The sequence below is a fragment of the Oryx dammah genome, unplaced genomic scaffold (assembly GCF_014754425.2).
Source record: "Oryx dammah isolate SB20612 unplaced genomic scaffold, SCBI_Odam_1.1 HiC_scaffold_5, whole genome shotgun sequence".
Lineage (NCBI taxonomy): Eukaryota > Metazoa > Chordata > Mammalia > Artiodactyla > Bovidae > Oryx > Oryx dammah.
The window spans coordinates 32,441,812-32,585,990 of record NW_024070189.1 but is presented as its reverse complement, the minus strand read 5'-3'; positions in this window follow the sequence as shown (position 1 = coordinate 32,585,990).

Here is a 144,179-nt window from a genome sequence, read left to right as displayed (position 1 = left end):
TCAAGAAGAGAGAAATAGTTGGGTCAGAGAAAATAAGCCATGTAAAAGCATTTTAGTCTCACACATTCTTCTTGTATGTGCTTCAATAATCTATATTAAAAGATTTAGTCTGGGACTGAATATATTCTAGGATTAAGAGTATTTGTTCCTGTTTTTTTTTTTTTCTTTTTTCTATCCTATTCTAGACAGTTCATGCATTTATCCACCTATACTTAATGCTAAAAGGATTATAGATGAATATAAGGATGAATCTAGACCTAATGGTTAAAACCCACCCATAGCCTCCAGACCTGGAATCTGATATTAGGAGATATTCTAAGTAGCTTCCATCTAATACATTTATCAGTCAGTACTAGGAAAACTTCAAACACCCTGATCTTGCAGTGATTGCTGTTAGCATACTTCATTTATCCATCCATTCTTTTCAGCAAGCTTTGATTACTATGTGCCTGGCACTCTGATAAGTGAAAAGTATATCATCATAATTTTCTTTTTTTAGATACTCCTTATCTCTGTGGATTTGATAATCTAGAGCAGTGGTTGGCAAACTATATAGCCCACAGGCCAAAGCTGTCTAACTCATTACTTATTTTTATAAATAAAGTTGTTTGGACACAGACACACTAATTCATTTACATATTGTGACAGCTTTCACACTGAAATGAAAGTTCAATAGTTAACACAGAGACCTTAGGCCCACAAAACCTAAAATATTTATTATCTGTCATTTTGCCAAAAATATTTGCTAACCTCTGGTCTAGAGGAAAAAGCAGACTTTTAATAAGAAATGCATACATATTTAATTTTTAACAAAATTGTTGACAGGTGTTGTAAGAGAAAATAATATGGCTGATCTAATTGGGATTCTCTGCTCAGGCCAGAGTTATAACAACATAGCTAATAACCCCAAATCTGAGTGGCCTAACATAACAGAGTTTATTTTTTTGTCCACAAAACCTAGGTATGGTCCAGCCAGCCCCCTAAGACATCTCTTCTTCTGGTGTCTCAGTGATCTGCCTAGGGCTCCATCTCAACCAGTTCACTGTTGAAAGGAAGAGAATCTGGAGAATCATGACAAAGGTTTTCACTGCCCCAGCCTGAAAGTGACATTTGCCATTTCTGTTCAGCATCATTGCCAAAACTATTCACATGACCCTACCTTACTGCACAAAGGCTGGGGAGGATCTCCATAGGCCTAGGAATGTACTAAAGTCCAGGCATTGCTGAGCACTAACAGAAAATTCCTCTGAGAAAGTTACATTTATTCTGTAACCCAAATATAGAGAATGAATCAGAGAGGTAAAGAGTGGGCCACACTACAATTGGACAGAGGAAACAGAATTTGAGGAGGTGAAAAAACAAAAATGATGTGTTGGTGTATTCTAAGAAATGAAGAGATCAATGAGATGTAGGGTAAATGAACTAAGATGCTATTGGGGGAAAATTCAGAATAAAAAGATCAAATGAAATCTTGAAGTCTTTGTAAATTTGAATATTATTTTCTCAGTGGACTTCCCTTGTGGCTCAGTTGGTAAAAAATCTGTCTGCAATGCAGGAGACTTGGGTTCGATCCTTGGGTTGGGAAGATCCCCTGGAGAAAGGAAAGGCTACCCACTTCAGTATTGTGGCCTGGAGAATTCCATGGACTGTATGGTCCATGGAGGTGCAAGGAGTCAGACACAGCTGAGCAACTTTCACTTTTCTGGGTAGTCAGTGAAAGGTCTTAAACATAAGTCAGACATCATCTCATTTATGTTGTAAAAGAACCACATTCCCCTTTGAGCAGAAAATGGATTGGAGAACTTGTCTGTGTCATGCAAATTCAGATGATCTTTTATTTCTTTTTTTGTGAATTCCTTTTGCTGAGTATCTCAGTTTATTAAAGAAATTAGATTAGTTATTTTGCCACTAAAGCTCAGAAAACAATTATAAGAATTAACTTAGAAATATTCTATTACAGAGATTAAGACATATATATATATACCAAAAATTTATTTCCTTGAGAAATTCAACCTTATACATGCCATAAAGCCTGCAAACTCACCCCTGTATGTATGGATCATGTGCCAGTAAGGAGACGGAGATTAATGATGAAGAACCTTATCTGGAGCCTCTTGTTTTCATTGCTATAAAATGTAGCTTGTGGAACTACTCCATCCTGAAAGAAAACCTGTGTTTATCCTCTCATTTCATTCCCTTTCTCTCTCCAGGTGCCAAATAGTTTTTATATGTTAAAGAGATGGATTTTTATGCAACAGAAAAATATCATTTGTTGGTTGACTCTTAGTTATAAATTTTATAAATACTAGGTAATAAATTATGGAGTACCAAATAATATATGTGCTGTTATAAATTTAATTTTGATGTTTTCACGACAAGCTAAACAACATAACTCATCCACAGCATAATCACACCTTTTATAACAATTCTTCTGTACATATATCAGGTTAATTGCAGTCTACATATCTGACAAGAGTTTTATGACAGTTGAAAACAGTTTTCATTTCTCTTTTAAAGTAGGTGATATCTTTTCTTCGTTGGGGCTCATTTCATCAGTTGTATTCAACATGAACTGTTAAGAAAGAATGCTCTATAATCTACAGTTCAAATTTTTGGAGATTGCTAAGATTCCAAATGTAGTTCTCTAGGTTCTTTTCCCATTATAAGTTAACCCTAAATGGCAACCTACTCCAGTGTTCTTGCCTGGAGAATCCCATGGAGGGAGGAACCTGGTAGGCTCCACGGGGTCACAAAGAGTCGGACACAACTGAGCTACTTCACTTTCACTTTCAAGTTTTATACCACATTGTATCTTCTTCCAAATACTTTCTAAAAGGAGCCAAGTAAGAACCAGCTTCTTTTTATGACTATTGACTCAGACACTCTGCCAGGAATGAGAAACAGTTTACATCTTCTCTCTTCAAGACAGATTCTTCTAAACAGTCATGACTCTGACACTCACTAAAATTGAAGGTGTAAACCTCCTTTGAAGAAATGGTGATTTTCAAAAAAATAAATTGCCCTGAATTTAGAAATGTCTTTACGTATGGACCGAGGAGCCTGGTAGGCTACAGTCCATGGGGTTGTGAAGAGTCAGACACGACTGAGCGACTAACACTTAACACTTTACGTATCAGAGAAGGACTGTTGACTGTTGACAAATTTGCAAGAAAAGACACTTCCTCTCTAAATATTATTTGAGATAAACAAAATGAACACAAATCCATACTTAAAAATATAAGCTGTGGTTCTACTTGATCTGTGACAGCATGAAAGTGAAAGTTGCTCAGTAGTGTCTGATTCTTTGGGACCCCATAGCCTATACAGCCCATGGAATTCTCTAGGCCAAAATACTGGAGTGGGTAGCCTTTCCCTTCCCCAGGGGATCTTCCTAACCCAGGGATTAAACCCAGGTCTCCTGCATTGCAGGTGGACTCTTTGCCACCTGAGCCATGAGGGAAGCCCAAGAATACTGGAGTGGGCAGCCTATCCCTTTGCCAGCAGATCTTCCTGACCCAGGAATTGAATCAGGGTCTCCTTCATTGCAGGAGGATTCTTTACCAACTGAGCTATCAGGGACAGCATGAAAATCGCATATGTAATCAAGAAAGGAAATAAATAATACAAACTATATCTTTTCATGTAGAATATTCTCATATCAAAATTATTTGTTTTCCAATTGCCTCCAATTATTGTTTTTCTTATTCTATTTATGAATAAGAATAAGAATAAAAAATAGTTTTATTTTGATAACATCAAAAAATTATTTGGTGAATTAAGGTAAATGATACTAAAGAAGTCGATGAAGCTAAAAAAAGAAAATGTACAGAATTATAGCAGTTACTTATAGATGCTTACTATATGTAAAACACTGTGCTAGGCACATTTCAAGTATACTCTCTTTTAATCCTTTTAAAAACTGTGGGGTAGAGATAATATTGTTCCCACTTTATAGAATAAGAAATTAAAGCTTAAGCATTTGCTTGATGTTATAAGGGGGAAAAGCATAGCAGATCAGAAATATAAAGCTAATTATTTTCTAGAACCCAATTTTAAATCTTAGTTTCACCTAATTTGCACTCTTTTCATGAACAGAGAAATTAAGGACATGTTTCCATATTTCAAAAAGGTACCAGTTTCAGAAAGCAGTTTGTCACAGGGATTAGTAGATAAATAACAGTTCAATCATCATAAACATAGTTCAGTTCTTTATGGTATACTGAAAATCTCTGAGTCACTGGACAATTTTTGCTTTTGCTTTTTTTTAATGATGTAGTTAAGTGTATACCTGGCTACTTACAAAAAAGAAAAAAAGTCTTTCTGTGTACAGATAATTATGAGGAGATAAGAAAACACCAAGGATGACCTATGACACAGTATAAAACTGTAATCACTCTCTAGCTGATTATATTTTATTGAAAAGAAGTTTTTAATTTGGGTCAAGAAAGAGTTATAAATAGTTGTTCAAAATAAAGCAAGAAATGTTTTCTTTGAGTGTGATGGCATTGCGGTAGGTACTTTGCCAAAATCAAGTAACTTGAGCTTTGTAACCAATCATTACACACTTTTCTTACATGGTTGAGGCTTTAAAAAGCTAAATAACTCAACAGGGTCATAGAACTAGTAAACAGAGAAAGGATTCAAACATAGATCTTTCTGTCAGTGTTTAATATGTGTGTGTGCTTACCTTTGAAACATTGCTTTCAATCAGATACATTGTAAATGATAAGTGTAAAAATAGTTTTTCATTTAAAAACTCAATTAACAAAAGAGTTAATAAATTGACATAGCTAAAAATAAACAAATGCAGTTTTTCCTTGTATTCTTTAAAATATGGTTTCCAGAGTAGGGAAGGGGCTAGTCTGGCTGTCCTTTACTCTGAGGGGTTCCTACCACACCTGGAAAACTGGCTTCTAGCTGGGACCACAGACTTGAACAACATTGACAAATGGCAGAACACAATAGACAGACACAGAGTTGCTCACTCAGAGATGATCACTCAGGAGGACGGGTGCAAAGAAAAAAACATGTGTAAGTTGCAGAATTTCTTGAAAAGTATGGTGATTGGGTTGATCAATTGTTTTAATGCTTTCTGAGGATATGTTTGTGTGGAAAAAGTTAAATATTTTATTTTATTTTTTTTTAAAGTTAAATATTTTAATGTGACTATAAAAGACAGAAAGATGAATGACAGGTTCTAGTATGAAGCAGTTCTAAGCTCAGTATAAGATAATATGTATCCCTAAAATCTAATATGAGTAATTTCAGGACAATTTTGTTTGGGACTAGAGCTTTACAGCTTAAATATTTTGTTGTTGTTTATTCCTAATTCGTGTGTGACTGTGAGCCCATGGACTGAAGCATACCAGGCCTCCCTGTCCTTCACATTCTCTGAGTTTGAACAGATTCATGCCCACTGAGTCAATGATGCTATTTAACTATATCATTCTCTGCCACTCATTTCTCCTCCTGCCCTCAATTTTTCTCATCATCGGGGTCTCTTCCAGTGAATCAGCTCTTTGCATCAGGCGGCCAAAATATTAGAACTTCAGCTTCAGCATCAGTCCTTCCAGTGAATCTTCAGGGTTGATTTCCTTTAGGATTGACTGATTTTATTTCTTTTGCAGTCCACTACTTATGCCTGTTCTATCTGTGACTTTCCAGTTTGCACTTAGATTTTGTATAATTCTAATGACTACTTTCAGGCTTGACAATATATTTTATTAAAAAGATTATCTAATATTTGTATGCATTTGGAGATGATAGAGTTGGAAATGATTTTACCTTGGACAACCACCCCAAATGAAAGTTCCAAAGCTTCTTCCTTGTCATTGTTATTCAATGACTTTGGAAATGTTAAGGGTTCCCTGATAGCTCAGTTGGTAAAGAATCCGGCCTATAATGCAGGAGACCCCAGTTTGATTCCTGGGTTGGGAAGATCCATTGGAAAAAGGATAGGCTACCCACTCCAGTATTCTTGGGCTTCCCTTGTGGCTCAGCTGGTAAAGAAGCCGACTGCAATGTGGGGGACCTGGGTTGGGAAGATCCCCTGGAGAAGGGAAAGGCTACCCACTCTAGTATTCTGGCCTGGAGAATTTCATGGACTGTATAGTCCATAGGGTCACAAAGAGGTGGACATAACTGAGCATCCTTCACTTTTCTTGGAAATGTTGGGAAGCAACTTTACTTCTGTCCTAAGAAATCTGGTCTTATGGTGATTTCACTATTTTTAAACATTAAACCACATTGTTCCTATTTTATAAATGGTTTCATCTTTTTCACCATTTGGGCTATTCTTAAATGCCCACAAAGATACCCAAGGTGAAAATATAAAGCTTGAAAGTTGTACTGTTTCACTGTACTCTTCAAAAGAAAAGCTTCCATAATCTCTCAGTACTCGCTTTCATGAACCCAGTCCCTTATTCAGCAAGTTGTTTGGGATCCAACCTAAATCCCTTCTCACTGTGGTCTCACCTTATTGCCTCTGCCCTTTTTCACTGTTTAAGACAGAATTCTTTCCTATAGTTCAGGTCTTGTGTTTATCCATACAATTGGGTCCATGTTTTAATGGACACTGCAATTAAGACTGTTTACAGGTGGCTTATTTGTGTTAAGGTTTTTTAGTTAAAAGTTCAGTTCAGTTCAGTCACTCAGTTGTGTCCGACTCTTTGCTACCCCATGAATTGCAGCATGCCAGGCCTCCCTGTCCATCATCAACTCACATCCATTGAGTCAGTGATGCCATCCAGCCATCTCATCCTCTGTTGTCCTCTTCTCCTTCTGCCCCCAATCCCTTCCAGCATCAGTTTTTTCCAATGAGTCAACTCTTCGCATAAGGTGGCCAAAGTACTGGAGTTTCAGCTTTATCATCATTTCTTCCAAAGAAATCCCAGGGCTGATCTTCAGAATGGACTGGTTGGATCTCCTCGCAGTCCAAGGGACTCTCAAGAGTCTTCTCCAACACCACTGTTCAGAAGCATCAATTCTTCGGCGTTCAGCCTTCTTCACAGTCTAACTCTCACATCCATACATGACCACTGGGAAAGCCATAGCTTTGACTAGACAGACCTTTGTTGGCAAAGTAATGTCTCTGCTTTTGAATATGCTGTCTAGGTTATTCATAACTTTCCTTCCGAGGAGTAAGCGTCTTTTAATTTCATGGCTGCAGTCACCATCTGCCAAGTGAAATTCTAACAAATCATTTTGGTGGTTCAATGGTAAAAAAAATCCACCTGCCAATGCCAGAGATGCAGATTCAATCCCTGGGTTAGGAAGATCCCCTGGATAAGAAAATGGCAACCCACTCCAGTATTCTTTCTGGGAAATCCCATGAAGAGAGGAGCCTGGTGGGGTACAGTTCCTGGGGTCACCAAGGAGGCCGACATGACTCAGCAACTAAACAACAACAATAACAATATTACACATATATTTAATGTGTTTATGTGGGTATGTATAAACATATATATGTGTATAATATATATAGCAAGGCAATGGGCATATATATACCATTTAAACCTATGACCAGGCACATGGGGGGACCAAGTTGTATCCTTACGTGTGACAAGTTTTTTTGTGTGCATTTTGTCTTTTACAAATTGATTTCTGTAGTGCCGACTGAAGCCCTGTTCTTTCTCTCTGTTCTAAAAGAAACTTAAACATTTTCTAGTTCAAAGTCCTGTCACCCTGTGTACTCTGTTGCTTGCAAACTTTGGCAGTTATTCCTAGTAATGTATTGTTTTAAATTAAAACTATTAAATTAATGCCATACAGTTCAACTTGGTGAGGTTTATTAAGATTTTCTTCCCTTCAGTTCTCTGGCAGATGAGGGCATAGACTAGGAGTCATGGGGTTTTTAAGTTGCCATATGATTTACAGTGTGGCATCTGGAATTTGACACCTGGCAAGTATATGATAATCCCCTACCTATAAAAGATAAATGAATCACTCCTAAGGCTATGTATTTTATTAATTTTTTAAAATAAAAATAAAAATTAGGCTCTGGATGAATTCTGATCCAAGAAAGTATAGCAACTTCTATTCTGTTTGAATCAGTTGGTTTATCCATCTTTATTAAAGTAAATATTTATCAAGAGACTTTATTATGAATTATGCCCTCTTCTAAGTGATGTGTATGTGGATACTGCAGTGACCAAAAGAAAAAAAAATATTTCTGCTTTCATAACATTTACCTTCTGAAGGGAAAGGGATAAAAAGTAAAGAAAATAAATAGGCAAATTGTAGAGTGCTAGATGGCAATACATGCCATGGAGTGAAGGAGGGAGTGTGGCAATTGCCTGGCAGGATGAAGGGAGGGTATAATTTTTAAAAATGGTAGCTAAGGAGGCCACACAGAGAAAGAGTACGTTTGAGTATACACCTGCGTAGGTGAGGGAACCAGCCCTTCCCTTATGTAGAGAAGGAGTGTTCCAAGAGAAGGGGGTATATGACATAGCCATAAAGTGGGAGATTACCTGAGATGCTCTGAGCACAGAAAAGAGCCTGTGTAATGGCCTATCTCTCCTCAAAACCAGCCAAGGGCATCCTATCTCATACAAGTTAAAAACTAAAATGTTTGCAATGACATATGAGGAAGGCCCTACAAGAGTTGAGTTAGACTGAGAATAGAATCAAGCAGAAACAGGGTAAACCAAAGGGTAAGCATTTAGAGGGCTATTGTAACTACCAGAGGACCAATGATGGCTGTTGGACCTGAATGAAAGCAGCAGAAGTTGCCACATTTTCAAACTGTGTATGTGTTCTGAAGGTAGTGGCAACAGAATTTGTTAATGAATCTCATAGGAAGTCTCCCATGACTAGAGTTTTTGACTTGAGTAAGTTAAAAAATAAACTTGGCATCTTCACTTACTCCAAACAAAGAAAACATGATAAGGAAAAGAAAAAAGGAACCATTTTTGCTTTTCAAATGCTGGATGCTGACCTTGAGCCATGATGAATTATATTAGGTAAGGAGATGACAGAAGGAGCCTGTGAAACCTATCCTATGGCTTTCTTCTTAAAAACACCCTACCTGCCAAACACATGTCATTTGTTTTTGCAACAACCTACTTATAAAATTCCCATTTCACCAGCAATCAATGTAGATTTTGGAGTCAGAAAAATCTGCATGTATATAAAATCTGCACCACTCATTGGTCAGTGGTGACCAATTTTCTGATCTCCACTAAGTATTATTTGCATTAAATGAAGTAGTTAATAACATACACAAATAAATTGGTTCTTAGCACATAATAGTTGCTAGTAAGTGGAAGCTACTCTCATTATTCCTATTACAACTATTATTAACCTCATGTGGGAAAAGAAAGCCCCTGGCCCAAACCCAAAGAATGAACTTGTAGACATCAAGTGCAGTGAGAAGCGAGGCTTTAAGGATGCTCTTGCAAGAACAGGTGTTTGGTAGACAGGCATACCCAGGACAGCTACAGCAAGCACTTTTATCCCCTGGCATGCAGATCTCTCCCAGTTCCTCAGTGGCTGGGTGCTGTGTGGTTACAGTCTTCCCAGACGTTACCTAAGGCTCATACAATATTCTTTCTTTTCCCATTCCATCCTAAGTCCACATTTCTCAAGAAGATTTAGTTCATCTGTTCCCAAACATCCTGTTAGCTTAGGATCTCTCTGGTATAAGCTATTAGGCAAGACTAGCTTGCCAGTAATTTTCCAAGACAAAAGTAGCTAGCTCTCAGTGGAAAACCATTGTTAATAGTTTTATACCCAAGACCAGCTACTTTGCCCTGAAAATGGACTACTTCAAGTTCCATTTCTTACATTTGTCATATGACTAAGATGAAAGACTTTACCTATTACTTATCTGTAAAGTCCTTTTAAAGAATATTAGACTAGCACAGTCTGCTGAGTTTATATCATTACTATGTGGCTTATGATGAATTCATCCTTACTTGTTTTTTAAATGAGGAGAAAACTAGAAAACATAAGTAGTCACAGTGTAGTTTTTCTGGTTTTATTGGCGAAATCTAACCCAATTGGAGACAATCTTATTTAACATGAAGGCCTGGATATTATACAAATCATAAACACTGCATCCCTCTTTCAGTACTAAACTTTATATATCAGTAGATGCTTTAGAGCATACATCTTATCAATCAAATCCAGGCAAACTATGCTAACCTTAAATAATTTTATGAAAAGTGACTGCTGTATTAAAAAATCTATCTTTTGTTTTTTTTTCTTCAATTGAAGACTTAGTCTTTTACTAGGGATGGGAGTGTTTTCCTTTCATCTTGGGAAGGCTAACCCCAAGGCTTGGAAAAATGACCTGTCATGGTCTCCTGATGCAAGTCAGTAGATATGCAATATTCATCATAAAATATGTGAAATTTAATGTTATTAATATTATTATTAATATCCATATATCAACTTTTCATAGCCCCCAAACTGTTTTTTTTTATATTTGTCTTTGACTCTAGGAAAAGAAAATATAATCTATTAACTCTTTCAACATTTACCCATTCAACCTTTTTATATTCATTCCCTATACTGGGCTGGGTGTGAATTATAAGGCAATTAATAAAAAAAATAGTCCCCTGCCTTCAAGAAGAATGCTCTCGAGAGTCGTGCTTTCTAAACTGAAGTCAGAAGATATTGTTTTAGAAGATGAAAATTAGTGTGCTGAGGAAATAAAGTGGATTGTTTAAGCATTAACAATACTTTCTTGCTGGAAGAATTTTCAGAAGCTTTATAAGCTACAGGATATTTTGACTTTCCAAAGGCTTGCTTAGCATAAAGCATTTTAAGCTTATTTAATCAAGAAACATTCTTCAATTAAGAGCTTTAGGATATTATTTGTCACTAAGAAATGCTAGTCTGATGTTTTTCAAGCATATACCCAGTAATTTACAAATTCAGTATCATGCTGACAATCATTTAGCCAATGAACAAGTTAATTTAATGAAATTTTTAGAATTACACAGTTGGTACTTGAAGGTCACTTGAAGATCATTTAATCATTATGCCCCTTTCCCAACATTTGCCTCTACTTGCTACACACAACTTATGAACCAGTTATAAAAGCTAAGTCTTCATAGTTAACTCCAATCAGAGTTGGTCTACTGATCTTACACATGGTCATTGGATCTGAAACTATCCTATAGAGGGCATTATTCCATCCATCAGAATCCCCTACTGCAACTACTTGTACTATGAAGACAAAAGCTATGCTTCTGCTTTCTTTGTATGCAGTGCTGAATTAAGGAATTTATATTATAGTGGGCACATCAGACAATAACAATTAAATAACTAAACATACAGTATAATGGCAGAGAATGATAACTCTATAAAGAAAAGTAAAGCAGAATAAAAAGATTAAAACTGATAAGAGTGGTTTAAGAGGGCCTCTCTAGGAGTAAGAATATTCCATTGAAGAAACAGTGAGTATAGAGGCTCTGAGATGAGAGAATGCATATTGACCTCAAAGAGCAACAAAGAATTAAGTTAAAAAAAGGGATTAGGGAGAAAAGTGCCATAAAACAATCAGAAAAAAAGTTGATAGGGATAATTTGTTTAGTAAGATTTGAAAACAAAGGACTGCACATAATTTAGATGCATGATAAATTTAAAACAATATCTTGAGTGTTGTTTTCTTTTTTTTTTTAATTTTTAATGTTCTTGTCATCCAAAAGAAGTTGACTGGAAGTATTTTTCTCTAACTCAGTGTCAATTGTGGAGCTGAACAATCAAGGGAAATGGAAGCAGTTATTTTTCCCCTTTCTTTTTCAAGTGTTTCTTGAGGTAAAACTCATTAATGACATAAATTTAACCATTACAAATGAACAGTTCATTGACATTTCAAACATTAACAATGTTGTCCAACTGCCACCTCTATCTTTTTCTAACAGAGAATATCCAATATTAGATAGATATGAGATATCTAATATTAGATACTAATCTATCTAATATTAGATAGATATGAGATATCTAATATTAGATAGATATGAGATATCTATCTAATATCAAATTCTCTTGCACAAAAGGAAACCCCATATCCATTAAGAAATTGCTGTCCCCCACCCCTCAACCCCTGGAAGCCACCCATCTGCTTTTTATGTCAGCCAAGTTTTTTAAAGCTTCGATGGCAGATAATTTACTAATGATATTGTAAGGTATTCAAAGTATACAACTTGATGACTTAATTTATAAGCGTACCTCAGAGATTCTGCAAATTAAAATCCAGATCTCTGCAATAAAGCAAATAAGGCAATAAAGTGAATCACACAGTTTTATTTTGGTTTCCTTGTGCATATAAAAGTTATGTTCACACTGCACTATAGTCCACTGAATGTGTATAGCATTATATCTAAAAAAAATGAGCAATTAAAAAATACCTTATTGCTCAAAAGTGCTAACCATCATTTGAGGCTTTAGTGAGTCATGGTATTTTTTTCTGGTGGAAGGTTTTGCCTCCATGTTGAAGGCTTCTAGCTGATCAGGGTGGTGGTTGCTGATGCTTGGGCTGACTGTGGAAATGTTTTAGACATAAGACAGCAATGAAATTTGCTACTTGGATTGACTCTTCGTTTCACAGACAATTTGCCGGTAGTGTACAATGCTGTCTGATAGCACTTCACCCCCTGAACTTCTTTCACAAGAGGAGTCAGTCTTCTCAAACCCAGCCAGGGCTTTATTAACTAAGTTGATATTTCATTCTAAACCTTTTGCTGTCATGTCAACCATCTTCAGAGCCTTTTCACTAGAGTAGTTTTGGTCTGAAGAAATTAGTTTATTTCCTTATCCCTAAGAAGCCACTTCTTACCTGTTAAAGTTTTATCATGAGATTGCAGTAGTTCAGTCACAACTCAGGCTGTCCTTCTGATTCTAGTTCTTTTGCTGTTTCCACCACATCTACAGTTATTTCTTCCACTGAAGACTTGAATCCCTAAAAGATTTCCATGAGAGTTGGTGTATAATGTTTCCAAACGACTCTAACATTGAGATTTTGACTCTTCTCGTGAATCCAACATATGGGATCTAGAATGGTGAATTTTTTCCTGAAGATTTTGAATTAGTTTCTCCAGATCCATCAGAGGAATCACTCTCCATGGCAACTGTAACCTTACAAAATGTATTTTTAAAAGAATGACTTGAAAGTCAAAGTTATACCTTGGTTCACGGGCTGCAAAGGGGATGCTGTGTTACCAGGTATGAAAACAATATTAATCTTGTTGTGCATCTCCATCAGAGTTCTTAGGCAACCAGGTGCATTGTCAATGAGCAATGATATATATACATATATATATATATATATATTTTAAACTGGTCCCATTATTCAAGTTTCCATAATCATACCACAAATGTTCTATGGAGTCCATTTTGGGATACTGTAGTAAGACAAGCCTCCTGCTTTTCTGTTTTACCACTTCTAGGTACCATAACCCCAATCAGTATCAATCAATGAGATTCTCTCCAGGGCCACTATGCAATTTGAACTCTAAACAATCTCCAACCCCCTAGAAACACACTGCAAACCCTAATGCAGCAAGCACACCAGTCAGAATGGCTGCGATCCAAAAGTCTGCAAGCAATAAATGCTGGAGAGGGTGTGGAGAAAAGGGAACCCTCTTACACTGTTGGTGGGAATGCAAACTAGTACAGCCACTATGGAGAACAGTGTGGAGATTCCTTAAAAAATTGCAAATAGAACTGCCTTATGACCCAGCAATCCTACTACTGGGCATACACACCGAGGAAACCAGAATTGAAACAGACACGTGTACCCCAATGTTCATCGCAGCACTGTTTATAATAGCCAGGACATGGAAACAACCTAGATGTCCATCAGCAGATGAATGGATAAGAAAGCTGTGGTACATATACACAATGGAGTATTAGCCATTAAAAAGAATACATTTGAATCAGTTCTAATGAGATGGATGAAACTGGAGCCGATTATACAGAGTGAAGTAAGCCAGAAAGAAAAACACCAATACAGTATACTAACACATATATATGGAATTTAGAAAGATGGTAATGATGACCCTGTATGAGAGACAGCAAAAGAGACACAGATGTGTAGAGCGGACTTTTGGACTCAGAGGGAGAGGGAGAGGGTGGGATGATTTAGGAGAATGGCATTGAAACATGTATACTATCATGTAAGAAACGAATCACCAGTCTATGTTCGATGCAGGATACAGGATGCTTGGGGCTGGTGCTCGGGGATGATCCAGAGAGATGATATGGGGTGGGAGGTGGGAGGGGAGTTCATGTTTGGGAACTCATGTACACCCGTGGTGGATTCATGTCAATGTATGGCAAAACCAATACAGTATTGTAAAGTAAAATAAAGTAAAAATAAAAATTTAAATAAAAAAATAAAATAATAAAAAAAGCAAGTTTAGACCCAAAGATATGCTAGACCTTTGTTTTAAGAAGGAATTAAAAGTCTGAGTCATCATGTAAATGTTGTGTGTGTTTGTGGGGGATAGGAGGATGTCTTTTTAAAATTTTATTTATTTATATATTTTGCTTATTTATTTTTGACTGTCTTGGGCCTTCACTGCTGCATGGACTTTTTACTACTTGTGGTGAGCAAGGGCTACTCTTTATTGTAGTAAATGGACTCCTTATTTCAGTGGCTTTTCTTGTTGCAGTGGTTTTTCTTGTGCAGACTTCAGTAGTTGCCACACAGGGACTCAGCAGTTGTGGGCTCTAGAGCACAGACAATGAGCAGTAAAGTATTTTTTTTTTTTTTTCCTAAGCAGTAGGTCTCAGCAGTGGGCTTAAAATACTCGGTAAGCCATATTGTAAACAGAGGTGCTGTCATTCAGACTTTGTTATTCTATTTATAGAGCACAAGCAGAGTACATTTAGCACAATGCCTAAGGGCCCTAGGACTCTTGGATGGTCAATGAGCATTGGCTTCAACATACAATCAGCAGCTATGTTAGCCCCTAACAAGAGAATGAGCCTGTCCTTTGAAGCCAGGCATTGACTTCTCTTCTCTAGAGATGAAAGTCCTACATGACATCTTTTTCCAATAGAAAGCTATTTTATCTACATTAAAAATCTGTGTTTCGTTATACCTATCTTCATGAATTATTTTAACTAGATATTTTGGACAACTTACTACAGCTTTTGTATCAGTATTGGATGCTTCACCTTCATTTTATTTATTTATGTTTTTAATTGAGGTATAGTTGATTGACAATATTATAAGTTTCAAGTATTTAACCTTTCACTTTTATGTCATGAAGATAGCTTCTTTTCTTAAACCTTATGAAACAACCTCTGCTAGCTTCAGACTTTTGTCCTACAGATTCCTCAACTCTAGAGTTAGGGCCTTGCTCTGAATTAGGTAAGCTGCAGCTTAAAGAAATGTTGTGGCTGCTTTGATCTTCTACCCAGACCACTAATCTTCCTATCTATCAGCAACAAGATGTTTCACTTATCTTTCATGTGTTTACTGGAGTAATACTTTTAATTTCTTTCAATAACTTTTTCTTCACATTCACAACTTGACTAACTGGTACAAGAGGTCTAGCTTTTGGCCTCTCTTAGCTTTCAACATGCTACTTTACTAAGGTTACTCATTGGTAGCTTTTGATTTAAGGTTAGATATGTGAAACACTTTCTTTCATCTGAACACTTAGAGGCCAGTGTAGGTCTAGCAGTTAGCCTAATTTCAACATTGTTCTATATCAGGGAGTAGGGAGACCTAAGGAGAGCGAGGTGAAGGAATGGCTAGTCAATGGAGCGTCAGAACATGCCTGCTATTTGCTGTTTGTTGTATTATGTGGTGGAGAAAGAAACGGCAGCCCACTCCGTTATTCTTGCCTGGAGAATCCTGTGGATGGAAGAGCCTGGTGGGCTGCTGTCCATAGGGTTGCACAGTGTTGGACTCAACTGAGGCGACTTAGCATGCATGCATGCATTGGAGAAGGAAATGGCAACCCACTCCAGTGTTCTTGCCTGGAGAATCCCAGGGACGGGGGAGCCTGCTGGGCTGCCATCTGTGGGGTCGCGTGAGGTTGGACACAACTGAAGCGACTTAGCAGCAACAGTATTATACGGGGGTGGTTCATGTAGCTCCAAAATAATTATAATAGTAGCATCAAAGATCACTGATCAGAGATCATTATAACAAATATAATAATAATGAAAAAGTTTGAATTGTGAGAATGACCAGAACGTGACACAGAAATGAACTGGGCGTCTGCTGTTGGCAAAATGGCACCAGTAGACTTGCTTGAGGTGGAGTTGCCACAACCTTCTATTTGTAAAACTCACAGTCTTTGTGAAGCACACACAAAAAAATGAGGTAGGACTGTATGTATACATTGTGAACAGTTCTTAGTTATTTTTAATTATAAAATTCTAGACAGATTCATTGAATTCCATCCCATTCCATTTCATCCCATCCTATTCTATTCATCTATATTGTGGCCCTACTTTGTCAGAACTCTGTATAACCTGTCTCTCCTCCAAAAACATGACCAACTTAACTGCTCAATATAGTTTGCTTAAATTGTGTCAAATTTACACCCCTCCCCCCACCACACACACACCCACCTTAATCTGTACCCTGGTGGCTCAGCTGGTAAGGAATCTGCCTGCAATGTGGGAGACCTGGGTTTGACCCCTAGTTGGGAAGATCCCCTGGAGAAGGGAACGGCTACCCACTCCAGTATTCTGGCCTGGAGAATTCCACGGACTGTATAGTCTGTGGGGTCGTAAAGAGTTGGAATCGACTGAGCAACTTTCACTAGATCACTAGATCACACACACCTTAATTTTATGGAGAAGGACTTTGGGAAATTAATGGTTAAATAATTTATTAAAGATTACATAGCCCGCTATCATAAATCTAGGACCAAGTATTAGAGTACATCTCAGTTTTATAGTTTATAGAGGACTGGGCAGTGGATTTGGAAAAAGTTTGTGCTTTCTTTATGTCACTTTATATCACCTAGTATAGCACCTTTCCTTGCATCCTGGAAGTTTTTGATGAATATCTTGAAAGACTATTAATCTTCACTAGAATGTCAGCCTACATATACGGAACTATTCTAGAGATCTGTACTAACACTGATCTTACTAAAAATTAAGGGTCAAAGACGACATTGAGAAATATTAAGAGAAAATTAAAAAAACTGGAGATGAATGCAAATGCATGTGTTGCTTTCCTCCAGGGATCTAAATCAAATCCTCATTGTATAATTTGATTTGGTTACTCATTGTTTCTAATTAGAAATAATCACATTTACATGATTTCTCCCTCCTTTTTAGTTTCTCACCAAAATTGCTTTGCTCAATTATGCCACTTTATGGTTCCATGTAATTTGTATCTCTTGACTCAACAGTTTCCCACATCATTTGGAATGTGTTTATTTTTTTAAGAAGTGAAAGTTTGAGAGCTATTCTCAAACTTAGCATGAGACTTAAGTAGCCCAGTAAGTACAGAAGCATGCTAAGAGCAAACTGAGGAATACTTGAAAGTTCAAAACTAGGATGATGCTTATTACTAACTATATGTGAAATTAATTAAAGATTTAATTATTTGAGAAAAAATAAATTGGCAGTTTCTACTTTTTGAGTCATTAAAAACATGTCTATTGCTCTAGGGGTTTTGAGTGTATGTGTAAAAAATAGACTATATGAGCTTTGATGTTGCAAGATTTTTTTTTTACAGAATTTCAACTTGAATATATGCTACAGTTTTAGCTTTTTATCCCAAATATGCCAACCTATTTTCTCTTATATATATATATATATATATATATATATATATATCTCCACCAAGATGTTTAAAAACTATGAGATGATTTTCCCTTAAAAAAAAAAACACCACTTTTATAAAGCGGGACACAGAGTTATAGAGGACTTTCAGGCTCATTTATAAATTAAGAAACTGGCTAGTGAGTGTATTATGGCCCAAGGTTATATAGCTAGCTAAACATAAAACTAATAAGTATATGACAGTTCCATAGAACAGTGTTCCTTCCGCTTGCTGCCTACTACGTGATTCAGTAGGTAGCAATAATGAGGTACATGTGGGAAGTGATACAAATTGATGTATTAACATTTTCTTTTTCTTTAATTCTATATATTTGTGTGTAATTATAACTTAAATGTGATAATATCAGAATACTTGTTTCCTTCTGTGCCAATTTTCTTTTCAGTAGTCCATGCGTTAGTCAGAAAAACCTTAAAAATAAATTGAACCAGCAAAAACCTACTATACATCTATTTTTACATCTATTTTTACATCTATTCCAAGACCTAGGGCTACAGTGAAGTACAAGATAAAGCATTTACATCTTTCAGGCAATTTACTATTTACATTTGCTATTTCTCAGTAAAATAAAAGTATTAAGCAAGTAAATATTTGAAGAACATAATTTGATGGATGAGTAATGAAGACACTAGATCAATGAGTAGGATCCTTTGATAATTTTTATGTTGACTGGATGTTCAGAGTGGTATCTTAGGAGATAACCTTTTTTTGTGGAGATCTGCTTGAAGAGATCAGGAATCAACCTTCGGAAGACTTTGGAGACCAATGTTCCAAGAAGGTACTGTAGCAAATATTTGCTAAGGCTCTGAGATGAGAATCAACTTGCCATCCTGTGGTCCCTATAGTTCCATATGGTTCAGTACAGCTAGAGTGAAGATGGGGAAAGGGTTCCAAGGTGCATAGCAGCAGGAATAGAGATAATGTGGGGCCCAGAAGGCCATGAAAATGCATCTGGATATTGCACATAATTTTAAAAGCCATCAGCCTTAATTTTATTGGTTTCTATAGGCCATAGAATTCAGAGTTAATTGTCTGCAATTCAGGGTCATGTCATCCACAACCTAGAGATAATTTTTTGGGAGGGAGGCAGTGGGGAGTGTAAAGGCACTCTTCCCCATAAAAATCCACTGAAAGGATTCTTACTTAGTAGATATCCATGTCTACAATCCAGTTAACTACATTTGTTTCAAATTTTAAATTAAATAATGTTAAAAGTAAGGTACAGTAAAATATCCTAATGCATTTTAACAAAGTGAAGACAGAGTATTCTGCTTGTTTTTTTTTTTGGAGGGGCAATAATTTTATTTTCAAAATATATTTATTATTTTATATAAAGAATGAGCATCCATCCATGGGCAATACAAACTTTTAAAAACAGAGATAATTAGGATAAACAGTTTTGCAAAATAATAATCTGCATTGTATTGGCACCAATAATGGAATTTTCCATGAAACAGTCTGGGTTATTTCTTACCTATACTTTTAAAAATAATTGTGTTTCTCCTGAACCATGGGTAAAATATGATCTGAGGGTGAAAAGAAAAGATTAGTAACAGTAACATAGTGTTATCTTACTGTTAGTATTCCCAAATTTTAAATTAATTCAGATACTATAAGTATAAAATATGACAGTTAACTGATTTTAATTGAAATTTTATATCCACATGTATAAAGCATTGCTATTTCTCTTGAACCTCTTCCAATTCATGAATCTGCTCAGCTGCCTTGTGAGTTAAAGGATAAGTACAAATGTTTATATGAAGCCGTGCATAGGGGAGCAAAGTAATTAGGTGTACTTTTAGTACTTTGAATGAAAGTAAAACAATAATAAACCTACAACGAAATAGTAATTTAAATAATTCCCAGCCAAATTAGATCTGGGTATTCCAGTTCTGAAATCAAACAACTTTGATCTGAATCTCAGCTCCAGTTGCATTGACCTTGGATAAGTTACTATCATCTTGAGCCCATGTTTACTCAGTTGCCAAATAGAGCTAATAATACACACCTTCTATAGTTACTGTCAAGTGTAAATGATATAGAGAACTTAGTAGAGTATCTGGGATATACTATTTGTATTATACATTACTGTGTAAGGTCAAAATATCACAGTATCATTCATTTCCACATTTGGAATGGCAAAGTGTATCAGAAAACATGTACCTGGTTTTACTTGGAGTACTTTTTTGGTTGTTGCTTTCCAGTGATTTTCTTTACCTGCTGCATACAAACTCCCAGGTATCTGTCGCTTGACAGCTGAGATGTTTAGAGGATTAGTGCATTGAATGGCAGGTTGACTTACATTACAGTTCTGCCCCTGTGTAACTTGCCTTCACGTTCTTAAAATACAATGTATCAAAAACAAGATTGATGATGACAAAGAGGAAGAAAACAGTTCTCTTACTGTCAAGCTGAACAAACCAGCATAACTTCAAAATAAAATTTAGACTGGGATCTCAATTCCTTTGTCTTTTCAAAGAGAGAGATGCTTTCTTTCTGGATTCAAAAATAAAAACACATTTATCTCCCAAAAGAGGGGGAAAAAATATGAAGCACTTTTAATATTGCTATGTTCTCTAAATTGCCAGTTTATATTTATCTACACCTGGAATAGCCAGGGAGAAGGCAATGGCACCCCACTCCAGTACTCTTGCCTGGAAAATCCCCTGGACGGAGGAGCCTGCTAGGCTGTAGCCCAGGCGGTCACTGAGGGTCGGACACGACTGAGTGACTTCACTTTCACTTTTCACTTTCATGCATTGGAGAAGGAAATGGCAACCCACTCCAGTGTTCTTGCCTGGAGAATCCCAGGGACAGGGGAGCCTGGTGGGCTGCTGTCTGTGGGGTCACACAGAGTCGGACACGACTGAAGTGACTTAGCAGCAGCAGCAGCAGCAGCAGGAATAGCCAGATCTCAATCTGTTGGTAACTCTTCAAATTAGCCCTTGGTTCTAGACTTAGTATTGTTTTCCCTACATTTAAAGTGTCAAAAGCATCATCTAATTTTTTGATTAGAGAAAGTGAGTTCTGTAGCAAAACTGAATACTAGAAAAGAGGTGGGGACAAATAGCATTTGAGGTTTTCCTTTGTTTTTATTCAGGGCTTGGATAAAATTGTATTACTCAAAAAATGAAATAATTATAAAATGATATATAATGAGAAAAGTAAAATGCTTTCTTTCCATTCATGTCTCTCCTCTGTCCATTTTTCTTAGTCTACTCTGAGCCACTATTTTTTATTTATTTTATATCCTTCCTGAGCAACCTCATGCCACCCAAGGAAATATGAATGTAGAGTCTTCATTTAGCCCTCTTTTCTATTCCAAAGATATGAGATCATATGTAGTTTTATCTTGTCTTCTTTACGCATATATACAGGTATATTACTATAGTCTTCCATTGATGGGCTTTGTTTCTAATCTCTTGCTATTAAAACCATTACTACAATGAATAGCCATTACACAGACCATTTGACACACATGCAAGTTTACCTGCAGGATACATTCACAATAGTGGAACTGCTAGGTCAAAAGTTACATATGTTCATAATATTGATAACTGCTGTGCAATTGCCTTGTATAGATATTGAACTGACATTCTACTTTTCTACTAACTATATATAAAAATCCCTGTTTCTCTTAACAGCTTTTCCAACAGAATATTTTTACTGAGCTTATACTTTTCACTAATAGGTAAAAAATAATCATTCAGTATAGTGGTAATTTTTGTTTTATTAGTATTACTAAGATTGAGTATCTTTGCTTATTTTTCAAACGGTTTTTACATTCTTTCTGTGAATTGAGTGTTCATATTCATCACTCAGTTTTTGGTTTGGTTATTGATGTTTAGTTTTTCAATTTTCTAGTTATATATTGTGCACCTTGGAGGTATTATTCCTTTTATTATGCCAACACCATTAATTGATAATCTATTTTTTCCTCACTGATTAAGTTACTCCTTTATCCTGCACTAATTTCTTGATTTTTTAATTTTTGGATCTCATAATTAATTTATTAATGATCTAGTAATACAGTAATTTAATTATTAATTCTTTAAAATTTAGTGTCTATTTCCTCTCACTGAAATTTTTTTTTAGTCTTTAGAATTTAAAGTTTTTTTGCTATAGTTATTAATTAATTTTGTCATACATATCTAAGATCATCTTATTTAGCTTTATGAAATATTTTGATCAGTGTCTCTTTTTATTTATTCAAGTTTTACCTGTAACTTTTAGTTGTTGTTTAGTCACTCAGTCTCACCCAAATTTTTGCGACCCCATGAATTGCAGTATGCCAGGCTTCCCTGTCCTTCAGTATCTCCCAGAGTTTGCTCAAACTCATGTCCATTTAGTCAGTCACATCATCCAACCGTCTCATCCTCTCCTCCTCCGGCCTTCAATCTTTCCCAGCTTCAGCATCTTTTCCAAAGAGTCGGCTGTTTGCATCAGGTGGCCAAGTATTGGAGCTTCAACATCAGTCCTTCCAATAAATATTCAGGGTTGATTTCCTTTTGGATTGACTGGTTCGATCTCTTTGCAGTCCAAGGAACTCTCAAGAGTCTCCTCCACCACCACCGTTCAAAAGCATCAATTCTTCGGCATTCAGCCTTCTTTATTGTCCAGCTCTCACATCCGTGCATGACTACTAAAAAAACCATACTTTGAATATAATGGTTTATAATATATTTCAAATAAGCCTTGCATATTTGTTTCCATTTGTTCTTTTGCACTTCTCTTTGAATATTATTATAAACTATTTGCTTCCACACTTCTACATGCTATGTTATGGGCTGTATTTATTATTTTATATCTTCTGTCTTGTTTACTTCATTTTTGCATATTAAATGGATGTGCTTTTTCCTTGTTTATAGCGGTTTTCAGTTGCTTTGAGAGTTTTTATGGATATGCAATTACATTGTCTATAAGTACTGAGCATTTTACCTCCTCCTTTCTCTTTCTGTGCTTCTATTTTTTAATGTTGTATAATCATCTAACATCTTTAGAACAGTGTTATGTTTCAGAGTCTTGTCTTAATTGCTTTGAATTCCTCTAAACACAACTATGGCTTTGGTTTGAATTAGATGATTTTTTCATAATGTGGAAGTACAGATAAATCTTAGTGTATTAAACATTTTTTAAAATGTTTGGACATTTTCAGTATGTATAGTGAAAGTGAAGTCACTCAGTCATGTCTGACTCTTTGCAACCCAATAGACTGTAGCCTACCAGGCTCCTCTGTCCATGGGATTTTCCAGGCAATAGTACTGGAGTGGATTGCCGTTTCCTTCTCCAGGGGATCTTCCCAACCCAGGACTTGAACCCAGTTCTCCCACATTGTAGACAGACGCTTTACCATCTGAGCCACCAGGGAAGTTATCAAATGCTTTCCCCTCCTAAGACATATTAATATGAAGGCTTATATTAATATATTTAATCCCTTGGAACATTATATGCAATAGAAAGAGTTTGAACATTGCCAATTTCTTTTTTCTCTAATAATGTTATAATTTTTGTAATTACTTGTTGTTTAATCATTGGGTAGGATTGTCTCAGAAAGCTACTGAGACTGATGCTTTCCTGCATGTGACCCCATAGATGGCAGCTCACCAAGCTCCCATCCCTGGGATTCTCCGGGCAAGAATACTGGAGTGGGTTCCCATTTCCTTTTCCAATGCATGAAAGTGAAAAGTGAAAGTGAAGTCGCTCAGTCGTGTCCGACTCTTTGCAACCCCTAGGGAGGCATATTCATCTGTCTATTGAATTCTTCAGGCAAGACTACTGGAGTGGTTAGTCATTCCCTTCTCCAAAGGATCTTCCAACACAGGGATCGAACCCAAGTCTCTTGCACTGCAGGCAGATTCTTTACTGTCTCAGCCACAAGGGAAGTCCCAAAGATCTCTTCATTACTAGAAATTGTTCTGTTTACAATCTTTTTTTCGTTTACAAGGAGAGTGATCTTTCATTTTTGTTTTGGTCTTTAAAATACCAGTTTATTACATTGAGATCAGGCCACAGTTTCTGCACTTTTTCTGTGTTTCAGAAGTAATTTAAAACTTCTTTTATAATATGCATTCACCTGCAGAAATTCATTAATGGGTTTGTATTACCATTGTTTTTTCCCATTACTAGTATTTCTCCTTATACTGTCTATATTTATGATTCATAAATGTTAAGCTGGTAGAAAGCATAAACTTTAGTATTACGAAGGATCCTTATTTGTTTTACATAATATTCCTTTTGTTTTCATTGTTCTCATATTACAACTGTGTTCATATTTTCTAATTTTATTTCCTTGATATAATTTTACCTATTTATTTATTTTCAAATCCCCTGAAGACTTTTGTTCAGCTTTGTCCATTGTACACTGTATAAAGTTAGATTTTACTTAGTGATTAAATATGAAAATGTTGCTTTTCCTTACAATTGACAATTTACATTAAGGTTTTTTTTACATCTATATTTATCCATAATCTCTTGAAATTAAGCACAATATTTCTGAAACAGAAATGTACTGTTATCACTTATAACAATAAATACACATTGCTACCATCCTTCTCCTTTTAAAAATTTTTATTTTCTTTCCCTGGTTTACTGTCATTTTTTTGTTAGACATATAGTTTCTTCCTTGTCAGGGTATATCACTTAAATTATGTTCTATCACATCAATTCATACATCTATTTTATTTTTAATTCTATGCTTAGAGAATTCAGTTGTTTTGTTGCTAAGTCATACCTGACTCTTTTGCAACCCCATGGACTGTAGCCCCCAGGCTCCTATGTCCATGGGATTTACCAGACAAGAATACTGGAGTGGGATGCCATTTCCTTTTCCAGGGGAAATATTCAGTACTTACCACTAATCCCCTTTGCTCTGATTTCCCCCCAACCCAATATCTTTTCAGTTCAGTTCAGTTCAGTCGCTCAGTCGTGACTCTTCATGACCCCATGGACCACAGCATGCCAGGCCTCCCTGTCCATCACCAACACCCAGAGTCTACTCAAATTCATCTCTATTGAGTCAGTGATACCATCCAACCATCTCATCCTCTGTCGTCCCCTTCTCCTCCTGCCTTCAATCTTGCCCAGCATCAGGGTCTTTTCAAATGAGTCAGCTCTTCACATCAGATAGCCAAAATATTGGAGTTTCAGCTTCAACATCAGTCCTTCCAATGAATATTCAGGACTGATCTCCTTTAGGATGGACTGGTTGGGTCTCCTTGCAGTCCAAGGGACTCTCAAGAGTCTTCTCCAACACCACAGTTCAAAAGCACCAATTCTTTGGCACTCAGCTTTCTTTATAGTCCACCTCTCACATCTATACATGACTACTGGAAAAGCCATAACCTTGATGAGACAGACCTTTGTTGGTAAAGTAATGTCTCTGCTTTTTAATATGCTGTCTAGGTTGGTCATAACTTACCTTCCAAGGAGTAAGCGCCTTTCAATTTCATGGCTGCAGTCACCGTCTGCAGTGATTTTGGAGCCAAAAATAAATAAGTAAATAACTATTTCCACTGTTTCCCCATCTATTTGCCACGAAGTGATGGGACCAGATGCCATGATCTTAGTTTTCTGAATGTTGAGCTTTAAGCCAATTTTTTCACTCTCCTCTTTCGCTTTCAACAAGACGCTCTTTAGTTCTCCTTCAATTTCTGCCATAAGGGTGGTGTTATTTGCGTATTTGAGGTTATTGATATTTCTCCCAGCAATCTTGATTCCAGCGTGTGCTTCATCCAGCCCAGCATTTACCATGATGTACTCCGCATATAAGTTAAATAAGCAGGGTGACAATATACAGCTTTGACGTACTCCTTTCCCTATCTGGAACTAGTCTGTTGTTCCATGTCCAGTTCTCACTGTTGCTTCCTGACCTGCATGCCAGTTTCTCAAGAGACAGGTCAGGTGGTCTGGTATTCCCATCTCTTTCAGAATTTTCCACAGTTTATTGTGATCCACACAGTCAAAGGCTTTGGCATAGTCAATAAAGCAGAAATAGATGTTTTTCTGGCACTCTCTTGCTTTTTCAATGATTCAGCGGGTGTTGGCAATTTGATCTCTGATTCCTCTGCCTTTTCTAAAACCAGCTTGAACATCTGGAAGTTCACAGTTCACATATTGCTGTGACCCTATGAACTGCAGCACTCCAGGTTTCCCTGTCCTTCATCATCTCCCAGAGTTTGCTCAGACACATGTTATTGAGTCAGTGATGCAACCATTCGTTCTCTGTCACTCCCTTCTCCCCCTGCCTTCAGTCTTTTCCAGCACAGGGTCTTTTCCAATGAGTCTGTTTTTCGCATCAGGTAGCCAAAGTATTGGAGCTTCATCATCAGTCCTTTCAACAAATATTCAGGGGTGATTTTCTTTAGGATTGACTGGCTTGATTTCCTTGCGATCCAAGGAATTCTCAAGAGTCTTCTCTAGCACCGCAGTTCAAAAGCATCACTTCTTCAGTGCTCAGCCCTCTTTATGTCAACTCTCACATCTGCACATGAATAATGGGAAAAATCATAGCTTTAACTATATGGACCTTTGTCGGCAAAGTGATATCTCTGCTTTTCAATACACTGTCTAGATTCGTCATAGCTTTTCTTCCAAGGAGTAAGTGTCTTTTAATTTCATGGCTATAGTCACAATCCACAGTGATTTTGGAGCCCAAGAAAATAAAAGTCTATCACTATTTCCATTTTTTCCCCATCTATTTGCCATGAAGTGATGGGACCAGATGCCATGATCTTAGTTTTTTGAATGTTGAGGTTTAAACCGGCTTTTTCAGTCCCCTTCCCATGTTCATCAATAGGCTCTTCAGTTCCTCTTTACTTCCTGCCATTAAGGTGATATCATCTGCATGTGAGGTTGTTGATATTTCTCCCAGCAATCTTAATTCCAGTTTATGCTTCATCCAGCCCAGCCTTTTGCATGATGTACTCTCCATGTAAGTTAAATAAACAGGATGACAATGTACAACTTTATCATATTTCCAATTTTCAAGCAGAAATAGATGGTATATTAAAATACAATATATTGAGAGATATATATGTATTTCTTTGTTGACTGATTACATAGGGAACATCATGGTTAATTTAAAAAAATTCTTTAGATCACATTTCTTTCTCTTTAAGTTCTAAGAGGCATTACTCAGCCTTTGGTTTTGTTTCATCTTTTCTGTGATTCTCTGTTTTTGAATTTTACTATATATAATTTAATGTCAATCTGAGTAGTTAGTGAAATGTTTGTTCTTTTTATGGCTCTGTTCGAAGGATTTGCTCTTTATCATTAAAATCTACTACTTCAGTAGAATGGCCCCATGTTCACTTCTGGGTCAACTTTTTCTGTCATATGGTATGTCTTTTAACTATGTGAATTCATATGTTAATTTATTCAGAAATATGTCATTGAATTGTACCTTCATTTTCTTTTTCTATTCAAGTATTGGGTTTATTTCTCTGCCAGAATCAATTAAGAATACTGTGTTTCTCTTTTGCCTTATATGTGGAACTGTATATTTTTTGTCTCTGAAATGTTTTTAACTCTTTCTTGTTATTCATTCAGCTTGGTGGTTCTTGTAATTTTCATCTGCTATATCCCTTATCCACAGTGTATGCTCTTTGATTTGTTTCTTCCTTTTTTTTTTTTTTTTTTTTGGTAAAGGTTGTGCTTTTCTTTTCTCCTCCACCCCCATTTATTCTTTAGTTTCTGCCAGTTTAGTTTTATCTTCTTCCTTTTTTTCGCTTGTATATCTGTTATGTGGTTTTCACTGATGGAGGTAATTGCCTCATAAATATTTTTCCAATTTTAAGAGAAATGCTTGGTCAGAATTCTCATCTGTTATGTGGGAGTATGTTTCATGCTAAAACCTGAGCAAGTTTTCATGATTGTTGCACCTTTTCATGTAATGTTTTTTGTGATTATGCTGTGATGGCTTCCTTTTTACTGTTTCATGGAATTAGCGGAATTTTCTCAGCCCATCTTCTTACAGAATCTTCCACCCCTCAAGTTTTTTTTTTTTTTTCAGATTTTTTTTTCCTAAGCATCTTTTTTTGGTGTTGTCCATATGAATTCTGTTCCATGGATTACATAACCAGTCACTCCAAATCTCACAGCTTCTGTTTCATGCAATAGATATCGACTATATCATTTCAGGACGTGCCCATTATAATTAGAAAGTGCTCTTTGGCTTGCATTTTTGGAACTCCCTGACACTGAGCTGCCTCATTTTCACTTTCATCTCTATAGTTGCTGAAAAAAAGAACTACAAAATCAGTTAAAATCTGCATACCCATTATATTTCATTGTACATCATAGCTATGAAGATATTAACAGCTTTTGTAGTTCTTTTTTTAAAATTCACATTTTTGGTTTTGGATCTGTTCAAAATTATAATACCAAAATATCGGTGACATCAGATCATTTCAGTTCAGTCTCTTAGTCGTGTCTGACTCTTTGAAACCCTATGGACTGCTGCTAAGTCGCTTCAGTCGTGTCCGACTCTGTGCGACCCCATAGACAGCAGCCCACCAGGCTCCCCTGTCCCTGGGATTCTCCAGGCAAGAACACTGGAATGGGTTGTCATTTGCTTCTCCAATGCATGCAAGTGAAAAGTGAAAGTAAAGTCATTCAGTCATGTCCAACTCTTAGTGACCCCGTGGACTGCAGCCTACCAGGCTCCTCCGTCCATGGGATTTTCCAGGCAAGAGTACTGGAGTGGGGTGCCATTGCAGCACACCAACTTCTGGTGATGGACAGGGAACTTCACCAACTACGTACGCAACCTCATGTTCATTGAGTCAGTGATGCCATGCAACCATCCCATCCTCTGTCATCCACTTCTCCTCCTGCCTTCAATTTTTCCCAGAATCAGAGTCTTTTCCAATGAGTCTGGTCATTGTATCAAGTGGCCAAAGTATTGGAGCCTCAGCTTCAGCATCATTCCTTCCAATGAATATTCAGGACTGATTTCCTTTAGGATGGACTGGTTGTATCTTCTTGCAGTCCAAGGGAATCTCAAGAGTCTTCTCCAACACCATAGTTCAAAAGCATCAGTTTTTTTGTGCTCAGCTTTCTTTATGGTGCAACTCTCACATCCATACATGACTACTGTAAAAAAACATAGCTTTGACTAGATGGACCTTTGTCATCCAAGTGATGTCTCTGCTTTTTAATATATTGTCTATGTTTTTCTTCCAAGGAGCAAATGTCTTTTAATTTCATGGCTACAGCCACCATCTGCAGTGAATTTGGGTCCCAAGAAAATAAAGTCCATCACTGTCTCCATTTTTCCCCCATATATCTGCCATGAAGTGATGGGACCAGATGCCATGATCTTAGTTTTTTGAATGTTATGATTTAAGTCAGTTTTTTTCACTCTCTCTTTCACTTTCATCAAGAGAATCTTTAGTTCCTGTGAGCATTCTGCCATGAGGGTGGTGTCATCTGCATCTTTGAGGTTACTGACGTTTCTCCCGGCAGTCTTAATTCCAGTTTATGCTTCATCCAGCCTGGCATTTTGCATGATGTACTCTGAACATAAGTTAAATAAGCAGGATGACAATATAAGCCTCGATGTACTCCTTTCCCAATTTGGGTCCAGTCTGTTGTTCTATGTCCAGTTCTAACTGTTGCTTCTTGACCTACATACAGATTTCTCAGGAGGCAGCTAATGTGGTCTAGTATTCCCATCTCTTTAAAATTTTTCCAGTTTGTTGTGATCCACACAGTCAAAGGCTTTAATGTAGTCAATGAAGCAGAAGTAAATGTTTTTTCTGGAACTTTCTTGCTTTCTCTATGATCCAACAGATGTTGGCAATATGATTTCTGGTTCCTCTGCCTTTTATAAATCCAGCTTGAACATCTGGAAGTTCTCAGTTCACTTATTGTTGAAGCCTAACTTGAAGAATTTTGAGCATTATTTTGCTAGCATGTGAGATAGTGCAACTGTGTTGTAGTTTGAACATATTTTGGCATTGCCTTTCTTAAGAACTGGAATGAAAACTGAACTTTTCCAGCCCTGTGGCCACTGCTGAGTTCTCCAATTTTGCTTGTATTTGGACTTTAACAGCATCATCTTTTAGGATTTGAAGTAGCTCAGCTGGAATCCTATCACCTTCACTAGCTTTGTTTGTACTGATGCTTCCTAAGGCCCACTTGACTTAGCACTCCAGGATGTCTGGCCCTAGATAAGTGATCTCACCATTGTGGTTATCTGGGTCATTAAGACCTTTTTTGTATAGTTCTACACCCTACTTATTTAACTTATATGCAGAGTACATCATGAGAAACGCTGGACTGGAAGAAACACAAGCTGGAATCAAGATTGCCGGGAGAAATATCACTAACCTCAGATATGCAGATGACACCACCCTTATAGCAGAAAGTGAAGAGGAACTAAAAAGCCTCTTGATGAAAGTGAAAGAGGAGAGTGAAAAAGTTGGCTTAAAGCTCAACATTCAGAAAACAAAGATCATGGCATCCGGTCCCATCACTTCATGGGAAATAGACAGGGAAACAGTGGAAACAGTGTCAGACTTTATTTTTTGGGGCTCCAAAATCACTGCAGATGGTGACTGCAGCCATGAAATTAAAAGACGCTTACTCCTTGGAAGAAAAGTGATGACCAACCTAGACAGCATATTCAAAAGCAGAGACGTTACTTTGCCGACTAAGGTCCGTCTAGTCAAGGCTATGGTTTTTCCAGTGGTCATGTATGGATGTGAGAGTTGGACTGTGAAGAAGGCTGAGCGCTGAAGAATTGATGCTTTTGAACTGTGGTGTTGGAGAAGACTCTTGAGAGTCCCTTGGACTGCAAGGAGATCCAACCAGTCCATTCTGAAGGACATCAGTCCTGGGATTTCTTTGGAAGGAATGATGATAAAACTGAAATTCCAGTACTTTGGCCACCTCATGCGAAGAGTTGACTCATTGGAAAAGACTCTGATGCTGGGAGGGATTGGGGGCAGGAGGAGAAGGGGATGACAGAGGATGAGACAGCTGGATGGAATCACTGACTTGATGGACGTGAGTCTGAGGGAACTCCGGGAGTTGGTGATGGACAGGGAGGCCTGGTGTGCTGTGATTCATGGGGTCACAAAGAGTCGGACAGGACTGAGCGACTGGACTGAACTGAACTGTATATTCTTGCCATCTCTTCTTAAGATCTTCTACTTCTCTTAGGTCCGTGATGCTTCTGTCCTTTATATCAATGGTTTAAATCAGTGAGTCTTTATGTTTTCCTCAAATAGTCCAATGCTGACATTTCTATTTTGGAAGCCCTTCTGGGCCACTTTGCTACAATCAATTATTTGGGAACATAGACTTTTCCATATTAGACTCCAGTGTCTTAAATATGACTTCCAGTGCCTCTTTAAGTCCCCATTCCAGCCAGCTGGAAAGTAAGCAGATGGAAAAATCTTAAAGGATAAGACATAGGAACAGTGTATACAAGTCTTATATTTCATTGACAAGATTAGAGTCATGCAGTCTTAATTTCATGCAAATTAGACTGGCATATAGTCTGTCCAAATGCCCTGTAGGATAAGAACATGAGTTTGGTGATCAAATAACTCCCTCTGCCACAGTAGATTACTGAGACCAAAGTCCTTGGATGTTTCATGCTACTGTATACATATTAAAAATTGTTTCCTATGCTTTTTCTTACTTTGACTTTCCAATACTAAGCCTAAGATGTGATAGCTGTTTAGTATATATTTGATGAATGAATGCATTGTTGAGAGTGACTAGCTGAAAGAGCTGAATAGACAGATGGATGATTGTTTCCTCTTTTTGAAGGATTAACAATGAAAAGATAAGTGAATTTATCAGAAAAGACCGGTAGTGAATGTAGGTAAGTTGTCAAAACTATCCTTTTATGCCATAGCGTATTCTTTTCTCAGTTCTTTTTTTTTTTTCTTTCTATCTTTCTTGTCTAGTTCTAGAGGATGAACGTGAGACTTCAGGTATAGAGAAATACAAAAAATAAAAGTTAAACTCCATGGATTATATCCCAACTTTAGGTTCACAATTGCTCTTATATATTTTTTCTCTTTTTTCTATTATATTTATGTTTGTTTCTTATTCTGATTGAGACAGATTTCCACATGTGATATGATAAAGTTAATAGAAAACAGCTTCTAAATGCGATATTTGGTTGGATTTAGGCATGGAATTTTTCAAAGTATCAACATGAAATTGTCCATAAAATTGGTATTGAAATTGTAAAAGTTTATAAAAAAGTTCAAAGTGTTTATTTTGCTTTTATCTGGCTTGCAATGAGAAAATAAATAGGAATGTGGACCAGAAGCAACTTGAGAAAGGTCTCTAAAATCTTCCAAAGTTAAACATCCATCGTAGACCTTTAATAGTAATGCTTCAAAGTTTATGCAGCTTGTACTAAGGTTTTTGAGTATTCCTCAGTGTAGCAGGCAGAATAATGGCCTTTCAAAGACATTCATGTCCTCATCGCCAAAATCTGTGAATATGTTACCTGACGTGACAAAGTAAAATTAAAGTAGCAGATGATATTAAGATTTTTAATCAGTTCACTATAATTTAAAATGGAGATTTTATCCTAGCTCATCCAAATAGGCCCGACATAATCAAAAGAGTCTGTAAGTGTGAAGGGGGAGGCAGGAATGTCAATGTCAGGGGTATGATGAGAGAAAGACTCAATTGGTCATTGTTGGCTTTGAAGATGGAGAAGAGAAGTTATGCAACAAGGGAAGTGCATAATATCTAGAAGCTGGAAAAGTCAAAAAAATAGATTGGATTCCCTTAAGGCCTCAGGAAGGAATGCAACCATGCAGAACTTTGACTTTAGCCCAGAGTACCCATTTTGAACTTTTAACCTCCATGACCATAGTATAATACTTATGTGTTCCTTTCAAACTATTAAGCTTTCAAAAATTTGTTGCAACAGCAATAGGGAACTATGACACTAAGTAAACCAAAATTCTTCTAGGCTATGAACTCTACATTTTTGCCAACTCATACAGAACTGTTTAGTTGATCAACATGAGGCCAATAGTGTGAAAGTCTAAAACCATATAGTTGAATTATCTGATCATATTTGCTGTTTTATTTGACTTGTTGACCCCTACCAACTAACGTTACACTTCTGCATAGCTAGCAGCATGTATTTTATGGAACCCTCTGACAAAAATCTGATCATATGAGATGTCAAGATAAATTTTGGCAAATAAAAAACCTGAGTGGTCACATTAATAACATACAAGAAAAATTATGTTTTGAGAATGATTTTAACTCCCACCTCTTAAAAATAATTTAGTATTTGTGTGAAATTCAAATTCACATGTATTAGTTGGTTTTCCTCTCAATTTTTAAAAAATTCACTCTTTTCCCAAAAACATATCTTAAATTTTTTAATAGGATAGGAAAGGCAAATAAACTTGACTAGGAGAAAATTAAAAAAATAAAAAGTAGATAGGGAAAATTTATTTGTGACTATTTTCAATAAAAGTATACAAAGAAAATGCTCAGAATAAAATTTTATTCTGCACCAGGTATATATAAATATGACTGTTACTTTTAAGTATTTCTTTAATGAAGTGAACTGTTTTGCTTAGTGATGTATTGATGATCTTGATTTTCATATTTGAACAGTCAACTAGGGGGGCTGTTGGTTGGAAATGTAAAATGAGCAGAAAATATCACAATGGTATGAATTATCTTTTTGATAACTTTATTAATTAAATTGTTACAGGAAAATAGCAATGCTGTGTATGCCCTATGGAAAGGTTTACTGCTTTTCTGAAGTATTCCAAAACAGAAACCAAACTATGAGCACTTAGGAAACACCATAATGTGTAAGGCCGAGTTAGATTAGCCGAATTGTTTTGAAGGGGCATCAGATAATTGATCAGAAAATAAAACTGTGATTATAGAATAAAATCACAGTTGAATTGAAGCAAATAATTGCAAAAATAATTAAAGTCACAAATCTTCCCAGTAACAATGTGAAACAATTCTCTTTAGTGCCCCACGGGGATGGAACTTGCTAGCTTTGATTGGGATTAAACCTGGAGGTGAAAGAAAAGGAAAAGTGTGATCTGGAAGAAGTCATATTGAGAACATATCATCCATATTAAAAAAAAAAGTTCCTGAAAAGTGAATTTGGAAGTTATGTGATTTCCATTTCAAAGGATGCAATTTATTATGGTTCCTTTAATGATTTTTAAAGAAGTCAGCATAAGCTTGAGCTTTCATATAGAGATAGATTTTCAGTTCTCAGTTTCTTTCTTTTTCTGCTTTGGTAAAATAGAACCAACTTATTTCACATCTCTTGCTGAAAGAAGAGAAACTTAATTAAGGGGCAGATTTTTCATCCAGAAGAATTATAGATATAATCCTTGTAAGTAGTGTTGACTCTGGAGGAGTAAAATAACTGTTCTTTTGCTTTTAGTGCTTATATAGCTCACATATAATGCATTATAATATTCACCATTGAATGAAACATTAGCAATAGAATAAATGATTTCTGAAAATATATATTCTATCCTTTAAAAAAATCTTTTAATAAAAAATGCAACCTGAAACACACCAACACATTGCTTATATTCTAGTTGGCCTTCATGGCAGCTACTCAGCCTTTCTTTTGATGTATATGTTATGATCCAAGTGTAAATATCTACCCAGTCTGTGATCTTTCAGTTTTCTTTGAGATTTACTAAATAGGATTGCCCAAGCAAAAGATACACCATAAAGAAAGCCTTCAAAGAAAAGATAATGTTATAAACCCCACTCTTGAATTTAAAGCACCTAGTTTTAAGCAAGAAATTCAACTTCAATTTTTAAAAGCTCCAATGTTTTAAATCATATTATTTTATTAATTCTGAATTATTTACTGAGCCCTGACTATATCTTTTGCACTGTGGGGAATATTGAACATTAAAGGGATTTGTAATTATATAGTAAGAACAAAGACTCCACATGATAACACACTGGAATAATGAGACGAGTTGGTATATAGTTACAGAAATGAATGCAGCAGATAAATTACTGGATTTAGTGGGTTTTTAAGCTTCAAATTAATATTACCTTTTCAAATGAGTACACTGTTCTGATAAATCTCATAGTTACTTCATGTTGTGTCTAGACAATCGTGATCTCTCTTATTTAATAAATATCAATTCAGCATACACTTTGTTTAGACACTGTGTCATGAGATCAGACTAACATGATGAACAAGTGAGAAAAACAGACATAATTTTAGGTCTTTCAGAGCTTATTCAGTAGTGGTAGGTACACAGAAGAAAATAGGTAATTACAATACAGTATGATAACTAATGTGAAGGAGTAAATCAGTGGCCACAAAATGCTGAGAGGGAAGCCAGTAACTCCATCTCGGAGGGTCAGGACTGAAAGATGAATAAGAATTCACCAAGTGGCAAGCATTGGCTTAGAATGTTCTGATAGAGAACATAGCATACAACACATGTCTAAAGGTGGAGAAATAGAGAGGAAGGGAAGGAGAAGAGAAAGAGAGGGAAAATATCAATGGTCTGTTAAATAAGCAAAGAAATCAGTTTGGTTTTGATGGAGTCGGAGCAGAAGTGTAAAAAGAAATGAGGGTGATAGGAAAGGCAAGAATTATAAACAACATACGTACACATACTCATAACTTTATATAATCAGGACAAAAACATTTCCAAGTGGCTGACAACCTATCTGAAAGTTTGTCCCCACCAAAACTAACAGATCGCCTTATGCTTTATTTCTTTTTTTTAAGACAGTTACTGAATCTTTGGGCTTCCCTCATAGCTCAGTTGGTAAAGAATCCGACTGCAATGCAGGAGACCTCGGTTTGATTCCTGGATCAGGAAGATCCGCTGGAGAAGGGATAGGTTACCCACTCCAGTATTCTTGGGCTTTCCTTGTGGCTCAGCTGGTAAGGAACCTGCCTGCAATGTGGGAGACCTGGGTTCGATCACTGGGTTATGAAGATCCCCTGGAAACGGGAAAGGCTCCCCACTCCAGTGTTCTGGCCTGGCTAATTCCATGGACCGTCTAGTCCATAGGGTAACAGAGTCAGACATAGCTGAGTGAATTTCATTTACTCTATCTTTAGAATAATACTGTAAGGACAATGAAGGGGCATAAAGGCAGTGGGAATCCCTCTGGTCACATCTACTCAAAGTCTTTGTGGAATAGTCCAGAGTAGGGATCCAGTCTTCAGAGTGACTATATCATACATTCCCCACACCTTACTTTAGTTTCTACAGCATGAGTTACACACCTGCACTATGAAGAACTCACAGTCTATGTTCTGCTAATAGATGTGTTTTGTTTTATCCACACAGTGATTTCTATTTTTCTTTTCTAGTGAGCATTTATAAGTTTTCAAGTTGTCATGAAAAAAAAATTCATATTCCCAGGGTCTTTTAAGAAACCTGAAGCTCTGGCAACACTGGACCTTCATTTCTTCACGGCAGACAGAGCAGAATAAAGCCATCCCCTGTAGGTAGGACAGGCAAACATTAATTTGCTGCAGTCCTAAACACTCTTGCATTTGCCCAGCCTTTACAGATCTTTGAAATGTTGACCTAGAGTGTAACATTCATGGCTATTATCCTTCCCACTGGCTTACTTTAGGTCTTACCTTGTCTCCTGAGATGCTGGCTTAGTATCTTTTTTTCGCTCTGCCTGGAATCACATTTTACTTTTTGACCACGCGTCTATCAGTCTTTTTGGATTTGAATACATAGACTTTCTTTTCCCATATACTGCCCCAGTTGACAGGTCCTCACATAGTCTATTACCATTTGAAGAATGTCAAATATCACTCTTGAGCTCCAAAATCTCCAAGAGCTGGCCATTTCCCTTAGAATGAAAGTCAAATCCCTGCCATTGTCCCATGAAGATCAATGATAACATTTCTGAAGAAATCACCAAAATGTGGCCCCTCACCAACTCTTCCCCAGGCCACTGAGTGGTTTAACAAATGTCAGAATTACAGTGTCTAGACTGTAACAAAGGGGGCAAAGCAACACATAAGAAAAAGGAAAAGGTTGTTTTTGGAAATTGAATGTCTATCACTTCATCTAGAGCACCTCTTCCAAGCTGACTCCATGAAATGCTCATACACTTTACATTAAACATTCTCAGTCTGTACTTAACATATCTTAATGGATAAAAAGCAAAGGAGAGACTGTCACCAGCCCAAGATTCTTGGTGGTAGCCTGATTGCCTGTAAGTAGCAATAAGCTAGAATTGCTATTCCCTCCAGTCCGTTCCATAGTTAATGTGCTAAAACAAAAAGAAGAAAGCAAAAAATGCAACTTGGGCAGTTGCAGTCTGTGAAACCTAACATTTTTAAGCTATATTTCCCAAATGATATTCAAACAATCATAGTAATTTGGCATGTTATATTCTTGATTCTGGTGGGCAGAGAGTGATTATGTGAGAAAATAAGGTATATTGTGCTGTTTGATATTGCATTTCAGCAAAGAAGCACCACCAGCTGACAGTAATCAGGCAGGGGAGAGCAATTAGGCAGAAATTGCCCAGAATGGGCCTGAGCTTAATGAAGGTAGAAAGGTGGTGATCACTTGTGGTTTGGTCAGCACAATGGAAGTTCCGAGTACAAAATGTTCAACTTAGAAAGCAGAAAGTGTGAGTGAACTCCACATATTCAATGATCACTTTTAAATCTAAAGAGAGCCTGCCTGTGACCTGGGAGAGTGGGAGACTAGTTCAAATACTGGGGACTCTGTATGTGTGGTTTCCCACAGAAGAGTAGGTTGAGAGCACAACAATGAAGAAATAGGCTATGATCTGTGAGATGATGGCTTCCTTCTAGGAAAACATAGACCAGGTTTAGAAGAATATGATTACTCTATATGAAGTGAAATAACTCAAGAAGCAAGTCCAGGGAATGGAGACATGGCTTGAGTGAGAAAGGGACTCTGTGAGATGAAAGATTTTTATAAAAGATTAAAGCTATTTGAGAAAATAAGGGTTAGAAAAATAGGTCACAACCACAGTGCCTCACTTTGTATAGCACTTTGCTGCTTGAATATAACTTATGGATAATGGATAAACCATCTTAGTTGCCTAATGAGGTGACAGGGTGGATTGGAAGGAGAATTTGAAATCGTAGGCATAGATTTATTAGATTAGACACTTACAAATTTTGACACCTCAGTTCTATTATCTAAAATCACTGACTCTTGTTTTTTGTTTTTTTTTTTTAATCTTTACAATGGGGATAATACACCAAATGTATGGTTCACTGAAGTGAGAAATAAATGAGATTATATTTGAACCACATAAACCACCAAAGCTTCCCTAGTGGCTCAGAGGGTAGAGAGTCCTCCTGTAATACTGGAGACCTGGGTTCAATACCTGAGTTGGGAAGATCCCCTGGAGAAGGAAATTGCAAATCACTCGTGTTCTTGCCTGGAGAATCCCATGGACAGAAGACTGTGGTGGGCAACAGTCCATAGAATCACAAAAGAGTCAGACCTGAATTAGTGACTAAATAACAACACTGTACAACCTAAGGCTGTGCCTAGTATATACATAGTGAACCATCATTAAATACTGGCTTTCTTCTTTGCTCTCTTGACTCATAAAATGATAAATGGTCTGCTGCTAACAGATTCATTCTTTTCAAGTCAAAATAACAAAGATCGGGCTAGAAGAAATAGGGACATGCTGTAAAGACATAAAGCAAAACGTTTATAACATTTTGCATGTTTATTGTACAGCATTTAATTTTTTAACATCTTCAAATAACTTCCATTTGATTTTCACAGTTTTTTAAGTATAAAAAGTATTTTTATAGTTACATATTTTATACATTACACATTTTAAAACCTGTCGAGTGATAAAAATAAAATCACATTGCTTCAATTAGCATTTAAATTAATTTATTATAAACCTATTGTATTCAAATAATTTTCCTTACCTCTTTTTTAATCTACTTCATTTTCTTCTTCTCTACATATTTAATAATTCTGTGATATCAAGATTTTATAATAAGAAATGTATATTTGGTCTTTCTCATCATTTATTGCACAGAGCTCCTAAAACCATTGCAATTTCTGAAATGACAAAAGTATCTTTGTATTCATAACAAACCCCTTTTAACCACACCTGTGTTTATGTTAATTAGATCACTTCGGGAAACCCCTAAGGATATGTGCACCCATGTATGGCAAGTCGCTTCTGTCGTGTCCAACTGTTTGCAGAGCCCCACAGACTGTAACTCGCCAGGCTCCCCTGTCCATGAGATTCTCCAGGCAAGAACACTGGAGTGGGTTGCCATGCCCTCCTCCAGGGATCTTCCTGACCCAGGGATCAAACCCAGGTTTCCTGCAGCTCCTGCGCTGCAGGCCAGATTCTTTACTGCTGAGCTACCAGGGAAGCCCCTCCCTCCCTACCCCAAGGATGAGGGCCGGTTATCATGGAAACAAACATATGATGGAAGGCTAGAACTTTCAACTCAACCTCCATGACCTCTGGGGAGGGGAGAGGGGCTACAAGTTGAGTCAACGCCAGTGGTCATTTTTTTTTTTTAAGCAATCACGCCTATTGTAATGACGCCTCCATAAAAACCCCAAAGGACAGGGTTTGGAAGCCTTTAGGGTGGGTGGAGACTCAGGATGAGAGGCAAGTGGAGAGCATGGGACTCCTTCCCCATGCCTTGTGCTATCCATTTCTTCCATCTGACTTTTTCTGAGTTATATCCCTCTATAAAAATCAGTATATAGTAAGTACAGTGTTTCTCTGAGTTCTGTGGATAGATCTAGTGAATTAATTGAACCTAAGGAAGGGGTCATTGGAGCCTCACCTCTGTAACTAGTGGGTCAGGAGCATAGGTGACCACTAGGACTTGTGATTGATGTCTGAAGTGGGGAAGGGAGGGGTCTTATGGAACTGAGCCCTTAACTGGTGTGACACGAGGATATCTCCAGTTAGACAATGTAGAACTGAATCAATTGTAGGGTGCTTGACTAGAGAAAAACAAAACAACACGTATAGGAATTGATGTCAGAATCAGACTTTCTCATCTTTTCCTTTCACTCATATCATTAGTTTTTCTAAACTACTGATGGCACTTTTATTCTCATAATATAATTTTAATCTATTGTTTTTATTTTTCTCAGTTTGGTAAATGTACCAATAGAAATTAAGAAATTTTAGCTCCTGTAATTGTTATTATCATCTGGTTTTTATGTTTAAATACCTCCCTGTGATTGTTATCTAATATTGTGCAACTAATTACTCCTAAACTTACTGGCTTAAAACAATGAGCATGTATTCAGTTCAGTTCAGTTCAGAGGCTCAGTTATGTCTGACTCTCTGTGACCCCATGAACTGCAGCACACCAGGCTTCCCTGTCCATCACCAACTCCCAGAGCTTGCTCAAATTCATGTTCATTGAGTCAGTGAGGCCATCCAGCCATTTCATCCTCTGTTGCCCCCTTCTCTTCATGCCTTTAATCTTTCCCAGCATCAGGGTCTTTTCCAATGAGTCAGTTCTTCGCATCAGATGGTCAAAATATTGGAGCATCAGCTTCAACATCCGTCCTTCCAATGAATATTCAGGATTGATTCCCTTTAGGATTGACTGGTTTGATCTCCTTGCAGTAAAGGGACTCTCAAGAGTCTTCTCCAACACCATATTTCAAAAGCATCTCTTAATTTCATGGCTACAGTTACCATCCGCAATGATTTTGGAGACCAAGAACATAAAGGTTGCCACTGTTTCCATTGTTTCCCCATCTATTTGCCATGAAGTGATGGGACTGAATGCCATGATCTTAGTTTTTTGAATATTGAGTTTTAAGCCAGCTTTTTCAATCTCCTCTTTCACCTTCATCAAGAAGCTCTTTAGTTCTTCTTTGCTTTTTGCCATAAGGGTGGTGTCATCTGCATATCTGAGGTTATTGATATTTCTCCCAGCAATCTTGATTCCAACTTGTGCTCCATCCAGCTCAGCATTTCTCATCATGTACTCTGCATATAAGTTAAATAAGCAGGGTGACAATATACAGCCTTGACATACTCTTTTCCTATTTGGAACCAGTCCATTTTTCTATGTCCAGTTCTAACTATTGCTTCTTGACCTGCATACAGATTTCTCAGGAGACAGGTAAGGTGGTCTGCTATTTCCATCTCTTTAAGAATTTTCCAGTTTATTTTGGTTTACATAGTCAAAGGCTTTGGCATAGTCAATAAAGCAGAGGTAGATGTTTTTCTGGAACCCTCTTGCTTTTTCCATGATCCAGCGGATATTGGCAATTTGATCTCTGATTCCTCTGCCTTTTCTAAATCCGACTTGAACATCTGGAAGTTCTTCGTTCATGTACTGTTGAAGCATAGTTTGGAGAATTTGGGGGCATATATTAGATCATTGTTTCTGTAGATACAGAATTCTGTCAGGTTAGTGCTTGATGCCTCCGACTCGAAGTTTCTCATCAGGTTGCAATTGATTCGCCATGTCAACTGGGACTTTGGTCTCATCCAAAGGTTCAGCTGGGAGTAGGAGAATCTGTATCTGAGTTCTTGCTGGTGACTGTCAGCAGATCCCGTACTTTTCTCAAATGGGCCTCTCCCCAGCACTGCTTCACAGCATGGAAATTTCCTTCTCTCAGGCAATAGTCCAAAAGAGATCACAAGACAGAATTTCTTTCTTTCATAATCTAATACTGGAAGTGTCATCCAGTCAAATCTGCCATATTTTAGTCATAGAAGGAAGTGAAAAAATTCAGCCTCCACTTAAAGGGACAGGATAACACAAGGGCATGCCTATCAGAAAGCAGTGATAATTGGGAGTCATCTTAGAGATTGTCTCTTATCTAAAATTTCCTTTTGATATTGGCAGACCACCTTAATTCAGGTCCTCAGTGTCATTGTAAACTCACTACTCATTAAGATTGCACTCTGAAGTTTTTTTGAGCCACCTTCTTCACTGACAAAATATTTATATATTAAAAGTTAGGTCTGTTTGAGTATTTCTCAATTAGGGAAGGAGGAGTTTCTTTTATCTTTAGAATTAAACAATTGTAAAGCTTTAGGGCAGAATACAAGGTCTTTGAAAATCTATCTCCTGTCTTCCTTACCAGCTTCACATCACTATCAGTGTCTCTACTCACTGCCTCTGAAATGATCCTGAGGAGCAAGATGAGCTCAGGAAGTGATGCTGGCTCATAAAAATGCTTTATATATTCCTGTGCTAAAACCATTCGGACCATTGGAAATGTATAATATAAAAATCCTGACATTCTTTAGATGATATTTTCCTAGATGAATCCTCAATCTTATCAAGTGAGTCTACTTCAAACATGTAGTGAAGTCAGTTCCCTAGGCATAACTGTTATTTTACATACCAACTCATCAAATCTTCAAAACAATGCATGATGCTTTCAGATGTCCTCAATATATTTCCCAAATTTCCTCCATATCTTTTTTATACAAAATATTCTCTCTTTAATGTAACACTTGCACATTAATCATACAATATTTCCTAGCATCACTGCTTTGGACTAATTATAAAATGAAGCATTGAAAGTCTGGCCCTACATCACACAATCAGTGAGCAAAAGATCTAAAACCCCAAAGCAAATGTCTCAAATCCTCTCCTCCACAGAGCACTCTCTGATGTTGCTACAAGCTGCATCTTATAAAAAACATGCTAGGATAGATGTTTCATTTTTCCTCTAACAGTCTTTTTTTTTTTTCAGAAATCAGAATGTAAGCACCCCAAATCTTAAGTATTCCATTTGTTTCTATAAAGATAATAAGATGTGCCAGTTGTGAAATAAGGCTAAAGTAAAAAGGGAGGTTTGAATTATAAAGGCTGAAATTAACTATCAGTTTAACACAGAGCATACTAAATTTAACCATTAATTTAGCATATAATACATTTTTAATAAGAACAAAAAAATTTAAGAGGCAAAATCCTGCTTATGTGAATACATGGGAAAAGGCAGCTCAGATAATGAATATATTTATACTGCATATTTTTGTATAATTCTATTAGAAATGCTATTTGCTTAGGCCAACTTACAGCTACCTTTCCATATAGCACTAGAGAATTTTTTTTTAATGATCTGTACTGGTCCTTCCTGTGGCCAATATTGTCCCTTTGGCAGTCTTTAGTAATGTGTAAATGTGATTGTGACCTGAATCTGGATGAATAGAAGTAAAGCTATAGGTGAATCAGCATGTGAAAATGCTGTCTTAATAAAAGGACACATTTTTTTTTTTTCCTATTGGATAGGCCAGAGAAGAACTGCTATCAACATGAAGATGGTAAAAATGTAATGGTGTGCAGAGTTATCTCAGAGGGAGTGCATACAATTTTATCTCTCTGTCTCCAGGGGAGTATATGTAAACTGAGCATAAATATTTTTATGTGTGGCAGATTTTTAAAACTAATTGTTAGTAAACCATGGCCTCACAGAAAACCTCTAAGGGGCAATAAACTGCTCCAGTATTAAGAGCATTGTAAAATAAAATTTAGCTAGTGTATGTAATGTATTCAAAGGGAGTTGATGGAGAATGAAGCAACAATAGCATGTAATATTTGGTTGGCATGAAAACATTTTAAATATGCATTAGAGGACCAAAAATTTGGAACAAAAGGTGTTCAATTAAAAATAAAAGTTGTGTGGCGGTCATGTTTATTAGAGGGAAAAATTAAACTTTCCTTCATTTTGTCAGTTGATAAAATATGAATATATGCACCTGCTTTTAGGGACAATGAGGACAAGATCTCAATTAGCTGAACTAGATTGAGATTAATTTTAAATGTATTAGGGAAAGAGTTTTAAAATACTCAGATAACATAGTATCCCACCTCATAAATCACCAGGAAGAGTAAACCTACATTTTTTGAACCCTGAGTCATTTGGCTGGCAAACAGATACTCTGAAGGGAGAAAATATAAGCCACATTTCAATTATTTTTTATTAAAAATTTTGACAATTAGGCATTGTTAAACATCACATAAAGAAAAATGTATTTTAACCCAGCACTTAATGGATAATATATAGTGGCCTCAATGATGTATTTTCAAATTTATTGGACAGTGTAGTTTATTACATAGAGTTCATCATAGATTCATGGAAAATAAATCACGTTAGTCATTAGTATTAAATTAGCAAAATTTAGATAGCAAAGGCATTCCCATTTTTTGACTGTTTTATAAATTTGAATTGCATGTACTATTCTAAACTTCTAAAATATGGACAGTTCATTGTCATTTTAAGACTCTAATTGAATTTTTCTCTGGGTGTAAAGCAATAAAGCAATCCTCCCTTTCCCCAACCCCTGCAGTTGAGGACTGAAATTCAGGTGACTAGTGTTTGTTACTAGCTACTATTAATATTTTATTCAAATAGATGTTTTCAGTTAGAAATAAAGTAAATGGAGTGACTACAGCAACAAAAAAATCTAGTTGTTTTGTGGAAAGTTCTTTGCTAAAGGGTTCAGGGGTGGAATATGAAATTTAATGAGTGTAAATGTCAAGTCATACATGTGCAGGAAAAGAAGAGCTAAGTTCAATTTAAATGGCAGTGAATTAGTTAACAGGGGTGAAGAGATAAGGATAAATAACTAGATCCGACGTTTGAATTCTCAGTGCATTATACAGGAACCAAGAAAGCTAATAAGAGGCTGACTTTTACCAAGACCAATATATTATCCCAAGGATATTGTACTCTCTTGTTTCATGGGAATTAGACCAAATCTGGAATGTACAGTGAAGCTTTACTGCTTCTTTTGTTTTTTTAAGAAATGTATAGTGAAGTTAAGAAGTTTTATGTAGACACAATTAACTGAGGCTTGCATATAACAAAGTCATTATTTCTCAAAAACATGCAAATAATTAATTTGATGAAGATTTAAGTAGTCTTTAAAACTGAGCTGGGATAAAAAATATAATGTAAATAACTATCTAAAAGATTTTTTAAACTGTGAAGCTAAAAAAAATATAAGTGAAATTATATATCCTGGCGATAATAGTTGAGTTGTGTTTAATTTCGGTTTTATATAAGCTGTTTTAGAATGTTGCATGCATAACTTTTGGCCAAATAAAATCAAAAGTTGGCCTCTTAGACTGTGCCTATAATACTGATAATTCATTTGAAATGTATCACCCTTCATATGTATTGTATTAGTCAACATACACCACTATTTGAATATTTGTCTTGGGTGATACTCTTCCTTATATTATGTCTTCTCTAATATGATGTAAGCTACAAAATGTCAAAAAAAATGTTTCTTTATCTTCTTCACAGCTCTTTCTCAGACTTCTAGAGCAGTACATGGCACAGAGCAGCTGCACAGTAACTATTTGTTGAACGAATGATTGAATAAATGAATGAGATCCTGCTTCCCTATCACCCATGTGTTCATCAATGGTCTAGATTTTCTTGTTTTCTTTCTTTTTAAAAATTTGAACAGAACAGCATTAATATTAAAAAAAAAGATTTATAGGAAATTAGCAAAGACGGAGTAAAAGATAACACTGAAGGAAATGCTAGGGCGGAGGGAGAGGAGCCAAGGAAAGAACAACTTTTGGGAGAGTGAATCCCAGAAGTTTAGGATTCAGCTCATTGGCAAGAATGTGGCTGTGGCCCATTTGGGGGTAGAGAATTTGACTGAGTTGTCGCACATCAGAGCAGGTTCCCAGTCCTTGGGCAGAGGCTGGCTGGGGTGCTGCTGGGGGGAGCTGCTGAGCTAGCAGGAAGCAGTAACCCACAGACTACCAGGAAGCAAGCTGAGGGGCCGCAGGATCTAGGTTTCCTTTGTGATGAGTTTCCATCAGTAGCACCATGAGAAATTATACAAAGTAGACAAGGGAGGTATGCTGTGTCACTGTGTCCATCGAAGAATTAGAAATTAGATTCGGGTTGAAATTTAGGTACCCAGCACTAAAATTCCTTTTGCCTGTGTTCCAAAGAACCTTTATCTAACCTCAGTTTTCTTGTCTGTACACAGAACCCTTTTGAGGATTAAATGAAATAACGTACGCAAGTGCCTAATATCATATGTGATCATAGTAGGCCCTCAATTTGATTATTTCTCCCTAGTCCCCTTTTTGTTGTTGTTTACTCACTCACTTGTGTCTGACTGTTTGTGAGCCCATGGACTGTAGCCCGCCAGGATCCTCTGTCCATCCCAGGCAAGAATACTGGAGTGGGTTGCCATCTCCTTCTCCAGGGGATTTTTCCTCACTCAAAGATTGAACTGACATCTCCTGCATTGGCAGACTGATTCTTTACCCGTAAGCCACCAGGGAATCCCTAGACCCCTTATATGGCCTATTCACAGTTTCAACCAGTAGGGAGGAAATTAATTCATGCCCCTATACCTTGCTATACCTAATAACAAATAAATAAATAAAAGCAACCATTCTAATTCTGAAATAATCCCAATTCCTTCTCTATCATTTGTGGGGAAATGCTCTTTGGCTAAGCATACAGCAAGATGTTGCCTGGAATTTCTATTACAAAGCACTTATTGTTGTTTGTCGCATCTAATTTTCCAAAACTATTACCTATAGCTATAATCTAATTTGATCTGCACATCCATCCTTACAGGAATCAAAGAAGAGGCTGTGTTTCTTATCCTCATTTAAAACGTGAAGAAACTGACCCCCAGAATAGTGAATGATGGGCTCAAAGACAGTCGCGATGGAGAAAAAGTCAGTGTCATCTGAGGGCTGGCTCCATCACTTTGCATGTAAAATCACCATGTAGTAGGGTGACTTTTCAACTAGATATTTTTCTATTTTTCCAGATATCTGCTTATTTGTTTTATTTTGGCACTAAGACTTTTTTTGAATGAAATATTACAAAGACATCTGACCTTTGAAAGAATCAAACTGAGCTGTTGTGGTCAAGGTAGAAATGTGAAAAGAGAGTCCAACCCTTGGACTTGCCCTTCTCAACTTCTACAATTGGCCCACTAGGTAGGAGGAACCAGCCTATACCTTTAAATAATCAAATTTCTTATTTAAATAATAAAGCTCACTAAATGCTATAAAACAAATAGGAAAAAAACCACCTGGTTCAACTTCTAAGGTCCCTTACCTTATCAAGATTTCCTTCTTTGAAATCTGCCTCTGCCACAAATCATACTATCCATTTACTTCAGTCTATTGTGAAAGATTGCTTTTTTTTTTTTTTTTTTAATATATTACTTGGGTAGGCTAGCGTGAGATCTACTCTCTTGTTACAGAAGATGCTGAATGCACACTCTGAGTGCAGTCAGGTCTCAGACACAATATAGAGTGGACACATAATTTAAACCTCTTTTAAGATCAGAATAGCCATATAACTGCTTTTGGCCTAAGATGATATTAATTTTAAATTATTATTTTTTAACTTCTCTGGCTATCCCTCTTCCTCACTGTGTCTGCCATCTAACTTCCCAAATCAAAACTTAATCCTCTGAATGGAATGAATTTCTTAAAATGAGTCTTAGCTCTTAAGTGGTTAAGTTGTACCTTTGGGATCTCACAGAACAGTATCAGTCATCTTATGTCAAGCAAAAAATAATGTCTAATCTTTGACAGAAATGAATTACTTCATATAGGACGGCTACATTCGGTCTGATACTTGTTGTCAGGTTTCACTGGGAAACGAGGAACTAAGAAATAGATTTCATCAAATTCTGAGATGGGAGGAAATGAAATCTTAGCAAAGAAAACAAGTTATGCCTCTGAAATGAATTGTACAAGCAGGAAGATATATCAGGTGAAAAGTGAATGTTAAAATCATTTGCCAACAGATGACATAAAGCATTTTGGACAGATATTTAAGGGCAGAAAGCCTTGATATTACAAGTTCATAAAATATTCATGTATTCAAGAAAACTAAATGATCTCTAGATTTGGGGATTGCTTGTAAATATTCTCTAGTTTTAGCAATATTTTTTTTTCATGATACTCCTATTTCTTTCCATGAGCTGCCTGCCTATTTGGTACGAGATGAGAAAAGGGGGAAAAAAAAAAAAAAACAAGGTTGTTGTGGAAAGTTAATTCTTGAATGTATCTAAAGAAACTTCTCACACTTCTTTACCTAGATTACTGCAGATTTAAATACAAGAACCACATGGACTGTCTTGCATCAGCAAAGAACGAAAGATCACATTTGTCAAAAAAAAAAAAAAAAAGGCAAGAGGGCCAGAGAACTTAGGGATTAAGGGTAGGCAATGGAATCTTTCAACTCAAAGTCACTTCTTACCATCTGTTTGTGATAGGTTGACTGTGACAGAAATCATTACTATCTAGAGGCTGTTCAGTTGTCTCCTAGTTATCAAAGACATGGCAGTCCTCTTCTAGCTCTTATTAGACAGATGTCCATATCACACAAAACCTGTCCTGATTAGCAGCCTGTGAATTTATCCCCTTAGGGCAACGTGAGACGTTTCCATCTCTGCCAACATGGGAGAGAAAAATGCTTCAGGTGCCGTCTAGAGGCAAAATGTTTCTAATGCTTCATCTTTGTCTTCTCCAGGAAGATGATTTGGAAATGGATACTCTGCTCTTTTAGCCTTTCAAAAATAGTTAACTCCCCAAAGTAAAAGACCTTAAAAATGCAGTTTGCAAAATTTAAATACATAAACTTCTAGTATTCCTTACACAATAGAACATGCTAGTTTTGGAGAAAAATGTATTTCTTGATCTTTCTCATCTCAAACCTTAAATTTAAGGAGGCAGTAGCAAATACATTGTTAATCTTTATTTATATGTAACATATAGGGATTTTCACAGAGTTAATACAAATATGAAAATATGCCATGATCAACATCCCCAGAAAGCTCTTCTTGTTTCCTTCTCCTCTTAATTCCTAACTTTCCCCAGAAATATCCTATAACTGTGTTCCATTACTGTTGGTTTTGGGGGTGATTCACTAATATAACTTTCCTCTTGATGAATTATTCTATTATAACTAGCAAAATGAAAGTGATAGGAACATTTGAAGATGAGATTTACAACCTTTGAGGTTTGGGTGACCTCTGGCCAAAGTTTGTTATGGTTTGTACACTTCTTTTTAATGGTTTCATCTCATATTTGTCTGTAGATGAAGGTACCAAAATGAGGGAAAGGATTAAATGCAAGGCCTTAGGCCATAAGGAATAAGTTACCCAGAAACCTGCTAAAAGAAAGGTGAAGTATAATTAGCTCTGCATCAAAGGTAGTGTTTTATTTCTACCATTTAATCACTTTATAATTTTAGGTGGAATATTTAGCTCTTTTGAATTTCAATTGCTTCAGTTGTAAATGGGAATACTAGTAACAACTTTAGAAAGTCATTTTCATGGGGGCTTCCAGGTGACTCAGTGGTTAAGACTCTGCTGCCAACGCAGGAGACACAGGCTCCATATCTCAATCAGAAAGATCCCCAAGAGAAGGAAATGACAGCCCACTGTAGTATCTTTGCCTAGGAAATTCCCATGGACAGAGGTTGCAGAGTCAGACACAACTTAGTGACTAAACAACAATAAAATCACTTCATACTACCACCTGTGGTTCTAGGAAGAGAGTCCAAAAAAGCATTTTTTCCCACTTTATACTCTCTTATCACTAGCTATGCTACAAAGTTGGAGGATTGGCTCTTTATGTGGTTGCATAAGTACCAGTGGTAGCTGGAAACTTCTCATGATTCCTGTTTTGAGCTGGGGGATACAAGATATAGGAATGAATCTCTCTTTATGCCAAGGTCACAGCCAAAATGTCTATTTTAGACTATCTGAAGTCATGAGGCTACACTAACTTTGTTCATTCTTAGCAAATATCTTTGAGAGGTAGGATACAAACTTAATCTTTCACATTATACAGATAAGAAGTGAAATCACCGAGAATTCAAATGATTTATGAAGTGGCAGGTAAAAGTTAGAAGAGGAAAAAAAGAAATCTGGCCTCCTGTCTCCTATTTTCAGCATTCTTTTCAAGGACTTTCTGTTGCTCCTGGACTCCATATGCACTTTTGATAGTCACTAGTATGAATATTGGAGAGACTGTATTCTGCTGAAGATAGAATGTGAAAAGACAAAAGGGTCCTTTCTTATTACAGCCTTGACCTCTGGTGTTCAGTTTTCCCAATACTAAGTGCATGGGCAAACTGCTTAATGGCAGAAATGTCACTGCCAGAACTTAAAAGAGGTTAATCAATACTAAGCCTCAACCAAAATTTTACCATGATGTTTCCAAACACTGGAGTTCTCATGGAGACTTTTACATATTCACGGAAATTCTTCTAGAGCATAGAGGTCGGGCTCTTTAAATTGTTTAAGGGTTGTCAGCCATCAGCAGGTCCCTGTAGATTATAAACAAGGAACAGAGCCACTGTCCTCCTGTTTGATACTTGTTTTCCCCAAAGAGGCCTGGAGCTGCTGGCTGAAATGTCAGAATAAAACAAGACTTGCCTATTTTTAGATTCAGCTCATACTGTTTCCCTCCTTTTTAATCATATATCAAGATCTTAAACCCGCCACCTTTTGAAAAGTCCCAAGTTATGGAGAGCTGTGGTCAATAAATATGGAATACACTTAATATATTATAACATAATGTGTTGTTTGATTTGCTTATTATAGAAACATACAATTTTGTTGTTGTGCTTTTGGGTTTTGCTTTTGCCTGTCCTAACCAGTACATGTGATTCGATCCTTGGCCATAAAAGTGAGCATAATACCAAGCGTTGTAGAAGGAATTAAAATAAATAAAAACATAATAGAAATAAAAATGTGAGATGTCAGTGTCCTAACCAGACATTTCATCTCATATAATATCCATGCCTCTTCCATTCTATCACATGACCAAAAAAAAAAAAAATGTAAGAAAAGGAAGTACTGCCAATTTCTAGCTCCAAAGATGAATATGTTGAATAGTAGAGAATAAGAATTGGAATAGTTTCAACTGCATCAAGGAAATAATTAAATCAGTAAGAGCTCTTATGCTGGGTAGATGATGGTTTGGTGAAAATGTAAGTAAAGGTGAGAGTTTGAGCTGGAGGCATAGATAACGTAGGTACTCCATTCACTCACGCAACAAACATTTATTGACGCCTCTTATGAGCTAAGATCTGCTCTAGACCCTGGGGATGAAGTAGTGAGCAAATGTTTGTGGAAACTGCATTCCAATGGGAAAAAAATAGATAATAACAAAAAAAATGTATATGTCAGTGTTAAGTTGTATGAGAGTTGAGGGCTGGCAGTAGAAGTAGTTGTAGCTCATAAAGCGTAATTGTACACATCCTGTCTCGTGTTCAGTATCTAGCAGTTAAAGTGTTAGTCACTCAGTTGTGCCCAGCTCTTTGGGATCATATGGACTGTAGTCCACCAGGCTCCTCTGCCCATAGACTTCTCCAGGCAAGAATACTAGAGTGGGTAGCCATTCCCAAGATAGAAAACAGGTAGACCAGTATGGAAATACACTAATTTTGGTGATAGATATAGGTGGTTTCAACTAGGTGGTAGCAGTGAGAGTGGATAGATGAAGCCTGGGCCTGAGTGTATTTAAAAGGAAACCTGGATGACTTGGTGACAGATTGAAAGTGAGATGTGAGAAGGAAGAATCAAGGATGGTACCAAGGTTTGTGGCACAAGGCAGCAGTAACATGGGCTTGTCGTTTACCAAGTTAGAGAAGATTACAAAATAAATTGGTTTGGAGAACATGAGGGAGACAGGTGTAAGTGAACCATGATTTCAAGTTCAGACAACCTAAATCTGAGATCCTATTAGACATCTCAGTAGAGATATCAAATCAGTAGCCAGAAATATGAGTTGAGTTCAAGGGTCAAGTCCAGACTAGTTTATCAACTTATAGATGAATTAAAGCTGTAGATCTGAGTGAGTTCACCTAAAGCAATAAGCAAGATGGTAGACTAAACAAAGTTATTTAGTAAAAAAGGTATAAATCACAGGTTATCTCTAAGGTCCTTTTAAGCCCTTTTATTCTTTTAAATCTAATACAAATTAGTCTTTAACATAAATTTGAAATCTATTTATAATATATTCTAAGTGTAAGTTCTTGAGAATCATCTCTGTTGTTGATCACACTTCAGACAGTGAGTTATAGTGCCATTATCTGGACTTCACAGAAGACCTGGTTAGAACATTTTTCACTTAGTCTTGTGTACACAAATAGAACATTGTCTTCTGTCTATTGTTCTTAACCCCCCTTCAATTGTGTGACACTCTTTCATCCATTCTCATAAGGTTGCTTATCAGATAGTACACTGCCCTTACAGTGAAATACTGATTAGTTTGTAGGAGTATTTTCTAAAGTTGATAAATCAATGTACAAAAAATACAGCACCTCATTTCAAAAGAAAGTTAGCTAAGCCAGTATTTTTCAAAGCACATTCCAAATAATACTCATTCTCAAGGATTTAATTCTGGGAAATATTTTGCTAAACAGGTTTCTATACTGCAGGATTTCTCAGAGCCTTTAATAAACTAATCTAATGAGCATTGTGACCACAGAATATAAGAGAAACTATATGTATTTTTGTTGTCTTGGATTTGTATTTGAATTTTTTTTTGAAGCACTTGTCATAGGTCCAGTGTCATGAAGAGTAGACTTGCTTATTCAGTGGTTAAAATGCATAATGTTAACTATTCAGTCTACTTTGATTTGGGGTAATAAAGGTGACAAGCATCTCTACAAGCAGTGGTAAAGAATGGACATTATGCTTTGTATGGATTATTACATTTATACATATAAGGTGTATACTGAAATTCTCCCCATGTTGCAAATGCAGCAACAGGAATATAGGAACAAGAAGTAACAGCTTGTTCAAGCCACAGCACTAATTGATATTAATTGCTGCAGTTTCAACCCAGAGCCTTTCATTTCATAGCCAGCTCACCAAATCAGTGGTTCTCAAAGTATGGCTCCTGGACCACACGCATTAGTATCATAAGTGAACTTATTAGAAATGCAAATTAAGTTCCATGAATCAGCAATTCTGGAGGTGGAGTTCCATACTCTGTACTTTAGCAAACCTTCTGGGCAATGCTAATACACACAGCTTATGAGAATCACTGGCTTAAAGCAGTACAGTAAACTGAAATATTAGGTTGGTACAAAAGTAATTGCAGTTTCAGACCATGAATTTTAAATCATTATAACCAGACTCAAATATATCTTTATTAATCAAAATAGGAACCATTAGGATCAACACATTTTTGCCAATGAGAAATAAGTTGGTTTATTCCTGTAGCATAAAAATCCATGCTTCAGGATTTGATGAACTCTTGGAAAGCCTTTTCTGCCTCCTGTTGGTTGTAGAGGCATTTTCCCTTCAAGAAGTTGTCGAGATGTTTGAATAAGTGGTAATAGGTTGATGATAGATCAAGTGAATATGGTGGATGAGGCAAAACTTGGCAGCCTAATTCATTCAACTTTTGAAGCATTGATTGCACGATACATGGTCAGCCATTGTCATGAAGAATTGGGCCCTTTCTGTTAACTGATACCGGCTGTAGGCATTGCAGTTTTTGGTGCATCTCATTAATTTGCTGAGCATACTTCTCAGATGTGATGGTTTCGCCAGGGTTCAGAGCTATAGTGAATCAGATAGGCAGCAGACCACCAAACAGTGACCATGAACTTTTTTTGGTACAAGTTTAGCTTTGGGAAGTGCTTTGGAGCCTCCTCTCCATCCAGCCACTGAGTTGGTCATTGCTGATTGTCATATAAAATCCACTTTTCATCTCACGTCACCATCCAATCCAGAAATGGTTTGGTATTGTTGCATCAGTTCAGTTCATTTGCTCAGTCGTGTCCGACTCTTTGTGACCCCATGAATTGCAGCACGCCAAGCCTCCTTGTCCATCACCAACTCCCAGAGTTCACCCAAACTCACGTCCATCGAGTCAGTGATGCCATCCAGCCATCTCATCCTCTGACGTCCCCTTCTCCTCCTGCCCCCAGTCCCTCCCAGCATCAGAGTCTTTTCCAATGAGTTCTGCATAGAATAAGACAGATTGACACTTCAAATCGATGATTGTTTTTGATTTGCAGTCAGCTCATGAGCTCACCTTTCCAATTTGCTACAAATGTCAAACAGCCATAGAATAGTCAATGTTGAATTCTTCAGCAACTTCTCCTGTGGTTGTAAAAGGGTCAGCTTCAATGATTGCTTTCAATTAGACGTTGTCAACCTCCAATGAAAAGCCACTATACTCCCCATCTTCAAGGTTCTCGTCTCCTTTGCAAACCTTCTTGAAACCCCACTGCGTTGTATACTCATTCATTAGCAGTTCCAAATGTGTTACTGATATTGTGAATTGTCTCTGCTGCTTTACTATCCATTTTGAATTTAAGTATCACTCAGATTTTATTTTTGTCTAATATAATTTCTATAGTCTAAAATACATATGAAATGGTGACTCAGATGGTAAAAAATCTGTATGCAGTGTGGATGACCTCTGTTGAGTCCCTGGGTTAGGAAGATCCCCTGGAGAAGGGAATGGCTACCAACTCCAGTATTCTTTTCTAGAGAGTTCCATGGAGAGAAGAGCCTGGCAGGCTATAGTACATGGAGTGGCAGAGTCAGTCATGACTGAGCAACTAACACACTTTCAGTGTTATTAACAAATAAAAAACATAAAGCAAGAAATGAGAATTAAAATGATGTGTAACATAACCACATTTATTTAAGAACATATTCCAGTATCAAACAACCAAGCCAACAAATGCAAAACCACAATTACTTTTGCCCCAATCTAATAATACCTGTGTATGATAATTAAGTCTAAGAAGGTGACTAGGTTAAAAGGAAATAATCACTTATCTGTTCTAAATTAGAGATTTCATCTTTTATTAATATTATAAATCAGAAATACCCATGGTACTCCTAAACCACCAAGATGACCTTGAATGTCCTTAGGTGAGAATAGACATAAAAGCTAATAAAAGCACCACAGGGGATTTTATGCATTTCCAGAATTGGAATATGTAGAAATCAATCAGGGAAGGGGCACAATTATTGGCTATTCCATATCAATGCTTTCCAAATTGATGTGCTTAAAAATACCCAGGGCATATTGTAAATATTTAGATCCTGGTCCAGTTTTCAGTGTGTCCTGAGATGCTGCATTTCTATTAAGCTCCCAATTGACGGTGATACTGTTGATCCGAAGAAACACAGGTTAAATATCAAAGGCCTAATTCATTCTTTGAATTTCTCATTTTCTCAAGCACTATATTTAATAACTATAAAATTAAAAACAGATTTATTTAGAAAACCTCTCTAGAGAATTCTAAGTACTCTGAGTGCAACACATTAGTATGTTATGCTTTATCTTTTGCTGTTACATGATTATTGATCAGCCATCTTGGTCTTCTAGGAAGAGATTTAGAAAGTAGAAAGGTTCAGTGCTAAACTGAGTAAATCCCAAATACTGGATGTCATCATAGAAGGGTATGTACTTCTACCTGTTATAGAGGGACCTTATCCTAATCTAAGAATACATTCCAGTCAAGTGACTGCTTCTAGTGTTACCCTTGTATGTAGGAAGACAAGGGAATGGATTGGGTTTGCAAACGTTTGTTGCCCAGTGATTTTTGATGACCTAACATGAATCTAACTTTCACAGACTGACAGGTGGAGCCACAATCTGAACTCAAGCAGTCTGTCTCTTGCACCTTCAATCCTAACCACTATGGTAGGCCAATTACTCCTCTAATGCACTAAAGTATAATAAGTTTCCCCTGTGGCTCAGGTGTATTAATAATTTAAATTCTATTTATATTAACTTTTCATCTTATTTTTTACAAATTATATTTTGGATGATTCTATGTGTCTTTTTTAAGTAAATAGAAAAAATATTTGTTATATGTGTACATGTAAAAATACTATTGGGATATATGCTTCAAAAGAATATACTGACCTTCACCTATGAAATATATATTATATATTTATAATGTATAATAAATTTTATATAATATATATATATTTGCTAGTAAAATAAAAGTGTAAGAACTCCTACTTTCCCATACAGCCACAATGTCCTATTAAATTTTTTTAAGAGCCAAGTTCCTACTCATATATCTTTGAGTTCTTTTAAGATCAAATAGCTTAATACTGAAAGACTATGCCTGATCACAATCCACCCTATTCCTTTTAAAACTCTCCTTTGAAAATCCTTTCATTTGTTGTTTTTCAGCTGCTCAGTCATGTTCGACTCTTGTGATGCCATGAAATGCTGCACGCCAAGCTTCTGTGTCCTTCACCACCTCCCAAAGCTCACTCAAACTCAAGTCTCTTGAGTCAGTAATACATCCAACCATCTTGTCCTCTGTCGTCCTTTTCTCCTGTTTTCAATCCTTCCCAGCATCAGGGTCTTTTCTAATGAGTTGGATTGGCTTTGCCTAAATTCTACAGGTCTTTTGAATGGCAAGCTGATAAACGAGTGCATCTTAACATCAAACTTAACGTATTGGAAACAGAATTAGTTCAAGGGAGTTCTAGGCTATTTTATTTTTAAATATTTAGTTTAAAATTATTTTATATTCTGATATCACACCTTCATGAGCTCTTAAGACATTGTTAAGAATTTCACCAACACAGAGTGAGTTTCAAGTCCTATTCACAGAACCTAGATTTGAAATGACTCCAATAGGAGGTAAAACTCTTAAAACAGATATATTTTAATATGCATTTTAATATATATTGATATCTCTATATATGCATGTATGTATATCAGTGTATATAAGATATACTAGAAATATTTTAGAAAAAACAATATAAGTCACTATTCCTTAAATTATTCTTCATAATCCAGTTTGTATTTATCACTCCAGGCATTTTCTATTAATACATCAAAACCTTAGTTTATCCATTTGAAAACACATATAGTAAATTTAAGCAAGCTAAATATTAATAGAGAGTATCCTAAAATGGACTTTCAATTAAGTTCTCTATTTTTTCCATGCAGATGATAAAAATTACATTATTCAGTACGGCCATTTTTTAAAGTTCCTTTAAACATTTATCACTTAACCAAATAGCCAGAGAGTTCCACTAGAATACTTTTCAATGCTGGTTAAAGTGCTTTTCTAGAAAATTATGGCCTCTCTATTCAATAACAGGAAAAAAAAAAACAACAATAGTAGTTAAGTACTTAAAAGGCGATATGCTGTGTGTTTTGCATGGATTTTCTTAATTACTATTCATAGTAAAGCAATAGTCCTCTCAGTCCAACCACATTCTTCTTGCCATGCTTGCTGGCTTAGCCACTGTGATACCCCCATTCTCTGAAAGTAGCATCTTAATCTCCTTTTCAGGCTTCTTCCTTCTCCTACACTCAAACTTATAATTCTAACCCATGTTATAGACTGAATAGTACCCCCAAAGTGATAGATCCAAATCCTAATCTGTGAAAGTGAATTTATTTGAAAATAGGCTTTTTGGAGATTATAATTAAGAACTTGAGATTGAAATCAAGCTGGATATAGAATGGGGGTGAAATTCAATGACTGTCGTCCTTGTAAGAGAAAGGAGAGAGAGATTTAAGACCCAGAAAGCTAAAGATCATGTGAAGACAGAGGCAAAGATTGAAGCTATGTTGCCACAAGGCAATCAATACCAGGAACCAGAAATTGGGAGAGGCAAGGAATGATTCTCCTTGGGAGCCTTCAGAGCAAGGACAACCATGCCAGTATCTCACCTTTTGACTTCCGGCCTCCAGAGGAGAGAGAATTCTGTGAGAGAACATTTCTCATAACCAATTACTACAAACCAGGTAGCCTAAAAAACAGATAGTTGTACTCTCACAGAATTCTCTTCTGATATACCCATGCCTCATTTTTTTTCTTTTTTTTTTCTCACTTTTCCTTTTTTCCCTATCTCCTCAGACCATATGTGGCAAATATATGCTGAGGAATCAAAAGTTCTGTTTAGAGTATAAACCTCTTGTATGTGCCCACGATGTCTGTCTGCTTTGTGTTTCTACTTGGCTAACATCTTAGCACTCCACAGTGACATGTCCCCCCAAAGCACTTGATTATTAGCTCCCCCAAAAGAAAAGTCAGGTTTATTTCTCAGTCTTCTTTATGTCAATTTGTGTCAATAATATCTCCCCCAAGCTTCTAGGGAAATCTAGAATCAGTATTTTCTTCTGTTCAAACTCCCCTCACCACTGTATCAAGACTCCTGTGCATTATACATATTTCTCAAATCAATCCATCTCTCCTAATCTCCATTATCCTATACATGTGTTCACTTTTTACTGCAACTTCCTTCCCTTTTTGGTTTCTCTGTTTTCTTGTCTCCCTTAGTAGCTCTTTTTCACACAGGAACCAAAGAAACTATTCAAAACATATAAATCAGATTACATCATCTCCCTGCTTAAAATTATGAAATGGCTTTCTTTTGCACTTATTAGAAAGTAAATAATCCTTACCATGGTCTTTGAGGGCCTAGATAGCAAGGAACTTGCTTGTTTTTGTGCCCTCATCTGTACCTCCCTATCCAGGTAGGATTCTTGCTCTGACCTGCTGGGTTCCTTAAAGCATTTACCACAGTATGGGTTCACATGGTTCAATTTATTTATGATCATTTTCTACTCACTATGCTGTAATGAAGTTTACCATTGAGTCTTCATTTCTTCACCAGTAAATTCCAATATAGAAAACAGTGCTTATTACTTTATAATCTTGAATGGGTAAAAGAATGAAAAAGACATGTATATTTTTGATATATCTATTTGTCATGTTCCCAGAAAGACTATCCAGTCCTAGAACTTTAAAAAATGGCATGGTGTTCTTGGAAGCTATCTACATACAATCATTAGTCTTCATTTTTTATTAGCATTTGATACTTATTGAATACTTCCTTTGTTCCAAGTACTATGCCTAACATACACATCCTGTGCCTAGCTCTTGTCTATATAATGCTATTTAATCCTTCAACCATTCGGTGAAGTTAGTACTCAAATTACATCTCTCTAAAAATGTTATGCTCAAAATTCTCCAAGCCAGGCTTCAGCAATATGTGAACCATGAACTTCCAGATGTTCAAGCTGGTTTTAGAAAAGGCAGAGGAACCAGAGATCAAATTGCCAACATCTGCTGGATCATCGAAGAAGCAAGAGAGTTCCTGAAAAACATCTATTTCTGCTTTATTGACTATGCCAAAGCCTTTGACGCTGTGGATCACAATCAACTGTGGAAAATTCTGAAAGAGATGGGAATACCAGACCACCTGACCTGCCTCTTGAGAAATCTGTATGCAGGTCAGGAAGCAACAGTTAGAACTGGACACGGAACAACAGACTGGTTCCAAATAGGAAAAGGAGTACGTCAAAGCTGTATATTGTCACCTTGCTTATTTAACATATATACAGAGTACATCATGAGAAACGCTGGGGTGAATGAAGCACAAGCTGGAATCAAGATTGCTGGGAGAAATATCAATAACCTCAGATATGCAGATGACACCACCCTTATGGCAGAAAGTAAAGAAGATCTAAAGAGCCTCTTGATGAAAGTGAAAGAGGAGAGTGAAAAAGTTGGCAAAGCTCAACATTCAGAAAATGAAGATCATGGCATCCGGTCCCATCACTTCATGGCAAACAGATGGGGAAACAGTGGAAACAGTGGCTGACTTTATTTCTCTGGGCTCCAAAATCACTGCAGATGGTGACTGTAGCCATGAAATTAAAAGACACTTACTTCTTGGAAGGAAATAATGTTATGACCAACCTAGACAGCATATTAAAAAGCAGACACATTACTTTGTAACAGAGGTCCGTCTAGTCAAGGCTAGGATTTTTCCAGGCTATGGTCATGTATGGATGTGAAAGTTGGACTATAAAGAAAGCTGAGCACCAAAGAATTGATGCTTTTGAACTGTGGTTTTGGAGAAGACCCTTGAGAGTCCCTTGGACTGCAAGGAGATCCAACCAGTCCATCCTAAAGGAGATCAGTCCTGGGTGTTCATTGGAAGGACTGATGTTGAAGCTGAAACTCCAATACTTTCCAACCTGATGCAAAGGACTGACTCATTGGAAAAGACCCTGATGCTGGGAAAGATTGAAGGCAGGAGGAGAAGTGGATGACAGGATGAGATGGTTGGATGGCATCACTGACTCAATGAAGATGAGTTTGAGTAGACTCTAGCAGTTGGTGTTGGACAGGGAGGCCTGGCATTCCCTGGTCCACAGTGTCGTGAAGAGTTGGAAACGACTGAGCAACTGAACAGCAAGTGAAAACTGTTATTCTTAGACTGGTTAAGAGACTTGCCTGAGATCACACAGCTAGTACAGGACAAAATCAGATCTATGGCCCCAAAGTCTACACTCATCACAGTTGTGTCATAGAAACTGCCTCAGAGTTTCAGCAGTCATTCCAAAGCTCTCTTGTTAATGACTAATTTTCCTAACAGCCAAGGACAAACCATATTTAAACTTAGACAAGAACACAAAATCCTAATATTATTAGTAGACTTCCCTGGGAGTCTTAGGATAGGAACTGATGACAGTACTTTCTTGGGAATATTTTGTTAAATCAAATTATCCTTTATAAGATATATTGTCTTGATTATCATTTAAATACTGACATTGTCAGGTTTATGAGGCAAACATATATATGTACACTTTTGAAAATTGATACAAGTGAAATACCTGAAGTCCTAATAACCAAAGCAAATGTAGAAAAGTTTGGATTCAGCCAAATTCTTTCATTGCTATGTCTTGAATTGATTTTTGTTATAACTGTGTTGATGTGATATTTACTCAGCTCATGTGTTTTGCTTAATTTTTTGTCAACTAGTCTGTGGTACTCAATTGTTTGGTTAAGCAGTGGTCTAGATGTTGGTAGATTTTAGGTGTGACTTACTCTTAAATCAATAGTACAGTAAAGCAGCTGACTCTCCCTAACATGGGTGGGCCTCGTTCAATCAGTGAAATACCTTAAGAGTGAAAAATGAAATACCACAAGAAGGAAAGAATTCTGCCTGGAAACTGTCTTTGGTCTCAAAACTGCAATTTTCACTTTGTCCTGGGTTTCTAACCTGTTTGCCGACCTGCAGATCTCAGACTTGTCAACCCCCACAGTCATATAATCCAGGTCCTTAAAATAAATCTTTCTTTCTATATATCCATATGTCTTATTGGTTCTGCTTCTCTGCAGAACTCTAGCATGCCACGTTACACTTATATGAAGGAACAGCTTCTAACAGTTTCACTTCTCTTTTTATTTTATTTGTTAAAGTAGTTGCGAAAATGTAGTGAGTTTCAAGAAAAGGAGAAATATAATTCACCTCTTGATAGGGAGTGTCAAGGTTCTAGAAGAGCGTGGGAACTCCTAAACAGGCGATATTGCCAAGGTCATTTTTGTAAAATACAACCTGACACATACCAGGTGTTCTGCTTTGTGATTCCTTTTACTCTTATTGAACCAAATTCTTCTGTCTTTTTCTCCTTTCCGCAAAAATTTCCACCTGTGAAGATTTCATTGATCAATACTTCCCCTTATTTGATGTCATTTATTGCTTATCATAAGTCATTTGGCATTTAAATAGCATCTAATATATTATGCTCTGTAGCCAAAGGTCATAGTAGTAAAAAAAAAAAAATTGAATCTGGAATTAAGAATTTGGTTGAAACCCACTTCTGCTATATCTTAGTGGAACAATTGGCAAATGAATTAGTCTGAGCTTTAGTTTTCTTGTCTGTAAAATGGGTAAATAATAGCATCTTCCTCATGCTTTAAAAAATAAATGAGAGAACATTCATAAAGAGTATTTCATGATTTTACCTAATATTTCTCCAGCACTTTCTATACATGAGATTTGCTGCTCTATTCAGCATATGAGTCAAGCCACATGGCATTATATAACCATTTGAAATCTGTTTCATTAATGTGGCATGGTCAAGATACATAATCTTTGAACAATTTAAAAGCTGAACTTTGAGTTCCTAATTATGGTTTATTATTTTTCACCAGATTATGATGTCTCCCTTTTTTTATGCCTGCTATTATGTCTACCCATTGAGGCTGACTGACTGGTTAAATTAATGAATATTCATGTTTTTCAGCTCTACTGAGTATTATTGGCAACTGAATTATAAGATATTTAAATTATGTATCATAGTGATTTTATATACATATAAATTGTGAAAGGATTCCCATCATTAGTTCATTAACATATTTATCACAGTGTGTATATTTTGGTGAGAACATTTAAGTTCTTCTCTTAGCAAATTTCAGTTACATAATACAGTATTATAAACTGTAGTCACTATGTTTTGCATTAGATACTCAGACCTTATTCATCTTACAGCTAAGTTTGCATCCTTATATCAACTTCTTCCTAGTTCCCCCATCCTTCAGACCCTGGCATCTATTTCTGTCTCTGTGTGTGTGTGTTTGTGTGTGTGTGTATGTCAGTCACTCAGTCATGTCCAACTCTTTGCAACCCAAAGGACTTCAGCTCACCAGGCTCCTCGATCCATGGAATTCTTCAGGCAAGAATACTGGAGTGGGTCAGTTCAGTTCAGTTCAGTCGCTCAGTCGTGTCCAACTCTTTGTGACCCCGTGGAAACAGTGTCAGACTGGAGTGGGTAGCCATTCCCTTTTCCTTTTGATCTTCCTGACCCAGGGATGGAACCCTGGTCTTCTGCATTACAGAAGTGACAGTTTCCAAAAATAAGTGATACCATGTACCATCCATCTTTGGCTTATTTTGCTTAGCATAATGGCCTGAAATTTGATACATATTATCACAATCCCATTTTTAATTGGATTTGAGGGTGTTATTTGGTTATTGAGTTGTATGAATTCTTTCAAGTCCTATTTATAACAAATTGCAATGAATATTAATCATATAGTCACACAAAAAATATGACTATGTATATATTTCAAATCCCAATAAATAATTTAAAGGAATCTTAGAAATCTTGCTGATCTTAAGACTTGATAGAGTTTATGAAATGAAATCAACTGTGTTTTATAGATATGTCTGGTGTTCCCAAGGATCTTTAGTAATGAAAGCCATTCACTCAAGATTTGTCAGTTATTAATACATGATACCCTAGGATTATATTAAATTTATAGACTTCTGTACTAAAATTTCTGTGTTTCTTATTAAATAATACCTTTGCATCAGACATATGTATACACACCTTGGTTGTTGTGCTCCATTTAAATCAAATAGAAAATTATGTGGTACAAGCAGAAATGTTTAGGAACATTGTAGTGATAGAGATCTTTATGCAGTTATCATTATTTTCACTTGTTCTGATGAGCTGGATCCTAGAACTTTGAAAGAGGACTGAATTAGTATTTCAAAATACTCAAAAGAATTTTGGCATTTGACTTAATGGTGGTATGATTTGCCACCACCAGCTAATGTTTCAACATGGCTGAATTTTAAGCGTGTCATATGTGAAACGTATATATTGCACAGATGACTTCTAAGGATCCTCAAAGTTGTAAAATTTAAAATCATAGACTATAGTCTAAGTAAAATTAGTTTTCTTTGCTCAACATGATATTTAAAAAAAGAAATGAGCTGTTAGTGCACACAAACAGTAGGACTTATTAAAATAATATTAGAAATAAAGTTTATCTTAAAAAATAATCAGAAAACTGTCCAAACTGGAACCACATTCACATATTACCAAATAACTGGAATGGAGTACTGTTTTCCCTGCTATAGAAAGGGTGTATCCAGGTCAGGTTAGCGTTAGACCAGTTGTACTCATTAGCTACTTTGTCCCTGTATTAATATGAGTTTGAGTCTCCAATTCTGAGAAAATGATCATCTTTCCTTTCTAATATCACTTAAAAAAATAGATCTATCATAACATAATGTATAATGTCATAATATCTAACTTCAAAAATATAGACTTTTCTAAAAACATATCCAAATGTAGGTGTAGGAAATGCACTAATAGAATTACAATGCTAGTTTAGAGCTGTAGACTATCAAATAAAATTATTTCCCTAAGTCACTTAAGTGAAATACTAGTAGAGAAGTTATGGATGTCTTCTAATAAGATGGCAGATCAGATAATCAGATAAGTCCTTTTATAATAAAATGTCTAGATCGTCCCTGGGAATGGAAGTGAAAACATATATTATTACTATATTGCCAGGCTGACACAAAATAATGGAAAACTTTTTGGCCCTGTCCACCACGCATCTACAAAAAAAAAAATCATAAATCTTAAAGCAGATTCATGAAGATAGGATAGGTTTAATCTGAGGAGAAGAATGCCTAAAGCAGTACAGAGTTCAAAAAACTAGCTCTTTGGCTTTAAACAAGGTGAAACAGTTGAAGCAGAGATCATTTCTTTATATAAGTATCCCCAATATATACTCAAGGAGTACCAAGAAAATAGCATTCATTGATTTCTGGCAGAAGAAAACACAAAGCACATCTAGAAGAAAGCATTCCTTTACAGATAGTTATCATTCACTGAAATAAGTTCAAACAAATATCAGATTACCACTTAAGACCATAAAATACACAAAGGAGCAATGCCCATGAATGGAAGTGAACAGGCATAATTAAACCACAAATTTGTATATCCAATTAATCATAATATTGAATTTATAAGGCACAAAACCCTCAAATACTATGTAAAATGCTTTGATAGAATCCAAAATGAGAAAACAGTAAAGGTTTTCAGAAAGAGATTCTACTGAAAATGGAAGATATAAATAAAATGCAACTCAAGAATGAAAAAGAAAGTATTTTAAAATAGGAAGTATATAGAATAAATAGATTAGACATAGGTGAGCTGGAATTTTATATAACTGGAAGACAGACCTAGAGGAATTTCCTAAAATCTCGCCACAGAGAAAAGGAGAGCAAAAATTTAAAGAGGCAAAAAAAAAAAAAAAAAAAATCTGGAAGAAAAAATGAAAGGGCTCAAAGATATCCAACTAGAATCCAATAAATAGAAGAAAAAAATTATATTCATAGAAAATGTCTGAGAATTTTCAAGATCTGGTGAGAAAATTAAGACTATTAACAAGAAATCTAGAAAACATCAAAACTTTTATAATTTTTTTAAATGTCTAGGACTTACTTGCTGCTAAGTCACTTCAGTCGTGTCCAACTCTGTGCGACCCCCATAGACGGCAGCCCACCAGGCTCCCCCATTCCTGGGATTCTCCAGGCAAGAACACTGGAGTGGGTTGCCATTTCCTTCTCCAATGCATGAAAGTGAAAATGAAGTCGCTCAGTTGTGTTCGACTCTTAGCAACCCCATGGACTGCAGCCTACCAGGCTCCTCGCCCACAGGATTTTCCAGGCAAGAGTACTGGAGTGGGGTGCCATTGCCTTCTCCAAGGACTTACTTAAATAAAAACAATTATTATTATACATACCACAGATCTTAAATTTAACAATAACTATAGAAGCTAGAGATAGCAAATATATATATTTATTTAGAGTGCTGAGAAAAAAATGACTGCCAATATACACAGGTTTAAAAAAAATTATGTTTCAAGAAGAAAAATAAAGACATTTAAGATTAACTGAGAAAATTTAACACCATAAGAAAAATAAGTAATTCCTAAAATTTGAACTTCAGAAAGATGATCTTAGAGAAAAGGCTGAAATATAAGAAGTGCTGATCCAGGGAAATGGATATTTATAAGCAAATGTAAAAGAAAACATTATTTTATCAAATGATATGCAATTTAGCTAATCTCTAACATTAAAATTTTGAAAAATGTGTAAATCAGAAAGTGTTAATGTGGGATAATATATTGTCATGTCATTTTATTTTTAATAGTTAAGAGTTAAGATGTTAATTTATTTTTCTTTTTACATTATGGTATTTCAGGAACTTATTTAAATCATAGAACTAGAATAGAAAAATTATAATAATAATAGGAATAGAATAATAGAACTTGAATAGCAAATAAGAGATTAAATAGCATATTTAGCAAAATAAATTGAATAGGAAACAAACAAGTAATTAATCCTCAAAAGCAGGAAGTGGGGGAGGAAGAGTGCTGGAAAAAATATTAAACAAAAAATGAGAAACTACAAAGATGGTAGAAATAAGCCAGAATAGATCAATATTCAAATCAATGTGATGGGTTAAATATATTAGCTGGAAAATTGATTGACAGTGAATAGCAAAACAAAAATCAGCTATGTACTACATATAAAACACATACTGAAAGGTTAAAGTGATATTTTTCATCATAAGTCATGTCAATCGTTATTATTATCATCATAATGGTAAATGTTTGTGTAATGTTTACTTTGTCTCAGGCTTAATCTTGGCACTTTACATGTCCATTCCTATTTCCTATTCTTATTTTTTTAACCAGTTGTTATTAACAAAATGTTTAACTAGGCTTACCAAAGTTTTACAGATATTAAATGGTACAACTAGAATATAAAACTAGGAAATATTCCCAGAACTTGAGAAGAGTTCACTATGTATATAATAAGGACTCATATAATAGAAGTTTGATTCCCAATGAAGATATAGTGATTGTAAATGTATATGATTCTATAGAACAGTCTCAAATATAATAAGCAAATAATGACATAATTTGAGGGCAAAACTGACAAGTCTCACAGCCTACTTGTGTATTTTGACATATTTATTACAGACAAAAACAAAAATCTTCCAATAAATGAATTAATAGATCAGATAAGAAATCACAGTGTAATGTTACAATCTAATAGAACTTAATGATAATAAAAATAATGCAAACCAAAATATCATTACAGAGCATGCAGTAATTTGAAGGATGTTTATAGAATCTAAGATATAAAATTAAAGAATAAAGGATAAAAGTTAATCAGCAAAATAAAAAGTTATTAAAAGAACAACATATACATCCAAATAAAGTGGTTGGCAATAAAGAATAAGAATAAAACAATTGAAAGAAAAATAAAAATACAGTACATAGGATCAAGAAGCCTAATGTTATTTTTTCAAAAGGCTAATAACCTCAGATATGCAGATGATACCACCCTTATGGCAGAAAGTGAAGAACTAAAGTGCCTCTTGATGAAAGTGAAAGAAGAGAGTAAAAAGGTTGGCTTAAAGCTCAACATTCAGAAAACTAAGATCATGGCATCTGGTCCCATCATTTCATGGCAGATAAATGGGGAAACAGTGGAAACATGGCTGACTTTATTTTGGGGGGTCCAAAATCACTGCAGATGGTGACTGCAGCCATGAAATTAAAAGATGCTTACTCTTTGGAAGGAAAGTTATGACCAACCTAGACAGCATACTAAAAAGCAGAGACATTACTTTGCCAACAAAGGTCCATCTAGTCAAGGCTATGGTTTTTCCAGTGGTCATGTATGGATGTGAGAGTTGGATTATAAAGAAAGCTGAGTGCTGAAGAGTTGATGCTTTTGAACTGTGGTGTTGGAGAAGACTCTTGAGAGTCCCTTGGACTGCAAGGAGATCCAGCCAGCCCATTCTAAAGGCGATCAGTCCTGGGTGTTCATTGGAAGGATTGATGTTGAAGCTGAAACTCCAATACTTTGGCCACGTGATGTGAGGAGCTGACTCATTGGAAAAGACCCTCCTGCTGGGAAAGATTGAAGGCAGGAGGAGAAGGGGATGACAGAGGATGAGATGGTTGGATGGTATCAATGACTCAATGGACATGAGTTTGAGTAGACTCCAGGAGTTGGTGATGGACAGTGGGGCCTGGTGTGCTGCGGTTCATGTTGTTGCAAGGAGTCGGACAAGACTGAACAACTGAACTGAATTGAATAAAAGTTATGCAAACCTCTGCTAAGATCAATTTTTTTAAAAAGCTATCTACTTGTAAGACATACAAACACATGAAAAGATGCTCAGCATCTCTTATTATTAGAGAGATGCAAATCACACTGGTCAGAATGGGCCATCATCAAAAGTCAACAGATGATAAATGCTGGAGAAGTTGTGGAGAAAAGGTAACCCTCCTGCACTGTTGGTAGAAATGTAAATTGATACAGCCACTGTGAAAGACAGAATGGAGATTCCTTACAGAACAAGGAATAAAACCACCATATGACCCAACATTCCCATTACTAGACTTATATTCTGAGGAAACCAAAATTTAAAAAGATACATGTTCCTCAGTGTTCATTGCAGCACTATTTACAATAGCTAGAACATGGAAGCAATCTAGATGTCCATCAACAAATGAATGGATAAAGAAGCTGTGATACATATATACAATGAAATATTACTCAGCCATAAGGAGGAATGCATTTGAGTCAGTTCCAATGAGATGAATTAACCTAGAGCCTATTATACAGAGTGAAGTAAGTTAGAGAAAAAAATTATCATATACTAAAACATATATATGTAATCTAGGCAGATGGTACTGATGAAATTTTTTGCAGGGCAGCAATGAATACACAGACATAGTGAACGGTGAACAGAGTGAACATTATGGACAATGGATGGGGTTGGGGGGGGGAAGAGAGGGTGTTATGTATGGAGAGAGTAACATGGAAACTTACAATACCATATGTAAAATAGATAGCCAATGGGAATTTGCCGTGCAACTCTGGGAACTCAAACCGGAACTCTGAAACAATCTAGAGGGGTCAGATATGGAGGGAAGTGGAAGGGAGATTCAACAGGGAGGGAACATAGGTATACCTATGGCTGATTCATGTTGATGTTAGGCAGAAACCAACACAATTCTGTAAAACAAATATCCTTCACTTAAAAAAAAACAAACAAACAAAACATAGCTGTATACTTTTGTACATAAGGAGACATAATTACGGATACAACAAAGATTTAAGAAATAAAAAAAGGGAAAAGACTTACAGTAACAAATCTGAACACTTAAGTAAATTCTTAGATTACATACCTTCATATGTAAGGTATTCATATTACATATATCAAAACTAAAAAAAAAATACTAAAGACTGTAACAAGTAAAAGACAGCAAAATTAACCCATATATAAATTCATTGGGGCTTCCTTGATCGCTCAGTTGGTAAAGAATCTGCTTGTAATGCAGGAGACCCCAGTTCGATTCCTGGATTGGTAAGATCCCCTGGAGAAGAGAAAGGCTACCCACTCCAGTATTCTGGCATGGAGAATTCCATGGACTGTATAGTCCATGGGGACCACATATTTGCTGACAGTTCTTCCAGACTTAAATATTATAGATTGTTTAATACAGACTCAAGTACCAGTGCAAAAAAAGAAAGAAATAGGAGAGAAGAGAGAGGGAGAACAGGAGAGAGAGAGAGAGAGAGAAAGAGAGAGAGGAAGGGAGGGAGAAGCAATGTGGAAAGGAAGGAGGAGAGGACTGGCTGAAAACAACAGAAATTTATTCTCTCACAGTTATGGAGTCCCGAAGTCTGAAACAAAAGTATCAGCAGGACTGTGCTTTGAAGGCTCTAAGGAAGATTACTTTCCTTGACTTTTCCAGCTTCTGGTGTCTCCAAATGCTTCTTGACTTGTGACTGTATCACTCTAATCTCTGCCTCTGGGTCATATTGCCTCCCCCCCTTCTGTCCCATCTCCTCTTTGTCTCTTTCATAGAATAAGTGTTCTTAGCTTTTAGGGCTCACCTAGATAATCTAAGATGATCTTGTTTCAAAATGTTTACATCTTCAAAGATTCTTTTTTTCTCAAACAAAAGCAAACTCACAGTTTCTGGATATTAGAATGTGGGCATATTATTTTGGAAATCACCATTCAACCCACTGTTTTATCATATATGCAAATTTATCAGGGAAAAAAATGTGATGTGAGTCAGTTAAGAAAAAGAGATGATGCCCACATTCTTATTCTCATCTTTTTCAAATGTCCAAAGTTGAGAGTTTATACCAATCCCATGAATTGAAATGTCAGAAAGTAGTAGTTTAGTAGCTCCTTGGTAGCTGTCACAGACTGTGATTGCCTCTCCAATTGCCATTTCCCCTCCATTTTTGCTCACAGATCCCTACTCTTTTTTAGTGCAGAAATACGTCCAGCAGAATGGACTGAATGATACTGAGGCAAGTCAAGTGTGACCATCCTTTGGTTGATAGTCACTTTCCAGCCTCTTACCTGATTCAAGTTGCCCAGTGACACAGTTATGACCAATAGAATGTGAATGGCAATCTTTTGGGATTTCATTAAAAGGTTTTCCTTTGATGAAAGTAAATTCCTGTTCCTGCCTCTGCGTTGAGATGACTGGTGTGATGATATGATTCCGGAGTGGTGGTCTCTCTAATGTGACTCTAACACAAGCCCATGATAAAAATTCAGTGAGAACAAAACAGGGTATTGCTGGACCAGTCCCACAACTGACTTTTTCATATTTCTTCAAAGTGAAATAATTAATGTCTCTGTTACTAGAGCAAAAATTGCTTAGGTATCCTATTGCTGTTCAGTCACTAAGTCATGCCCTATTCTTTGGGACCCCATGAACGGCAGCACGCCAGGCTTCCTAATCACCTGAAGCCTCTGCAGCTCTACCTAAAATTGTAGGTGATAACATTTCAGATACTCTTCATTTCTCCATATTTTTTGTCTCGGTATCCACAGCAAGTAGCATCCTGGTCTTCTGTTGTACAAACTCATTTTTACAAGGTCAGAGACTAGAGGAAACATCTGTTACTCTCTTACTATTTTCAGTAACAACCAGTGTTTACCCACTAGCATAAAGGTAGTGCTATTTTAGAGCTTTTCTTGTACTTCTCACGCTCCTTTGAACAATTGAATAATATTGAATGTGTTTTATTGTGCAAAGAAAATTAATCCTACAGGCATTAAATTTTTCTCCTCTGTTTTTCTCCTTTTTTTTTTTTCTATTTTCTGAGTATACAATACTGCTATTCGGCCCATACCTTTTTATTTTTATTTTTTTGACACATAAGATAATGCTTAGAGCTGTCACATTACCATATCTACCTGACAGATTTTCCTGGCAAATACAATGTTGACAGAAACAATTGACACCCAACATCTAAAATAAAAACATCTCTTCAAATTATTGACTTATGATCCTGAGAAGAACAACCTTCAATAGCTCTGACAATCACAGCCTTGCTCTTTAAAAAGCACTCTTTTAAATGCCACAGCTTGCTCCTATCGAGATTTGGAGAGTGTTACCTGATATGGAAGTGTAGTCTGGACACAGAAGGTTGTGTATCTCATGGTCCACAAAGGACCTTCCCTGTATGATACCTGTACATTCAGATAAGTCAAAAACATCTGGTGATTTCATTGTTGTGCTGCTTTTTATTACCTCACAGTATCATTGTGTCATTCTGAAAGTTATGGTAAGTGAGACTGTATTGTTGTTAATTCCCAAGCAATTATGTCTCACCTGGAGACAGTGAACAGATTCAGAGAAAGGTCTTGCATTAGTAATCTGTAAATCACAATCAATACAGGTGCTGATGGACTCAAGACTTGCCACTTTTTACTGAAATACAGTTAAATTGCACTCAACATTTTAGAGAATTTAAATGTGCAACATTGGTCAGATCTGGTCTCAAGCATTTAGAAAGAAAGAACTTTCTAGAACTCTCAAAAAAAGAAGCTCATAATATTTAACAAGTAACAGATTTCTTATATCTTAAATTTAACTATGATCCAGTTCAGTATATATTCTTAGTGTGCCATAAATGACTATTTGAAGGTATGTATATATTTACATATAAATATGAAACTGCAGATGTATTTTTAGCACATAGCATTATATCTCAGAACTCACGTCCTTTAAAAGTCTTGTATTAAGTTTCTGGTAAATATCATGTAAATAAACAGCATACGTGCTTAAAGAAATTTGACTTATTAAAAAGAGAAAAAAATTCTATTTATTTCTAGCATTCTTCTCCTTGGAGAACATTCCCAAAGAGATAAAGAGTATTTAAATTCTGTCATCACAGCAAAACTGATTTTCAGTATTGAATGCACAATTAACCCCCACACATACTCACACAGAGATATTTGTGGACCGACACATGGGGTTGCAAAGAATCAGACATGTTGTTTAGCAACTAAACAACAACAAGGTTAACAATTTGTAGGTAGAGAGCTCAAAATAGGCTCTGGAATTCAAATTCAAGCTCTGTTTCAGTAAGCAGATCTTCACACACTTACATATATGTATATGTGTATGTATGTATATGCATATATATTACACATACACAGATGGCATTCAGAAACATTATTTGACATTGCTGAGCTACAAGTTCCTCCTGTTGGAACAGGATATTGATATAACCTCTATCCATCTCTAACCATTAGGAATCCTTCTGATACAAGTGGCAGATTCAGGAGCAACTCGATTCAGAATTCATGCTATATCCCAGAATCCATCCATCATTGCTACTGCTTCTGGGTAAGTTCCGTTTTCCTGTCTGACTTTGAGTGAGTTCCCAATTGTTTCTATGATAAGTCTTTCAAGTTCTCATGTGGTGGGAAAAGAGGAAGGTCTCAGGTTGGTTTTCTATTCAAAATTATATCCCTCTGGCGGTGATGTAGTCACAAGTTCATTCTGGAGACATTCTATACAGCCAAGTGACTAAGCTTATGTAAAGTCAAATTCAGGAGGAGAACTTGGGGAAAGAGGATAGTCCTCTGGAGGAATACTGAAGTATTATTAGAAGGAAAGGTGTTAAAAGATGTGGGGGAGAAAAAAAAAGATAGATATTCTCTATAATTATTTAGACTTGTCTTGGGAGGCTTAGATATATTACTTATTTAAGATGATGCCTACATGTTGTCCAGAAATGGTAAGTATAATCAAGTTAATCACAATTAACAATATTTTAACACTAGTTAGGGCTTCTGAAATCATTTTTATATTTCATGATATCCAGTACTCACAACTACCAAACTCTTTTGAAGTTATCTTTAGAGTTGCTTCTTTGTTTGTGATTCAGGGAAGCTGTCCTGCCAGCCTAAGGTCATGGAGCTAATTGATAGGAAGACCTAGAGTTACATCAGGTCTTGCATCTCCATCAGATCACAAGGGCCTAGTCATGTATCCTATTGGCATGATCAACTTTCCTTTGTCTCAATGATTAGTAAAGCATTTTCTATCTGTTGTACATTTGCAAGATCAAAAATAGATGAAAGGGACAATGTATATCTTTCATAAGAGGCAGTACTGTTCATCTTCTCAATTTGGTAGTTGTTCCTCCTTATTTAATCTATAAATTACATTTATCTTGTGCTTACCACCCCCACCCCTTTCTGAGTGAGTAATCAGATGTGGTGCAAACAAAAGGCCTCTGTTTGCTAAGCCCTACTTGACAGCACTTGCTAGAAATAAAGTCCAGGACAATTTGAAAAAATTGAAAAAATATGAAACAGAATTTCAGAAGCAGTCAATCAGCATGGGCAAGAATAAGGATAAAGATCAAAGTCTTAAGTATTTATAAAATCTTTTTAATCAGTAATCCAGTAGGAATCACATTAAAAATAATGTCAAGGAATCTGGCAAACGAAGTATCTACCTAGACTTTCCCTCAGAAGATCAAAGATGACTAGAAACAGATAAGAAGTCATTTCACACCTTTGCCTTCTGACTCAAGGACTTAACATAAGCTCACTCAGAATATAGACACCTAGGAGCTATCTTGTTATATGTGACATAGATGAGGTTTGGGAGTGCTGGTATTCATCCCAACTTGGTATTTATGCATGGCTTTGAAACATGATACATAGGACAAACATCCTTTCTAAGGCACGTGGGAAAACGGGTAGGTGCTGAGTGTGGATATGGTTTCTGAGGAACTTGAAGTCCAGTAATGACTGCATTTGGGTAGAGAAAGAACAGAGATTCTGAGAACAGTGTAAGTTCCTGGCATTCAGCTGACTGTAGGACCAGGGAGGAATGAGAGGAAAAATCCCAACCTCCCCATGGTATAGGCACTGGAACCTAGAATGTTAAATTGCCCTCCAAATGCAAGTCTGAAGAGTGTATTAAAAATTGGCTAAGTGGAAAATGTTAATAACACTTGGGATAAATTCAACTGTAAGTGTTAATTAACATGAAATTTGGATAATTTTACCTCATTTGTTTCATCTTTCTGTAACAACCAATACTCCACAACTCTGTCATTGGACTTCTTTTGTACTGATAATGTCTCCACCTGGCTGACCTCATCTGGTCCCATGGCTGTGAATACTTTCTACATGCTGATATAGAAGCTCAAGTCAGAATCTAGTTTCTGTACTAGTTTCTGCCATAAATTTTGCACTCTTGTATTTGGCTGGCTCCTCAACATTTCTATTTGAAGGTATAATAAATATTTTAAATGTAACATATACAAAGACAAGTGTCTCCTCCTTCTCTCTAGTTATTCCATTCGCCTCAAAATATATTTTGTCTGATGTTAAGAAAATCATACTGGTTTTCTTTCTTTGCATTTACCTTACATATTTTTCAGTCTTCTATATTTGTATTTAATTATAATGCACATGTAGAAAAATGCCAATAAACATATAGCTCCATGAATTACTACACACTGAATACCATGTATCCACCATGTTGGTCAAAAGGTAGGACGCTGACAGAGGTCTAGAAGCTCTTTATACTTGGACCTCTTCTGCTTCTCTAAAGGTAGATACTTTGTCATGACTTCTAACACTCTATAGCTGTACATGCTTTTTAACTTAATATAGCTAGAATCATGCATGGTGTTGCTTTTTTGTATCTGATGTTTTTGCTTAGTATTATTTTTAAGTGTTTCATCCATGTTATTGCATGTAGCTATATTTCAGTATTTTCCTTGAAGTATACATTGAAATACAGAGGAATATTGTATGAACATACTATTTAGAACATTTAGTGCAGATGGAAATTTGAGTTTTCTCCAACTTTTGTTTGTTGCAAATAAAACTGAACATTCTTGTACACTTCTCTTGCAAATATTCTTGTATGTGACTTCGGGGCATATGGGAGTATTTCAGATAGTCCTAAATGGGGTTTTGAGGATGTATTTTGTTAACTTTAGAAGATAATGCCTGACAGTTTTCGAAAGAGACTCTATCAATGTACAATACCAAGAACAGTATATGAGTTTCAGGTTGACCGTATCCTCTCCAACTCTAGGCCTTGTGAGTCTTACAGCAGTCATTCTGATGGGTGTAGGGTGACATCTTATTATAATTTTCCATTGTAGTTTTTGATTCCTATTGAGGTTAAAGCCCATTTGTATATGTTTATTATTTCTGTGTGTGAAGTATCATTCAAGTCACTCAGATTGTGTCATTTTTGTACTTACATATTTTGAATTTTGTTGTGGATATATTCTTCCATTTTCTAGATTGTCTTTTATTCTTTTGATGCTATCTTCTGATTAAGTTTTTCATTTAATGTAGCTTATCAATCTTTCACTTACCATTTAATAATTATTTCCCTACTCTTCAAGACCATAAGCATAGTCTCCTAGTACAGTGTTTTGGGCTTCCCTGATTGCTCAGAAGGTAAAGAATCTGCTTGCAGTGCAAGAGATGGGTTTGATCCCTGCGTTGGGAAAATTCCCTGGGGAAAGGAATGACTACACACTCCAGTATTCTTGCCTGGAGAATGACAAGGACAGAGGAGCCTGGCACACTACAGTCCACGGAGTTGCAAAGAGTCAGACAAAACTGAGTAACTTTCACTGTCTTCTGGAAGTATAATGTTGCACCTTTCAAATTTAGGTCTACAATCCTCTACTAACTTTGTGCATAGAGTTAAATGAAAGTAAATTTTATTTTTTATTCCCACATGGAAAAGTAATTGAGCCGATACCACTTATTACAATAACTGTCTTTTCTTTGCTATTCTATATCACCAGTACCATCTTTATCATAAAGTGTCTTTAAAGATACAAGTTTGTTGAGAATTTTCTAATAATATTAAATTGGTCCATATAAAAATTAAACAAATACTAAACTTTCTTAGCTATAGTAATTTTACAATAAGTCTTAACATCTGGTAGAACAAAATTTCCTTCTTTTTTTGTCCCAGAAGACTGTCTTGGCTATTATTAGCGTTTTGTATTTCCATATAAATGTTAAAATTACTTGAAATCTCTCTCTCTATCTGTGTTCCACACACACACATACACACACAGAAGACTGTTGGAATTTTGATTGGGATTACATTGAACCTACAAATTGAACTGATATAATTGACATCTTTTCAATATTGAATCTCTTTATGGTCCATGAACATAACATTTTTCTCCATTTATGTTATTTTGGTTTAATCTAACTAAAAATATTGTGGGGCCTTCTTTCTGTTCTTCAAATATTATTTGTTATAAATTTTATGTAATTGACATATTTTATAAAGCCTAATTTTTAGAATTTTATATTCTACTTCGTACTTCTGATAAGAGAAACATAATCAGTTTGTGTGTATATATATATATTCACTAAGTAATAAAAAGTCTTAAAGACTCACCTTAATCCTAATAACATTTTTTTTTTTTTACTTTGCCCTTAGGCAAATGCTGTAAGATACTTAAGCTAGTAGTTCATATTAAGGTGCTTGGTAAGATATATTTATATGTATGTGTGTATGTCATTAGTGGGGAGGGAAACTCATTTCATGGAAACATGTACTGGGACTTTTACAATTTTCAGTTCAGTTCAGTTCAGTCGCTCAGTCATATCCAACTCTTTGCAACCCCATGAATCGCAGCACGCCAGGCCTCCCTGTTCATCACCATCTCCCGGAGTTTACTCAGACTCACGTCCATCGAGTCCGTGATGCCATCCAGCCATCTCATCCTCTGTCGTCCCTTTTCCTCCTGCCCCCAATCCCTCCCAGCATCAGAGTCTTTTCCAATGAGTGAACTCTTCTCCTGAGGTGGCCAAAGTACTGGAGTTTCAGCTTTAGCATCATTCCTTCCAAAGAAATCCCAGGGCTGATCTCCTTCAGAATGGACTGGTTGGATCTCCTTGCAGTCCAAGGGACTCTCAAGAGTCTTCTCCAACACCACAGTTCAAAAGCATCAATTCTTCACCACTCAGCTTTCTTCACAGTCCAACTCTCACATCCATTCATGACCACTGGAAAAACCATAGCCTTGACTAAACAGACCTTAGTCGGCAAAGTAATGTCTCTGCTTTTGAATATGTTATCTAGGTTGGTCATAACTTTTCTTCCAAGGAGTAACCGTCTTTTAATTTCATGGCTGCAGTCACCATCTGCAATGATTCTGGAGCCCAAAAAAATAAAGTCTGACACTGTTTCCACTGTTTCCCCATGTATTTCCCATGAAGTGATGGACCGGATGCCATGATCTTCGTTTTCTGAATGTTGAGCTTTAGGCCAACTTTTTCGCTCTCCTCTTTCACTTTCATCAAGAGGCTTTTTAGCTCCTCTTCACTTTATGCCATAATGGTGGTGTCATCTGCATATCTGAGGTTATTGATATTTCTCCCGGCAATCTTGATTCCAGCTTGTGTTTCTTCCAGTCCAGCGTTTCTCATGTTGTACTCTGCATATAAGTTAAATAAGCAGGGTGACAATATACAGCCTTGACATACTCCTTTTCCTATTTGGAACCAGTCTGTTGTTCCATGTCCAGTTCTAACTGTTGCTTCCTGACCTGCATACAGATTTCTCAAGAGGCAGGTTAGGTGGTCTGGTATTCCCATCTCTTTCAGAATTTTCCACAGTTTATTGTGATCCACACAGTCAAAGGCTTTGCAAAAGCAGAAATAGATGTTTTTCTGGAACTCTCTTGCTTTTTCAATGATCCAGTGGATGTTGGCAATTTGATCTCTGGTTCCTCTGCCTTTTCTAAAACCAGCTTGAATGTCAGGGAGTTCACAGTTCACGTATTGCTGAAGCCTGGCTTGGAGAATATACAATTTTAGTATTATATACTTAATAATCTTAGTCAAATGACTTAATTTCTGAGATTTCATTTAATTACTGACAGAGTGGGGTTAAAACCAAAACTATCTGACTTGGTCTGCCTTCACTAAGAAACTCACCCCAAAGACCATCTAAGACTTGTAACCTTCTTCATACAAGCTAGAGATACGCAACTTCAGCTGTGATTAGTTTTAAGATTTAATAAGAAGAATACAAGGCCATTAACAATTATTTAATATGTCAGAGTATCAGTTGCCTAGGACTGCCATAATAAATTGCCATAAACCTGGTGGCTTTAAACAGTTGAAATGTATTTATTTATTTATTTTTACCTGTTCGAGAGGAGGAGATTCCTTCACAAGAATCTATTTCATGCTTATCTCCTAACTTCTGGGCAAACTTTGCCATTCCTTGACTTGTGGCTGTGTGATATAATTCCAGTCTCTGCCTCTGTCTTCACATGGATTTTAGTGGCCTCTTTTTCTCTTAGTCTTTGTGCCTCAAATCTCTCTCTCTTTTCTCTTATGAAGAGAGCAGTCACTGGATATAGGGACCCCTAAGCCCAGAATGATCTTATCACCAGATTCTTACTGGAATTGTTGCTGTTGTTCAGTTGCTCAGTCATGTCTGACTCTTTGCAACCCCATGGACTGCAGCATGCCAGGCTTCCCTAACTTGCTTCATCTCCTGGAGCTTGCTCAAACTCGTCCATTGAGTCGGTGATGCTATCAAACCATCTCGTCCTCTGTCCTCTCCTTCTCCTCTTGCCTTCAATCTTTCCCAGCAATCTTTCCCTCATCTTTTCTAATGAGTTGGCTCTTTGCATCAGGTGACCAAAGTTTTGGAGCTTCAGCTTCAGCATCAGTCCTGCCAATGAACAATCAATATTGATTTCCTTTAGGATTGACTGGTTTGATCTCCTTGCAGTCCAAGGGACTCTCAAGAGTCTTCTGCAACACCACAGCTAAAAAGCATCAATTATTTGTTGTTCAACCTTCTTTGGTCCAACTCTCACATCCATACATGACTACTGGAAAAACCATAGCTTTGACTAGACAGACCTTGGTTGGCAATGTCTCTGTTTTTTAAGCTGTCTAGGTTGGTCATAGCTTTTCTTCCAAGGAGCAAGTGTCTTAATTTCATGGCTGTAGTCACCATCAGCAGTGATTTTGGAACCAAAGAAAATAAGTCTGTCACTGTGTCCATTGTTTCCCCATCTCTTTGCCATGAAGTGGTGGGACCGGATTCCATGGTCTTAGTTTTTTGAATGTTGAGTTTTAGCCAATTTTTCACTCTCTTCTTTCATCTTCATCAAGAAGTTCTTTAGTTCCTCTTTGCTTTCTGCCATAAGGGTAGTGTTAGCTGCATGTCTGAGGTTATTGATATTTCTCCCAGCAATGTTGATTCCAGCTTGTGCTTCATCCAGCCCAGCACTTTTGTATGATGTACTCTGCATATAAGTTACATAAGCAGGGTGACAATATACAGACTTGACTTACTCCTTTCCCAATTTTGAGCCAGGCTGTTGTTCCACGTCCTGTTAAACTTGCTTCTTGACCTGCATGCAGGTTTAATATCTACAAAGATCCTATTTCCAAATAAGATCACAATCACATATAGTGGAAGTTAAGACTTGAACATATCTTTTGTGGAATACTATTCAAACCACTACAGTCAGTAAATAAGTAAATTTTGTTATACTTGGTACTTTGAAAAAGAAATGTAAATACTACACATAAAATGTTTTATTAAATTCCTCTCATAAAAAATGATCTAGCAAAAATGGAATTACTATATCACTATAGAATTATAAGAAATAAATATCATATGTATGCATAAGCAGCTATTCCCTTTAATGACATTTTTCCAAATCAGTGTTTATTTACATAGCTAATTGAATAAGCATTTAATTTTTGTCATTAATGTTCTGACTTTTGCTTCATGTTCTAAAGTAGAATTCCTTTATCATTAGATATGAAAATGTTTTTAGAAAGTAAAGTTGTTTTCTTCACTTTGGTCTCATTTTATCTTGGACATAAAACATTTATGCCTTTTCAGTTATTCAATGTCAACTGTTTTTGTTTTTTCTTATTTCTTCTCCATCTTATGAGACATTCTATTTCACTTTATCATCAATGGCAGTTTCTTCAGCACTTCCTCATGCAATGTTGGGAAGTCCCTGAAATTTGCTCCCTTGTCCTCATTATTAGTGGCATATCCAGAGCTTCGATCATTCTCAGAATTTCCTTGCAACTCTTCTGTTACAATATACTGTTGGATAAAACATTTGTATTTATGATACATGATCAACTCATTTTAAGTTTGGGGAATGTTTTGCTTTTAAGTTTGAGGAATGTTTTCTCTTTTCATAGATTATTGGAGAAGTGAGTTTAATACATCAATACTTATGACATTTCGTTACTTAACAAGAGGGAAGAGTGAATTTGAGTGATCAGATAACTTAAATATTTACAGAAATCTGCATACATTTCAAATAACAATAAATTTGCTTTAAATGAATTTCCCAAATGATAAAAAGCTGATAAGAGGGCAACTCAAAGATGAATTAAGAGTTACCAAAGCATATTCACAATAAAATTCAGAACTAACTCCTTGTCAATCAGTTAGAAAGGGTCCATCCTCTCTCTTCTCCAACACTTTCTTTTAGGTCTTCTCCTGCAAGCCCTTAGTTAACAAAAATTAGTAATATGACAGAAGGAGATAATCTGGTTAGTGGAATCTTGAGCTCTTGTGGTATCCCCTTAACATTCATCTTTACTCTGGGCCACTGCATAACCTGTAAGTTAAGGTGTATCACACGTAGAAACTGCCATGAAATTTTGATAATTTTCAAATTTACAATAATTATCTAAATCCTGTCCCAACAACCCTATCCCACCCTAATATAATATGATGGGAATTGAAAGTGAAAGCTGCTCAGTTGTGTCTGACTCTTTGTAACCCCATGGACTATACAGTCAATGGAATTCTCCAGGCCAGAATACTGGAGTGGGTAGCCTTTGCCTTCTCCAGGGGATCTTCCCAACCCAGGGATCCAACCCAGGTCCTCCACATTGCAGGTGGATTCTTTACCAGCTGAGCTACAAGGGAATCCCAAGAATACTGGAGTGGGTAGCCTATCCTTTCTCCAGCGGATCTTCCTGACCCAGGAATCAAACCAGGGTCTCCTGCATTGCAGGTGGATTCTTTGCTAACTGAGCAATCAGGGAAGCAGTCATCTCCGTCAATAAGCAAAATGGAATACAGAGAAAGGTTTCCATGGTATTTAGAATCTCCATCTTATTTCTTAGGTACTGAACATCCCTTTATTATTCTGAGTATGACCAGGTAGGGGTAAAGAGATATTATCTTTCCTACATTTAATCTTATCTATAGATAGTATTGACCTGGTTCAGAATTTGAAAGCATGTTATACAGTGAAGATAATCAAACATAGTTGATTGGTAAGAAAGGAACATAAGAAAAATATTTTATAGATATGGAATCATCGAAAACAATCATCTAAAAGCTCTCTATTAGTAAACTGAGGAAAAATTAAAGTTTATGTGTTTTTTTTTTCAAGTCCACAGCTAATTTTATTCATTATTATGTTGATATTAAACATTCATATGATTGCTTGAATCTGTTAAACATTTGTATAAAATTTTGCCATTCAAATTTATTGTATGATATATTTCAAAACTTGACAATGATGACTGAGGATTCAGAATCTGATTTTGGAGATAAGAAATAAGACAGAAGATAGACATATAATAATTGTATGAATTTGGATATATCTTTTATGCATATGTTCATCATTATGATATTATTATAATGTTATAATTATATTAATGTTTTGAAAGGAATAATTCAAGTGTTCATGCTATACTATAAAATTCATGAGTTTAAATATCAAAGGTATATTGAAAGATGTTGCATTGTATTGTATCTGTTTCTCTCATTTGATAGAATATTCTGAATATGACAATATGGACTATGACAAAATTTATATGACCAACCTATCAGAAAATGTAACAACTTTTTGAGTCTGAAAGTATTTGGAGTAATTTCCACCAGCCACAAAATGTTGTAAAAAAAATCAACAAATTAAAGGGAATTCAAGTAGGTTAGAAATATTAATGAGAAACTTAATTATCAAAATATTGGCAGCAATTTACTAATATATAGCAGGGTATTTTTAATTACTGTGAGGTGAACTTTAACATGTCTTACTAAGAAATGGTGGTAGTAAAATGTCTGAATATGAGTTGTGAAAAGAATAGAGTAGAACACACTCTACCTTCATTCAAGCAAATTTCCACATGCCATCACGTGGGACAGAATAGTAGAAAGTTTGGTTTGAGTTCACATGACTTTCAGAAGCAGATTCATTTGAAAGTGTGAAAAATGCCATTTTTCTGCACAGCTGTATTTTGCATGTGAATTGCTTCATGGATCCCATTCACAAGTCTTTTGAACACTAAGTACTCTCTCTGAGTGTAGGTATTGAGATAAACCTCATTAGCAAGTTGTCCAGAGTGAGAAAATACTCTTCCTACCAGTTTCCTGGCTCTTTCTGTCTACTGGCAGCAGCAAAAATAGCTAAACAACTTGAAAATGTTTCACATGGTAAAGATTTTTTTAAACAATATAATGGTACCCAAGTGAGAGTGTGAGATTGTCTCATCAGGGGGTCTTTGTTGGTATGCTACCTCTTACTTGCTCAGGGAAAATATCTGACTCAGATCTCTGAACCCAGTGATTTTTTAATAATGGTGCAATTCAGAATCACATGGGAAACTTTTTCCAAAATGTATGTACTCAAGCCACACACTTAGAGCATCTAGTTCAACTAGTTTAGGATAGGATGGATGATTTTTTTTTTAATGTTTATTGTCACAAGCTGATATGAATCACTGCTTTAGGATTACTGACTTACAGGTTCTCTTTATGCTTTGATGGTTTCCTGGTTCTAAGTTTTCAGTGCATATTTGTTAATATAGCTCCAGTGCTGAAATAGCAGCTAGATATTTTAGATGACTATCCAACATTTTTGTATAGACTTATAAGTATATTTTCATTTTCAACAATATCTCATATTGTCCTAAGAGATTGACCTTTGATAGCTGTTGGTAGAGATCCAATAGCCATTCTAAAACTTCAATACATTAGCTGCCTGGATCACTAAGAGTGAATTTGGTAATTTGTCTTAGAGTCAGGCTCTTCCTCTGTTCTCATTAGAGTCAAGACATACTACCTGAGTCAACAAATTATTAATATCTATTATTATCTCTGAGGTAATGTCATATGTAAGTGAAATAATTCAGAGGCATAGACTTTTGCTTGGGAAAGCTTCACTCTGAAAATTCAAGAGATAGCCCTTTTGAGGATATTTTAAACAAACGATTTTGGGGTGGTTGTTTCAGTTGTTAAAGTTATGTTTATGTTCCCGCAAAATGACGGGTTCACTTATGGTCCAGAATAAAAGGTTTGGGGAAGTCTTTGTAGGAGGGAAGTGGGAAGAAGGAAAAAGCATAAGAAAAAATGAACATTTGGCCCAAGATAGAATTGAAAGGGTCTTATTTGTAAATACAGACAGTTTAAGAAACTTATTTTGAAACCTATATACTTCTATGTGACTTATTCATAAGTTAGCTCCCTAACTCCATCTCCAGGTTTGCCCCAGGTATTATAGTGTTGATTCAGTCCTTGGACATGAGAATGTAAACCCTATTGTCCAGTTCTGTTGAAACTACATGACAATCAAAAATAGTTTGATTGTGTCTTCACCATATAGAAATTACATTTATTTGTAACTTGCCTTAAATAATTTTAGTTTCTATAGAGGGTAAAGGGGTATTTCTTTTCAGTTCTGTTGAAATCTTGATTCAGATGATCTAGTTACTGAAAGCTTCCCTGGTGGCTCAGATGGTAAAGAATCCGCCTGCAGTGCAGGAGACCTGGGTTCCATTCCTGGGTTAAGAAGATCCCCTGGAGGAGGGCATGGCAACCCACTCCAGTATTCTTGCTTAGAGAATCCTCATGGACAGAGGAGCCTGCCAGACTACAGTCCATATGGTCACAAAGAGTTGGACATGACCGAGCGACTAAGCACAGCACAGTCACTGTAAAGGGCCTTGATCAAAGGTCTACAACCATGTGTGAGTTCTCACATTCTTCAATTGCTTTATTTGATTATTAGTAAGAAGATAAATACTACAATGCAACGTTACAAACTTTTATTCATTTATACCTCAAAACTTTGGTATTCCTTATACCAAAACTTTCTAAAAATTTATTTTCATACTTCTAATAATTATAAACCTTCTATGTTCCCCCGTTCCTCTACATTTTCATAACAAAAGTCCAAAGAATCCTTTGGCAGTGTCAGATACCTACCTGATGGGTAGTAATGAGTGTGAAAGAACAGCAAGAATGAAGCCTGAATCCTTTACGCTAGATTACAAGAAAAGACTAGTAACACCCATACTTTACTATCTTTGTCCTATCGTATAATTAACACCTGATTAAAGTTGACAAGAGAAAATATTTTTATGTATCCAGAGAATGTGTTTTTTGTTTTTGTTTTTTTAACTACAGTAAGTAAACCTCTTCTTGACTTAATCTGCTATATTTTTTCTCTTCTCTTTCTTTCTCTTTGGTTGGGGAGATACAAGCCCCTATATCTCTTGTTTGATGGTATCATATTTTTACTTGCTAATTCAAAACTTTGAATTTTTCTCAACCTTTTAGTCACATGTCAGTCCCTTAAGTACCACCAGGTCTAGACAGTTAACCCTTAAACTAGGCAGGTTAAACTGTCCAGGACTACTTATACATGAATATTTTTCAGTAGCAAATACTATAGTATTACATGGTCCATGGTTGGTTGAATCTGTGGATACAGAGGAACTGTGGATATTGAGAGCCTAGTGTAATTGATATGTGAATTACCCCTCACATCGGTCAAGGATCAACCACTATTCATGACTCTTCTCAACATAATTCCAACTGTATTGTTCAAGTCTTCAGAATCTGGGAAATAGGAAGAATGATGGCTTCCGTCTCAGATGCCAGGTGTACTTGTATGTGAATATGAATTTACTAACTACTCTGCACATAAAATTGAATACATTACTTCATCTCCTAAACATCAACAGGTAAATGAAAATAATAATAATAATAAAAATATAATTGACAGATATGTTATAAGCATTAAATGAAGTAATACAGAAAGAAATTTAGCATATAGTTTACATATTATAAACTTTGGTAATAATAGTTAATACTCCCACAACTAATAATCAGTTCAGTTCAGTTGCTCAGTCCTGTCCGACTCTTTGCAACCCCATGAATCGCATCACGCCAAGCCTCCCTGTCCATCACCAACTCCCAGAGTTCACTCAGACTCACATTCATCGAGTCAGTGATGCCATCCAGCCATCTCATCCTCTGTCATCCCCTTCTCTTCCTGCCCCCAATCCCTCCCAGCATCAAAGTCTTTTCCAATGAGTCAACTCTTCTCATGAGGTGGCCAAAGTACTGGAGTTTCAGCTTTAGCATCATTCCTTCCAAAGGAATTCCAGGGCTGATCTCCTTCAGAATGGACTGGTTGGATCTCCTTGCAGTCCAAGGAAGGGACTCTCTCTTCCTCAACACCACAGTTCAAAAGCATCAATTCTTCGGAGCTCAGCTTTCTTCACAGTCCAACTCTCACATACATACATGACTACTGGAGAAACCATAGCCTTGACTAGATGGACCTTAGTCGGCAAAGTAATGTCTCTGCTTTTGAATATGCTATCTAGGTTGGTCATAACTTTTCTTCCAAGGAGTAAGTGTCTTTTAATTTCATGGCTGCAGTCACCATCTGCAGTGATTTTGGAGCCCAGAAAATAAAGTCTGACACTGTTTCCACTGTTTCTCTATTTCCCATGGGCCTTAGAAAGCATCACTACAAGCAAAGCTAGTGGAAGTGATGGAATTCCAGTAGAGCTATTTCACATCCTGAAAGATGATGCTGTAAAAGTGCTGCACTCAATATGCCAGCAAATTTGGAAAACTCAGCAGTGGCCACAGGACTGGAAAATGTCAGTTTTCATTCCAATCCCAAAAAAAGGCAATGCCAAAGAATGCTCAAACTACCGCACAGTTGCACTCATCTCACACGCTGGTAAAGTAATGCTCAAAATTCTCCAAGCCAGGCAGAGTTCCAAAGAATAGCAAGAAGAGATAAGAAAACCTTCTTCAGCAATCAATGCAAAGAAATAGAGGAAAACAACAGAATGGGAAAGACTAGAGATCTCTTCAAGAAAATTAGAGATACCAAGGGAACATTTCATGCAAAGATGGGCTCGATGAAGGACAGAAATGGTATGGACCTAACAGAAGCAGAAGATATTAAGAAGAGATGGCAAGAACACACAGAAGAACTGTACAAAAAGGATCTTCATGACCCAGAATAATAATATGATAAAATCAGTGTCACATGGACTACAGAAATGATTTCCCCCACTGTTTTTTCTTTTTCACATTTTTTGCCTTTAGATTTGCTGGATTGTACTTCTCATGATTACCAAATGATTTTCTAAAAATCCAAGTCACTTGCTTGTTTAAATACTTTGAATATTTTCTGACTAGTTATACATCACTGATTCTAAAATTTCCCACAACATGAAAATATATAAATATTATTCAGCACATACACAAATACTTACACACTCCAAAACACACACATTTACATAAAGTGTCAAAACTAAAAATATAGTAGCAACCATAACTGGATTGTTCAAAGATGCAATACAATGCATTTGGGGTTTTCTAATGATAATATTGCCTTTGTATCCTCATTCCTTCTTATCTCTCTGTCTCTGTCTTTCTTCATCCCTATCTTTCTATCCGCCTCCCTCTCCCTCTCTTTTCCCCCTTTTATTCTCCTTAGGCAATCATCCAAGGGGTATCTCTCAGAGCCACTTCCTCATGCTCTTCCCATGGTGAAGCATCCTTGGCTTCAGAACACAATAGATTTGTTCTAATTTGGGTTATAATCATTCCTGTGCCAATCACCATGCCCAGAGGACTGCCTTGACTAGAAATAGTATATGTGCCCTTGTGACTAGAATGACGGAGTAGTGTGAGTAGTGTGATGAGAAACTCCTAGAGCTGTGGCAGTGAGGAAGAGGGAGGTCTCTGAAATGAAGGCATTTATTGCTAAAGGAGAGTGAAAAAGTTGGCTTAAAGCTCAACATTCAAAAAACGAAGATCATGGCATCTGGTCCCATCACTTCATGTCAAATAGATGTGGAAACAGTGGCTGACTTTATTTTTCTGGGCTCCAAAATCACTGCAGATGGTGATAGCAGCCATGAAATTAAAAGACGCTTGCTACTTGGAAGGAAAGTTATGACCAACCTAGACAGCATATCAAACAGCAGAGACATTACTTTGTCACCAAAGGTCCATCTAGTCAAGGCTATGGTTTTTCCAATAGTCATGTATGGTTGTGAGAGTTGGACTATAAAGAAAGCTGAGCTCCGAAGAATTGATGCTTTTGAACTGTGGTATTGGAGAAGACTTGAGAGTCTCTTGGACTGCAAGGAGATCCAACCAGTCCATTCTAAAGGAGATCAGTCCTGGGTGTTCATTGGAAGGACTGATGCTAAAGCTGAAACTCCAATACTTCGGCCACCTGATGTGAAGAGCTGACTTATTTGAAAAGCCCCTGATGCTGTGAAAGATTGAAGGCAGAGGAGAAGGGGATGACAGAGGATGAGATGGCTGGATGGAATCACCGACTCAATGGACATGAGTTTGGGTGAACTCCAGGAGTTGGTGATGGACAGGGAGGCCTGGCGTGCTGCAGTTCATGCAGTCGCAGAGTCAGACATGACTGAGTGACTGAACTGACTGACTGCTAAGAAGAGAGATCATAAATAAGGTGTCGTGGGGAAAGCCAGCAAATTTGGCATACAGCAGATAATGTGGTGTACGTCTTGTGTATTCCCATTTACAATTTTCAATATAACAACTGAAATATCAGCTCTTTATTACTCAAAAGACAACTGGATATAAATGATATAAGAAGAAAGACAAAGAGTCAGCTTTAAATTACCAACCTGAAAAGAGAGAGAACATTAATTGTAACACCTGTCACACAAAAGTGTGTCATGAGACTCCAGTGTGAAACAGTTTCATGACTGAAAACAGCAGCGTTGAAGGATGAAGTCCTAAGCCTCCCAGGTTAAGTTGCAGCCTTCTAAATTTATCAGTAGTTTCCTTCCTACCTGGAACCTTCCCACTACCCCATTACTGTGACTCTATATTCACAGCACATGTACAGTGGTCCATCATGACTCTGATTTGCACATAGAGTTTATATTAATTAACATTGTTTTCTCAGAACCTGGCATAGAGCCTGGCTCACAGTAACTTCTCCGTTATTATGAGTTAAATTATTTTGATGACTAGGAAACAATCCCATTTCGGTACACTCATGATGTTAACAGATTAAATGAATGTTTGGCTATCATAGATACCGGAGACAAAGGAAAAATTCTAGCAGAATGAAAAAAAGAAAGGTGGAAATACTCCAGAATTGTTAACCTACAAACTCATTATGCTACTTTTATAGTTGTACTAACAGAAATATATGTGGTTGGGATCTGAAATGTAAACCTGACTTAGGTCAAATTTCCCTGGGATCTGAGGATTGCTGACAACTACTGATATTTATTGCCTTTTTAGACTGATCCATGAAGGCCTAAAAATAGAGACAAGATGTATAGATTCAGGAGTACTTTAGCACAGCTCTCTTTATTAGCTGTATTTTTGTATATTTCTTCCCATCATTGACATGCACATAACCATATACAGAAATGCAAATATCGTTTCAGTCAATGTTTAATATTTTTATATTACAATTCACAAAGAGTAAAGTGAAGCTGCTCTTTGGTCTAAACCATATTTTGGGCAGTAAATGAAAATCTTTAGCTCTCCCTGCAGTAATGTAATGTCAAGCCCAAGTATTCTCATTTCAGTCTAGCAAGATAATATTAATAGTTTGGTTTCCAAAAAGTTCAGTTATTTACTCTTAAAATTTAAAGGTATGCATTCTCACTATTTTGGGGTTTGGATTAAAATTAATTACCTTGGAATGAATTGAAACTTTCAGTTAAGCCCAACATAAGACTTGGATAATCTTCAAGGTTGTTAATTGAAAATTAATGGCTCTTTCTTAAAATCCATGTAGTAGAAGCAGAAGCCATCTTAGTAGTACCTAATAATTGTGGCATAATCTTGTCAACCCTTTCATACATGGTAGGATTAGAAATAGCTTTCCAGTTTCAAGGGTCTGGAAAGCCCAGGTTGTATGGTCTCATTTGAAAATGAATATTGAATTGAGACTTCTAGATTTTGATTTCAAATTCTGAATCTGCCTTTATCAACCTGGGTGAAAAAAGAGAAATAACTGTTGCTCTGTGATGTTAACTTTTTGTTTGTAACATGTAGCAAAAAATTCAATAACTATTATAGATGATATATTTTATGTTTTATATGTATCAAAGTTACACATCAATATGATTACAGCATTTAATAATTCCACAAAATATCCTACCCTACCCTCCATTCCCTCTCCATAGAAGCAATTATTTTCAGCTCTTTCCACTGATTCTTTTGTTGCTTATTTCCATTTCTCTAATAAATTACCTTGAATATTAATTTTTAAATTTCATTGTTTATTATCTTCCTTTTAGGAGGAGTACATTTTACCTCTAGCCCACAATCACCATTCTCTTCCTTCTTCCTCATCACCTATATCAGTTAGTTCAAATCCTTTTCCTTCAACTCTGGTAGCTCAGACAGTAAAGAATTTGCCTGCAGTGCGGGAGACCTGGGTTTGATCGTTGGTTCGGGAAGATCCCCTGGAGAAAGACATGGCAACCCACTCCAGTATTCTTGCCCAGAGAATCCTATAAACGGAAGACCATTAACAGACAGACCATGGGGTCACAAAGAGTCTAACACTACTGAGTGGCTAACACTTATCTCTTTCACTTCCTGCACAATATTTTGTTTAATAATTATCTTTTGTTGTTGTTTTTGACATAATGTGTTAATTTGCTAGGGTTTCCATAACAAAGTACCACAGACTAGGTGTTTTAAACAACAGAAATATATTTTCTCACAATTCTTGAGACTTAAAATCTGAGATCAAAGTGCCAACAGAGTTGGTTTCCTCTGAAGCCTCTTCTTTGCTCATAGGTTGCTGTTTTCTCCCTGTGTCTTCCCGTGGTCTTCTCTCTGTGCATGCCTGTGTTCAAAATTCATTTTCTTATAAGGATATCAGTCATATTATATTAGTGTCTATCCAAATGAACTCATTTTAGCTTAATTACCTCTTTTGAGACCTTGTCTTCAAATAGGGTGACATTCTGAGGTACTGAACATTAGGACTTTGGCATAGCAATTTTGGTACATAATTTAAACATAGGACATAATTCAAAATGTTTTCTAAGTAATGTTCTTGAGCTTTGGCTTAAGGGAATATTGTGGCTGGTTTGCTCATCTATCTAGACTGCTAAAACTTTCTCCATGTCAGCAGTACGGCTCTTTCACATTTTTATTTGTATGTTCCCCAGAGTAGCATTTTTAATTTCCTTCAAGAGAATTTCCTTTGCTTTCACAACTTAGCTGACTGTACAAGAGGCCTAGCTTTTGGCCTATCTTACTTTTAGGCATGGCTTTCTCACTAAGCTTAATTATTTCTAGCTTTTTATTTAAAGTGAAAGACATGCCCCTCTCCCTTTCACCTGAACACTTAGAGATTAGTGAAGCATGATTATTTGGCCTAATATTGATATTATTGCATCTCAGACAATAATAGGCCAAGGAGAGAGACCATGAGGGAATAGCTGGTCAGTGGAGCAGTCAGAACACACACTTTTATAAATTTGCTCTCTTCTATGGTTCATGGTGCTCCTAAACAATTATAATAGTGACATCAAAAAGCACTGATCATAAATCAACAAATATAAAAATAATATGAAAGTTGGATATATTGTGAAAATTGCCAATATGAGACAAAGAAATTAAGTGAAAAACTGATGTTGGAAAAATGGAGACAATAGACTTGCTTGATGTATGTTTGCCCCAAACTTCAGTTTATAAAAAGAAAAAAAAAAAAATGCAGTGTCTGTGAACCATAATAAAGTGAAGTGCAATAAAATGAGCTATACCTGAAATACCATACCACTTCCTTTGGGCTTGCTAAATTTCTACTAAGAAATCTGCTTAAGAATGCCTTGTATGTGATGAGTCACTTTTCTCTAGGTGGCTTCAAGGTTCTTTTTTTCTCTTTCAAAATTTTGATTATATCTCAGTGTGAATTTCTTTGGTTTTCTTCTCTTCAGAGTTTACTGAGAGTCGAACTTTATATGTTTTCTCAATTGGAAATTTTGGGCCATTGTTTCTTTAAATAATCTAGATCCTTTCCTTTCTTCTTCTGTGACTTCCTTAATATATATTAATCCACTTGATGGTGTCCCATAAGATCCTAATGCTCACTTTTCTTTATTATTTTTTCTTTTATTCCTCATGGTTATGAATGTAAAACACCCATCTTCTTGTTCACTGATTCTATGTTCTGCCTATTTGAAACTCATATTGCACACTTGTAACAAGTGTCTCAGCTCAATTATTGCATTTCTTCACCCCAGAAATTCTGTTTTTATATTATCTATCTGTATTGATATTTTTATTTCCTTCATAATTTTCTCATATCCCATAGTTCTTTGTTTCCCTTTACCACTTTGAGCATATTCACATTGTTTTAATTTTTTTCCCTAATAAATCCTATGCCTATGTTTCTTTTTTTTTTTTTTACTTTATTTTACTTTACAATACTGTATTGGTTTTGCCATACATTGACATGAATCCGTCACGGGTGTACATGAGTTCCCAAACATGAACCCCCCTCCCACCTCCCACCCCATATCATCTTTTTGGATCATCCCCGTGCACCAGCCCCAAGCATCCTGTATCCTGCATCGAACATAGACTGGCGATTCGTTTCTTACATGATAGTATACATGTTTCAATGCCATTCTCCCAAATCATCCCACCCTCTCCCTCTCCCTCAGAGTCCAAAAGTCCATTCTACACATCTGTGTCTCTTTTGCTGTCCTGCATACAGGGTCATCATTACCATCTTTCTAAATTCCATATATATGTGTTAGTATACTGTATTGGTGTTTTTCTTTCTGGCTTACCTCCCTCTGTATAATCAGCTCCAGTTTCATCCATCTCATTAGAACTGATTCAAATGTATTCTTTTTAATGGCTGAGTAATACTCCATTGTGTATATGCGCCACAGCTGTCTTATCCATTCATCTGCTTTCTTCAGGAACAGTATTCAGTCATTTATTTTGTTCCTTTGAATAGGCCATATTTTCCTATTTATTTGTACACATTGCAATATTTTGTGGACATTGCAGCAGATTTTGCCAAAAGTAGATCTTGAAAATTTTGAAAAAGCAGCTTCTTATTTTAGTTTTCAGACTTATTCCCATCAGAGACTCTCTTCACTATTCAGCCTATTGTGAAAGCTTAAGGTCTTCTCAGGCAATATGAAGACATATTTTTCTTTTCCCCTGATCTTTTGATTATAATTTTTTTTTGTCCTCAATTGCCCTATGCGCATGACTGATTTTAAGTGTCTTGGATTCCCTAAGCATCTTATCCTAGCTTCTTTTGGTGCCTCCCCTATTCTATTGTGTTCCTAAATCAGTAGTCTGTTATGAGTATCTGAGTTCTTGTGGTAGCCTTGTGATTTTCACAAGCCGTGACCACTGCTTCCCACAGTTCCTGCTCACCTGAAATTTGAACTTTGCTGCCTTGGCTACCTCATCTCTGAGCTGGCTGACATAGAGACCAATCATGCAACCCCCGGACAAGTTATAATGTTGCTTGTTTGATTTGCTCTGTTCTTTCTGGCTGACAGAATGGAACTGGGATGAGGCCACTGCTATTGCCAAACTACATTGAGCCAGGGGGTAGAGGGTAGGAAAATTACAAGTAAAAATGTCACATAATGTCCTATCACTTTGAACGTTCCTTTTTCTTTTCTGGATATTAATTTGTTTTCTGCAGATCATTTCACTGATTAACAAGCATCCTATAAAGTTTTTGCCACCAGTCTCTCCTTGTTTACTTAATATTTCCATAGGTAAAAATAGTCTGGAGCTTTGTACTCCACCATTTTGCTGATGTTCTCATTTTCATAACTTTTACTCTTTTCACCCCTTTGTTTCAAAAGTATCACATTATGTGATATGAACCTGGTATATTATCAACCTTTCCTATATAGTTAGCAATAGGCTCTTTTTAGATTTTTGAACTCATTTTTTAGATCTTCTAAACCACTTATTTTCTAGCCTTGTTTTTATTGCTGTTATTGCAATACCTGACCTACCCATTGTTATGTGTTATATATTTTTTTATTACATTTCTTTGTATTTATGGCATTTCAAGTGAGAAGGAATGCTTGTATAAAAACTTCCAATTTTTACTAGATGTCTAGTACATAACATCATTTTTTTTTAACAGCAGTCAGTATTGTTGCCAAACAGAAATGGTTTGGGTCTTATTTAAAAGATGGAAGTACATTGTATAGTATTATAAATCGCAGGGATTTCTTCCATATGTATATCCCGTTGACCTTTGATTCTGTCAAATTCAGTAAAAGTATCATTGACACACTTAGAACTCAACACTTGAGTGTCAAAAATGAGTAAGGAAGCAGGCATGACTGAACCAAGAGAAATGAATGCTGGCCTATGGGGATAAGAAAAAGTACCAATTAGAGAAAATAGAAAAAAATCAAGTATCAAGATGGTTGAAAACACCAGAAAGATGGAGAGAAGAAAGCATGAGAAGGGGTATGAATAGGGAGAGTGACTTGAATTACAGGTACTGATTATCTAAGCCCTTTCTAAGTCTCTGAAAGCAGTAGAATATATTAAAAGTGAGAATTAGCCAAGTATAACTGAAATTTCATTAACAATATTTCATAGGAAATTCATCATTTATCAGTTCTATTACACAAATAGAGATGACTCAATGGAGATTTTTAGATGTCTTTTCAAATATAAAACCTTGTTGTTGTTTTTTAACTTGCATTTCTATATAATAAAGGTAGACTTATACAAACTGGAGATAGGGGATACAATGTTTATATTAAAGCATCTTTAAAAATGAGACTTAATCTATATTCTCTAATCATACGGTAGGTAATTCATAACTGGAAAATATTTTTTAAAAACTAGATACAGTATGTTTTTTGAATAATAACTATTTTTATTTATTAGCACAATAGTAATTATCCAGATATGTTAAATTCTGTTAAATATACTATGTATTGTAAAAATCTGAAAGTGATAGTAATTAGTATTCAGAGAGTGTTAAAGTTAACACACATTGGTATTACTGTAGTAACTTGATTAGATGGCATGCTACCCATTACCTTAATTATACTGCTTATTGATGTAATGCCAAAATTTCTGCTCTTTTATCAATTGGAGTACCTACACCACAATTACTCTATACAATACCTGAAACCGCTATCTTTCCTCATTGGTACAATGCCTCCTGACAGCGTGATAGCATGCCTCTCTGAGTTCTGGCAGTCTGCCATAAAGCAATGCTGTTTGCAAAAGGAAAAATCTTGTCTCTCTGTGTATCTATATATACTTTATGCTCGAAAGCAGAAAATCATTTACATATTCCTAGGCCGTGCTGATACACTCACAGGATGCTTTGAGGTTTAAAACTAAAAAAAACTACTACATAGAAGGGACACACATTTCAAAATATCATGTGATTTGAAGTACTGTTGAAGTGGACCTGTTGTTGTTGTTTTTCTTGAATATTACACCCCCCACCAGGTTTATATGGCTTTAAGTCACCCAGTTTATAGCAAATTGTTATAGCACTCACAGGATACTAATACACAACTGAAAATACTAAAAAGATTGCTACAGCACAAATACTGTCAATGTGTACAATATGTGGGATTCCTTTAAAAAAATGACAGCCTAGCACAGGAAACAGGAAAAGCATAGAAAATTGCAATAATGCTTGAAAGAGTATTTTAAACATCTGTTTAGAAATTAAGAACAATTTACTAAAATTGATATGCATTTGAGAAACAGAAAAAAATGTTTTGAAATTGAGTTGTAATATATATATATATATATTTTTTCTAACACAAGAAATTAGTAGTAAGTCTTGATGGGGTTCCCAGGGTAGGAGGGGCCTTTCCCTATGTACAGTTTTGTTTTTTGTTTTTTTCTGGATAAAGCTATTGTATTGTAAAATCAGGGAGAGAGCTATGCCAGGCAGGAAAAGAAGCTATTGAGGAAAACTGCTTGTGCTACTGGAGAGACAGCTACTTAGAATATGTCATGTACCAGAGATGAGACTTAAAAATGAAATATACCTTTAAGCATAACTTAAATAGTTTGTGTTTTTGCTGAAGGACTCTGGAGGAATATTACTGTAACAAATTGCTATATTTAATTCTTGGCTAGCAGCCAGGTATAGGTCAGACAATTTTTTTTTCTATTAAAATAACCACTAGCAAGGGAAAAACAGAACCTCGTGCTTAGAAACACACACATACACAAATCATACTGTATGTAACCCTATGGTCATTATTTCACGGTAACCAGATAAGACAACATGTGACAAAAAAAGCACCCAGGGTCTCTTGACTAGTGAGTGATAACAATGGGTTGCTGTTGTTGAGTCACCAAGTTGTGTTAGAATCTTTTGTGGCCCCATGGACTGCAGTCCACCAGGCTCCTATGTCCATGCGATTTCCCAGGCAGAAATCCTAGCATGGGTTGCTATTTTCTTCTCCAGAGGTTCTTCTCGACCTAGGGATCAAACCCACGTCTCCTGCTTTGGCAGGCAGATTCTTTACCCCTGTGGTGGTGGTTTAGTTGCTAAGTCATCTCCTACTCTTGTGACCCCATGGACTGTAGCCCACCAGGCTCCTCTGTCCATGGGATTCTCCAGGCAAGTATACTGGAGTGGATTACCATTTCCTTCTCCAGGGGGGTCTTCCCAAACCAGGAATCAAACCCAGGTCTCCTGCATTGCAGAAGGATTCTTTACCAACTGAGCTACAAGGGAAGCCGATTTTACCACTGAGCCACCAGGAAAGCCCAGCAACAATGGGGCACTCCTGTAATGGATTTTTCCCCATGAAGTTGCCACTGCTGTCATGGGCTGTAGTATTTCTGAGCATTCAGGAGAATTCAGAAACCAGTACAACACAAGGAGTACGGCCAGACAGAGCATGGTGATGTCCAGGGAAACCAAAGGAATCCAATTCCCAGCAGGCAACCCTATCCCCCTGCAACCCTTCTCTGATGACATGTTGCAAGTCTTTCTCCTGAGGGTTGATGTGTTAGACATCTGGGACTGGTTATTGATTAAAAATGAAAACCTGAATGATTCAACAGCTGTCTTTCTTTTCATATCTATTTCCCCCTTTTAAACTGAGATGCTTTTGATTTTGTTGAATTAAATAGCATAGGAAGCAATCTGCTGCTGTCACCTACAGTGCTTTTGTTAGATTAATGATTATCAACAGGTTGTATAGACTGGTATTCATTAGAATAATATTGGATATTACAAATAAGAGTATTAAGCATTAAAACATATCCTTTGGGCATCAATTTTCACCTTTTCTAGAAAAGTATCACTTAGCTGACTAACTGATATAGGCTTTATATAAAACTTAACTAACATGTTAGGAAGGACTCTCAATTCCCAGAGCTTTTATAACCTAAGTAAGGAGCTGCATTATTAGATGTGGGATATCATTCCAAGCTTAAACTGCCATTATATAAGAAGACATAGGACAAGCTTCTTGATCATTCATAAAACTTGCCATATACCAGGATGGCTATTTTGTTTATGTCTGAGATATCAGTGGAGTCCTATGATTAAATCAAAGTTTGGAAACCAGCAATAGTAGGTTCATCGGGGCCTAAAATTGTATTTTGTTTTTTCCGTATTGTTTTTTGTAACTTGCCAGCATCTAAAATGATCAGATGTGTTCATCTCCAAATCTGAAATTCCAGCTTCTTTTGAGCAAATCAGAAGATCTGGTTATACTAGTCACATGCCCATAAGAATACTGTTGGCTGGAATTCCATGGTGGCTTCCATTTTTAAAAATAGCATGTTATTTGTTTATTCACCACTATCCCCTTACTCCTTGTCACATTATGTGACTTGGACTGCAAGGAGATCAAGCCAGTCAATCCTAAAGGAAATCAGTCCTGAATTTTCACTGGAAGGACTCGTGCTGAAGCTGAAACTCCAATACTTTGGCCTCCTGATGCGAAGAGCTGACTCATTTGAAAAGACCCTGATGCTTGTAAAGATTGAAGTCAGGAGGTGAAGAGGACAACAGAGGATGAGCTGGTTGGATGGCATCACTGACACAACGAACATGAGTTTAAGCAAGCTCCAGGAGTTGGTGATGGACAGGGAAGCCTGGCGTGCTGCAGTCCATGGTGTCCCAAAGTGTCAGACACAACCAAGCAACTGAACTGAACTGAATTCCTTCCTTGGGAAAGTCCTTTTGGGTTAAAAAAAAAAAAAAGTCAGTTGAACACAACAGTGTGCCTAGTGATATAATTAATTTACTTCCTAACACAATCACTTGGCAGACTAACTGTAAAGTCACATTTACACACAGACAACTCTTTCTGTAGAACTGGTTTACACATATTTTTTTAAATCCAATTTTAAAAGGACACTTTAATTATGAAGTAGATTTTAAGAGAGAAAATATCTTCATGATAAGGGTAATGATATTTCTATGGCAGTAAGTTTCTTTGTGAATCTATTACACTTCTGTGGAAATAAGCCCTCCGTCAAAAGGAATGATAAGTTAAACAGATTTGGGCAGAAACGGGGATGTGAGTAGAAGAGCTGGGAAACAGAATGGACCTAGGAAACACTAAAGAGAGTGTACTGAATTAAAACAAGTAATACGATGAAAGAAACTGACTGAGCTCTAATAATTTTCAGAAGCCATATAAAGTTATCCTGTAGCTTGAAAAAAAATAAGTTGAAAACTGAATCTGAAACGTATTTTCCATACATGCTTTCAACAGAGTAAACAGATGAGTTATTTTATCTGTTTTAAGAGTATCAGAGAAGACAAGTTTAATTTTACCTTCAATAAAAACCCACATTTTACTGATAGAATTGTAACAAAGCTGAATACATTATTATTCTTGGCCAACTCTGATCCCTTAAATTCTTCCAAATGTTTCTGTAGCAAAGTAAGTGTATGAGTAAGGCTTGCATAATTCAACCATCTTCTTTTCTAACCTATCCATTTTTTTTTTTCTTTTGGAAATTCTTCAGGATTAGATGGTTGGATGACACTACCAAAGAGGCAGTATCCTAAAATATAAAGTTTTCTCTTCTCTCCATTTTATATTTTCTCTGGTTTTCTGGATAACTGGGAGAATGTTTCCAACTGGTAAATGTTCTTAGAAGTCAGAGAACCAGTAGACAGGAATCAGGAGCTTGGGAAGCTAGCAAGATAGGACATTTCCAAATACAAGTAATAAATGAATGAGAGTACAATCAAATAGACTTTTTAAAGTCAATTCCTTTTTGAGAAATAGATTATCTGTCTAAGTGAATTCCCATTTTAACATTAAAAGCCAGACTGCAGATAGGTCTGATCCATTCATTCACTGGCTACTGAATAGCACTGACAAATCACACTTTCTAATCACCAGCATTGGCAATGATAAATCTCTTTGATTTCTGGCTTTGTAAAGAGATTGGATTTGGTGAAGTAGCTGCTACCCCAACCATATCTTTAGAGATGCCAGCAGGCTAATGCTCTACTTTTGAAATACTAGTTCCTCTTTATTCAGAGTTCTGATGAAACCAAACTCGCTATTTTGATTTCTGAGAAAGCATGTTTAATTATGGACCCTGAGTGTACCAGACCCCAGTTGGTCACCTTAGAAAATGTGTTCCACTGATTGCAGAGTATTGAAAGTGTGGATTCTCCAAGATAAATCCTATTGATTTGTCAGGAAAAAAAAGAAAACCTTCCTGTGCTACTTTTCTTTTCCTAGTATACAAATATCTTCAACTCTTTGAGTTAAGAGAATACAAACACAATAATTTTACATGTGTCTTTCACTTCCCTTTTTTAAAGTAAATTTATTGCATATTTTCTGATTCATTCCATGTTCTGACTTATGAAAGGGTAACAGTCTGTAGTGGCCTAAATGAGGCAGAATAACTACCCCTTGATTTAAATGAAGAGGTGAATTCTCAGACAAAACAAAGCAACACAATTTCTTCTTGTAGCAACCAATGCAAAATGTTTGATTGGTTTTCAAGTTGTCTGGTTTTGTCTTCTTTGTGGATTGGTCTCATGTACAGTGGCTGAATATGGAATTCAGACCTAGTAGTATGATAAATTACTATACCAGAGAGTCATTATCTTTCTCCACTGGAACTAATGGGCAATAGCCACAGGGGTTCAAAATAACACTCAACCAACCATTGCCATGGCCAAGGTATGCATAGGAAATACAGATTACTTTCCCTTTATAAAATTAAGACAGTACAGAACACCTCTGACGCAAGCAGGAATTCCAGCATAACTTTAGGATTATGGCAAGATTCAGCTTTAGAAATTTGTATTTCAGGGGATAGAATTAAAATAGACATTTCCTAACTACATAATGGTCTGTTAATATTTTTTTTTCTGTTTTACACACACAATTTTTAGAAAAAAAATGACAGATATGTGGATCCTCAAAGATTATTTAATTCTTTTTCATATTTAACAGATTCAGATTATAAAGGCAAAAATAACTTGCCTATCTTTTCTATTCTTGAGTAACTGCATTATGGTTTTGTTTTCTTTAACAAAAGAAAAAAAAATACTGTTTATGTGGTTTTAGAGAATTAGATGGATGTGTATGTTTTAAGTAATCTTAAGAAAAGGTTAGTGGCTCATTAATTGGTAAATTAAATAGGTTCCAGTCTTGGGTGACACTGTCAAAAGTCCTGCCTTCTTTCCCATTACACTTCTTCAAGGACACTATAGGTAAATGTAAGAGACAGCATTTTGCTTTGGCTGATTATAGGACTGCCTCTATTTCTGAGCAGACGTTTATATTTGCCTTTTCTTACCTCTGAGTGTAAGGGCGAGAGTGTATGAGCTGTGTAGTTTTGATTTAAAACCTGGTGCATAGCAGCAGGCTTGGTTTTATATATGAGTGGCCCTAGCAGGGGACGAATTGTTTTTGACTTCCATCATTTGTCAATAAATAAGAAAAGTGAGAGATTTATCATGTGTGTTAAAGACTCTGGCAACATTCTCTATGATGCAAAATAAAACTTAATAAAACAACATTTTTAAAAATGCATGCAATCACTGGTCTCACTTGTATAGGATGTAAATTCCAGAACTCTGTAGTCTTTCCGCAGTGGGGAGTAGGGGTGGAGGGAGTGGACCTACTTGTCCCGCATCCATGTAGTGACCATTTTGCACAGCTGGTGAAGGGTTCCTGCCACGTGCAGAGCTGAGTGGACATCTTTGTACGTGCCTCCCTGTGACCCTTTTATAAAGCACCTAGCTGTGCTCAATAGCGAAATGGATTCTAATTGATCACAGCAGGTTAAGTGATTTAACCTGAAGCAAAGCAATAGTTTTTATTTGAAACTGCCAGCACCTTTGCATTGACTCCCTTCTACCTCCAAAAGCCTAAAAACACCACCCTGAAAATAGAAAAACAATACCAGAACTAGTACACTGAATTTTCTCTCTAGCCACAAAAATAGAGGAGCAGGTGAAGGGATGTCCAGAGACAGGAAAATTGGAAAGGGACTTGGCAACTACCCAATTCAGTGTTTAATTTTGCAAGTGTAGCAATGATTTGTATGTACTTGTATTTATTCCTTGACAATCTAGTCTTCCAGAGCTGCGTGGCAGCAAGTGACTAATTTTGAATGGAAGCAAATCTTTGTTTAAGATAAACACAGGGCTAATTATTTTGGATTTCTCTCTTCAAATATGTTTTGAGCCCCTTTAAGTACTAGTCACTGGGATAAATCCCGTGGGGTGTGGAGAAATAAACCAGACATGGTGTCTGTCTCAAGGAGCTTACAGTCTCATTAATGTCATGCTAGGGACCAAATGTCTGACTGGCACAGGGGCAGGAGGAAATCATATTAAATATTAATACGTGTCTTATTTTAGATCAATTTGATATTCTCCTAACCTTGAACTTCCAAAGCAATGATTACGTTTAGAAATAGTGTTCTTTGGCTCTCTGCCTGAGTTCACATGATTTTCCCGTTTTTTTCCCCCTCTCTTTTCTCTTTTCCTAGTATTTGTTTAAAGGAACCAAAATAAATTGGCAGAGACCTGTTTGCAAGAAATGGGATTATTTCCCTACTCAGATTCAGGATCATGTAATAAACTGAGACTATTCTGTCTCCACTCTGTGTGTGTCTACATTAATAGAAAATCCTGTCCTTAGTTAGGGTGATGAGAACCTGTCTTCAGTTCTTATCCCTTCCCACCATCTGCCACCAAATGAATTATTTGAGTACTGTGACCACCATTTTGGAAGTATCCAATTAGCAAACTTAGATTCATTTTTCATCAGATTGAGTCCTAGTCTGTATCATTCAAAATGGGAAAACAATTAATTTAGTTAAAAGTACAGACGTCTTTTATTTTAAAAACACAGATCATGATTGTGCTTAGATCTATATCGAGTGTTTTATTATAACTATGTAAATATTGTGCTTCGGTTTCCTTTTCTGTATGACATTTTGTTTTCTTTGTAATAAATAATTATCTTGTCCTTTTATTTGCTTAGCTTTCTATGTATTTGTATTTAACAGAAGCCTAAACTCTTCACCAGTTGTCTTAATTGCTTCCCTAACTATTTAGATGCATCCAGTTCTGTTAATTTCATTGTTTTACAGAAGTGTCCCCAAAGTCTTCTGACCTGTTCCCATCTGGGTTGGACTGCCCTCTGGGGCCTGAAGTTCATATGTTACCTTGGAGTTTCCCTTCTCCACCATCCTGGGATCTTGACCACCTCTTGTCTGTGTTGATTCTCCTGTTTATCATGTCCTGTATCTGCCTCATTTTTTGGTTTACTCCCTCATTTTTGTGGAGCACATCCTCTAGTGTCTTCCTCAGGATTCATCACAGGTAAAATGTCCAAGGCCTTGTATGTCCAAACAAATCTTTATTCTTAACCCTAACGCTTGATTGATAGATTAGCTGATATAGAACTCTGCACTGTAAATCTTTCTTGTTTTTAATTGTGAAGGCTTTGCTCTGTTATCTTCTAGTTTCCAGTTACTGTTGAGAAATGCAGCGCTATTCTGGTTCCTGATCTTCTGTATGTGGCCTGTGTTTTCTTCAGAAGCTTATTATCTCTTCAGCTTCCCCCTTGTATCTCAATGGTTCATGGTAATAGGCTTTACTGCAGGTCTGTTTTCCACCATTATGTTGAACACTCAGAGGGCCTTTTTGATCTGCAAATGCATGCTTTTGAGTTTGGGGAAATTTTTGTAACTAAATTTCCTTCCTCCACTTTCTTTCTTCTTCTTATAACTCCTTTTATGCATATGAAATCTTCTGGATGTGTCCTCCAGTTTCCTTTCCTCTCTTTATTTCCTTCTATTTGTCTTCCTATTTTACTCTCTGAGAGAGTTCCTCCACTTTATCTCCTAATCCTTCCAATGAGTTTTTCACTTCTATTGCCATATTTTGTGAGAATCTTTTTTAGGAATCTTTCCTTATGTCACAGTTGAAATTTCTTCTCTTTTCTTTCTGAAGAGATCATGTATGGGGCGAAAAGACAGCTAAATATTCATCTTCTATAGTGGGAAATTATTAGCTAATGTCCAAACCTAATGTCGAGAAACAGCAATACAAGCATGCTGTTTAGAGATACAGAATTAATTGCCAAATGAATCAGGTAGAAGAGCTGAGAGTGGTTACATCTGGGGACAGTAAAGTGTAAGAGGAGGTGAACAAGGACCTGCTCTTTTTCCTAATTAACTTTATACAAACATTTGACCATTTAACTCAGTATATAGAATTTTGATATAAAAGAATAAAAGGATTGGATGATAAGAAATAAATAAATAAAAACACAGATATTTGAAAATACCATCCCTCACCCAAAATCACGATCCTACTATTCAACTCTGGTTAGAATCCTCCAGAAACACACACCTTGGCAGAACCAACACAGGAATTAACTGCACTATACAATTGTAATGTTTTTGCTTTTCTCCCAGGCCATTTTCCACTCCTGGCTGATAAAAATCTCTAATGGGCTGTTGTAAATGCTCTACTTCTATACTTAGTCTAAATAAGAAATAACATTTATGTCTATTAGCATCCACAGAAACATTTGTCAACAGCAAGTTGGAGAATGACATAACTTTTTTTAAGTGCACCCATCTGGGAAACTTTCCAATTTGGGAGCTACCCAAATTGGCAAAGATTCTAAGAAATCCATTCACATGCGCTATGCATGACAATTTCTGGACTTCTTTTATACTTCTAGCTATTAGATTTGGAAGTGCAGAAGATGAGACAAAAAATAAAAATAACACACACACACAACCATAAAATAAAATAAAAGCAGGTCGATAAAAGTTCTAACAGATAACTATGGTAAACTTCAAGAGCAAGGGAGAGGTCAGGTTCACCCTTCCTTGTTAGTCAATGTGTCCCTGGGCCTGGCTCATTTTACTCAAGGACAGAAACTATAACAAAACAATTTGTGTTCTACCTCAAAAACCAATCCTTTCCTATCAAGGACTCTCCAGAAATGCCAATTTGTTCTCTCCATTTTTACAATATCAGAGAACATACATAACGTTTTCTCCTTTTCTTTTTAAAATTTGAAATCCTTCTGTCTTTGGCTTTTGCCCTATGATAACATATCTTACTATTTTAAGTGCAACCGGCTACGGATGAACTGTTTGGTAACTTTTTTCCTTGTACGCACAACTAATGTCATCCTTACGTATGTAAGAGAGTCATAAGATAGTTCTACATTTTTGTCTTCATAAATACACTTTGCATTGCAGAATGTCTTCATTTAATTAGTAAATGACCTCTTTTGTCTCATTGGTTCTGAGCTGTAGCTTAGACCTTCATTTATTTAACACATTTGATAAAACCTTTATATGATACTGTCAAATTCCTTTAAGAGTAGAATTTTATTTATAAACAGAAGTAAATAAAACAAGCTATTCAGTACAATTGTTAATAATTATCAAGCAAACTGAAATTGGCATTTTGTCAAGCCAGTCATTCAAAATGAATATGTTCAAAGAGAAATATTTATCCTGAATATTCACTGCTTCAGATTTTAAATTGGCAGAGTCATTTATCTAATATTACTCATTTTTTTCTGAGAATTTTAAAGGATTATATTGTTCTTAATCTAGGAAACATGAAATGATATTACCCCAACACCCATTTTTAATTCCAAGCACCCATTCTATAATAACCCTAATTGTAAGGTAATCTTTAAGATACACTTAATGTTTTTTAAATTGATCATTGATATATTTTAGTATTTTTCATGGATATATATATGTGTGTGTATGCATTATATATATACGTATGTATAAAACATTATTATTGACATCTACTAGTTTAGGGCTTGCCTTATGGCTCAGCTGGTAAAGAATCTGCCTGCAATGTGAGAGACCTGGGTTTGATCCCTGGGTTGGGAAGATCCCCTGGAGAAGGAAAATGCTACCCACTCCAGTATTCTGGCCTAGAGAATTCCATGGACTATGTAGTCCCTGGGGTGGCAAAGAGTTGGACGTGACTGAGCAGTTTTTACTGGTTAAGAGCATAGAATTTGGAACCAAATACATTGGATCAAATTTCAGCTCTGCACGTACTAGCTGTATGATTATGGCAAATTGTTTTGCCTTAGTTTCTTCCTCTGCAAAATGGAAATAACAATAGACTCATAAGGTTGCTATTAGAATTAAATGAGTTAAGATGTGTAGTGTAATGCATTTTGAATAGGGTCCAGTAAGGTTAGACAAACATTCATTATTGACAACATTATCATTATCAGCATACCAATGGAAATGTCTAGCAAAGAGAGGAATTTTTTTAATATTACATAAAATTTGAAATTAATTTAAAACTCAGTTTTTCTCTACTTGAAATAAAATAGCTGTGTTGTATTTGCAACTATAAATAAAATATGTACAGAATATTTTTCTGTCTATGATTCTACCAGGTAAGATATAGCAATGGCTCCACTAGTAATTTGAAAATATATCTTCAGTACTTTAGAAAGAGAAGGAAATAAAGGCAACTTTTCATTCTTATTTTTAGTCTAAGTGCTCCAAAACTGTCCATAAATGTAAAGTATAAGTAACCATTTCAAATGCAGTGAGTACTCTGTATGTGTGTGTGTGAGTTTATTTTTAATTTGAACTACCCAAAATATATTACTCATCTGAGATGTTTAAATACTTGGTGTGTTATTGCTATCAAATAGATACATAATTTCACACCTGATGGTCTAACTACCATGCTGCTGCTGCTAAGTCACTTCAGTCATGTCCGACTCTGTGCGACCCCATAGATGGCAGCCCACCAGGTTCCCCCATCCCTGGGATTCTTAAGGCAAGAACACCAGAGTGGGTTGCCATTTCTTTCTCCAGTGCATGAAAGTGAAAAGTGAAAGTGAAGTCAGTCACTCAGTCGTGTCAGACTCTAAGTGACCCATGGACTGCAGCCCACCAGGCTCCTCCATCCATGGGGTTTTCCAGGCAAGAGTACTGGAGTGGGGTGCCATTGCCTTCTCCGGGTCTAACTACCATAGATGTGATCAATTCAGAGTTAGTTTCATAGCAGGAATTGTACTGAAGCCAAAGTGTTCTTATTTATAGTGTCCATTTAACTAATTTCAACATGACGGATATGTAACTTATATTGAACCATGTATCAGCATTGTACTGGGTGATAAAGAATCAAAAATGAATAAAATATCCCTGCCTATGCTATAGGAAGTAGTCAGTTTCTTCAGTTCAACATGGTACCTTCTATCTGATCCTTCTTGAAAATCACTGTTGCTTCCCCTATCTCTCAGGTTCTGATTTGGAAAACTAGATTAAATTTAGTATTCCCAACTAGAAATTAGGACTCACAGTTCATTATCAAATATGTAATGAGGTCCCTGGTTCATATCTGGGTTCCCCTTGCTTTGCTGACATTTTAGGTTTCCCTTGTGGCTCAGCTGATAATGAATCAGCCTGCATTGTGGGAAACTTGGATTCGATCCCTGAGTTTGGAAGATCCCCTGGAGAAGGGAAAGGCTACCCACTCTAGTATTCTCGCCTGGAGAATTCCATGGACTGTACAGTCCATGGGGTCGCAAAGAGTCGGACACAACTGAGCGACTTTCAGTTTCACCAAATATGTAATAGGATGTTACTCTGAACAAGAAGAAAGGATATTGACTCTTGTGTATTCTGTATAAATCTTGCAAAACCAGTATGGAATTTCCTCATGTGAAAACTTTTCTTAGATGATTTTGGTTCTTAAAACATATTTTCATATCCCTGACCCATTTTAATGCTTTTATACTGAACAACAGAATGCATGATTCAAAGCAGAGTTACAAAACCAAATCTATTGGTGATCAAAGGAGAAAATATGAAAGAAACATAAATTTTTAAAAAATGAATTAACTTAAAAAACTCTCAGTATATTATCATTTCTGCATAAAAAGATTTTATCTTTCTTCCTATAGACATACTACATATGTAACTTTTCAATATCAAGTAAGATAAGTCAGACTTAGAGCATAAAATATTTAACACTTTCTATATTTTAAATTTATTAATAAATATTTTCAGTCTTCTATTAGATAATCTTATTAAATCTTATGATTAATACATTAAATTTTGCCATCTATAAGCGAAATCAAAATATTCCAACTGTCCTTCACACAGTTTTATATTCTCATGATAATCAACAGTTCACAAAAGTATATAGGACTTATCTAAGAAAACAAAAATTAAAATTCATGGTGCTGTATAATTTTTTATTCTAAAACAATATTTTCATATTTTATAAGATAAATATCCAGAAGATAAATATATCTGAATTAATATCAGATTAATTTGGAAGCTTCCCAGATGGCTCAACAGTAAAGAATCTGCCTACCAATGCAAGAGACACAAGAAACGTGGGTTCGATCCCTGGGTGGGGAAAATTCCCTTGAAGAGGAAATGGCTACCCACTCCAGTATTCTTGCCTGGAGAATCCCATGGATATAGGAGTCTGGTGGGCTGTAGTCCGTGGGGTTGCAAAGAGTCAGGAACAATTAAGTCACTCAGCATGCAGCACACTAACAATTTTCCAAAGATTTTACTTAAAAATAAATCTATTTAGTCATTGATCATCCCTCCTACTTTTCCACAATTTTTAACATTTTTCTGAATAATTTAGATACTTTTGTCATTTTTCATTTTTATAAAAAATGTTCCCATTATGTTGAACATACACCAGAATCTAGAGAATATCATAATATTAATTAAAACAGTGATGATGATAGTGGACTTAAGTAAAAATATTGGCTTTCAGAGGGAAAAGACTTATAAAATATTTGCAGTGTTATGCCTGAAGTATTCTTGGTAGACTGCGTTACCTTTCTCTGAGAACTATGAATGTGGGTTATAGGAAGAGACTATAGATGCCATCAAATAAAATCATTTTTTAGAACAAAATTAAATGAGAGACTAATTTGGCCCTTCTCATTTATTTTATAAGGCATAGAAATCCATCCCAGAGAAAGAAAATGGGTATGGCCCAAGGCACAGGACAAATAAAATATAGAGTCAAAAAGAGAGCTGAACTGTATGTATTGAAACCATAGTCAAGAGTTATCTTTTTATCTACATGCTTTCATCTGTCTTTACCAGTAAACTCTCCCAAGGATATTTAAGATAGGTCTTACTTTCCCTTCTGTATCCCAAGGCTTGACTGAAGTTTTTGGAACATTGAAAGTGCTTAATAGGGCCTTGCCTGGTGGCTCAGATGGTAAAGAATCTGCCTGCAATGCAGGAGACTCAGGTTCAGTCCCTGGGTTGGGAAGATCCCTTGGAGAAGCGCATGGCAACCCAATGCAGTATTCTTGCCTGGAGAATTCCATGGACAGAAGAACCTGGTAGACTATAGTCCGTGGGATCTCAAAGAGCCAAACATGACTGAGTGACTATTACTTTTTTCACTTTTCAGGTGCTTAACAAATAGTTGTTGAATAGAGGGTAGGCGTTTAAATAAATAAATAACTACCTAACAGAAAATTCACTTTGCTAAGCAGACACTATTATTCCACTAAATGCACATTCAATCTTGAGTTAGCATTTCTGATTCATACCTACAACGCTTTCCAGTGGTCCACAGATTATAATTTTCTTTTTTATTAGCATTACAGTATTTGATGAGAGTTGAACTATAAAGAAAGCTGAGAGCTGAAGAATTGATGGTTTTGATCTGTGGTGTTGAAGAAGACTCTTGAGAGTCTCTTGGACTGCAAGAAAGTCAAACCAATAACCCTAAAGGAAATCAGTCCTGATTATTCATTGGAAGGACTGATGCTGAAGCTGAAACTCCAATACTTTGGCCAACTGACTCATTGGAAAAGACCCTGATGCTGGGAAAGATTGAAGGCAGCAGAAGGGGACAACAGAGGATGAGCTGGTTGGATGGCATCATCAGCTCAAAGCACAAGATTCTGAGCAAGCTCTGGGAATTGGTGATGGACAGGGAAGCCTGGCGTGCTGCAGTCCATAGGGTCACAAAGAGTCAGACATGACTGGGTGACTGAACTGAGCTGATAGTATTTGATACACTTTGCCTTGTATCATCAAACTAGAATATTCTGTTGCTGTTTCCCTTTTCCATTTCTATATTCTGTCCATTTGAAATGAAACCCTGTGACAGCCTTTCTCTTTAGGACTGTTACTCTTTAGCTTTCATAAGTTGAGCCATAGATTTGCCTGAATTTTAATTGATCCTGCATGCATTTAGTTTTCCTACATGTAAGATAGCAATGTTAATAGAAAAAGATGTACATGCCTCAGAAAAGTATTTGTCAATGTTTCACAAACAATCAGAAATACTTGCCAAGCTTAAAATTTAAAAAAAAAAAATTGGGAAGGCTTCACAGATGATGCGGCAGTGTATTGAGAGGAAGCTAAACCACACTTTCGCTTTCAGAGGCACTTGTTATATTTTTTTACTGGCTCTGTTTTATCTACATAACTTGGGTCTTCTGATTCTCTTTCTTTTTTGTGTGGATAATTGCTTTGTTGTTAGTGCTTTGACACTGAGTGACAGTGCTTTTGGGTGGTTGACAGCCAAATCTATTGGCAGCCGATCATCCTCATACACAGAGAGGTGCTTTCTTTCTGCCTAGTGACAGTAAGAGCGTCTGGGTTGACAGAGGAGGTCTCATCGCTCTCAGGAGAGAGACAAAAGCAAAAGCGGGGGGAGTGAGATTCTGCCAGAATAAAACCATCTATTTAATTCTGCTATAGAGAAAAATACAACAGGCAGTGCCTATAATGACTGTGAGTTAAAACAAATCATTTTATTTTTGTGTGTTGCCTATAGAAAATCGTATCACTTAGTAAGCTATCAAGGTCGGCATATCTTGCCTTTGGAAATACCGCAGACCAAAACTAAATGCATTTTCTCTCAGTGGAGTTCGTTAAAAGGAGACAATCAGGAACAGAGTATAGAGAGGGTATAAATGTAGTCTTGTTGCATTTCATATCACTGACTTAAAGTCATGCAAGTAAAAATATCCCTAACAATGGTTAACAGAATTATGTTTCTGAGAGGTGGAAAAATTTTTTTTGCCAAATGATTTGAAAGTATAAGCCAGTGGATTTGATTTGCTATTGCTAATTCACAGTTGAAGATTGTACAGTTTGAGATAAAAAACATTTTCCTGTTTTTCTTGAGAAAAATGTTCATCATATAGGTTCTAAACTACCATATGTGCTATAAAATAAAATTATGAAGCAAAGAGAAAAGGAAAAATAGGGATGGCTCTTGCCCATCTGTAGAGAAAGGGTGCCTTGAAGATTGAAATTATATCTTGAAACATCTTATTTATTATTTAGGGCATTTATATAGATTTGGGGGTATCTGTAAATCTCCTGAAATTGTATATAAATATTTGCTTGCATGTTTAATTTTCTGATGAGAAGATTTGTGTCTTCATGGAATTCACAACACTTGAATCCACAGACTCGAGGAAGGTGAAAATCACTGCTCTGGAGACATCATAAATATTGGGTCTCAACCACCATTTCAATTATTAAACTTTTAAAATTGTTCTTAAAAATGCAAAATGTCTTGGTGACTAGGAGAGGGAATGATAAAGGATTCCAGCTCAAGTAACTTGTTGATTGACTCACATAGAGGCTTCAAATATTAGAATGATCAGCTTTAAGACAGAGTAGCCTTGTCAGAGAAGGCAATGGCACCCCACTCCAGTACTCTTGCCTGGAAAATCCCATGGACGGAGGAGCCTGGTAGGCTGCAGTCCGTGGGGTCGCTAAGAGTCGGACACGACTGAGCGACTTCACTTTCACTTTTCACTTTCATGCATTGGAGGAGGAAATGGCAACCCACCCCAGTGTTCTTGCCTGGAGAATCCCAGGGACGGGGGAGGCTGGTGGGCTGTGTCTACGGGGTCGCACAGAGTCAGACACGACTGAAGTGGCTGTAGCAGCAGCAGCAGCCTTGTCAGGGGAGTTTGATAAACTGTAGGGTGGCAGAGTCTAGCTGCAAAACTAGAAGGGCTTTTACACAGGGACCTCTAGGAATAGAGTGGATTCCCTTGGAAAATAATGACTATAGCTTTGAAGAATGATTAGTTTAATTCAATAACATGCAGTACATAGCAGTAGAACTGCCATATGCCTGAAACTGTCCTTATCAACGTTAAGTACATCAGTGAACAATCTACACACAGTCCTTGTTATTTTGGTTATTACAGCCTACTGTTTAGAGAGCAACAATAAACAAACAACAACAAAAAAAAAAACTAGTAAATAATTGATATGCTGTACAACATAAGCATGATGAAGAAACTAAAAGAGAACAAAGTTATATTGAATTATTCCAAAGGAGATCTGATTTGGAAGGCCTGATCAGGGAAGCCCTTAGGTGAAACTGGAGAAAAAAATCTGAATGACAAAATGTATCAGTCATTCAACTATCTGGAGGTTAGCAAGGGCCTGCCAAGGACTTTGCAAAAGAGACTCTTTCTGTGGGAAGGAAACAGAAAAAAATGGCCCTCTAAGGTGCTTTACAACTCAATAGTATAATATCGAATATGATCTCAACATCTAGATTTAATCATCCCATTGGCTCTTGTGTGTCTCCTTAGTGAGACAGAATTTATGAATAATTGAGTTGAAATGAATAGATAAATTGGTTCCTTCAACTGAACACTATCACCTACTGTGAAAATTCAACTGGGAATGATGAATAATGATAATGTTGGCTATCTTAATTGTCAATATAGGATCCAGATTCACTTATCCGGTACTTTTAAAATGTTTTTCTTTGTTCTTGTTGTTGCTCCAACTGGCTGTATCACAGCTAGTTATCAATTTTTCATCCACATTTTCCTCACCAGTGAATTGCTGCAGGTTTATAAGCCTCCTTTTTGAAATGTTGCCCAAAAGCAGAACATAGATCATACTGATGTGTTTTTTAAATTAAATTTGCGTTGAGCTCATGGCTCAGGTCCTGCCATCTGCTGGTGTCCCAAAGACCATGGGGATACTTCTGATGTGGACCCATGCCCCGCAAAACACTGAAAAGAACAGTGAAAAAGAAGACATTGGGATATTTTTAAAAAGCAAAACTTGCAAAATGAACAATACATCCCCACTCATAATTTCAGTCTAAAGTTTTCCTAGGAAGACGTCTTCAGTGTCCTAAGCTTTCTCTAGGTGGTGTCCTATAAATATAGTGAGTGGTTCTCATTCTTTTATTTGTTTATCCATGTGTTTCTCTCACAAATATCTATTCATACAAGGAATAGGATACCATGCTACCTGTGTAGGTCTTAAAAGTGACTGAGAGCCATTCACTGCTCACAAGTGCCCAGCTATCTGATGTGTGAAGGTGAGAGATAGACAGCGGGTAAAGGGTGATCTAAGTCTGGTAATAGAGCAAAAGGCAGAATTTAGGAAGCAGGAAAGCATCACCAGAAAAATAAAACCAAGACACAACTGGGCAGGATCTGACAGCCCGGTGGACAGGATGAGACACATTTTCTTTAAAGCAGTAGCATTTATACTGAGCTTTCAAGGATGAACTAAAGTTTCAACAATGGAGATGAAAAAGTAATACACAAGCAAAGATGTAGGGTACTGTGGAGTCCAAAATAAATAATATAGTCTCCATATAAAGCAGATTGCAGGTGGAGGAGTGAAGTCTGAAGTATGCTAGTTACGGCTATTTTGGTTGTGAGGGTCAGAAACACCTTGAAACTGGTGGGAGTAATGCTCTTTTTATAATGATAGAATTAGCAATCTCGTTGACATCTAAGGACAGGAAATGAAATAGAGCTGAGCTCATGGGTCCAGAACCACAAAGGCAGGAGCAACAGAGGCTGCCCCATGCCTTTTCATAAATGATAGGCATGGAGCACAAAGGGGAGGTAGGAGTCAAAGATAACACAAAGCTTTTGAGATGGATGAGGGAATTCAATATCCTGGCAGAGAGAGCACTCAATAAAATTACCCACTCTTAACTGACTGTCTCACTGACTGGGAGATTTCTTTCAGAAGGAAGAACATCTTGCAGACTTTTTGACATCAGATTTTGATATTTGATCCCAGGTTGTAGGAGTCAACTTTTCAGCTACTTTGTAAGGATTTTAGTCATAATAATAAAAGACTGCAATGATTGTCCTGATGAATTTTAAGTTTGGGCATTATAACAAGGTTTACAATTGTGTTTACTAAGAACTTTGATATATTTTTATATAGGTACACATACACTTGATTCTCTTAACACCAAGATTGAATAAGTAGACAGTTTGCAATTACAGATGAGGATGCTGATGCTGAATTCCTTATCCAAAGTGAAAACATTTGCTTTAAACACAAAAAGACTTAACCTAAAAGTCTTAGACTGTATATTTCCTGATTTTTTATAAAATATCAATAGCACTGGTGTAAAGCACAAATCTCTTTCAATTTAGTATTGTTTTTTGTAATGCTTCTTTGCTTCAAGTTTCCTCCGATTTAGTAATTTAAACTGCAGCTCAATCTGTGTGAATTATAAAACACATAATTAAACTGGCCAATGAGATGGGACTGTACTTTGCTGATTGGAAATATCTCCCATTCATGACAAATACAGATCATTTTAATTCACTGTACTGACAATAAATGAGACTTAAATGGAGGAATATCTTATAAAAACCCAAACAAACCAAAACCAAACAAAAAGTAAGAGCTTTCAATGCTTAAAGACATTCAGCTTAGTTCCAAGCCTCACAAAGTAATATTGGATCAGATCTTAGGTTCACAAATAGGCTATATAAATTTATTCCTAAATTTAAATTACTTACTAACCAGAATTGAAATTCAGCTAATATAGACAATAGACAGCTTCCTTTTTTATTTGAGCTGTAATCCCTTCTAGCTTGGTGATGCCCACACTTTTTTATTTAATATTTTTAATACACCCTTTAATTATTCATGATAACTAATAGGCATTTTAAGGTATAATATAACAAGTTTTCCTCAAATTAACTACATCAACAAATTGGAACTATGCATATTTACTTAAAATGTGTGTTTTTTGAAAACTACTTACTTTGATTCCCACACAATTGAAACCCAGAAAAACTGAAATTTTCTGTCTTTTTGCATACATTCTACTTTTGCCTTCGCTTACTGATGCTTTTTAGAAATTAACTTGAGTAGAATTTTAGAGGCAAAGCTATACATGTAAGGTGCCAGGAGAATAATCAGAAACTTGTTCAAAGCCAGATAACCATCCTTATTAAAGCATTGTTTATAAAAACAAAAGTCCCAGAAAAAATAGATTACAAAAAGTACTAGTGTAATTTGCAGTGGCATACAAACATTCACTAATAATATGATGCAATCTAAATTTGTTAACATGAAATATTGTATGTGTATGCTCATGTGTCTGTGAATTTTTAAAAATTCAAATTATGAAAGATACTATTTAGAAAATCCCATGTTAAACATTTTATGTGCTCACACATATGCTCACCAAAAAACAGCAGAAGAATATATGATATTGTATTAGGCTTCCATCTCAGTGGTATGGATTTGTACTTTTTTCTCTTTCTTTCCAAATTTTGTTCTTATAAAGATATCTTATACTGATATCTCATACAGATTTTGTGAGAATAATAAAAGGTTTATTTAAAAAGGGGAGCATAAAAAGGGAACATTTTTTAAAATAACTTTCAAATCTGATTTCTTTGTTCCTTGGGGATTATTTCTTCATCCAACCAAATTCTAGCATCTTTTTACTTTTCTCTTTACTATCTTTTTCTCTTTTTCTCTTTACTATCCTTAGTTCCACTTTCACACTGAAAAGTGGAAATGGAAATATACATCAGCTTCTACTAATATTTAAGTGTCTTTAAAATACACATACCTGAAGGCCATTTCAAGTGGCTTATTTCAGGATTTTAAAATATACTGCTGTTATTAATATTATTAATGCTACTATTATTGTTACACTATTGATGTATTAAACTGATGAATTAGGGATGACTTTCAGTTCAGTTCAGTCACTCAGTCGTGTCCAATTCTTTGTGACCCCATGAATTGCAGCACGCCAGGCCTCCCTGTCCATCATCAACTCCCAGAGTTCACTCAAACTCACGTCCATCGAGTCGGTGATGCCATCCAGCCATCTCATCCTCTGTCATCTCCTCCTCCTTCCTCCAATCCCTCCCAGCATCAGAATCTTTTCCAATGAGTCAACTCTTCACGTGAGGTGGCCAAATACTGGAGTTTCAGCTTTAGCATCAGTCCTTCCAAAGAACACCCAGGACTGATCTCCTTTAGGATGGACTGGTTGGATCTCCTTGCAGTCTATGGGACTCTCAAGAGTCTTCTCCAACATCAAAAGCATCAATTCTTCAGCGCTCAGCTTTCTTCACAATCCAGCTCTCACATCCATACATGACTACTGGAAAAACCATAGCCTTGACTAGACGGACCTTTGTTGGCAAAGTAATGTCTCTGCTTTTTAATATGCTATCTAGGTTGGTCATAACTTTTCTTCCAAGAAGTAAGCGTCTTTTAATTTCATGGCTGCAATTGCCATCTGCAGTGATTTTGGAGCCCCCCAAAATAAAGTCCTGTTTCCACTGTTTCCCCATCTATTTCCCATGAAGTGATGGGACCGGATGCCATTATCTTTGTTTTCTGAATGTTGAGCTTTAAGCCAACTTTTTCACTCTCCTCTTTTACTTTCATCAAGAGGCTTTTTAGTTCCTCTTCACTTTCTGCCATAAGGGTGGTGTCATCTGCATATCTGAGGTTATTGATATTTCTCCTGGCAATCTTGATTCCAGCTTGTGCTTTTTCTAGAATGAATAAATAACCCACTTAATTAATAAATACTTATTGAATTGATATTCATGAAAACAACTCGTTCAAAATTCTAGTTGAATCTGATTCATTATTTTCCATTCCCTCTCCAAAATATAAGGCACTGTTAATACCTCTACTTCCAGTTTTCCTCTATCTTCATTTTTACTATTCTCACAATCTTAAACCTATATAGTTATTAAGTCCCAAAACTTAAATCTTTGCATGTTTAGAAAGCAGCCTTGATAGAGACTTTTTCCATTGCTTGAAAATACAGTAGTCAGAGGTTGGAAAATATTATCTTTAGGTGGATAAATATAAAAGTTGTAATTTTGCTCCAATTTCACCAGTTTTGCAGTACCTTTGCATTGTTGGGGTTATATAAACGTTAAAAACTAACCATGTTGACAATACTTACCTGAATGAATTCTCTCCAGCTAGGTAATATAAATGGTGATTCATTCGGGCAAATGAAATACAAAATACTATAAACTCATTGAACACTTTGCTGGAAATTGACGCTCTACTGAACAAGTCCTCAGAGCCATATATCTATGCTTATAGATAGACATATGTGTATATATCAATATATACACACCTACATACACATATGTATATGCATACAAATATACATGCCTGTGTATCGATGTACACACCCACATACTCATTTTGTATATAATGTTTTGCCAACCACTTTTTTTGTTTTACTTTTCATCTGTCATATTTTATTGCACTTTGTCATTATATCCCTTAACAATATTAAGTTCCTTCTTTCCCCCAACACACTCTGGATACTCCCCCTTGTGTAGCCCTCTGATGTCCCATTACATCTTCACAACAGTCATGATAATACCACATGGAGATTTGTGAAAATTTTATTCGTAAAGATCAGATTGCAGGAAACCTCTCTGCAGGTTTAGTTCCTACAAAGTAATGATGTTATTTAAGAACACTGAATCTCTTCATACCCATCACTTTGACATATGTCATATTTCACTTGGTAAGAGCCTCCTAAAAGGGACTGCTGGAAGCAATGTCAGTGCTGATGTGGGCATATTTGTAAGTAACAGGACAATTCCTGTTTAAAGCCCCTAGGTTCTAAATGAAATTATTTTGAGGACTTTCACAAATACCAAACTACTTGCAGCATGAATCCCTGTTTCTATATAAAATTCTCCTAAGTTTTCAAGCACTCTTAAATAAGATCTTGGCAGAATGGCAGGCAGACAAGATTAAATAAAATGGAATAAATTTACTTCTTATGCATTTTATTGGTTTTCATTTATCAAATAGAGTCTTCTTTTTAAAGATGCTTTGGAAAGGCCAATCATTCTGTGAAATACAAATTAGGAAAAAGGAAAGAAACAAAGAACAGAAGAAAATGGACAAATGATTATGATTAGACTAGCCATAAAAGAGAAAGCTAAATGGCATATTAATTTAGAAAATAATTCTGAGCATTACTAATGGTCAGACATACAAAACATCCACAGAAATAAATGACTAAAATAAGGTATTGTTTTCTACCCATCATGTAGGTTACTGTTTTAAAATCTAATAGTATCGAGCATTGGCAGTAACTTTGAACTTTCAGTTCTGTTTGTAGAAAGACAAATTGTAATAACAACTTTGGAGAACAATTTGGCATTATCAGTAAAAGTGAAAATGAACATAACCAGAAATTCCTCTTCTATGTTACACTCTAAAGAACATTTATGCAAATTCACAAAAGGAAGATGTACTTCTCTGTTTATTTTAATGTGATTTGAAATAGCAAAGTACATAATGTTCATAATGTGCACAATAGGTAAGTTAAAAGTGTGTGTGTTTATGTATAAACAGGAAAGTATGTTAACGGAATAGAATATACATGGAAATACACATTGATACATTACAAAACTGTAATTTTGAGTAACACAAGTTTTACACACATACTGATAGTGTCTAGAACTGCAGTTGTTGTAAAGTGAAAATGTTAGTCATTCAGTTATACCCAACTCTTTGCAACTCTATGGTGTGTAGTCCACGAAGCTTCTCTGTCCATAGAATTCTCCAGTCAACAATAGCCATTCCCTTCCTCAGGGGATCTTTCCAACCCAGGGATTGAACCCAAGTGTCTTGCATTGCAAGCAGATTCTTTACCATCTGAGTCATTAGGAATACCCCAACAGCAAACTACTATCCCTGATGGTTCAGCTGGTAAAGAATCCACCTGCAATGCGGTAGACATGAGTTTGATCCCTGGATTGGGAAGATCCTCTGGAAAAGGGAATAGCTACCCGCTCCAGTATTCTGGCTTGGGGAAATCCACAGACAATTCCATGGGGTTGCAGGGAGTTTGACTTTCACTTAAAGCACTTATAAAATGATGTATACACTAGAATACTGTTTATGTAAAATGTTATAAAATATATACAGAATAGATCTATCATGTATAAATATATGTGATAATTTATAAAAGTAGATTCAACTAAATTCATGATAATAATTGCCTTTGAGGTAAAGGCATAGGAGGGTATGACTTTATCTCAATAATATTTTATTTTTTAACAAAAAAATGAAACAAATGTAAAAAATGTTAGGAATCAAATATATGTATCTTTATACTAACTTTTTATCTCTTATTAGTTCTAAAATTGTCTCAATATCACAAACAATAATTTTCTCAGTATCTCAAACAATAATTTATCTTACTGTTTTCAGTGTTCTACACTAACTGTTAACCTGAGCAAATATTTTCTTTTTACCAGCAAGTTGTTATGGCTATATATTTAATACCAATTCAAAAAACAAAAATACTTTTTTTAATAGGGTTATGTTTACCCAGAGTGATTTTAAATAAGACAGTTAATTCTTCTACTGTTATTGTTAGTACTAATTTGAAGATTCTTTGATTTGAAATGTCTTAATAATTTACCTACACAAGACTATGATTTAATTTTAATTGCATTTCAGACATAAGTTTTCCTAAAGCAACATGCAATATGCACCATCAATTATCTTAGAGAAAGAAACACAGAAAATATATTAATTATAGGTCATGACCCAGTAAATTATGAATTTCCAACCAGAAGTAAATTATTGCCACTAATTAGCTTTCTTGTTTGCCAGACTGGGTTAAAGTCTTCATTGAATTAGTCATTTCATAAATCACTTTCTTAATATGTAAATCTGGAAGGAAGGAGAATTTGAGAATATGCTAAGAGTTTATTAATAATATTCAGTCACAGGGTTTCATTGGAGAGTTTCTACCAATTTAAAGAACTTGATTCAGTGTGGAATATTTGGGAGAAAAGATACTTTATTTTCTTTACTGATATAGATTGTTTATGATGCCGTTTACTGTTCTTTTACCCAGTCAATTAAGTCTTAGACAAACTGAATGTATATTCAGTGAGAAGAGTGTAGTGCTCTGAATGTTTTACAGGTCCAGAATCTCAGAGTGTGATACTAGTAGGACTGGATTTGCTTCCAGCCCTCAAAACTTAAACTGGTGATTCCAAATTCTCAATGTTTTTAACTGCCAAGAATAATAGAAAATAATCTGATCTCTTTTGTTCTGTCATTTTTCCAATCCTTTCCAAATTCTGCCCACCCCTGATTTCAAAACATATGTGTCCCTGTTCCCACTTCCATTGGCTCCCACATTATGTTTTAACCAGATAATCTGAAGCAGAATAATTAGTTCAGTTGCTCAGTCGTGTCCGACTCTGTGAGACCCCATGGATGGCAGCACTCCGATTCCCTGCCCATCACCAGCTCCTGGAGCTTGCTTAATTAAACTGATGTCCACTGAGTCAATGATGCCATCCAACCATCTCATCCTCTGTTGTCCTCTTCACCTCCTGACTTCAATCTTTACAAGCATCAGGGTCTTTTCCAATGAGTCAGTTCTTTGCATCAGGTGGCCAAAGTATTGGAGTTTCAGCTTCAGCATCAGTCCTTCCAATGAATAATCAGGACTGATCTCCTTTAGGATGGATTGGTTGGATCTCCTTACTGTTCAAAGGACTCTCAAGAGTCTTCTCCAACACCACAGTTCAAAAGCATCAATTCTTTGGTGCTCAGCTTTCTTTAGAGTCCAATTCTCACATCCATAATATGACTCTTGGAAAAACCATAGCTTTGACTATACAGACCTTTGTTGTTAAAGTAATGTCTCTGCTTTTTAATATGCCGTCTAGGTTGGTCACAGCTTTTCTTCCAAGGAGCAAGCATCTTTTAATTTCAAGGCCTGCAGTCACCATCTGCAGTGATTTTGGAGCCCAAGAAAATAAAGTCAGTCACTGTTTCCATTGTTTCCCCATCTATTTGCCATGATCTTCATTTTCTGAATGCTGAATTTTAAACCAGTGTTTTCACTCTTGTCTGTCACTTTCATCAAGAGGCTCTTTAATTCCTCTTAGCTTTCTACCATAGTAGTGGTGTCATCTACGTATCTGAGGTTATTGATATTTCTCCCAGTAATCTTGGTTACAGTTTGTGCTTCATCCAGTTCAGCATTTCTCATGATGTACTCTGCATATAAGTTAAATAAGCAGGGTGACAATATATAGCCTTGACCTACTCCTTTCTCAATTTGGAACCAACTGTTGCTTCTTGACCTGCATACGGATTTCTCAGGAGGCAGTACTAATGAGTTAATAAGCATAAAGAATTATGGGTGGGCTTCCCTGGTGGCTCAGTGGTAAAGTATCCACCTATCAATGCAGGAGACACAGGTTTGATCCCTCGATAGGGAAGATCCCCTGGAGGAGGAAATGGCAACCCACTCCAGTATTCTTGCCTGGGAAATCCTATGGACAGAGGAGCCTGGCAGGCTACAGTCTAGGGAGTCACAGAAGTGTAGAACATGACTTAGCAACTAAATAACAAAAATAAATTATAGGCCAGTGCACTTACTCATTTATACTCACAAAGTAACATATTTGGGAAATGCATGATTCCCCCTTTTTTTTCTTTCTGATATGTTTTAAGCTTCTTCCCACTAGAATATAAGCTACTTGAGAGTAGGCTATTTTGTCTCTTTGGTTGATGTCCCTCACACTTCATCCGTGTATGACAGATAACAGATGTTCTTCAGAGATAAAGAATAATAATAACAGTGAAATATTTCATAAGGAAAGAAAAGGGCAGGAGAGATATTTGAATATGCCTGTTTTTTCCCTGCTTTTCACTTTTCGGCATAAGGACTGCCCCTAAGGCAGGGCCTGTGGAGTTGATTTCATCAGCATTTTGATAGCACCCTAGGATTTGGAAATCAAATCAGCCTACTTTGCACTCTAGAAAAAAAGGAAATGCTGTTTTGCTGATTAGCAATTTTCCCTGAGGAATCACACTTTTAAGGAAGCTTTGTCTCTCTTGTTTGATTCCTACAAGAAAGCCTATTTCAACACTAACATGAAATGAGACATATTTTAGTTATTATGAAAACTTCAAGAAACTAAAACCAGGACAGTCCCTTGGCAAAAATATAGCAAGATTTTGTTGTTAGCCCCACCAGTCCCTTCCTTCTACCTCTGACCCCAACTTCACCTTACTCCAGCTATATATCTAAAAACTCTTTTGAGTTCTCAGAGGTCTCATGGTCCGTTAGATTATCATAGTTTTCTATGAATTTTTTAACCAAAAGTAAATATAGGTACCATAAAAGAGTTGAAATTGTACCATGTCAGAAAGATGGAGTTTCGCATATCAATAACAAGGTGGATGAACAATGGTTTTTATACTCCGCTTCCCTATGTCAATACTTTTCTCTCTAAGGTTACCAAAAGCTTCCAAAGGTCCACTGTTTATCCAAATGTCCGTTTCCAGTCCACTGTTTCCCTGACACTTTTGCAAATTTCTTTTCAGTAGAAATGACCTCAGTGGAACTGAACTCCACTGATTTTTCTCCTGACTCTCTGCCTTTTTTTCCTGTCACCTTTTCTTTCTGGCTCCTCCTCTTTCCCTCACCTGAAACTGTTGGAATCCCTCAGAGTTCTGGTCTACAGATTCTTCTATTTCTTTAACTCCCTCCCCAGAATTTGTCATCCTGTAAATAAAATATAAAGGCATATATTTCCCATATTTCCCTTTCTCTCTAGCCCTGCTTCTCTTCTGAACCATGGAATTTTATATCAATTTGTCTTCTTGGAGAGTCCTCTTAGATGTCAACTGATGCATTGCACATGTTAACAAGTCCAAAACTGCCTTCACTCTTACCTCCCCCATGAACATACTCCTCCTCCTGTAATTTTATGACATAAACCTGGAAGTCAATCTTCATGTTCCCATCTCGCACAGATGTAGTATCTGGAACATAGAGAGCACTCCATAAATGTATATGTTGAATGAATAAATGAAGAAGGAGCTAAAGTGGTCATTTGAGCATCTCTGGAGTCATAATCCACAGGTAGTTTCTGGTTTCAACAACAGACTAATGCACTTTCTTCACAGACATCTAATTTAGTAGGAGATGCAAAGTGCTAGTTTGTTTTAAGCTAATAATTTCACCTGCACTAGTAGAATTCTATACTTAAATCATTTCATTTTATCCTAAATAACCTTGAGATATAGGAGAGATAAGTATTGTTTTTCTCATTTCTAGATGATGAAGATGAGGCTTAGAGAGTTTATGTAAATCTCTAAAAAGGTACCCAGCGAGTAATTGACAGAGCTGTGATAGAAATTGAGATTTTTTTTTCTTCTTTTTAAACATGATTCCAGGACATTGTAGGATTATGTATTTTTTTCATTATGTAAAATGAGGTCAATGGGAGATTAGCCTCAGTTTCTTCATCCATAGAATAAGGGTAATAATATCTACCTCAATGTGATAATTAAATGAGATAATGCACGTAAAGTACTTAGTTAGAGTGATTGGGCCATGGTAAGCCCTTGTGATGGGCTAGAATTTATTAATATGAGATTTGAAATCTCTTCCTCTATGAAATGCAAAGCAATTAAAGGCTTTTGAGCAAGATAGTGATACAATGAAAACTACTATAGGGGAAGATTAACCTATCACTTGGGGGAAGGTTATATTAAAGTAGACAGAAACTGAAACAAAGTGAATGGTTTCAGTTCTAGCAGAATGGCTCAAGCACAAAGCACTGACTACCTAACTAAAGTGGAAGTCAGGGGGGGTTCCCATCTATCACCAGACTGGGGTGAACCTGCAGGAATGCAGCCCAAGAGTTGAAGTGTCAAGGTGAGAGATCTCTGGGTTCAGGCAGAGCCAGCAAGAGGAGCCAGAAGAAGCCTTAAAACAAAGAGAAAGATGGGTGTCACAACTATAATGGAGGTAGAGGTGCTATTTGTCAAACCAAAAGGTCAGAAACAGGAAAACCTTGCTTATTTTCCATCTTAGACTAAATCTAACCCAAAGAAGTATTTCTAAATGTATTAGGTATTATTTTTGCAAGACTCTATAGACTTCTGGCCTTCTTCATCAATTAGAAGTGGTAGCAGCTCAAAATCTACATTCACACTTGACAATAATTTCCATTAGACACCATTGCCATGAAATAGTCCAAATATCTACAGATGCCTGTTATGTTATGCCAGGCCTGGTTTATTCATTCACAGGATATGTCCATTCCTGGACTGACTTTATCTATAGAAGACCAAAAGCCAGGGTGAGTCTCAGGAAGGTCAGGTTGCAACAGCATTGAAGGTTCAAGAGAAATGTTTCAGGTATGAGCCCTCCACAGTGACAGGGTTCTTCCTTTTGTTTAAATGAAATAGAACTGAATTTCTTGATCCACGGTGGAAGCATGAGATGATTGCAAAGTCTGTGCTGGCTTAAACACTAGCATTGATTAATATGTAAATAAAGGATGAAGTGGAGAGCTTTTTAAAAGAATTAAATACATGGTTTTCTAGCTGTTAGGATTGGAGTGCAAAAAAAATAACAGCATTTCTGAAAATTAAAACATATATGTTATATAGATCTTTAATATAGGCAAGGTCATTTTTATTTGATATATCTTCCTGCCTGGAAAACCTAAGAGAAGCTAAGTACTGTGGTTTAAAGATTAAGCTTTCTGGAATGAGAATTAAACATCAGGAATCAACAATGTGTACTTGGTACGTTGCCAAGAAAGAACTGTTAATAAACTCCTCCCTCAATAAAAATGTTAGAATTTGGCATGTTTTCTTTTTTTTAATTGGACTGTACTATTTTAAATTTCTTTATTGAAATATCTCACCAAACAATAACAAAACTCGTGGAGCATTATGACTGCTCAGTGAAGTAATAACCACTTGGATTGGATTCTCTGCTTCAGCAGAATCTAGGTACATGTACAAGAGTGATATACAGCCGGGCCAGAGATACTGTAGAATGTCTTCACAGCAGACTGAACATTGGAATTGACACTAAACCTTGTGTCAAGATACACACAAAGACTTTCAGACACAGAGCACACCTAAGGTTATAATCTGTCAAGATTAACAAAGAGTGAATACCTGCTAAAGCAAATAGACTGTGATATAAATGTCATCTCCAAATCAGTGAAGAAGATTTTTCTTCCCAATTAACATTCAAGTGCATGAGAATGAAATCCATTTACTCATTTTCTGATAATTTATGCAGCAATGTACAGAAGTAATAGACATGGTTACATGGCACATTTATACAATATGTTTCATCCCTAAGGATCCTAAAGCTCTTTACAATTATAGCTAATGTTTGTTAAAGTACCTTTAAGGGGGAGAGTGCCACAGATGTTCCAAATATTATGATTCTAAAAGGCATGATACGGTATGTACAGGAACACTTCACTCTCACAGAATCATTGCCAGTTCTAGTGTAGGAAATAGAATTCCTTTATGAGACTGATGAGCCAATGTTTATAAAAACTTTCTTCAAGCAGCTTAAAGTCAACCTCTTCTCTCCTATAACTACCTGAGAAATCACATGTAATTTGGTCTTAAATTATTTTCAGAATTTTAAGGAAGGAATACCTTTAATAGGAAAAAAAAAATCTATCTTTTGATCAATAAATAGTGTCATTATTTCCAAATGACAAAATTATAGCATAGGAAGAATAATAAGACCCTTCAGCTCAGAAACGGTAGAGAAAATATTTCATTAATTTTGTAAGCCCCAGCTTTGAAAGCACCTTTCCTTACATGAATGAGTGAGTCAAAGAATCCAGAGATGATAGGGTGGAAGAATTAGATTCCTAAATGAATAGATAATTTTGTATATGATAAGGTTTTGGTTACATGTGTGCAATTAAACTTTTATTAACAGATGTTTTGAAATATTTTATTTAGAGGTTTTTTTTTTTTAATGCAGTAAAAATGTAAGCCTTTAACTGAATGAGAGTACTTATAGTGTTTTCTGGCCCAAACCACTGCCACACAGGCCTCCTGCAAAGACCCCTGGAGTTCTGCCTTCAGTGGGGTGGACCTTGCCTGAGGAGGGATGTGGTCTGATTTGGAAAGGTGATAACAAAGCCTAGGCCAGGAACCCAGGCAGAATACCCTCCTTTACTGCCCTGGGCTCTCATGCGTCAGTCAGGGAGGCCATGGAGAAGACAGGCAACCTTCACAAGTTATATTTATATGCCAAATATTTGAGTAAACAAAAATTGAGTTAGCATGCCTTGGAAGTATAAACAGACATGGCTTTTTGCTCAACAGTGCTTCTAAATTTTAATGACAGTTTTTGTGATGTCTGATAATCTAGGCTTTGGCCCAGACAAACCTGGATTCAAATCATGTTTCTGTTGAGGATTAACTGCATGACATGGAAACAAAAGAAACTCATAGAAAAAGAGAACAGACTTAAGATTCCCAGAGCTGGAGAGGAAATTGGAGGAATTTTGGTCAAAGGTCCAAATTTCCTTTTTTAAAAAAATTATTATTATTATCATTTTATGGTAAAGAATCTTCCTGCAGTGCAGGGGTCCTGGGTTTGATTCCTGGGTCAGGAAGATCCCCTGGAGAAGGAAATGGCAACCCACTCCAGTATTCTTGCCTGGAGAATCCGATTGACAGGAGCCTAGTGGGCTACAGTCCATGGGATCTCAAAAGTCAGACATGGCTTAGCAACTAAACCACCACCACCATTTTTTTCACTGAAGGATAATTAATTTACAGACTTTTGTTGTTTTCTGGAAAACCTCAACATAAATCACTCATAGGTGTACATATATCCCCTCCCTTTTGAACCTCCCTCCCATCTTCTTCCCCATCTCACCCCTCCAGATTGATACAGAGCCCCTGTTAGAGTTTCCTGAGCCATACGCAAATTCCCATTGGCTATCTGTTTTACATATGGTAGTGTAAGTTTCCATGTTACTCTTTCCATACTTCTCACCCTCTCCCCCCCGCCATGTCCATAAGTCTATTCTCTATGCCTTTTTCTCCACTACTGCCCTGTAAATAAATTCTTCAGTACCATTTGTCTAGATTCCATTTATATGTGTTGGAACACAATATTTCTCTTTCTGACTTATTTCACTTTGTATAATATCTAGGTTCATCCATCTCATTAGAGCTAACTCAAATGTGTTCCTTTTTTATGGCTGAGTAACATTCCATTGTATATATGTACCACAACTTCTTTATCCATTCATCTGAAAATGGACATCTAGGTTGCTTCCATCAAACTTCCATTTTTAAGGTAAGTATTAGGGATGTAATGTAAAATGTGATAACTATAGCTAACAGTGCTGAATAGTTCACAGGAAAGTTGTCAAGAGAGTACATCCAAGAGTTCTCACCATAACATTTTATTTTCTTTTTTCTATTTAATTTTTTTTTCTATAAGAAAAGATCTTTGTTAACTGAACCTAGTCTGGTAATCATTTCACAATAGTTGTAAATAACACACTTATGCAGTAAGCCTATAGTGATGTATGTTAATTATATCTCAATAAACCTGGGAAGAAATGAACAAATAAACTAAGAAATATAAACAAAAATAATAATTGATTTCACCTATTCTTTAGAATAAAAGCAAACCAATTAAGAAATCAATCAACTCTGTATGACCTGATGGTGAAGAAAATATAATCCATGTCACTATTGTTAAGTATAAAAAGCAAGTTGAAGAACTGTATGCATTTTCTAATCCCACTTTTTAAAGCATGTCTATTTAGGCATTTATGGGTTTCTGTGGTGGGTCAGTGATAGAAAGAATCACCTGCCAATGCAGGAGACACAGGTTTGATTCCTAGATCATGAAGACCCCCTGAAAAAGGAATTGGCAACCCACTCCAGTATCCTTGCCTGGAAAATCCCATGGGTAGAGAAGCCTGGTAGACTATATATATGGTCACAAAAGAGTCAGCACTATCTAGCAACCAAACAATAACAACAATATAGATATTGGTGTGTATGTGTTTATAAATGTATCTAAAAATTGTATATCTGCTGACATTAATTCTCTCTGGGGAGAGAGAATGTGACTAGGAAGAGATAAGAGGAACGTCTCACTTTTATTGTACAGATTTTTCTTCTGTGTGATTATATATGCCTTTGCTTACAGGTATGTGTGATGATTTTTATACTGAATAATTAAAAATAGTGATGTTTTACATCCCCTTTATTCAATAATGCCCTCCAAGTTTCACATCAATAATAAGTGCCAATTTCCATCCATAAATTATGCATATGTACAAGCATATTCCTTCTTTATATGCCTAGAATCTTATTAATGTATTAGTCATGTATAAAGAAGTATCTCTCATACCTCTATTTTCTTGTCATTTGTCCAACTGAAAATTTATTTATGGAAAGTTTATGACTTTACTGTGCACCATCCCTTCAAAAACTGTGGTTAAGATAGTCAGATGCAAAAAAAAAAAAAAAAGATAGTCAGATGCCTTTTCCTTTGAAACAATGCAGTACATTCCTGCCTTGCTCAGGTTGGTTTCATTTTTCTTCTTTTACCCAGGATGAACAATCAGTCCTTCATTTTCCCTCAAAATCAATAGGCAATGGATTGATGAAATCCATGTGTTTGCTCTACAGCTGTTTATTGCATGTCAAACCTGTGGAAGGAATTACTTCACCTGCAACGCAACAATTCACTTGTATTTCACTGGTATGGATGGTGGGCCACAGATTGAATTAAAGCCTTCTGTCCATATTTAGTTCATTTATTTTGGACAGAGAAATGAGAGTTCAATGTAGTAATGTCCTCTGTTCACTAATTATAATTTGAAGTCACCAAACCAGGTACCCTTTAAGCAACGGTATAATAACACACCCCACTCTGTACAGGTTTAGATGATGGATGACTAGAATCTGAAGTAACTGGACAGCTGTCTGAACAGACTATTTCATTATACGTGAAGGGATGCCATTTCTAACTATGATGATAATTAGAGTAGATGAAATGCATAAATCATTGTGGTTTTTTATAGCTTTGGTTTGGGGGAACAATTTTTAACCCTCCTTATGGGCTCAATGCTTTGGATTAGGATCCAATGCATATTTCTATAATTGGAAGGATTTGATATTCTTACTTCAAGTGCTTATGTGATATGTTTTCTCGTATCTGAATTCATACAGTAACACACAATGCAGTAAGAATGTCCTGTAGCGATCAAGGGATTGAATAAAAATGCCTGATGATATCATTATTGGTATTATTTTTGTTCTTGTAATTGCTATTCTTTTGGTCAGGTTATTTCTGTAGTTCAAAGTAATTCCTTTCTTCTTTTCTAATATCTCACCTATAATGTTCCCTATTTTAATTATCTATTATCTACCAAAATTTTCTGAAACTTAAGAAAAAACTGCCATTAATCATCTTTCAATAGTCTATGTTGTCTGGGGGCAGTGAGGCAGTTATTCAACTAATCTTCACTGAGATTTCTCATGTTGTTGAAGGCACATAGTAGATGGGGCAGATTTTATCTGAAGGCTTGCCTGGAATTCTGGGAAACCCGGGCCACATTCTCTCTTCTTATAGTCTGAAGCGTTCTCTTTCCGGATTATCTTTCCATGTGCCCCCTCCATATGGAATCTTCATAGTGAGACTTCTTACATGACATCTAAAACTAGAAGCTGACTGTGTTGTTAAAGGCTGGGCACATACAAGCATAGGTTGAATTTGCCATATTCTCTTGGTTAACCCTAATTCCAGGCCAGCCCAAAATCCATGAACAAAGGAATTACAAAAATACAAACAAACAAAAAAACACATAAATACTGGAAGGTTTAATTCATCTGGAGCCATCTTTAAAAACCAATAATTTAAAAATAAAAAGACTTTATGTACTCATAATCTTCAAATTATTTTGATTAAATCTGTGATTATATTTTCTTCTAATAGTGGTATCACAACTATACTCAACTTTGTCCAATTAATATTTCCCATTATTTTCTTTTAAAAATATTTGATTTGTCTCAAATTTCGATCATCCCCAGTGTTTCCAAGTGTCCTAGATATTTGGTGCTCTAGGAGCCATAGTTCTAGATATCTGAATTGAATGTTTGCACATTGTTGTATGGCAATTTAGTATTAAGCTGGAAATAGTAATTTTAAAAATCACCACTATTTCTTCTTGTGGAAAAGAACACAGTAATGGTATAATGACGTGATCATTATCTCTGACTCAAGTCATCAACTACCCCTAGACTCTAAATTTTTGGTAATCAATAGTAATGCTTCCAAAAAAAAAAAAAAAGAGAAATGCTTCACTTTTCCAGCACAGTGTTTAGTGCTAAACAGCATCTCAATAAATTTTAAATTCATTGGTGGTTCCAGTGTATCCCTATATATCTACTACCTACTCATCTACATCAAAGTTCAGATTACATTATACAATATGATGTAGTAATTAGTATGGACTTCGAATAAGATGTATTGGAGTCAAATCCTAGCTCCCTCACCCATTATATATGCTAAGCTAATTTTATGTAAAATGTTTTATAATACTACTTTCATTGAGACAGTGCGTAGAAAGTGATTTGCCTAGGGCATAGGAATTATTAAACATTCAATAAATGATAGCAGTTACTCTGTATTTCAACTGTATATTTGTAGTGTCTTCTAATTATCCAACTTTCTCCAGACTCACCTACTTAAAATTCACAGTGCTATAAAATTAGTGGCCCTACAAACATATGAAAGATCATATCACTCTTATTCTCAAAAAATTCACTGATTCTTCCCTCACAGTCCAGTCCAGATTTTTTTAGCCCAGTCTTATCCTCTAAAACTGTGTACTTTCTCCTCCACCTCTTCTCAAATTGCAGCCAGATGATTCAGCTACTGTTTCTCCAACCATTAATGTGTATATTTTCATATCATTTTTTCCTTCTTTTGTGTTTCCCTTTGCCTGGAATTCCTCACTCCTGCCCCACTGCCCAAGCTAAATGAAGCTGAAAGAATTTGCTTCTTGGAAGTTTTCGTGAATATTATATTCAAGAACCTTTTTATGTGGTATTTTCAGCATACACTCAGATACCTGCATGACTCATGTATTAGTTAGACTAGGCTTTTTGTTATAACAAATAGATCTCAAAATTACAGAGACTGAATATACCCTACAGATATTTTTTAATCCTTGTAAGAGATCAGAATAGGTGTTCAGAACATCTAGGCATGGAAATATATGGAAAATGGGCCAGGTCTAGAAGTGGCTCACTTTACCTGCATTCACATTGCACTGGAGGGGACTGGATTCCACGCCCCAAGTGCAAAGAAAGCTGAGAAATAAAAGCTACCATTCATCCCCAAGGGGGCAATACATTTGGGTGAACAGTTAGTTTCCAATAGGTCATTCACCTTAAACAAGTGACACAATCCAGATGTAGAAAATAGGGAATTGTGAAGTTTGTGACAAACTAGTAAAGTCTTGATTGAACTACACAGGGAAATGTTAGTCAGTCTAGCCAGCTTCTCCCATAGAGGAATGCTTGTCCACTTCTGGCAGATCTTATCATTTTTCAAGGAAACCAAAAACAAAAACAAAACAAAACAAATTTGTACATGAAATCTTCATTTAAAAAATATCAGCAACTATTTCTATGTGAGCCAAATAACCATCTACTGAATCTGGCCAGCTGGCCACTAGTATGTGACATCTACCTTAGACATTAACTGTTAAATTTTGATAAGTATATACCTTTTTGTCCCTGAAGCTTTGATTTATGTCAGAGACTCTGGGACACATCATAAGAGAATTGGATTCTATAAATCTGACTCTAAAGAACATTTCCTAAATTCTCCACCTATTTTAGGGAATAAACTTGAATTTTCCAGGTTCCTTACTTGTTGAACATGCTGGGAGGGATTGGGGGCAGGAGGAAAAGGGGACGACAGAGGATGAGATGGCTGGATGGCATCACCGACTTGACGGATGTGAGTTTGAGTGAACTCCAGGAGTTGGTGATGGACAGGGAGGCCTGGCATGCTATGATTCATGGGGTCGCAAAGAGTTGGACACAATTGAGCGACTGAACTGAGCTGAACTGAACATGCAAAGGTATTCATTATTTATATTCATTTAAATATGTCACATTCTCTGGGCGTATGGTAGAATGTAACTTTTTCATCTCTTTTGGAGTTAGATGTGGCCGTGTGACTTATTTGGCCAACGAGGTGAGACAGAAGTGACTTGTCACTTGCAGTAGGTAGCTTAAGACCCACAAGATGCTTTGCCCCTTTCTCTCACTCTTCCTCATGCTGACTGGCACAAATCAAGATATCGGCTGTTTTGTCAGCCTAAGACCTGATATAATATACAACGCAGAGCTCCTAGCAACCCATAGCAAATATGAAACAGGAAACGAAGAAAAATAAAATTTAAACCATAAAGTACTGGAAGTTGTTTGAACAGCACTACCTGATTGCTCCTGATTAATTAGTTTGTTAATACCCATTTCCAGTCACTGTTAATTTTTTGGAGGAGAAATTATGAAGATTTGGATTAGGAATTACAAGACTTAAAGTACCGTGAAGGGGCAAGTAATAAGCAGTGTGAATCTTGGTCACATTGCTTCATCTCTTTGACTCCCAATTTTGTCATTTGGAAAGTGAGGAGTTTGGATAATATTAAAGATTTTTTTTTTTTTTACTTAAAATTCAGCTAAAGTGAACCCTCACCTGTTTAAAATGATAAGTCGTTACTTATCTACTAATTGACTTGGACCCTACACTCAGCTATAGTAAATTTTTCCATTATATTTATTATCACAATTTTTGGATATGCTTAAAGTTCACATACATAAGATGGGTTCAACTAGATGTTATTCATAAGCAACAACACCAAAATTCAAAGTGACTTGCTCCAAAAAACACAAGAATATTTGGTACAAAAGTCTAAAACCTAAACCTGGTATTTTCTGAACATATGTTTTTTTCTCTTACCATATTTGCAATGTAAATTAGATTTTATACAGGGAGCTTTACTTATTTTATTCATGTTTGATATTTGTTCTGCCAACATGTATAGTGCAATTAGGATAGATCTCAAAGACCATAGGTCACTAACACTACTCCCTGAAAGAAATATGAAAGAACACTTGGAGAATGTGCTTTCCTTTGAGGGGGGAAAAAAAAAGCATAACATTTCAATATGTCTTTTCATGGAGAAAAAAAATGAGAGAAGCAAGTTCAAGATGAGAAATTACTAGCCAGAAAGCATATTGTGATAAATCAGCCATAACATGATTATAGCAACTTCCTTGGGAAAGAAATCAATGCTGAATCAGACTTGGATAGACCAGGGGGATCAAATAGAGGTCAAAGGTACTTTTCTGTCTTGAAATTGGATAATTATTACTGCTATTATTGTCAGTTGCTATAATATAATACTGGCAGAAATACATGGAGTCCCAATGCTGCTTTTATTGGCTGGCTAGACAAGTCGATCCATTACAAGGGAATAAATTCAAGTATATTAATCCACCTAAACATCAAGAGAATTAGGGTAATTAGAAGAAGGCTACTTGTGAGTCTCCTTGTGATTTTTTTTGTGTGTGGAAAAATAAGCAGAAAACAAAAAGCAATTTTGAAAGTACAAATTGCATACATTCCTTTTGTCTTGAAAATTGAACAGTAAAGCTTACTTTAATAGAAACCTGAAAAGATGGATTTGAGGCTTGCTTTGTCATTTTAGTCTACCTTGCCACCCAAGCATAGTCAATAAAGTTTTTTCTATACCACCCAAGCAGGAAGCAATAGAGAGACCTCTTTTGCTCTTATTCACAACAATCACTCAGTCACCATATTTCCTATTATGTTCCTTTAATACTCCTGAAGAGGCTTCCCTGGTAGCTCAGTGGTAAAGAATCCACCTGTCAATGCAGGAAACATGGGTTAGATCCCTGGGTCAGGAAAATCCCCTGGAGGAGGAGATGGCAACACACACCAGTATTCTTGACTGGGAAATCCCATTAACAGAGGAGCCTGGTGAGCTACAGTCCATGGGGTCGCAAAAGAGGCAGACACAACTTAGCAAGTAAACAACAACAAAAACAAGTAGTCCTGAAATCTTTCCCCTGCCCTCATTCTACCCCCACTTCCTGCATCTTGTCTGTAGACCTCTTGTCTGTTTTTCTGCACTAGCCTCCTCTTTCATCTCCCTGCCTTCAGCTTCACATGTTCCTAGAATATTCTCTTTAAATTTACCTAAGCCATCTTCCTGAAATGCAAATCGAATCATAACCCTCCAGTCCTTTAAATCATTCCATATCTCCCTCTCATAAGTAACTATTATACAAAGATTAGGACTGTGCCTTTTTCTTGCCAGACTTCTGTCAAACTTAGTATCAAATGAATCACTTTCTACTTAAATGTATTTTCCACTTAATATTTTAGTAAACATTCATGATTGCCCTTATTGGACTCTAAGCTCTCTGCTGGTGTGTTCTTTGTTTGTTTGTTTTTTATTTCAAAAATGTGTCTTGGTTTATGGGTTGGGGATGACCAGAGATGTTCTGAGCACAACACGGCCATTGCCACCCTGGGGAGGTACATGGGCCATCTTGTACAATGTAGACTAAAAAATTTCTGTTTCATTTTGAAGTGCTGAGAAGAGCTTCTTGTATGCTTCAATAAAAATGTCAGAAAATAGGTGCATAATTTCACAGAAATATATCTACTGAATAAGTGTGTATGTGTATGTGCTGTTTCTACGTGCCTATGTGCTAACTTGTTTCAGTCATGTCCAACTCTTTGTGAATTTGTGGACTGTAGCCTGCCAAGCTCTGTCCATGGGATTTTCCAGGCAAGAATACTGGAGTGGTTGCCATTTCCATCTGGAGCTTGGTAATCATTCCATTTTCAAAAAATAATTTATATGACTCCCAACAATGAAAGTGGAAGGGCCCAATCTTGTCTATGATGCTCTTGTCTATGATGCTCCCTATTAACATGTTACAAATCCCATTCTTTTAATAACCAAGAGTCTTGATCCGCATGGGTTTGCTTTTGTCTCTTGATCAGCTCAAGAGCAGACAAACACAAACTTAAGGGAGTTAATGCCCTAAGGACACCCTTAAACCAGTGGAATAAATAGATCAATGAAAGAATGATGGTGCCTTTCGTTCTTTGGTAGGGCATCCATGCTATCTACAAGTAACTCAAAGGGTTTGTAGTGGAATTGTGCACAGTTTTGTTTTTTTTTTTTCATAATGGCACCTAGCTCATATTTACTCTGGTGGTTTTCCCTCTGTCTCTTATTGTGGCTGGGGGACCACCTTCCTGATAGGCTGACAGAACCCAAAGTCTCGTCTCAGACTCTCCTTTCAGGAAGGCCTAAGCCAAACACAGTAATGATCTTTTCTAAGCAACAACACATTATTGATTCTATAGCCAGATATGTAAGGTGTTTTCACTTGGTGAAATCTTAGATATTCCTCAGTTTAAAAAAAAAACAAAAAAACTTGAACCATTGATATGAAATGGAATTCCAGGTAATTTCCTTAAGTAATGGTTAATTAGTGGTTGATATCTTCATTTGCTCTTTGGAGTAATTTTAGCATAGGACTATATTCATGTATTAATTATTCATATGGATTATTTGTTTTCCTATGACTTTTCCCTAGTTTCATAACTGGTTTGGATTTAAAAAAAAAAGTCTATTGTGAAAAAGGCATAGAGGTTGAAGGTTAAGGCTACATATCTCTATTTATGTACCATGAAGATGAGGAACAATAAACATGAAAGGATTTTCCGTTACCTAGATACCAGGGGCTTTTGATACTATCACCAGAAGTAGTTTCTACTCTACTTCTGAAAATAGCCACGTTTTTGTAGTAATGTTTCATCCTCAAGGATTAACAAGAAAGAACATTTTGCTCTCTATAGAAAAATAGGTATATATATATAATTCATAAATTATATCAATTCAAGCAGTATATTTACTTCTAAACATAAAAGATCAATTCTAATGCAATGGTAACTGTTTCTTATATAAAGCACATTTTATGTAACAAAGGTTAAATATCAACATATGGAAATTAAAGGTGGTATAACTAGTTTTAGTTCAGTTTGCCTGAAATAACCATTGTTTGCTCTTATTATATATGTACGACAAAAATGTTAAAAAAGAGGAAAATTCCTCAGTGTCTGTGAGTCAGTGAAAGATCCCTCAAAGTCTTATTTTATTCATTAGAATAATGAAGCAAAACAGAGAAACATTGGCTTCTGTTTCTAGCATGTGAGTTTCTGCTAGAGAAAGGGAAAGGATGCAGATTTCATTTACTTAGCAAGACTTCCTAGAGGTATGAGAGACAAGGGGAGAAGAGAAGTACAAATGTTTCATCTTATTTGCTAGTCTGTGATAACTAAGATTTCGTTGTCTTCCGTCTCTTGTTTTTGAAATAGTACTCATCTTGATATGCATATGTATGTATGTGTATATTCAATTCAGCAAATATGTTGAGCATCTCCTACTTGAAATTTCAGTGGTGTTGGGGTGCTAGAGGACCTACAGAGGTGAATAAATTATAAGTCTCATTTTCAAGAAGCTTATGGATGAATTGATAACTAAATAAAATAGCCTCGTGTCAGATCAAGCCAGGCTTGCCACCAAATGTGAGTTCAGCTTAGCTTACGTTGAGTTTTGCCTGAACATGAATTACAAGAAAATTTTCAGTCTTTTAGCCCAACCTGATCACATTTGGAGGCAAACCTGCCCTAATCTGACATGGGGCTGTTAATGGTTTTTATTGATCTTTGATGATGTGACTATTCACACATTTCTAAAGAAATATTAATGTGTTTGATTATAGGATGTTACCCCTAACACATGGGCTTCCCTTGTGGCTCAGCTGGTAAAGAATCCACCTGCACTGTGGGAGACCTGGGTTTAATCCCTGGGTTGGGAAGATCTCCTGGAGAAGGAAATGGCTACCCACACCAGTATTCTGGTCTGGAGAATTCCTTGGGGTCAACTTTCACTTCACCTCTAACACTGTCACATATACAAAAATATGCTTCTAATTACCTTCCTAATGTCTAAATTCTGAAACATGTCTGGCCCCAAAATTCAGTTCAGTCACTCAGTCGTGTCTGAATTTCTGTGACCCCATGGACTACAGCATTCCAGACTTCCTTGTCCATCACCAACTCCAGGAGTTTGTTCACACTCATGTCCATCAAGTCAGTGATGCCATCCAACCATCTCATCCCCTGCCATGCCCTTCTCCTCCTGCCTTCAGTCTTTCCCAGCATCAGGATCTTTTTCAATGAGTCAGTTCTTTGCATCAGGTGGCCGAAAAGGATTGATAAAAAACTTGTCCTGTGGGTTTGGTTTAGGAGTAAGTGAGTTTCATAGCCCAGCCCACTCTGCTTCCTCTTCCAGAGTTTTGTTGGCATGGAGAAAGCAACCTGTTTCAAATTTACAAAAATAAGGTTTTTTTCTGGAAAAGTACTGCCTGGGAAGGCCAGTATGGCCCAGGGGAGATACTTTTACTGATGTTTCGTGAAAACTGTCGACGCTTTGTAAGAGATGAAGTTTGTGTAGGTGTGGACACAAATTGGACAGGGTTCAGGGTGTGTGCTAAAATTTTTTAAGGATTTATGAAGGATGTTCCTGGAAAGCATCCATTTAATGGCAATGGCAAAAAGGCAAGGGGGAGGGGTAGGGAAGTGACAGAAAGAATTATTGTGGCAGAAAATTTTGATTAGAGTTCTCAGAATTTCTGTATCAGTAATTATGACCACTGTGAAGTCTTTGTTGGGGCAAAAAATGTGTAAAGGTCTGAAAAAGCAAAGTGCAGTCAGACTGAGAAAGGAAACACACTAAAAACATGATGCTGTTGAAGATTCTGAGAAGGAGAATGGTGTGATTGTAGTCTTTCCTCCCAGCCTGCATTCCACAGATAACAATGTATAAAAAAAAAAAAAAATAGCCTACCAATAAGCATTATTATTTATTTTAATTTCAAAATGTTACTATTGACATCTTTACTAATTGGATTTCTGAATGATACATATTTGTCACTGGGACTTGAGAATATAACCAGTAATAACTTCCCAGTTTTATTTTTTTTAACTTTTTGTCAATCTCTATTTTCCCCTCCCTCATCCCCCACCCCCATCTCTGGCAACTGTTTGCCTTCTATTTCTGTTTCTATGAGTTTGCCCTTTTTGTTTTTTTGAGCCTACATCTAAGTGACACTATGCAGTATTTGTCTTTATCTATTTTGCTTATCTCTCTTAGCATAATACACTTCAAATTCATTCATGTCACAAATAACAGGATTTCCTTATTTTTTAAGGTAAATAATATTTCATTGTATATATGTATGCTTGTATATGTGTGTACGTATGGTATATATATGTATATGTGTGTGTGTGTGTATTTGGGCATATAAATATATTTATATATATATATAATTATTTTATTTCCTTTGATATATAAGCAAAGTGGAATTAATTGCTTATATAATAGTCTTACTTTCAGAATGTTATAGACAGCACAGTTGGGATATCCATGCCAATAAATCTATGGTGAGAAGCTACAAGACATAGTATGGTATCTTTAGAGCCATTTTTTAAATGAGCCACGTCATCTCTTCACCTGTCAAGTCATGGGCTATTCATTTTCTGTACACTCTCACCTTTACTCCTTATAGCAAGAGTATAAAGTAGGTACTCATTATTTCCATGTTGCAGACAGAAAATTAATATTTAGAGAGTCATTTTTTTCTGTTGCCACACAGCTATAGATTGCAACAGCAGGAATCTTAAAGGTCAATATCATTGCAAAGCTAATACTCTCATTACTCCCTGTAAATGGCAACCCACTCCAGTATTCTGCCTGGGAAATCCCATGGACAGAGGAGCCTGGCAAGATGCAGATCATGGGATTGCAAAGAGTGAGACACAACTGTGCAACTGAGCACGCACTCTCGTTACTCTATACTGGAACACTAGCCTGGGAGTGCACTAATCCGAGTTTGTTGCTAACTCTGCCATCTCCTCAAGGAAGTCATCTTCCCTACGTGTTGCAGAGTAGCTGGGACCAAACAAAACTCCCTAATATATACAAAAGCATAGTTGTGAGGAATAATGTTCATGTGTGTGTGTGTGTGTGTGTGCACTTTGTGGTAGAGAACCCAGTTCTGGTGATCCCAGTTCTAACTGCAATTCCCAGTTTGCTTTCTCTACATCTCAATCTCGTGAATAAGTCAGTTAAACTCTCTGACCTCTGACTCCTCATCTTTTCAAGAAGAGATTGAAATAATGGCATTGTGGTGCTTCAGGTTCTTAAGTGTACAAGTCTCTCACCACAGTCATTACTAGAAGAGCTTAGGATAGGTTGGTTTGGGTTATGACAGTTTACTCTCATCTTTTCTCACATTTTTAACATCTTTGGCAATTTCTCCTTTACATTTTGTTTGAAACTGTTAGTTCTGTTCTCCGTTGCAGAAGTTTTCTTCTTCTTAACTACCCTAGTTTTGCCGTTGGTGTTGACATGCCGAACACAGTCACATCACATTTACTTTAAAAATTTCCACAATTGAACTAACTTGAACTTGTGTTCCAATGTCAGTTTGACTTCCTGGATTTTCAGTATGGCTTTCAAAATATTGATTCCATTCATTCATTCACTCAGTTAGACCAAAATATATTGAGCTGTTACTGTGTTGTGTCTATGAAATACTCAAGATGTAGAGGTGAATAAATCATGATGTTTAGAATCTAAAGCTTAGTAAGCTGTTGTTTTTGTTCAGTTGTTAAGTCATGTCCAACTCTTTGCAACCCCATGAACTGCAGCATGCTAGGCTTCCTTGTCCTTCACTATCTTCCAGGGATTGCTCAGACTTCATGTCCATTGATTCAATGATTCCATCCAATGATCTCATCCTCTGTGACCCCTTCTCCTTCTGCCCTCAATGTTTCCCAGCATCAAGATCTTTTAGTAGCATGTATAAGTTTTTCAGTGGATCTTAAAAAGTGATGCCAGGGCTGATAATGACTAAAGTACATCTAAGAATGTGACTGAGATAGTATTGTTAAATAAGGACTGAAAGGCTCTTCTGAGTAAAAAGAACATTATTTCTTTTTGCCATTTTTTGCCCTATAATGATAGGTACCCTCATTATTCTTCTTACAATTATAGGAAGGTAGTTCAAAGTAGTGAACTGATCTTTTATTTTCATGTTTTCCATAAAAATTAACTACAGAGATTATACTGAAATGGCTACAATTTGTAAGTCAGTTAATTCATATTCTCTTAAATTGTATATATTGTAGAAACTACATAAGCTATGGATAGTATATGTTGGTTATATAAGTGCTGTGAATCAATGTCTATAAAATAACTTTCCACTTTTACACAGCTATACTACGAATACAAGTCTCTACTAGTATACCTCATTTAAATCTCTTAACAACAGAAGTGTACTCTAATTATCTGTGTTGTTAAAATATCTATCTCAAAGGATTTCTAGGGGGAAAAAATGTAGCATTGAAGCATGTTCGACTGAACTTTTAGAAGTAATGCCACAAATCTCACCATAGAATTGTTCAATGAGAAAAAAATCTTTGCTGTTGACATAGAGTTCTATTATAATTTGAACTGTTGCCATTTTGGTTCATGAAATTTAGCTTTACTATAACTCATATTACCAGAATTAATATCACTGAGGTTTTTGCTTATTATCACTGCTACCTGTAATAATCACCTGCGTGTTCCTCAATCTCTGAATTTATTCTGCAGAGACCAGAGTAATGGCTTACTTTTTAATTTATTCCTTCTCAACTTCTCCAAGGCAGAAATAACCACTTCCTTGTTTATTCAATATGTGCTTATTAAACACTTACTATCACCATGTCAGTGTTAATTTTTGTGACCAATATATGCACTTTGATTACTAGACTTGTTCTTATCTAAAGTGAAGTGGAGTAAAATTGCTCAGTCATGTCCAACTCTTTGCAACCCCCTGGACTGTAGCCTACCAAGCTCCTCTGTCCATGGGATTTTCCAGGCAAAAGTACTGGAGTGGGTTGCCATCTCCTTCTCCAGGGGATCTTCCCAACCCAGGGATCGAACCTGGGTCTCCCGCATTGTAGGCAGACTCTTTACCGTCTGAGCCACCAGGGAAGCCTATTTTTGTCAAGGCTTATATTAAAAGTGATCTGTACAAGGTACACAGATTGTTCAAAAATCTGAGTAATCTTCCTATGGATAGTCAATGTAAGATTCATTGAGGAGGAGATTCTTCATAAGAGGGAGATTCTTGCAAGATGAGTAAGAAATTGTCATCCTGGCAAAGGAGGAGGGGGTGTTTAAAGCTAAAGCACTAAAGCTGGAAAGATAATATTATGTTCAGAATTCTAGAAGTTCCATTTTTTGTGTATCTCAATATTAACATTTACTATGTTGTATAATACATAGTTTATTTTTCATTCAGTAGATTATAGACTATGAAAATAATTTTGTGAATATTAATATCCAAGTTTTCATTAAAAAAGGCAGACATATCCCTTTGAAAATCCAAAGTTGGTAAATGATGTAATTGTTTTTTAAAACAACTGAAGTTTGTTCTGCCACAACATGCTTCTGTAATGTAAACTAGCTCAAAAATCATTGGTAAATAGATAAATTCTGTCTTTTTTTTCTTTTCAGCTTTGTTAATCTATAATTAACAAATAAAATTGTTAATATATTTAAAGTGGACAACATGATGGTTTGATATATGAATACACTATGAAAGGATTCCCACCATCAATATAATGCCATCCATCACTTTGCATAACTTTTTGTGAAAGAGAGAGAATATTTAAATTTCAATTATATAATACAATATTATCAACTATGGTCATCATTTTATACATTCAATTTTCAAAACTTATTTATCTTACAATTGAAAGTGTGTACCCTTTTACCAAACACCCATCCCCTTGTTTCCCCCAACTCCTGGCAATTGCCATTCTACACTTTCATCTATGAGTGTGACTTTATTTTTTTTTATTACACATATAAGTGATACAATGAAGTATTTCTTTCTCTGTCTTATTTCATTTAAGGCATGCCATTTCTTTATGTGGATGTCACAGTGGTCCATAAACAATTTGGGGGCTAAATTATTGCTTTAACCACCATATTACAGCAGCTGATTGAAAAATAGACTAACAAAGCTGAATGAAACAAGGAGCAGAGGAATTGAACACATGCTCATATCTCTTCTTGGTTTATTTTGTTCATAGGCTGTTTTTTCAGAAGTGTTGCTGTGTTTTTCCCTCTCCATGTACATTTCTACCTAATCTTCACTGTTTCCAGCTTCAACCATTTGTTATGTCCCCCTTTCATCAAATCACCCTACATCTTTGTATTTTTTTAATCATTTCCTTTATTTACAAAAGTATTTCTTTACATTTTAGCAGTTCAAAATTTTATTTTGAAAGTGAAATATTTTAAACATGTCTTATTATTTTTAATACTCTGGTTATGTTTTGAAAGGTCTGATCAACTTCATTTTGCTAATATGCTTTATAATTTTAATGTATGACTTTTAAGATAAGATTTTTCCTAAATTCCTATACTTTTAATTTTTTGGTTAACTATTTTTAGGAAGGAAAGTCAGCTAACTCATTTATGAAATATTATACTATCGTATTTAAAAAATAGCTTATTTCCCCTAGCATATGCTCAGTCACTCAGTCATGTCTGACTGTTTTGAGACCCCATGAACTGTAGCCCACCAGTCTCCTCTGTTTATGGAATATTTCAGGTAAGAATATTGGAGTGGGTTGCCTCTTCCTACTCCAGTGGATTTTCCTAACCCAGGGACAGAACCACATCTCTTTCATCTCTTACATTGGTGGGCAGATTCTTTACCACTAGAACCACCTGAGAAGCTATGAAAAAATTAAAAAAGCATATTTCCCTTCATTCCCAAGACAGTTCAATCTACTATTCATACAGTACACAAATGTCTCCTTTCCTCAACCAGCAAGACTATAACCAAGGCCAAAGAAGAGAGTACAAAACCAAACAAATGTTATAATATTGAATAGTAATGTAGCCTATCAATTTATTTTGGTAATTGACATATCCAATGCTATAATACAGGTTTCTCAAGAGGCAGGTCAGGTGGTCTGGTATTCCCATCTCTTTCAGAATTTTCCACAGTTAAGCAGCAGTTAGAACTGGACATAGAACAACAGACTGGTTCCAAATAGGAAAAGGAGTACATCAAGGCTGTATATTGTCACCCTGCTTATTTAACTTCTATGCAGAGTACATCATGAGATATGCTGGGCTGGAAGAAGCACAAGCTCGAATCTAGATTGCCAGGAGAAATATCAATAACCTCAGATATGCAGATGACACCACCCTTATGGCAGAAAGTGAAGAGGAAGTAAAGAGCCTCTTGATGAAAGTAAAAGGGGAGAGTGAAAAAGTTGCCTTAAAGCTCAACATTCAGAAAACTAAGAACATGGCATCTGGTCCCATCACTTCATGGCAAATAGATGGGGAAACAGTGGCTGACTTTATTTTTCTGGGCTCCAAAATCCTTGCAGATGGTGACTGCAGCCATGAAATTAAAAGACACTTGCTCCTTGGAAGGAAAGTTATGACCAACCTAGACAGCATATTAAAAAGAAGAGACATTACTTTGCCAACAAAGGTCCATCTAGTCAAAGCTATGGTTTATGGATATGAGAGTTGGACTATAAAGAAAGCTAAGCACTGAAGAATTGATGCTTTTGAACTGTGGTGTTGGAGAAGACTCTTGAGAGTCCCTTGGACTGCAAGGAGATCCAACCAGTCCATCCTAAAGGAGATCAGTCCTGGGTGTTCATAGAAAGGACTGATGTTGAAGCTGAAGCTCCATTACTTTGGCCACCTGATGCAAAGAGCTGACTCATTTGAAAAGACTCTCATGCTAGGAAAGATTGAGGGCAGGAGGAGCAAGGGACGACAGAGGATGAGATGGTTGGATGGCATCACTGACACAATGGACATGGGTTTGGGTGGACTCCGGGAGTTAGTGATGGACAGGGAGGCCTGGCGTGCTGCAGTTCATGGGGTCACAGAGTCAGACACAACTGAGTGACTGAACTGAACTGAACTGAATGCTGGTACCACAAAAATTCAGCTATTATTCTTATGTTACTTTTTCTCCTGTGCTCTCTGTTGCGTTTGTCTTTCCAACTAAATTGAAAACTACTTAAGGGAAGAGACATATTTTATGCCTACATTTCTTAATACCCAGCAAAGTGTCAGGCAGCGTGTAGGTAACCAATAATTGTTTTCTCATAATCGACTTATAATAATTTGGGTTACCGCTGAGTTCCATTAAACTTTGAGAAAAACTCTTGAAAGAATTGACTTTTTAACATTTGAATTAAAATATGACAAGGCAAAAAGAAGAAACATGACCCATTTGTTCCTACTATATAAGATATGTTGTGGTTGTATCTTTGGAAAAGTAGAGAGAATTAACATTTCTCCTTGGTTACAAAGGCTTGTTTACTTTCAATCTCCTTAGAAGACAAAAAGAATGTTTTTCCTTGATGTCTGTATATTTTTATCAAGCCAAGAACATCAGCTTTAGAAAATAATTATTGCAGCAATTATGGCTTCTGTAGATGAATAAATTGCTGGAAATTCATAGATTGACATGTCACATCAGTCTTTTCATAGCTCAGAGGTAAAATGCTGTCATTCCCCACATCGTTTCCTCTACGTGGTTACATTTATTTTCTTTACTTAAGCAAAAATAGGAAAAGTATATATTATACACATAGTGTATATATATATATGTGATCAGTTGCTCAGTCCTTTGCAATTCTTTGCAACCTTTGGGATGGTAGCCCTCGAGGCTCATCTATCCGTGACATTTTTTAAGCAAGAATACTGGAGTGGGTTGCTATCCTCCTCTAGGGGATCTTCCCAACCCAGAAATCAAGCTCTCATCTCCTATATGTCCTGCATTGCAGGTGAATTCTTTACCACTGAGCCATTGGAGAAGCCCATACACATATATACTATGTATATATGGATATGCACACATAATATATATAGACAGTAGGTAAGTGTGTGCATGTGTATGTGTGTGTGTGTCAGACACAATGTTGATGCCTCTCCATTTTTATCTCTAAGGAATACCTGGAAAGTCTAGTCATATTTATTTTGGACTGCATCCATATAAATGGATAAAACCTAGTGAGAATATACCTGGAGGTGGTAATCTGAGATTTTACCAGTCATCTCAAAAGACATTTCAAGCCTTTGATAGCTTTTGTTAAAAGATTTTAAAAGAGATGTTATTTGATGGATTTAAGTCTGTTTAGCATGTCCTCTGGAGAAGGAAATGGCAACCCACTCCAGTTCTCTTGCCTGGAGAATCCCAGGGACGGGAGAGCCTGGTGGGCTGCCGTCTATGGGGTCACACAGAGTTGGACAAGACTGAAGCGACTTAGCAGCAGCATCAGCAGCATGTACTCTATTCGAGAAAGCTAGATGTGCTCTAGTGGAGAGCTG